The 144179-nt window shown below is 43.6% G+C and overlaps 2 long non-coding RNA genes across 2 annotated transcripts; one reads left to right on the forward strand and one right to left on the reverse strand.

Annotated features, from left to right (window-relative positions):
* Positions 1-58558: 58558 nt before the first annotated feature.
* On the reverse strand, positions 58559-106695 carry LOC134358759 (uncharacterized). The gene is made up of 4 exons (XR_010020941.1): positions 106585-106695; positions 85061-85179; positions 60647-60725; positions 58559-58629 (listed from the first exon to the last, which is right to left on the reverse strand). It is a non-coding gene; the product is annotated as an uncharacterized LOC134358759 (long non-coding RNA).
* Positions 103787-105514, forward strand: LOC134358758 (uncharacterized). The gene is made up of 3 exons (XR_010020940.1): positions 103787-103921; positions 104028-104321; positions 105214-105514. It is a non-coding gene; the product is annotated as an uncharacterized LOC134358758 (long non-coding RNA).
* Positions 106696-144179: the final 37484 nt, after the last annotated feature.

A 144179-nucleotide genomic window follows, 5' to 3' on the forward strand; every position in this document is an offset into this window, starting at 1 on the left:
ATCTGATCCACACGACTCTGATCTACAAAATCTGATCTACAGAACTCTGATGTACAGAAATCTGATCTGCATCACTCTGATCCACAGGACTCTGATCCAAAGGACTCTGATCCACAGCACTCTGATCCACAGGACTCTGATCTGCAGGAATCTGATCCACAGGACTCTGATCTACAGATCTGATCTACAGAACTCTGATGTACAGAACTCTGATCCACAGGACTCTGTTCCGCAGACTCTGATCTACAGAACTCTGATGTACAGAAATCTGATCTGCATCACTCTGATCCACAGGACTCTGATCCACAGGACTCTGATCCACAGGACTCTGATCCACAGGACTCTGATCCACAGCACTCTGATCCACAGGACTCTGATCTACAGGAATCTGATCCACATGACTCTGAACCACAGGACTCTGATATATAGGACTCTGATCCAACAGACTCTGATCCACAGCACTCTGATCCACAGGACTCTGATCTACAGGACACTAATCGACAGAACTCTGATCCTCAGGACTCTGATCTACAGGAATATGATCCACATGACTCTGATCTACAGAATCTGATCTACAGAACTCTGATGTACAGAAATCTGATCTACAGAAACCTGGTCTACAGGAATCTGATCCACAGGACTCTGATCTACAAGACTCTGATCTAGAGAACATCTGATCCATAGGACTGAGATCCAGAGGGCTCTGATTTACAGGACACTGATCGAGAGAACATCTGATCCACAGGACTGAGATCCAGAGGGCTCTGATTTACAGGACACTGATCGAGAGAACATCTGATCCACAGGACTGAGATCCAGAGGGCTCTGATTTACAGAACTCTAGTCCACAGAACTCTGATCCACAGAACTCTGATCCACAGGACTCTGATCTACAGGAATCTGATCCACATGACTCTGATCTACAGAATCTGATCTACAGAATCTGATCTACAGAACTCTGATGTACAGAAATCTGATCTGCATCACTCTGATCTGCAGGACTTTGATCTACAGGACTTTATCCACAGGACTCTGAACGGCAGGACTCTGATATACAGGACTCTGATCCACAGGACTCTAACCTAAAGGACCAGGATCCATAGAACTCTGATCCATAGAACTCTGATCCACAGAACTCTGATCCACAGATCTCTGAACCACAGTTCTCTCATCTACAGGACACTGATCTACAGAACATCTGATCCACAGGGCTCGGATCTAGAGGAGTCTGATCCACAGAACTCTAATCCACAGGACTCTGATCCACAGAACTCTGATCCACAGGACTCTGATCTACAGAACTCTGATCTACAGAACTCTGATGTACAGAAATCTGATCTACAGAAACCTGATCTACAGGAATATGATCCACAGGAGTCTGATCTACAAGACTCTGATCTACTGAACATCTGATCCACAGGACTGAGATCCAGAGGGCTCTGATTTACAGGACACTGATCGAGAGAACATCTGATCCACAGGACTGAGATCCAGAGGGCTCCGATTTACTGAACTCTGGTACACAGAACTCTGATCCACAGAACTCTGATCCACAGGACTCTGATCCACAGGACTCTGATCCACAGAACACTAATCCACAGAACTCTAATGTATAGGACTATGATCTAAAGGACTCAGATCCACAGAATCTGATCCACAAAAATCTGATCCACCGAAGTCCGATCCACTGGACTGAGATCCAGAGGACTGTGATTTACAGAACTCTCGTCCACAGAACTCTGATCCACAGAACTCTGATCCACGAACTCTGATCCACATGACTCTGATCTACAGAATCTGATCTACAGAACTCTGATCTACAGAAATCTGATCTGCATCACTCTGATCCACAGGACTCTGATCCACAGCACTCTGATCCACAGGACTCTGATCTGCAGGAATCTGATCCACATGACTCTGATCTACAGAATCTGATCTACAGAACTCTGATGTACAGGACTACAATCCACAGGACTCCGATCTACAGGAATCTGATCTACAGAACTTTGATGCACAGAAATCTGATCGGCATCACTCTGATCCACAGGACTCTGATCCACAGGACTCTGATCCACAGGACTCTGATCCACAGCACTCTGATCCACAGGACTCTGATCCACAGGAATCTGATCCACATGACTCTGATCTACAGACTCTGATCTACAGAACTCTGATGTACAGAAATCTGATCTGCATCACTCTGATCTGCAGGACTTTGATCTACAGGACTGTATCCACAGGACTCTGATCCACAGGACTCTGATCCACAGGACTCTGATCTACCGGAATCTGATCCACAGAACTCTGATCCACAGGACTCTGATCTACAGGACTCTGATCCACATGACTCTGATCTACAGAATCTGATCTACAGAACTCTGATGTACAGAAATCTGATCTACAGAAACCTGGTCTACAGGAATCTGATCCACAGGACTCTGATCTACAAGACTCTGATCTAGAGAACATCTGATCCACAGGACTGAGATCCAGAGGGCTCTGATTTACAGGACACTAATCGAGAGAACAGCTGATCCACAGGACTGAGATCCAGAGGGCTCTGATTTACAGAACTCCAGTCCACAGAACTCTGATCCACAGAACTCTGATACACAGGACTCTGATCTACAGGAATGTGATACACATGACTCTGATCTACAGGAATCTGATCCACATGACTCTGATCTACAGGACTTTGATCTGCAGGACTGTATCCACAGGACTCGGAACCACAGGACTCTGATATATAGGACTCTGATCCAACAGACTCTGATCCGCAGACTCTGATCTACAGAACTCTGATGTACAGAAATCTGATCCACATGACTCTGATCTACAGAACCTGATCTACATAACTCTGATGTATGGAAATCTGATCTGCATCACTCTGATCCACAGGACTCTTATCCACAGGACTCTAATCCACAGGACTCTGATCCACAGGACTCCGATCCACAGCACTCTGATCCACAGGACTCTGATCCACAGGAATCTGATCCACATGACTCTGATCTACAGACTCTGATCTACAGAACTCTGATGTGCAGAAATCTGATCTGCATCACTCTGATCTGCAGGATTTTGATCTACAGGACTGTATCCACAGCACTCTGATCCACTGGACTGAGATCCAGAGGGCTCTGATTTACAGGACACTAATCGACAGAACTCTGATCCACAGGACTCTGATCTACAGGAATCTGATCCACATGACTCTGATCTACAGAATCTGATCTACAGAACTCTGATGTACAGAAATCTGATCTACAGAAACCTGGTCTACAGGAATCTGATACACAGGACTCTGATCAAGACTCTGATCTAGAGAACATCGGATCGACAGGACTGAGATCCAGAGGGCTCTGATTTACAGAAATCTTGTCCACAGAACTCTGATCCACAGAACTCTGATCCACAGGACTCTGATCTACAGGACTCTGATCCACAGGACTCTGATCTACAGGAATCTGATCCACATGACTCTGATCTACAGACTCTGTTCTACAGAACTCTAATGTACAGAAATCTGATCTGCATCACGCTGATCTGCAGGACTTTGATCTGCAGGACTGTATCCACAGGACTCTGAACCACAGGACTCTGATATATAGGACTCTGATCCACAGGACTCTGATACACAGACTCTGATCTGCAGAACTCTGATGTACAGAAATCTGATCTACAGAAACCTGGTCTGCAGGAATCTGATCCACAGGACTCTGATCTACAAGACTCTGATCTAGAGAACATCTGATCCACAGGACTGAGATCCAGAGGGCTCTGATTTACAGGACACTGATCGAGAGAACATCTGATCCACAGGACTGAGATCCAGAGGGCTCTGATTTACAGAACTCTAGTCCACAGAACTCTGATCCACAGAACTCTGATCCACAGGACTCTGATCGACAGAACTCTGATCCACAGAACTCTGATCCACAGAACTCTGATCCACAGGACTCTGATCTACAGGAATCTGATCCACATGACACTGATCTACAGACTCTGATCGACAGAACTCTGATGTACAGAAATCTGATCTGCATCACTCTGATCTGCAGGACTTTGATCTACAGGACTGTATCCACAGGACTCTGATCCACATGACTCTGATCTACAGACTCTGATCTACAGAACTCTGATGTGCAGAAATCTGATCTTCATCACTCTGATCCACAGGACTCTGATCCACAGGACTCTGATCCACAGGACTCTGATCCACAGAACTCTGATCCACAGGACTCTGATCTACAGGAATCTGATCCACATGACTCTGATCTACAGAATCTGATCTACAGAACTCTGATGTACAGAAATCTGATCTGCATCACTCTGATCCACAGGACTCTGATCCACAGGACTCTGATCCACAGGACTCTGATCCACAGGACTCTGATCCACAGCACTCTGATCCACAGGACTCTGATCCACAGGAATCTGATCCACATGACTCTGGTCTGCAGACTCTGATTGACAGAACTCTGATGTACAGAAATCTGATCTGCATCACTCTGATATGCAGGACTTTGATCCACAGGACTCTGAACCACAGGACTCTGATATATAGGACTCTGATCCAGCAGACTCTGATCCACAGGGCTCTGATCTACAGGACACGAATCGACTGAACTCTGATCCACAGAACTCTGATCCGCAGACTCTGATCTAGAGAACTCTGATGTACAGAAATCTGATCTACAGGACTCTGATCAACAGGAATATGATCCACAGGAGTCTGATCTACAAGACTCTGATCTACAGAACATCTGATCCACAGGACTGAGATCCAGAGGGCTCTGATTTACACACTGCGAGAGAACATCTGATCCACAGGACTCTCATCCACAGGACTCTGATCCACAGAACTCTGATCCACAGAACTCTGATCCACAGGACTCTGATCCACAGGACTCTGATCCACAGGACTCTGATCTACAGGACACTAATCGACAGAACTCTGATCCACAGAACTCTGATCCGCAGACTCTGATCTAGAGAACTCTGATGTACAGAAATCTAATCTACAGAAACCTGGTCTACAGGAATCTGATCCACAGGACTCTGATCTACAAGACTCTGATCTAGAGAACATCTGATCCACAGGACTGAGATCCAGAGGGCTCTGATTTACAGGACACTGATCAAGAGAACATCTGATCCACAGGACTGAGATCCAGAGGGCTCTGATTTACAGAACTCCAGTCCACAGAACTCTGATCCACAGAACTCTGATCCACAGAAATCTGATCCACAGGACTCTGATCTACAGGACACTAATCGACAGAACTCTGATCCACAGGACTCTGATCTACAGGAATCTGATCCACATGACTCTGATCTACAGAATCTGATCTACAGAACTCTGATGTACAGAAATCTGATCTACAGAAACCTGGTCTACAGGAATCTGATCCACAGGACTCTGATCTACAGGACTCTGATCTACAGCACTCTGATCCACAGGACTCTGATCCACAGGAGTCTGATACACAGAACTCTGATCCACAGAACTCTGATCCACAGGACTGAGATCCAGAGGGCTCTGATTTACAGAACTCTAGTCCACAGAACTCTGATCCACAGAACTCTGATCCACAGAACTCTGATCCACAGGACTCTGATCTACAGGAATCTGATCCACAGCACTCTGATCCACAGGACTCTGATCTACAGGACTCTGATCCACAGGACTCTGATCCACAGGACTCTGATCCACAGGACTCTGATCCACAGGACTCTGATCCACAGGACTCTGATCTACAGGACTCTAGTCGACAGAACTCTGATCCGCAGACTCTGATCTAGAGAACTCTGATGTACAGAAATCTAATCTATAGAAACCTGGTCTACAGGAATCTGATCCACAGGACTCTGATCTACAAGACTCTGATCTAGAGAACATCTGATCCATAGGACTGAGATCCAGAGGGCTCTGATTTACAGGACACTAATCGAGAGAACATCTGATCCACAGCACTGAGATCCAGAGGGCTCTGATTTACAGAACTCTAGTCCACAGAACTCTGATCCACAGAGCTCTGATCCACAGATCTCTAAACTACATTTCTCTCATCTACAGGACACTGATCTACAGAACATCTGATCCACAGGGCTCGGATCTAGAGGAGTCTGATCCACAGGACTCTGATCCACAGGAATCTGATCCACATGACTCTGATCTGCAGGACTTTGATCTACAGGACTGTATCCACAGGAATCTGATCCACATGACTCTGATCTACAGACTCTGATCTACAGAACTCTGATGCACAGAAATCTGATCTGCATCACTGATCTCCAGGACTCTGATCCACAGGACTCTGATCCACAGGACTCTGATCCACAGGACTCTGATCCACAGGACTCTGATCCACAGGACTCTGATCCACAGGAATCTGATCCACATGACTCTGATCTACAGACTCTGTTCTACAGAACTCTGATGTACAGAAATCTGATCTGCATCACTCTGATATGCAGGACTTTGATCCACAGGACTCTGAACCACAGGACTCTGATATATAGGACTCTGATCCAACAGAATCTGATCCACAGGACTCTGATCTACAGGACACTAATCGACAGAACTCTGATCCACAGAACTCTGATCCGCAGACTCTGATCTAGAGAACTCTGATGTACAGAAATCTAATCTACAGAAACCTGGTCTACAGGAATCTGATCCACAGGACTCTGATCTACAAGACTCTGATCTAGAGAACATCTGATCCATAGGACTGAGATCCAGAGGGCTCTGATTTACAGGACACTAATCGAGAGAACATCTGATCCACAGGACTGAGATCCAGAGGGCTCTGATTTACAGAACTCCAGTCCACAGAACTCTGATCCACAGGACTCTGATCCACAGGACTCTGATCCACAGGACACTGATCCACAGAACACTGATCCACAGGACTCTGATCCACAGAACTCTGATCAACAGGACTCTGATCTACAGGAATCTGATCCACATGACTCTGATCTACAGAATCTGATCTACAGAACTCTGATGTACAGAAATCTGATCTGCATCACTCTGATCTACAGGACTCTGATCCACAGGACTCTGATCCACAGGACTCCGATCTACAGCACTCTGATCCACAGGACTCTGATCCACAGGACTCTGATCCACAGGACTCTGATCTACAGCACTCTGATCCACAGAATCTGATCCACTGGAATCTGATCCACCGAACTCTGATCCATAGGACTGAGATCCAGAGGGCTCTGATTTACAGGACACTGATCGAGAGAACATCTGATCCACAGGACTGAGATCCAGAGGGCTCTGATTTACAGGACTCTAGTCCACAGAACTCTGATCTACAGGACTCTGATCCACAGGACTCTGATCTACAGGACACTGATCGACAGAACTCTGATCCACAGGACTCTGATCTGCAGGAATCTGATCCACATGACTCTGATCTACAGAATCTGATTTACAGAACTCTGATGTACAGAAATCTGATCTACAGAAACCTGGTCTACAGGAATCTGATCCACAGGACTCTGATCTACAAGACTCTGATCTAGAGAACATCTGATCCACAGGACTGAGATCCAGAGGGCTCTGATTTACAGGACACTGATCGAGAGAACATCTGATCCACAGGACTGAGATCCAGAGGGCTCTGATTTACAGAACTCTAGTCCACAGAACTCTGATCCACAGAACTCTGATCCACAGAACTCTGATCCACAGAACTCTGATCCACAGAACTCTGATCCACAGGACTCTGATCTACAGGAATCTGATCCACATGACTCTGATCTACAGGAATCTGATCCACATGACTCTGATCTACAGACTCTGATCGACAGAACTCTGATGTACAGAAATCTGATCTACAGAAACATGGTCTACAGGAATCTGATCCACAGGACTCTGATCTACAGACTCTGATCTGCAGAACTCTGATGTACAGAAATCTGATCTGCATCACTCTGATCTGCAGGACTTTGATCTACAGGACTTTATCCACAGGACTCTGAACGGCAGGACTCTGATATACAGGACTCTGATCCACAGGACTCTAACCAAAAGGACCAGGATCCACAGAACTATGATCCATCGAACTCTGATCCACAGAAATCTGATCCACAGATCTCTGAACTACATTTCTCTCATCTACAGGACACTGATCTACAGAACATCTGATCCACAGGGCTCGGATCTACAGGAGTCTGATCCACAGAACTCTGATCCACAGGACTCTGATCCACAGGACTCTGATCTACAGGAATCTGATCCACATGACTCTGATCTACAGAATCTGATCTACAGAACTCTGATGTACAGAAATCTGATCTACAGAAACCTGGTCTACAGGAATCTGATCCGCAAGACTCTGATCTACAAGACTCTGATCTAGAGAGCATCTGATCCACAGGACTGAGATCCAGAGGGCTCTGATTTACAGGACTCTGATCAAGAGAACATCTGATCCACAGGACTGAGATCCAGAGGGCTCTGATTTACAGAAATCTAGTCCACAGAACTCTGATCCACAGGACTCTGATCCACAGGACTCTGATCCACAGGACACTGATCCACAGAACTCTGATCCGCAGACTCTGATCTACAGAACTCTGATGTACAGAAATCTGATCTACAGAAACCTGGTCTACAGGAATCTGATCCACAGGACTCTGATCTACAAGACTCTGATCTAGAGAGCATCTGATCCACAGGACTGAGATCCAGAGGGCTCTGATTTACAGGACTCTGATCAAGAGAACATCTGATCCACAGGACTGAGATCCAGAGGGCTCTGATTTACAGAAATCTAGTCCACAGAACTCTGATCCACAGGACTCTGATCCACAGGACTCTGATCCACAGGACACTGATCCACAGAACACTGATCCACAGAACTCTAATCTATAGGACTCTGATGTACAGAAATCTGATCTACAGAAACCTGGTCTACAGGAATCTGATCCACAGGAATCTGATCTACAAGACTCTGATCTACAGAACATCTGATCCACAGGACTGAGATTCAGAGGGCTCTGATCCACAGGACACTGATCAAGAGAACATCTGATCCACAGGACTGAGATCCAGAGGGCTCTGATTTACAGAACTCTGATCCACAGAACTCTGATCCACAGAACTCTGATCCACAGGACTCTGATCCACAGGACTCTGATCCACAGAACTCTGATCCACAGGACTCTGATCTACAGGAATCTGATCCACATGACTCTGATCTACAGAATCTGATCTACAGAACTCTGATGTACAGAAATCTGATCTACAGAAACCTGGTCTACAGGAATCTGATCCACAGGACTCTGATCTACAAGACTCTGATCTAGAGAACATCTGATCCACAGGACTGAGATCCAGAGGGCTCTGATTTACAGGACACTGATCAAGAGAACATCTGATCCACAGGACTGAGATCCAGAGGGCTCTGATTTACAGAAATCTAGTCCACAGAACTCTGATCCACAGAACTCTGATCCACAGGACTCTGATCTACAGGAATCTGATCCACATGACTCTGATCTACAGAATCTGATCTACAGAACTCTGATGGACAGAAATCTGATCTGCATCACTCAGATCTACAGGACTCTCATCCACAGGACTCTGATCCACAGGACTCCGATCTACAGCACTCTGATCCACAGGACTCTGATCCACAGCACTCTGATCCACAGCACTCTGATCCACAGGATTCTGATCTACAGGAATCTGATCCACATGAATCTGAACCACAGGACTCTGATATATAGGACTCTGATCCAACAGACTCTGATCCACAGGGCTCTGATCTACAGGACACTAATCGACAGAACTCTGATCCACAGAACTCTGATCCGCAGACTCTGATCTAGAGAACTCTGATGTACAGAAATCTAATCTACAGAAACCTGGTCTACAGGAATCTGATCCACAGGACTCTGATCTACAAGACTCTGATCTAGAGAGCATCTGATCCACAGGACTGAGATCCAGAGGGCTCTGATTTACAGGACTCTGATCGAGAGAACATCTGATCCACAGGACTGAGATCCAGAGGGCTCTGATTTACAGAACTCTAGTCCACAGAACTCTGATCCACAGGACTCTGATCCACAGGACTCTGATCCACAGGACACTGATCCACAGAACTCTGATCCACAGAACTCTGATCTACAGGACTCTGATCTACAGGACTCTGATCCACAGAATCTGATCCACAGGAATCTGATCCACAGAACTCTGATCCACAGGACTGAGATCCAGAGGGCTCTGATTTACAGAACTCTGATCCACAGAACTCTGATCCACAGGACTCTGATCCACAGGACTCTGATCCATTGGACTCTGATCCACAGGAATCTGATCCACATGACTCTGATCTACAGACTCTGATCTACAGAACTCTGATGTACAGAAATCTGATCTACAGAAACCTGGTCTACAGGAATCTGATCCACAGGAATCTGATCTATAAGACTCTGATCTGGAGAACATCTGATGCACAGGACTGAGATACAGAGGGCTCTGCTTTCCAGAACACAGATCAAGAGAACATCTGATCCACAGGACTGAGATCCAGAGGGCTCTGATTTACAGTACTCTGGTCCACAGAACTCTGATCCACAGAAATCTGATCCACAGGACTCTGATCTACAGGACACTAATCGACAGAACTCTGATCCACAGGACTCTGATCTGCAGGAATCTGATCCACATGACTCTGATCTACAGAATCTGATCTACAGAACTCTGATGTACAGAAATCTGATCTACAGAAACCTGGTCTACAGGAATCTGATGCACAGGACACTGATCTACAAGACTCTGATCTAGAGAACATCGGATCGACAGGACTGAGATCCAGAGGGCTCTGATTTACAGGACACTGATCAAGAGAACATCTGATCCACAGGACTGAGATCCAGAGGGCTCTGATTTACAGAACTCTAGTCCACAGAACTCTGATCCACAGAACTCTGATCCACAGGACTCTGATCTACAGGAATCTGATCCACATGACTCTGATCTACAGAATCTGATCTACAGAACTCTGATGTACAGAAATCTGATCTGCATCACTCTGATCTACAGGACTCTGATCCACAGGACTCTGATCCACAGGACTCCGATCTACAGCACTCTGATCCACAGGACTCTGATCCACAGGACTCTGATCCACAGGACTCTGATCCACAGGAATCTGATCTACAGGAATCTGATCCACATGAATCTGAACCACAGGACTCTGATATATAGGACTCTGATCCAACAGACTCTGATCCACAGGGCTCTGATCTACAGGACACTAATCGACAGAACTCTGATCCACAGAACTCTGATCCACAGGACTCTGATCTACAGAACTCTGATCCACAGAAATCTGATCTACAGAAACCTGGTCTACAGGAATCTGATACACAGGACTCTGATCTACAAGACTCTGATCTACAGAACATCTGATCCACAGGACTGAGATCCAGAGGGCTCTGATTTAAAGGACTCTGATCGAGAGAACATCTGATCCACAGGACTGAGATCCAGAGGGCTCTGATTTATAGGACTCTGAACTACAGGAATCTGATCCACTGGACTCTGATCCACAGGACTCTGATCCACAGGACACTGATCCACAGAACACTGATCCACAGAACTCTAATCTATAGGACTCTGATCTAAAGGACTCAGATCCACAGAATCTGATCCACAAAAATCTGATCCACCGAAGTCCGATCCACAGGACTGAGATCCAGAGGGCTCTGACTTACAGACCTCTAGTCCACAGAACTCTGATCCACAGCACTCTGATCCACAGGACTCTGATCTACAGGAATCTGATCCACAGGACTCTGATCTACAGGACTCTGATCTACAGGACTCTGATCCACAGGACTCTGATCCACAGGACTCTGATCTACAGGACTCTGATCGACAGAACTCTGATCCACAGGACTCTGATCTACAGCACTCTGATCCACAGGACTCTGATCCACAGCACTCTGATCCACAGCACTCTGATCTACAGGATTCTGATCTACAGGAATCTGATCCACAGGACTCTGATCCACAGGACTCTGATCCACAGGACTCTGATCCACAGGACTCTGATCCACAGGACTCCGATCTACAGCACTCTGATCCACAGGACTCTGATCCACAGGAGTCTGATACACAGACTCTGATCTGCAGAACTCTGATGTACAGAAATCTGATCTACAGAAACCTGGTCTACAGGAATCTGATCCACAGGACTCTGATCTACAAGACTCTGATCTAGAGAGCATCTGATCCACAGGACTGAGATCCAGAGGGCTCTGATTTTCAGAAATCTAGTCCAAAGAACTCTGATCCACAGAACACTGATCCACAGGACTCTGATCTACAGGAATCTGATCCACATGACTCTGATCTACAGACTCTGATCTACAGAACTCTGATGTACAGAAATCTGATCTACAGAAACCTGGTCTACAGGAATCTGATCCACAGGACTCTGATCTACAAGACTCTGATCTACAGAACATCTGATCCACAGGACTGAGATCCAGAGGGCTCTGATTTACAGGACACTGATCGAGAGAACATCTGATCCACAGGACTGAGATCCAGAGGGCTCTGATTTACAGGACTCTCGTCCACAGAACTCTGATCTACAGGACTCTGATCCACAGGACTCTGATCAACAGGAATCTGATCCACATGACTCTGATCTACAGAATCTGATCTACAGAACTCTGATGCACAGAAATCTGATCTGCATCACTGATCTAAAGGACTCTGATCCACAGGACTCTGATCCACAGGACTCTGATCTACAGGACTCTGATCCACAGGACTCTGATCCACAGGACTCTGATCCACAGCACTCTGATCCACAGGACTCTGATCTACAGGAATCTGATCCACAGGACTCTGAACCACAGGACTCTGATATATAGGACTCTGATCCAACAGAATCTGATCCACAGGACTCTGATCTACAGGACACTAATCGACAGAACTCTGATCCACAGAACTCTGATCCGCAGACTCTGATCTAGAGAACTCTGATGTACAGAAATCTGATCTACAGAAACCTGGTCTACAGGAATCTGATCCACAGGACTCTGATCTACAAGACTCTGATCTAGAGAGCATCTGATCCACAGGACTGAGATCCAGAGGGCTCTGATTTACAGGACTCTGATCAAGAGAACATCTGATCCACAGGACTGAGATCCAGAGGGCTCTGATTTACAGAACTCCAGTCCACAGAACTCTGATCCACAGGACTCTGATCCACAGGACTCTGATCCACAGGACACTGATCCACAGAACACTGATCCACAGAACTCTAATCTATAGGACTCTGATCTAAAGGACTCAGATCCACAGAATCTGATCCACAAAAATCTGATCCACCGAAGTCCGATCCACAGGACTGAGATCCAGAGGGCTCTGACTTACAGACCTCTAGTCCACAGAACTCTGATCCACAGCACTCTGATCCACAGGATTCTGATCTACAGGAATCTGATCCACATGACTCTGAACCACAGGACTCTGATATATACGACTCTGATCCACAGGACTCTGATCCACAGGACTCTGATCTACAGCACTCTGATCCACAGGACTCTGATCCACAGGACTCTGATCTACAGGACTCTGATCCACAGGACTCTGATCCACAGCACTCTGATCCACAGCACTCTGATCTACAGGATTCTGATCTACAGGAATCTGATCCACATGACTCTGAACCACAGGACTCTGATATATACGACTCTGATCCAACAGACTCTGATCCACAGGGCTCTGATCTACAGGACACTAATCGACAGAACTCTGATCCACAGAACTCTGATCCGCAGACTCTGATCTACAGAACTCTGATGTACAGAAATCTGATCTACAGAAACCTGGTCTACAGGAATCTGATCCACAGGACTCCGATCTACAGGACTCTGATCTAGAGAGCATCTGATCCACAGGACTGAGATCCAGAGGGCTCTGATTTTCAGAAATCTAGTCCAAAGAACTCTGATCCACAGAAATCTGATCCACAGGACTCTGATCTACAGGACACTAATCGACAGAACACTGATCCACAGGACTCTGATCTACAGGAATCTGATCCACATGACTCTGATCTACAGACTCTGATCTACAGAACTCTGATGTACAGAAATCTGGTCTACAGAACCCTGATCTACAGGACTCTGATCCGCAAGACTCTGATCTACAAGACTCTGATCTACAGAACATCTGATCCACAGGACTGAGATCCAGAGGGCTCTGATTTACAGGACACTGATCAAGAGAACATCTGATCCACAGGACTGAGATCCAGAGGGCTCTGATTTACAGAACTCTAGTCCACAGAACTCTGATCCACAGAACTCTGATCCACAGGACTCTGATCTACAGGAATCTGATCCACATGACTCTGATCTACAGAATCTGATCTACAGAACTCTGATGTACAGAAATCTGATCTGCATCACTCTGATCTACAGGACTCTGATCCACAGGACTCTGATCCACAGGACTCCGATCTACAGCACTCTGATCCACAGGACTCTGATCCACAGGACTCCGATCTACAGCACTCTGATCCACAGGATTCTGATCTACAGGAATCTGATCCACATGACTCTGAACCACAGGACTCTGATATATACGACTCTGATCCAACAGACTCTGATCCACAGGGCTCTGATCTACAGGACACTAATCGACAGAACTCTGATCCACAGAACTCTGATCCGCAGACTCTGATCTACAGAACTCTGATGTACAGAAATCTGATCTACAGAAACATGGTCTACAGGAATCTGATCCACAGGACTCTGATCTACAGACTCTGATCTGCAGAACTCTGATGTACAGAAATCTGATCTGCATCACTCTGATCTGCAGGACTTTGATCTACAGGACTGTATCCACAGGACTCTGAACGGCAGGACTCTGATATACAGGACTCTGATCCACAGGACTCTAACCTAAAGGACCAGGATCCATAGAACTCTGATCCATCGAACTCTGATCCACAGAAATCTGATCCACAGATCTCTGAACTACATTTCTCTCATCTGCAGGACACTGATCTACAGAACATCTGATCCACAGGGCTCGGATCTAGAGGAGTCTGATCCACAGAACTCTAATCCACAGGACTCTGATCCACAGGACTCTGATCCACAGGACTCTGATCTACAGGAATCTGATCCACATGACTCTGATCTACAGAATCTAATCTACAGAACTCTGATGTACAGAAATCTGATCTACAGAAACCTGGTCTACAGGAATCTGATCCACATGACTCTGATCTACAGAATCTAATCTACAGAACTCTGATGTACAGAAATCTGATCTACAGAAACCTGGTCTACAGGAATCTGATCCACAGGAATCTGATCTATAAGACTCTGATCTGGAGAACATCTGATGCACAGGACTGAGATACAGCGGGCTCTGATTTCCAGAACACAGATTAAGAGAACATCTGATCCACAGGACTGAGATCCAGAGGGCTCTGATTTACAGAACTCTGGTCCACAGAACTCTGATCCACAGAACTCTTATCCACAGGACTCTGATCCACAGGACTCTGATCCACAGAACACTGATCCACAGAACTCTAATCTATAGGACTCTGATCTAAAGGACTCAGATCCACAGAATCTGATCCACCGGAATCTGATCCACCGAACTCTGATCCATAGGACTCTGATGTACAGGACACTAATTGACAGAAATCTGATCTACAGAAACCTGGTCTGCAGGAAAATGATCCACAGGAGTCTGATCTACAAGTCTCTGATCTAGATAACATCTGATCCACAGGAGTGAGATCCAGAGGGCTCTGATTTACAGGACACTGATCGAGAGAACATCTGATCCACAGGACTGAGAGACAGAGGGCTCTGATTTAGAGGACACTGATCTAGAGAACATCTGATCCACAGGACTGAAATCCAGAGGGCTCTGATTTACAGGACTGTAGTCCACGGGACTCTGATCCACGGGACTCTGATCCACAGCACTCTGATCCACAGGACTCTTATCTGCAGACTCTGATCTACAGAACTCTGATGTACAGAAATCTAATCTACAGAAACCTGGTCTACATAAATCTGATCCACAGGACACTGATCCGCAGAACATCTGATCCACAGGATTCAGATCCAGAGGGCTCTGATTTACAGAACTCTGATCCACAGAACTCTGATCCACAGGACTCTGATCTACGGGACTATGATCAACCGGACTCTGATCAACCGGACTCTGATCTACAAGACACTGATTTACAAGAGACTGATCTACAGGACACAGATCTCCAAAACATCAGATCCACAGGGCTCGAATCTAGAGGACTCTGATCCACAGAACTCTGATCTACAGGAGTCTGATCTAAAGGACTCTGATCCACATGACTCTGATCTACAGACTCTGTTCTACAGAACTCTAATGTACAGAAATCTGATCTGCATCACGCTGATCTGCAGGACTTTGATCTGCAGGACTGTATCCACAGGACTCTGAACCACAGGACTCTGATATATACGACTCTGATCCGCAGACTCTGATCTAGAGAACTCTGATGTACAGAAATCTAATCTACAGAAACCTGGTCTACAGGAATCTGATCCACAGGACTCTGATCTACAAGACTCTGATCTAGAGAACATCTGATCCATAGGACTGAGATCCAGAGGGCTCTGATTTACAGGACACTGATCGAGAGAACATCTGATCCACAGGACTGAGATCCAGAGGGCTCTGATTTACAGAACTCTAGTCCACAGAACTCTGATCCACAGAACTCTGATCCACAGGACTCTGATCTACAGGAATCTGATCCACATGACTCTGATCTACAGAATCTGATCTACAGAATTCTGTTGGACAGAAATCAGATCTGCATCACTCTGATCTACAGTACTCTGATCCACAGGTCTCGGATCCACAGGATTCCGAACCACAGCACTCCGATCCACAGGACTCTGATCCACAGGACTCTGATCTAAAGGAATCTGATCCACAGGACTCTGATCTACAGAATCTGATCTACAGAACTCTGATGTACAGAAATCTGATCTACAGAAACCTGGTCTACAGGAATCTGATCCACAGGAATCTGATCTATAAGACTCTGATCTGGAGAACATCTGATCCACAGGACTGAGATCCAGAGGGCTCTGATTTCCAGGACACAGATCGAGAGAACATCTGATCCACAGGACTGAGAACCAGAGGGCTCTGATTTACAGAACTCTGGTCCACAGAACTCTGATCCTCAGAACTCTGATCCACAGGACTCTGATCCACAGAACACTGATCCACAGAACTCTAATCTATAGGACTCTGATCCAAAGGACTCAGACCCACAGAATCTGATCACCAGGAATCTGATCCACCGAACTCTGATCCACAGGACTCTGATCTACAGGACACTAATCGACAGAACTCTGATCCACAGAACTCTGATCCGCAGACTCTGATCACAGAACTCTGATGTACAGAAATCTGATCTACAGAAACCTGGTCTACAGGAATCTGATCCACAGGAGTCTGATCTACAAGACTCTGATCTACAGAACATCTGATCCACAGGACTGAGATCCAGTGGGCTCTGATTTACAGGACTCTGATCAAGAGAACATCTGATCCACAGGACTGAGATCCAGAGGGCTCTCATTTACAGGACTGTAGTCCACAGGACTCTGATCCACAGGACTCTTATCCACGGGACTCTGATCCACAGCACTCTGATCCACAGGACTCTGATCTGCAGACTCTGATCTACAGAACTCTGATGTACAGAAATCTGATCTACAGAAACCTGGTCTGCAGGAATCTGATACATAGGACTCTGATCTACAAGACTCTGATCTGGAGAACATCTGATCCACAGGACTGAGATCCAGAGGGTTCTGATTTACAGGGCTGTAATCCACAGGACTCTGATCCACAGGACTCTGATCCACGGGACTCTGATCCACAGATCTCTGAACTACATTTCTCTCATCTACAGGACACTGATCTACAGAACATCTGATCCACAGGGCTCGGATCTAGAGGACTCTGATCCACAGAACTCTGATCCACAGAACTCTGATCCACAGAACTCTGATCCACAGGACTCTGATCCACAGGACTCTGATCCACAGGACTCTGATCTACAAGACTCTGATCTGGAGAACATCTGATCCACAGGACTGAGATCCAGAGGGCTCTGATTTACAGGACTGTAGTCCACAGAACTCTGATCCACAGGACTCTGATCTACAGGACTCTGATCTACAGGAATCTGATCCACAGGACTGTGATCTACAGACTCTGATCTACAGAACTCTGATGCACAGAAATCTAATCTACAGAAACCTGGTCTACATAAATCTGATCCACCGGACTCTGATCTACAAGACTCTGATCTGGAGAACATCTGATCCACAGGACTGAGATCCAGAGGGCTCTGATTTACAGGACTGTAGTCCACAGAACTCTGATCCACAGGACTCTGATCTACAGGACTCTGATCTACAGGAATCTGATCCACAGGACTGTGATCTACAGACTCTGATCTACAGAACTCTGATGCACAGAAATCTAATCTACAGAAACCTGGTCTACATAAATCTGATCCACAGGACTCTGATCTACAAGACTCTGATCTCGAGAACTTCTGATCCACAGGACTGAGATCCAGAGGGCTCTGATTTACAGGACACTAATCGACAGAACATCTGATCCACAGGACTGAGATCCAGAGGGCTCTGATTTACAGGACACTGATCGAGAGAACATCTGATCCACAGGACTGAGATCCAGAGGGCTCTGATTTACAGAACTCTAGTCCACAGAACTCTGATCCACAGAACTCTGATCCACAGAACTCTGATCCACAGAACTCTGATCCACAGGACTCTGATCTACAGAACCTGATCTACAGAACTCTGATGTACAGAAATCTGATCTGCATCACTCTGATCTACAGGACTCTGATCCACAGGACTCTGATCCACAGGACTCCGATCTACAGCACTCTGATCCACAGGACTCTGATCCACAGGAATCTGATCCACATGACTCTGATCTACAGATTCTGATCTACAGCACTCTGATCCACAGGACTCTGATCTACAGGAATCTGATCCACATGACTCTGATCTACAGAATCTGATCTACAGAACTCTGATGCACAGAAATCTGATCTGCATCACTGACCTCCAGGACTCTGATACACAGGACTCTCTTCCACAGGAGTCTCTTCCACAGGACTCTGATCCACAGCACTCTGATCCACGGAACTCTGATCTACAGGACTCTGATCTACAGAATCTGATCTACAGAACTCTGATGTACGGAAATCTGATCTGCATCACTCTGATCTACAAGACTCTGATCCACCGGACACTGATCCACGGAACTCTGACCCACAGGACTCTGATCCACAGGAATCTGATCCACTGGACACTGATCCACAGGAATCTGATCCACCGGACACTGATCTACAGGACTCCGATCTACAGCACTCTGATCCACAGGACTCTGATCCACAGGAATCTGATCCACATGACTCTGATCTACAGCACTCTGATCCACAGGACTCTGATCTTCAGGAATCTGATCCACATGACTCTGATCTACAAAACTCTGATGTACAGAAATCTGTTCTGCATCATTCTGATCTGCAGGACTTTGATCTACAGGACAGTATTCACAGGACTCTGAACCACTGGACTCTGATATATAGGACTCTGATCCAACAGACTCTGATCCGCAGACTCTGATCTACAGAACTCTGATGTACAGAAATCTGATCTACAGAAACCTGGTCTACAGGAATCTGATCCACAGGACTCTGATTTTGAAGACTCTGATCTAGAGAACATCTTATCCACAGGACTGAGATCCAGAGGGCTCTGATTTACAGGGCTCTAATCAAGAGAACATCTGATGCACAGGACTGAGATCCAGAGTGCTTTGATTTACAGAACTCTAGTCCACAGAACTCTGATCCACAGAACTCTGATCCACAGAACTCTGATCCACGGAACTCTGATGTACGGAAATCTGATCTGCATCACTCTGATCTGCAGAACTTTGATCTACAGGACTGTATCCACAGGACTCTGAACCACAGGACTCTGATATATAGGACTCTGATCCAACAGAATCTGATCCACAGGACTCTGATCTACAGGACACTAATCGACAGAACTCTGATCCACAGAACTCTGATCCACAGAACTCTGATCCACGGAACTCTGATCCACAGGACTCTGATCTACAGAATCTGATCTACAGAACTCTGATGTACGGAAATCTGATCTGCATCACTGTGATCTACAAGACTCTGATCCACCGGACACTGATCTACAGGACTCCAATCTACAGCACTCTGATCCACAGGACTCTGATCTACAGAATTTGATCTACAAAACTCTGATGTACAGAAATCTGTTCTGCATCACTCTGATCTACAAGACTCTGATCCACCGGACACTGATCCACAGGACACTGATCCACAGGACTCCGATCCACAGGACTCCGATCTACAGCACTCTGATCCACAGGAATATGATCCACATGACTCTGATCTATAGAGTCTGATCTACAGCACTCTGATCCACAGGACTCTGATCTTCCGGAATCTGATCCACATGACTCTGATCTACAGACTCTGATCTACAAAACTCTGATGTACGGAAATCTGATCTGCATCACTGTGATCTACAAGACTCTGATCCACCGGACACTGATCTACAGGACTCCAATCTACAGCACTCTGATCCACAGGACTCTGATCTACAGACTTTGATCTACAAAACTCTGATGTACAGAAATCTGTTCTGCATCACTCTGATATGCAGGACTTTGATCTACAGGACTGTATCCACAGGACTCTGAAACACAGGACTCTGATATATAGGACTCTGATCCAACAGACTCTGATCCGCAGACTCTGATCTACAGAACTCTGATGTACAGAAATCTAATCTACAGAAACCTGGTCTACAGGAATCTGATCCACAGGACTCTGATCTTCAAGACTCTGATCTAGAGAACATCTGATCCACAGGACTGAGATCCAGAGGGATCTGATATACAGGGCTCTAATCGAGAGAACATCTGATGCACAGGACTGAGATCCAGAGGGCTTTATTTTACAGAACTCTAGTCCACAGAACTCTGATCCACAGAACTCTGATCCACGGAACTCTGATCCACAGGACTCTGATCTACAGAATCTGATCTACAGAACTCTGATGTACAGAAATCTGATCTGCATCACTCTGATCTACAAGACTCTGATCCACCGGACACTGATCCACAGGACACTGACATACAGGACTCTGATCCACAGGACTCTGATCCACAAGAATCTGATCCACATGACTCTGATCTACAGCACTCTGATCAAGAGGACTCTCATCTACAGGACACTTATGTACAGAAATCTAATCTACAGAAACCTGGTCTACAGGAATCTGATCCACAGGACTCTGATTTTCAAGACTCTGATCTAGAGAACATTTTATCCACAGGACTGAGATCCAGAAGGCTCTGATTTACAAGGCTCTAATCAAGAGAACATCTGATGGACAGGACTGAGATCCAGAGGGCTTTGATTTACAGAACTCTAGTCCACAGAACTCTGATCCAGAGAACTCTGATCCACAGAACTCTGATCCACGGAACTCTGATCCACAGGACTCTGATCTACAGAATCTGATCTACAGAACTCTGATGTACGGAAATCTGATCTGCATCACTCTGATCTACAAGACTCTGATCCACCGGACACTGATCTACAGGACTCCGATCTACAGCACTCTGATCCACAGTACTCTGATCCACAGGACTCTTATCCACATGAATCTGATCCACATGACTCTGATCTACAGCACTCTGATCCACAGGACTCTGATCTTCAGGAATCTGATCCTGATGACTCTGATCTACAGACTCTGATCTACAAAACTCTGATGTACAGAAATCTGTTCTGCATCATTCTGATCTGCAGGACTTTGATCTACAGGACAGTATCCACAGGACTCTGAACCACTGGACTCTGATATATAGGTCTCTGATCCAACAGACTCTGATCCGCAGACTCTGATCTACAGAACTCTGATGTACAGAAATCTAATCTACAGAAACCTGGTCTGCAGGAATCTGATCCACAGGACTCTGATCTTCAAGACTCTGATCTAGAGAACATCTGATCCACAGGACTGAGATCCAGAGGGCTCTGATTTACAGGGCTCTAATCGACAGAACATCTGATGCACAGGACTGAGATCCAGAGGGCTTTGATTTACAGAACTCTAGTCCACAGAACTCTGATCCACAGAACTCTGATCCACAGAACTCTGATCCACAGAACTCTGATCCACAGGACTCTGATCCACAGGACTCTGATCTACAGAATCTGATCTACAGAACTCTGATGTACGGAAATCTGATCTGCATCACTCTGATCTACAAGACTCTGATCCACCGGACACTGATCTACAGGACTCCGATCTACAGCACTCTGATCCACAGGACTCTGATCCACAGGACTCTGATCCACAGGAATCTGATCCACATGACTCTGATCTACAGACTCTGATCTACAGCACTCTGATCCACAGGACTCTGATCTTCAGGAATCTGATCCACAGGAATCTGATCTACAGAATCTGATCTACAGAACTCTGATGTACGGAAATCTGATCTGCATCACTCTGATCTACAAGACTCTGATCCACCGGACACTGATCTACAGGACCCCGATCTACAGCACTCTGATCCACAGGTCTCTGATCCACAGGACTCATATCCACAGGAATCTGATCCACATGACTCTGATCTACAGCACTCTGATCCACAGGACTCTGATCTTCAGGAATCTGATCCACATGACTCTGATCTACAGACTCTGATCTACAGAACTCTAATGTACAGAAATCTGATCTGCATCATGCTGATCTGCAGGACTTTGATCTACAGGACAGTATCCACAGGACTCTGAACCACTGGACTCTGATATATAGGACTCTGATCCAACAGACTCTGATCCGCAGACTCTGATCTACAGAACTCTGATGTACAGAAATCTAATCTACAGAAACCTGGTCTACAGGAATCTGATCCACAGGACTCTGATCTTCAAGACTCTGATCTAGAGAACATCTGATCCACAGGACTGAGATCCAGAGGGCTCTGATTTACAGGGCTCTAATCGACAGAACATCTGATGCACAGGACTGAGATCCAGAGGGCTCTGATTTACAGGGCTCTAATCGACAGGACTCTTATCTACCGGACTCTCCCCTACAGGACACTGATCTACAGGTCTCTGATCCTCAGGACTCTGATCCACAGGACTCTGATCCACAAAACTCTTGTCCACATTGTTCTAATCCACAGGACTTTGATCCATTGGACTATGAACTACAGACTCTGTTCTGCAGAAATCTGATCTACCAAACCCTGATCTTCAGAACCCTGATCCACAGGACTCTGATTTACAGGACTCTGATTTGCCGGACTCTGATCTACACGCCTCTGATCTACAGGACTCTGATCCACATAAATCGGATCCACAGAACTCTGATCTACAGGACCCTGATCTACAGGACTCTGATCTACAGGACTCTAATCCACAGGACTCTGATCTGCAGGACTCTGACGTACAGGACACTGATCTACAGGGATCTGATCCACATGACTCTGATCTACAGACTCTGATCTACAGAAATCTGATCCACAGCACTGAGATCCAGAGGGCTCTGATTTACAGAACTCTAGTCCACAGAACTCTGATCCACAGAACTCTAATCTGCAGACTCTGATCGACAGACTCGGAACTACCGAACTCTGACCTACAGACTATGATCCACAGGATTCTTATCCACGGGACACTGATCCACAGGACTCTGATCCACAAAACTCTTATCCACATTGTTCTAATCCACAGGACTTTGATCCATTGGACTATGAACTACAGACTCTGTTCTGCAGAAATCTGATCTACCAAACCCTGATCTTCAGAACCCTGACCCACAGGAATCTGATCCGCAGGACTCGGATCTGCAGGACACTGATCTGCAGAACCTCTCATCCACAGGACTCTGATCCACAGAACTCTGATCCACAGAACTCTAATCTGCAGACTCTGATCTACAGACTCTGATCTACAAAACTCTGATGTACAGAAATCTGATAGACAGAACCCTGATGTACAGGAATCTGATCCACAGGACTCTGATCCACAGGACTCTTATCTACCGGACTCTCCCCTACAGGACACTGATGTACAGGTCTCTGATCCTCAGGACTCTGATCCACAGGACTCTGATCCACAAAACTCTTATCCACATTGTTCTAATCCACAGGACTTTGATCCATTGGACTATGAACTACAGACTCTGTTCTGCAGAAATCTGATCTACCAAACCCTGATCTTCAGAACCCTGATCCACAGGACTCTGATTTACAGGACTCTGATTTGCCGGACTTTGATCTACACGCCTCTGATCTACAGGACTCTGATCCACATAAATCGGATCCACAGAACTCTGATCTACAGGACTCTGATCTACAGGACTCTGATCTACAGGACTCTGATCCACAGGACTCTGATCTGCAGGACTCTGATCCACAGGACTCTGATATACAGGACTCTGATCCACAGGACTCTGACCTACAGGACCAGGATCCACAGAACTCTGATCCACAGGAATCTGATCAGCAGGACTCGGATCTGCAGGACACTGTTCAGCAGAACCTCTCATCCACAGGACTCAGATCCACGGAAATCGGATCCACAGAACTCGGATCCACAGAACTCTGATCCACAGGACTGAGATCCAGAGGGCTCTGATTTACAGAACTCTAGTCCACAGAACTCTGATCCACAGAACTCTAATCTGCAGACTCTGATCTACAGGACTCGGAAATACCGAACTCTAATCTACAGACTCTGATCCACAGGACTCAGATCTGCAGGACACTGATCTAGAGAACATCTGATCCACTGGACTGAGATCCAGAGGGCTCTGAATTACAGAACTCTAGTCCACAGAACTCTGATCTACAGAACTCAGATGTACTGAAATCTGATCTACAGAGCCCTGATCCACAGGACTCTGATCCACAGGACTGAGATCCAGAGGGCTCTGATTTACAGAACTCTAGTCCACAGATCTCTGATCCACAGAACTCTAATCTGCAGAATCTGATCAACAGACTCGGAACTACCGAACTCTGACCTACAGACTCTGATACACAGGATTCTTATCCACGGGACACTGATCCACAGGACTCTGATCTACAGGACTCTGATCTACAGGACACTGATCTAGGGAACATCTGATCCAAAGGACTGAGATCCAGAGGGCTCTGAATTACAGAACTCTAGTCCACAGAACTCTGATCTACAGAACACTAATCTGCTGACTCTGATCTACAGAACCCTGATCCACAGGACTCTGATCCACAGGACACTGATCCACAGGACTCTCATCTACCGGACTTTCCCCTACAGGACACTGATCTACAGGTCTCTGATCCTCAGGACTCTGATCCACAGGACTCTTATCCATATTATTCTAATCCACAGGACTTTGATCCATTGGACTCTCATCTACAGACTCTGTTCTACAGAAATCTGGTCTACAGAACCCTAATCTACAGGACTCTGATGCGCAGGACTCTGATCTACAAGACACTGATCTACAGAACATCTGATCCACAAGGGTCGGATCTAGAGGACTCTGATCCACAGAACTCTGATCCACATGACTCTGATCCACAAAACTCCGATCCACAGGATTCTGATCCATAGGATAAGGATCCACAAATCTCTGATCCACAAAACTCTGATCCGCGGAACTCTGACCCACAGGGCTCTGATCCACAAAACTCCGATCCACAGGATTCTGATCCATAGGATAAGGATCCACAAATCTCTGATCCACAAAACTCTGATCCGCGGAACTCTGACCCACAGGGCTCTGATCTACAGGACTCTGATCCACAAGACTCTGATCTACACTACTCTGATCAACAGGACACTGATCTACAGGACTCTGATCTACAGGACTCTTCTGATCTACAGAAGAGTGATCTACAGAAATCTGATAAACAGGACTTCTGATCCACAGAACTCTGATCCACAGAACTGTGATCTGCAGAACTCTGATGTACAGAACTCTGATCCACTGGACTCTGATCTGCAGAACATCTGCTTTACAGAACTCTGATCCACAGAAATCTGATCTAAAGAATTCTGATCTACAGGAATTTGATTTAAGGGACTCTGATCAGCAGGACATCTGATTTACAGGAATCTGATCCACTGGACTCTGATCCACAGGACTCTGATTTGCAGAACTACGATCCACAGAACTCTGACCTACAGGAATTTGATCTAAGGGACTCTGATCAGCAGGACTCTGATCAGCACAACTCTGATCAACAGGACTCTCATCTACAGGACACTGATCGACAGAAAACTGATCTACAGGACTCTGATGCACAGGACTCTGATCCACAGGACTGTTATCCACATTATTCTTATCTACAGAACTTTGATCTATTGGACTCTGAACTACAGACTCTGTTCTGCAGAACCCTGATCTACAGAACCCTGATCTACAGAACCCTGATCTACTGAACCCTGATCTACAGAACCCTGATCTACTGAACCCTGAACTACAGAACACTGAACTGCAGAACTCGGATCTACAGAACTCTGATCTACAGAACTATGATCTACAGGACTCTGATCTACAGGACTCTGATCTACAGAAATCAGATCCACAGAAATCGGATCCAGAGAACTCGGATTAACAGAACTCTTATCCACAGAACTGTGATCTACAGGAGTCTCATCCACAGGACACTGATCTACAGGACTCTGATCTATAGGAATCTTATCTACAGGACACTTATCTACACTACTCTGATCTAAAGAATTCTGATCTACAGAAATGTGACCTACAGAAATCGCATCCACAGGACTCTAATCCACAGAACTCTAATCCACAGAACTCTGATCCACAGGACTTTGATCCACAGAACTCTGATCTAAAGAATTCTGATCTACAGGAATTTGATCTACGGGACTATGATCTACAGGACTCTGACCTACAGGACTCTGATCCACAGAAATCGGATCCAAAGAAATCGGATCCAGAGAACTCGGATTAACAGAACTCTGATCAACAGAACTGTGATCTACAGGAGTCTCATCCACAGGACACTGATCTACAGGACTCTGATCTATAGGACGCTTATCTAAAGGACACTTATCTACAGGACTCTGATCTACAGAAATGTGACCTACAGAATTCTGATCCACAGAACCCTGATCCACAGGAATCTGATCCACAGGACTCTGATCTCCAGGACTCTGATCTCCAGGACTCTGCTCCACAGGACTCTGATCTACAGAATTCTGATCCACAGAACATCTGATCCACAGGACTCTGATCCACAGGACTCTAATCTACAGGACTGTGATCTACAGGACTCTGATCTAAAGAACTCTGATCTACAGGACTCTGATCCACATGACTCTGATCTACAGACTCTGATCCACTGAACTCTGATCCTCGGAACTCTGATCTACTAGACTCTTATCTGGAGGAATCAAAATAAAATTATATTAACAAATATAAAATATGCAAATAGATAAATAAATAAATGGATGAACAAAATTCAGATACTGAAAAGGTAAGAATCAGCTTTCCTATGTTGTTTTGAAGTGAAACTAAAGATCTCTTTTAGTACTTGCCATCAGGTAGGTAACGGCACTACCCCTTTCATTGCACAGTAAATCATGTCCTGTGAAGGAGGTGGTGAAATCTGTTGAATCCCTGCAGTTCTGTTAATGAAGGTGCCACCTTGAAGACTGGAACTCCAGGATATCCCTGACATAGTGATGGAAGGCAGCACATTCAGCATATTGAAGTGAGAATGGTGTGATTATGGAGGAGGACTTGGCAAGTGAGTGCCTTGCAATCAGTCCTACTGCTCTTGTCTTCAAAGATGAAGGGAAAGAAGATGCTATTTGTGAGTAAGTAAGTTAAGTTCTTGTAGCATGTCTTGGAGCTGCAGATGGGAGTCCCACTTTGGTTGAACAAGTACCAATGTTACATCCTTATTTGTAGGTGCCAAGAAGAAAAGATGGAAAAATTGATTTTATATGGTGAATGTTAGACCCATTGTACCACATCCAGAAGTAACTTTTATTCTTTTACTGTACTTTTGAAATCTAATTTAATATAATTCTAATCACTAATGTAGTGTCAGATGGAGGGCATAAAAACAACACCATGGAAGCTTGTACAGTCTCCTGAGAGAACAATGGGTCTCAGCTTAACATCTTATCTGAACAACATTACACCAGCCCCTATTATTTGGAATGTGATAAAGAAAAGGAGTTTTGGAAAATTACAAAGGATGACTGAAAAATATATAATGGAGGTTCAGTAGATTGAAAGGAAGAGAGTAGTTAAAGTAAAAATTGATTTGTTAGAGGTTTAAAATGGGGAAATAATGATGGGAAGTGAAAAATGGTAAAGATTCAAATATACAGAATGCTGGAGGAACTCTGCAGGGCAGGTATAGGGAAATATCCAGTCGATGTTTTGGGCCAAGACACTTCATCAGGGAGACCATTCCAAGTATTTGTCATGTTTATTTAAGTCGATGAGCATAGGACTGCTGTTCTTGCTGTTGTCTCATTCATCACAAGTCAGGATAATGTTAGTATCAGTGACTTCTGGTGTTAACTAATTAATTGAACCTTCTTAAAAACGTAAACACGAGGAAGTCTGCAGATGCTGGAATTTCAAGCAACACACAAAAAAGTTGATGGTGAACACAACAGGCCAGGCAGCATCTCTAGGAAGAGGTACAGTCGACGTTTCGGGCCGAGACCCTTCGTCAGGACTAACTCAAGTTATCACTCCATTCGTCCCCCCATCCCCTCCCACCGATCTCCCTCCCGGCACTTATCCTTGTAAGCGGAACAAGTGCTACACATGCCTTTACACTTCCTCCCTCACCACCATTCAGGGCCCCAGACTGTCCTTCCAGGTGAGGCGACACTTCACCTGTGAGTCGGCTGGGGTGATATACTGAGTCTGGTGCTCCCGATGTGGCCTTCTATATATTGGTGAGACCCAACGCAGACTGGGAGATCGTTTCACTGAACACCTACGCTCTGTCCGCCAGAGAAAGCAGGATCTCCCAGTGGCCACACATTTTAATTCCACGTCCCATTCCCACTCTGATATGTCTATCCACGGCCTCCTCTACTGTAAAGATGAAGCCACATTCAGGTTGGAGGAACAACACCTTATATTCCGTCTGGGTAGCCTCCAACCTGATGGCATGAACATTGACTTCTCAAACTTCCACTAATGCCCCACCTCCCCCTCGTATCCCATCCGTTATTTATTTATATACACACATTCTTTTTCTCTCTCTCCTTTTTCTCCCTCTGTCCCTCTCACTATACCCCTTGCCCATCCTCTGGGTTTTTCCCCCCCTCCCCCTTTTCTTTCTTCCTAGTCCTCCTGTCCCATGATCCTCTCATATCCCTTTTGCCAACCACCTGTCCAGCTCTTGGCTCCATCCCTCCCCCTCCTGTCTTCTCCTATCATTTTGGATCTCGCCCTCCCCCTCCCACTTTCAAATCTCTTACCAGCTCTTCTTTCAGTTAGTCCTGACGAAGGGTCTCGGGCTGAAACATCAACTGTACCTCTTCCTAGAGATGCTGCTCGGCCTGCTGTGTTCACCAGCAACTTTTATGTGTGTTAATTGAACCTTCTTAGTCGTTTACGTGTGACTCTAGCAATTCCATGGCATGTCTCTATCTGATCGACAAAGACCAAACTTGGGCAACTAACTGTGAGGCCTAAGCTTAATTTGTGATGAGAATATGATAGAAGCAAGTGGAGAGATTTGTTACTTTTCCTCACTGCAATAATTCATTACAATGCAGCTTCAGTTTCGCAGATTAGAAAGATTCAAGATTCAAGATATTCTTCAGTACACAAGTGTAAAGGAGAATGAATCGATCATTACAGTACTCTGGATCTGATGAAGCATAGAAACCACAGTAAATATACACGAACTGTTGAGTGTGGCTGTGTATACATAAGACTAGCTTATATACATAGACTGATTGTATGTGCATAAAGTGATGATAGATGCAGGTGTACCTGAACATAAGGGGTGGCTCTAACTAGAAGGGATAAAATAACAAAGTGATTCTTGGCAAGAGGGCTCTTCTAGGTAGAGTACAAAATTCCAGTTCATAGTTGCAAATGGCAGTGCCGCCACGTTTACAGAAGGACATATTGGCTGTTGTTTGCTCAGATAACTACAGTTCTGGATGTTAAGGGATATGTGGATAAGTGATAATTGTCTTGTTGGATACTATGACAGTCTCAAAGGGCTGAATGTCCTACTCTTACTTCTACCTCTTGTGTTTTTTGTCATAGAGCAATGCAAGGTTGAATCGACAGAGCAGGTTAGCAACAATATTATTGGGGATATAAGAGACAGCAGATGCTGGAATCTGGAGCAACAAACCTGCCGGGAGAATTCAACAAGGTGAGCTACATCTGTAAGGGTGGGGGGAAGGTTTGTTGACATGTTGGATCAAAATCCTCCTTCGGCTCATCTAGCCAGTGCCAAGCCATTATCTGCCTCGTCCCACCTTCCCGTGCCTGCACCAAAGCCTTCTATACATCTCCCATCCAAGTACTTATCCAAGTTTCTCTTTAATGTCAAAATTCAACCTGCATCCACTACTTGCGCTGGCAGCTCGTTTCCCACTCCCTGAGTGAATAAGCTCCCCTTCAGGTTCCACTTAAATATTTTACTTTTCACCCTTAAATCTTGACTTCTAATTCAAGTCTCTCCTATACTCATTGGAAAAAGCCTGCTTGCATTTACCCTACCTATACCCCTCTTAATTTGTATACCTCTAGCAACTCTCCCCTCGATCTTCTACACTGCAGGGAATAAGGTCATGACAGTATATAATAGAGATTGACCTGAAATGTACCTCTCAATGAATATCTCTTAAAGTATTCTACCTTTTCATTCTCTGAAAAAGTTATTAAGAACAGGAAGTTTTTCCTTTAAATAGTCTGATATGTGTTTATCTTGAAGTATTCTTGTCCTTTCATCAGGAAGTTTTACCTTCTGTTGGTACTTATCCAACAGTTCTGGAAGTCCTTCATATAGTCCTTAATTTAGAAGTCAGTTCTCCATATATTAAAGATTTGTCATGTTCATAAACTGATGTAGGACAAAGTCTCTGTGATGTGTTCTAGTTTAATACATTACCTAGATATTTGTCAGTTGCTTTTGAACTAAACAGTCATTCATGTTTATTCTAATGAATTATTTCACTCTTTTATTCCCTGGGAATAAGCAATTCCAAATTTGGACAAATTAAAATTATTAGGATTTATAGAAAACCTATGGCACAACACAGGCCCTTCGGCCCTCAAAGCTGTGCAGAACATGCCCACACCTTAGAAATTACCTAGGCTTACCCATGGCCCTCTATTTTTCTAAGCTCCATGTACCTATCCAGGAGACTCTTAAAAGACCTTATTGTATCTGCCTCCACCACTTTCACCGGCAGCCCATTCCACACACTCACCACTCTCTGCGTAAAAAACTTACCCCTGACATCTCCTCTGTACCTACTTCCAAGCACCTTAAAACTGTGCCCTCTCGTGCTAGCCATTTCAGCCCTGGGAAAAATCCTCTGACTATCCACACCATCAATGCCTCTCATCATCTTATACACCTCTATCAGGTCACCTCTCATCCTCCATCGCTCCAAGGAGAAAAGGCCGAGTTCACTCAACCTATTCTCATAAGGCATGCTCCCTGATCCAGGCCACATCCTTGTAAGTCTCCTCTGCACCCTTTCTATGGATTCCACATCCTTCCTGTAGTGACCTTCTGAATCTACTCTTAGCTGGAATTGCAGAGCTGGGGATAACTCATTTCTACTTAAGAAGGTCTTGATGCCTGATAACAATTAGAAATGGAAAACAGCCTGGTACAGGCAAGAGATTCTGTGGATGCACCATGCACAAAATGCTGGAGGAACTCAATGTGCCAGGCAGCATCTATGGAAAAGAGTAAAGAGCCGATGTTCTGGGCCGAGACCCTTCTTTACAGTGATGTGTTGGGCTGGTGACAGGATTTCTCAGACTGTTTAAAGACAGGGAGAGCATTACCTTAACACAAGTTGACAACTTGACTTTCAAATGTTTGATGTTGTTAAGAGTGAATTGAATACTTATTATCCAATGTCTAGTTTAATTCCTATTTTCCAAAGTTCAGCATAACTGTATGCACAAACAAGAGAAAATCTGCAGATTCTGGAAATCTGAGCAACACATACAAAATGCTGGAGAAACTCAGCAGGCCAGGCCTACTAAGTTCCTCCAGCATCTTGTGCATGTTGCTATAATTGTATGCCTTGCTTCTCCCTTGAAGTTGATTATGTGGCAATATTATTTCTGTAAAATGGAACAATTATAATTCTAAATCAAACTTGTAATTACAGGCAAGTTCCCTCATTATGGGTAGTACCAACTGTTATGTTCTCACTACACAGACAAAGTTACACCAACTTGCTATTGAGAATGATGCACAACCATTTTGTCCGCTAACATTCAAACTTAGCAAAAACAACTGGGGAATATATTAATTTACAAATACTGATACAAGAATAGATAATCAAATCTTCCATTACTTCAGGCTAGTTCTTTCATTCTCCTTTGTACATTTTCCATGAATGTTGGTTAGGAGGCTGAGTGCATATGGTTTCAATATTCCATGAACACTGATATTCACTCATTGACTGAAATTCCTGGAAAATGATGGACAAGTGACTAATGAATACCATTTTTTGATTAATCCAACCTGGTCATATTTAACTCTTCCAGACAGCTTTGTTTCCAGTTCAGTGTCTAGCTGTATGATCTTACAGTCACCAACCAGAATTAAGTTCTGTATTCTGTTAAATGCTCTGGTGTTTTCCTGTATTTAAGATGAAGTAATATTATGCCATGATTATAATTGAGCAATCTAATCACTTCATTGAGCATGCCATTTAGAAGTACACATAATATCCAGATACAAATATTAACTTAGGAAACTAATAATCTTAGGTTCTTTGCGTATAACCAATATTAACAACAGCTTTCATTTTCTAATGTACATTAGTGCCTCCCCAACCCCTCCAATTTATAAAGTTCAAACAGGCTGCTAAGCAATTTCTTATCATCTTTAGAAGTTTTAAGAAGAAGCTTTAAAAGGAAGTATTAAAGGACCAGTATTGATAAGCACCAAGGCAAGTCACACTGCAAACCATATAACAAAAGAGGAGGACACAAATTACAAATCCAATGAATTTTAATGGGATATTGAAATACTTTTCATGCTGCCTCATTGTACAAATCACAAGCCACTATTTATGAAATGTTTCCTCTATTATCCAGTTTCAAAATTACATTGGTCTTTGAACGAAGTACAAATGGAATGGAATGTTAATAAACATGAGTCAATGTGATTATTCAATACATTTCTGAGAAATTACAGCTAATAACTGTGCTTTGAAAAATTTAGGACTGTCATATTTCCTGGCCTATATCATTTACACCTATCTCTCATCCACTAAGTTCTAACTCCTTGCTCTAGGCCACTCTGGATAGTGTCTTCAGCCATTTTCCAGTTATAACTTGCATTTGCCTATTTTTGCCTAACTAGAGTCACAAGTTATAGAACACTCCAGTGCACAAACAGGCCATTTGGCCCATCTAATCCAAATCAAGCAATTAATCTACCTAGTCTCATCAAGCTACACCCAAACAATAGCCCTCCATCCCTCTCCCATCTATGTGCGTATCCAAAGTTCTCTTAAATGTTGAAATCAAACCCGCGTCCACCACTGCCACTGGCATCTTGTGCCACACTCTCTCCACCCTCTGAGTGAAGTTCTTCCTCATGTTCCCCTTAAACATTTCACCTTTCGCCCTTAACCCGTCAAATCTAGTTCTAGTCTCATCCGTCCTCAGTGGAAAAAGCCTGCTTTCCAATCCATACCCCTCATAATTTTGTATACCTCTGTCAAATCTCCCTTCATTCTCCTATGATCAAGAGAATAAAGTTCTAATCTATTCAAACTTTTCCTATAACTTAGGTCTTCAAGTCCTGGCAACATCCTTGTAAATGTTCTCTGCACTCTTTTGTTCTTACTGATATATTTCCTGTAGGCGGGTGACCAATATTGCACACAATACTCCAAATTAGTCTCACCAATATCTTATACAACTTCAACATAACATTCCAGCTCCTGTACTCAGTACATAGATTTAGTAAGGCCAACGTGCCAAAAGCTCTCTTTATAAACTTATCTACCTGTGACAACACTTACAAAGAATTATGGATCCCTGTTGTTCCACACTCCTCAGGGACCCACCTCTCACCATCAAAGTCCTACACTGGTTTATCCTCCCAAAGTGCAACACCTCACACTTCCCTGCATTAAATTCTATTTGCCATTTTTCAGCCTATTTTTCCAGTTGATCTAGATCCTGTTGCAAAATTTGATAGCCTTCCTCGCTGTCCACTACACCCCCAATCTTGGTATCTTCCACAAATTTGCTGATCTAGTTCACCCAGATAATTGACGTAGATGACAAACAACAATGAACCCAGCACGGATCCCTGCGGCACCCCCTACGACAGTACTCCGGTCAGAGAGGCAACCATTTTCTACCACTCTTTGGCTTCTCCCACAAAGCCAATGTCTAATGCCAAGTGACTGAACCTTCTTGACCGGTCTTCTGCGCCAGACCTTGTCAAAAGCCTCGCTGAAGTCCATGTAGACAACATCCACTGCCTTGCCTTCATCAATTTATGTGGCAACTTCCTCAGAAAAACTCTATAAGATTGGTTAGACATGGACTACCATGCACAAAGCCATGTTGACTTCCCCTATTAGGTCTCTGTCTATCCAAATATATATCTGGACCCTTAGAATACTTTCAATAACTTTCCCACTACTCATGGCAGGCTCACCAGCCCATAATTTCCCAACTTATTTTCAGAGCCTTTCTTAAACAGTGGAATAACATTGGCTATCCTCCAATCCTTTGGCACCTCACCTGTGGCTAATAACTTTTAAGTATCTCTGCTAGGGCCCCTGCTATTTATGCACTTGCCTTCCCCAGGATCCAGAGGATCACCTTGTCAGGCTCTGGAGATTTATCCACCCTAATTTGCCTCCTTTGTTTATGGTCCACGACCCCACTGCTGCTTTGCCTCACTTATATAGACTCTGTGTCCAGCTCCTGAGTTAATACAGATGCAAAAGTTCCGTTTAAGATCTGCTCCATCTCTTCCGGCTCCATGAATGGATGACCACTCTGATCTTCAAGAGGATCAATTTTGCCCCTTTCCAACTTTGGACATCATTTCAAATCCAAACTCAAACTGGAATTTGGATTTTCTCCATTAAAAGTTGCTTGATAAATCTTTACTTAATATTTCATGAAGTTTCATTTAACGAATAAAGTTGGCAATATGAACACTAAAAATATATGGCAGAAATTCCTTCATCTGTTTCTGTTGTTTCAACATTAAAGCTATCTGAAATATACTTTCCATTTATTTATTCACAGCATTTTGCAAATTTTGTCCTACTTGTCCTACTTGTCCTTAACTGAGTAAGACATTTTGGAGAGCAGTGAAGAATCTCTTCTCAACCAAGGTTGACCTGAGTCCATTCCAGTTCTGTAGGTTCTGGAATTATTGCTGAGGCCAATGGAGGATCTTCAGACTCTTCCAGGGAAGGAACATAAAGTGCCTGACGGAAATTGGTGTAGGTAATTTGTGAGATGCTGCCATTTAGGCAGCAGCTTGAAGATGATTAGATGGTTTGTGAGGGAGTGTCATTGGTGCAGGGGATTGAAGATGGGCAGATAGTTTGTGACATGGTGTTTTTCAGGCAGGGGCTTGAAGTTCTCAATACTGAAAGCTGCATCTATTCATAAGAACGTGAATAGGAGCAGGAGTCGGTCATCTGGCCCGTTGAGCCTGCTCCACCATTCAATAAGATCATGGTTGATCTGACCATGGACTCACCTTCACCTACCTGCCTTTTCACCATAACCCTTAATTCCCCTAAAATGCTAAGTCCCCTAACCCCTACTATTCTTTGAGTGCTTGTAAGCCAGGGTATTCCAACTGTCTCTTTATTTTCTGAAGAGTGGGTCATTGCATCTTTTCCACTGTGTGGAAGAGATTAGGTGGCACAGTGGGCTAGCAGTTGGTACCGGACCTCGGGTGCAATCTCTGCAGACACGGTCCATTTTTTCCTTGATTGTGTGGTTCATGTGGTTCATCCCATCTGCCAATGACGTGCTGGTAGATAAATTGCACATTGGAGTAGGCTAATAATAAAATTGATTAAAGAGAAGTTGGTGGAAAAGTGTGAGAGGGAATAAGTTGGCGAAGTACAGTGAATTTAGAAGTGAGGAAATGAGACTCACGAGGTTGCTCCCCAAGAGCCAGGGTGGACTTGATGGGCTAAATAGTTGTATTCAATGTTGTTATAAGCATAGAATAATGGTATAGAATGTTCTTTCTGGAGTTTGGTGTGAATGGAACGCAATTATGGACTCAAATCTGGCATGCTGAAATGGCAAAGGACACTAACTTTGGCTATGGTTATCCTTATCCATCAGTGAGCAAGGAGTCCAGGGGACCATGGCACAAATGTAAGATGGCAGCACCTCAACTTTCCCAGAGTTCACACAGATTCAGTATGCCATTTAAAACTTTGACAGACTTCTATAGATGTACAATAGAAAGCATCCCGACTGGTTGTATTCTGGTATGGAAACACCAATGCCCAAGAATGTAAAAGACTTCAAAAAGTGAAGAATACAGCCAGTCCATGACAGGAAAATCTCTGCCCACCATTGAGCACATCTACAAGGAGCGCTGCCACGAGAAAGGCCATCCATCATCAAGGACCCCCGCCATCCAGACCACACTCTCTTCTCACTGCTGCCATCAGGAAGGAGGCACAGGAGCCTTAAGTTCTACACCATCAGGTTAATACCCCTCAAGCATCTGGCTGATGATAATTTCACTCACCTCAACACTGAACTGATTACTGAACACAACCTATGGACTCACTTTCACGGACTCCACTGCTAGTATTCTCAGTATTGTTTATTTATTTGTTTGTTTATTTATTATTAGTTGTTTCTTTCTGTATTTGCACACTTTGTCTTCTTTCGCACATTGGTTACACGTCAGTCTTTGTACATAAGTTTTCATTGATTCTGTTTGCATTTCTTTGTTTTACTGTGAATGCCTGCAAGAAAATGAATGTCAGGGTTGTATATGGTTACATGTATGTACTCTGATAGTAAGTTTACTTTGAACCCTTGTAAATATGGGTAATTGAGTTCATTCATTAATAAACCAATTGGGTTTGCGTAGCAATTACTCAGTTACTCAGTAACCAAAATCGATACCGGCTATTTAGTGGACAGTTTTGTTTAATTGGTTAATTGAATTAAAATTCTCCAGACGTCATGGAGGGAGTGGAACTCCTGTTATTGTGCATCACCTTCTAGAAATAGTACTCAACTTTTTTATTTTCTGCAGTTCTTTCATTTAGAACTCTTATCCTGCTTTGCTTTACGTTACCACGATCTTTCATTATCCATGAGTTAGTCTGATTCATTTTGAATTAAGACCTCTGAAGCTTTAAATTTAAATTCCTGACCGTTCCGACTGATCAGATAATAGCAGATAAGGCAGGAGCAGAAAAAGAGAGATTGGCAAATAGGCAGAAAAATGCAATGCAGGAAGAATAGATAAGGGAAGCAAAGACAGAAGAACTGCAAGGTGGAATTAAAAACAAGGGAGAAAGCATTGGAGAACACAGGAGAGAAAAAGAGAAAGTGATGCTGTAACAAGCAAGAATAGGGATAAGCGAGACAGGTCAAAAGAACATCTGAAGGAAGTGGAGGTGAAATAGAGAGGTAAAAGAAAGCACAGCAGGGTTGTGAGATAAAGTGAAGAGGCAGAAGATTATATGGAGAATAAGGATAAGCTTGGAGATGAAAACGAGAGCTGGGACAGGGATTACCATGTCAGATCCCTCTCTATTTTAACGCATGAACAATTTGGGAAGAGTACAAGTGTTGATAAGGACTATTCCACTTGAGCATAAAAATCAGACAAATAAATGGTCCATTATTTATGATAACTAAACATACAAAGAATGTTTGCACTTGATAGCATAATAACTTTTCATAAATGGGATTGCTATAAAATTGGCCAAAAGTGCCTGTAATTTATTTTTTAACAGTAAATTTTGTACAGAAGCCTTATGGCGTGAAATGCGTGCTCAAGATAAATTACTTTTAAAGCCCAACACAAAATCTGATTATATTTTGGACAGATTGAAGAATAAAGCTTATAATTAAATAATATTTGTTAATGTTTTTAAGACGCATTGCGTCCATAAATCAACCGTTGCATATATATGTATATAAATCACAGTTATTAGAGTAGTGAGCTTGGGTTATTAATCATACCAGCCAACTTGGGATCCAAATAAAACAATATCATCATTCCTAAACTAATTGCACTGTTATACTGAATTTACTAGTGTTTTATCGGTAATCGAATAAGATCAGTGGTATGTGCAGGAATTTAAATATGACTGCTTTTTGGCAAAGTATGTTAAACACAAAGTTATTTACATAAGCATATATGAGTAACTCCTGAACAATTATGGAAGGTAGAGAGGGAGACAATAGATCTCACTGTGCATACTGCTGAAGGAGATGAATTATTTTTCAGTACTAAGGTGTTAGGCTGTATCTCACTTACATAATCAGATGGGTTTGGAAGTGGGTGAATGATGAAATCAGAATCAGGTTTAATATCACTGAAATAGGTCATGAAGTTTGTTGTTTTGCGGCAGCAGTACGTGGAAATACATAGACAATTCTATAAATTACAATAATTCATGTAGTCAATGTGCTGAAGAGGCAGTACGGCAAGGTCCTACACCTAGAGGAAAAACATTTCATATTCTGCCTAGTAGATGACGGCCTCCTAGTATGAAAACTGAATATTGGAATTATTGGCATTGGTTTATTATTGTCACATGTACTGAGATACAGTGAAAAGCTTCAACCACCCACCATCCTTTACTGAACCCCCCCCCACACCCCGGTTCCATCCAACTACAACGCATTTTACCCACCAGAATCAGGTTGTACAGCAGCAGTACAGTGCATAGTAATAAAATTACTATAAATATCCAAATAATTAAATAGTGTAAAAAAACAGAATGAGGAGGTAGTGCTGCTACCCATCTGTTACCATCTACCTTCAGCTTCTTCTCAGTCCACCCAGTTTCATCTGCCTTATTTTGTCTGTTTCTATCTTTATTTACTTATTTTTATTTTGAGATACACTGAGGAATTGGCCCTTCCAGGCCTTCAATCCACACTACCCAGCAACCCCCGACAACCCTGATGTAACCCTGGCCTAATCATGGGATCATTTACAATGACCACTCGCCCTACTAACCAGTACCCAGTACATCTTTGGAGTGTGGGAGGAAACTGAAGCACCTGAAGACACCCATACATTCCACGGGGAGGATATGCAGAGGACAACGGGACTAAACTCCAACTTCAATGCCCCGTGTCACACTAACCACTCTGCTTACTATGGTGCCCTATCATCCCTCTTCCTCTGTCTCCCATCTCCATCCTTCTCACTCCTCTACCTGGCTCCATCTGCCCATCGTCCTTCACCTCTCCTTTGTCCACCAATCATCTACTGGTCCCTCTCTCACCCCTCCCCTTCTCCTCTATACTGGCCTGCATTCTCTCTCCACTCTCAGTCCTAGTGCAAGATTTTGAATTGAAATATTGAAAATTCTTCCCACCCACAGCTACTGTCCACCAGACCACATTTCAGTCTCTTGTATTTCCAACCTGATCTCCAGACTACCAACTTTCTAATTAATCCCAAACGTGCAGGTCTTTTGTAGAAGCAATTCCTTTGGGAGAAGCAGATCGCCTGTTATGATGTTTTAAAGGGGTGAAGATTGATCTAAACAAGATTTAAAGTTTGGTTGTTGCTGTTCTGCAGAACACTGGGGGCATGCTGTGTTTGTGACGGAATGTGTGGTGACACTTGTGGGCTGTCCCCAGCACGTCCTCAGGTTGTGTTGGTTGTTAATGCAAACAACTCATTTCACCAACAAGAGAAAACCTGCAGATGTTGGAAATCAGAGCAACGCACACGAAATGCTGAAGGAACTCAGCTGGCCAGGCAGCATCTATGGAAAAGAGTACAGTCGACATTTCGGGCCGAAACTCTTCGGCAGGGCTGGCAGCTTTTTCTCTCCAGTCCTGCCGAAGGGTTTCAGCCTGAAATGTCGACTGTACTTTTTTCTATAGACTCATTTTACTGTTTGTTTCGATGTACATGTGATAACAAAGTTAATTTGAATCTGAAATGTGCACGGACTTCTTGTGCAACCAGGAGCTCACCAGGAAAACCAGACCTGGAGCATTACAACTTTAGTGCTTAAGGATTTACCATTCAATGTATGCAACCTCACAATTTATTTCTTGTACAACTGTTTTTTTAATTGAAATTGTGGTCGAAAGATTTGCTTGGATAACTTTAGGCAATAAATTTTGTTACAACTGGAGATAGCTTTGTGGCCCTAGACCCACTCTCAGCATTTGTAGAGGCTACTGTAGAAAACTTGATCTCATATGCATGATGGAATTGCAGAGCTCAGAAATTAATTTTCATCTGCAGTGTTCGAGTTTGCTTCCCCATTGATACCAGAAAAGGGCCCAGCAGGAAGAAACATTTATACTATTGCTCTGGTTAAAAAAAAAAATTAGTGGTTGATAAACACAAGGAATTCTGAAGATGCTGGAAATCCAAAGCCTGGAGGAACTCAACAGGTCAGGTGACATCTATGGATAGGAATAAACAGTCAATTTTTCACTCCAAGACCCTTCATCGGGACTCTTAAAAAAGAAAATTAGACTGAAATGATCACAAATCTGCTGTAACCCTCATCACAGCACAAGAAAGAAAAGCAACTCTTACTCCTTTCAAAACAGTGTGAATTAAAGGCTGGCTTTGGGAGCTTCTTTCCCAAATGAGTTATTTTGTCTTTGTGGGCAGACAGACAATACACAAAACTATCTAAAGATTGCAATTAGCTTTGAGAGGGATGCAGTCAGCCATTTCTAGTGCCATTTCTTGTAATCAGAATCTAATCAGGTCAAGGTTATTTGGACAATACTGCCTATTTTCTTTGGAAATGCTAATGTTTCTTAACAAGCAGATTCCTATCAAACATTCTAAATAGTTTCTGTTGTTGCTACTTGTCTTGTGAAAACAATTCAGCAACTGACAAACTGTGGTTCATTTCTCATCAGTTTGAGAGGTGGGAATGAAGAATATTCTACTTAATGTCATGCATTAAGAATTGTCTAAGCGGAATCACATTTCCTCCTCGTACCTGCCTCACATTCCTTGAGTAACAACAGCCATTCATGAAACTAAACATTCCAAAGGCTCCCTGAGGAGCAAATCCTGCTCCTGTCTGTACATTCTCCCCGTGACCATGTCGGTTTCCTCCCAGTGCTCTGGTTTCCTCCCATATTCCAAAGACATACCGTTTGATAGGTTCATTGGCCATTATTAATTGTCCCATGATTAGGCTAGGGTTAAATTGGGCTTTCTGAGAGGCGCAGCTCAAAGGTCTGGAAGGGCCCATTCCTCATTGTAGCTCAACAAATAAAATTAATTAATTAAGCAAAAATTAGTGTATACTTTATGAGTACAGTAGTACCATGATCAAATAAACAAACTAGCATTCAGAGGAGCAACCAGTGTTGGGAGACCAGGAGCACTGTACACTTCATGAGTACATTTTCTGGGTATAGTAGTACCATGATCAAATAGCCACACTAGCATTCAGATACCTGGATCATTGATCCAGAGATGTGTGTTCCATTCTCACTAAGAATGATAGGAAATTTAAGTTCAAGTAATAAGACTGGAAAATAAAACAGGGTAATGAAAGGGTTATCATATAAGAAACATTCGATGGCTCTGGGTCTGTCCTCACTGGAATTCAGAAGGATGGGGGAGATCTCATTGAAACCTTTTGAATGTTGAAAGGCCCAGACAGAGTAGATGTGAAAAGAATGTTGAGGGAGTCTCGGACAAGAGGGCACAGCGTCCAGATAGAGGGACATCCATTTAAAAAAGAGATGTGGAGAAATTTCTTTAGCCAGAGGGTGGTGAATTTGTGGAATTTGTTACCATAGACCGCTGTGGAGGCCAGGTCGTTGGGTGTTAAGGTAGAGCTTGATAGGTTCTAGATTGGACATGGCATCAAAGGTTCTGGGAAGAAGGCTGGGCAATGGGGTTGACGAGGAGGGTAGATGATCAGCCATGACTGAATGGCAGAGCAGACTCAATGAGTGAAATGGCCTAAATCTGCTCCTACGTCTTACGGTCATAGTAATGTACAAAAAAGTAACACACATAATCCTTCATCAGGACTGGGTCTCAACCTAAAATGTTGACTCATTATTCCCCTCCATGGATGCTGCCTGACCTGCTGAGTTCCTCCAGCATTTCATGTGAGTTACTCCGGATTTCTAACATCTGCAGAATCTCTTGTTTAAGTTATAAAAAAGGCAGGGTTCATAATTCATCAGCACCCCAGCATTTGTGGTGGGTGGAATAGGTCCACTGACATATGACGTGAAATTTACTGTTTTGTCGCAGCAGTACGGTACAAGAGATAAAATTATTCTAAGTTACAAAATAAATGAGTAGAGCAAAAGGTAAATAACAAAGTAGTGTTGATGGGTTTACAACCACTCAGAAATCTGATGGAGGATGGGAAAAAGTTGTTTCTGGACAACACTGTCAGAACTGAATAGGACAAAGAGCAGGCAGAGACACAGTCACATTCACCTTTTGGACTCTTCAGTAGATCATCAGAGCCAAAAAAAAGGAGCAAATTGAAGAGATTGTCACCTCTGCTTCTGTTGAACACTTCCAGAATTTTTCTGTTTTTATTTCAGATTTCTTACATCTGCAGTTTTTTTTGCCATGTGAAAAATCAGAAATTCCGTGTCCTCATGGGACAGGCAGAAGTGAGTTGCATTTTACATAGGTATCCTTGACCCTACATTCTATGGAGAGAAATATAATCTCAAGCAGTAGGTGACTGCTAATAGATTCTATAACTTTCCTTGTACATATCCCAATAAACTGAAATTCCATATTTTTTATTCATAACCTTGGGAGAGCATGGACACAAGAACATTCAAAAGGACAAAAAGGTGCTAAGTCATCATCTTGTTCAGCTAAGGTAGGATCTTTCATTGTTTATTGTAAAAACATAAATATATCTTTCACAAATGCATTACAATTCCATTATTAATACAGGATGTACTGAGTAGGTAAATTGGTTATTGTAAATTGTCCAGTGACTAGGTTAGGGTTAATTGGGTTTGTTGTGGGTTAAAGGGCCAGAAGGGCCTACTCCACCCTGTATTGATAAATAAAGAAAGAAATAGAATGTTTAAAGTATTTCTTTTTTCTTTTTATATTTTGTGAAAAGGGAGTGGTATGGAATGTAAGACACACAAAATGCTGGAGGAACTCAGCATTTCAGGGAGTATCTATGGAAAAGGGTAAACAGGCAATGTTTTGGTCCGAGATCCTTCATTAGGACTGGGAAGAAAGGGGGAAGTACATGTAATGGAAGGAAAATGTTGGCATCGCAGAATCCCTCTCTTCCCCTCTCTGTTTCTCCCTTTCACCCCTCTCTCTTCCTCTCTCACCCCTGCCCCTCTCTCTCTCTATGTCTCTCTGTCTTTCCTTCTCTCCCACCCCCTCTCCCTCTGTCTCTGCATCATTGAATTGTTTCTCCTAGCGCCCTGTGATCCTCCTTGTCCTCACTTCATAAATCATTTCAATGGCGATTGCAAATGACAGTAATGGTCTTTGAACCAGTTCCAAGAAACTGCTGGTAGATTAGAGAGAAGAATAAATAAGTGTCATTTCAAATTCCAAACTCGAGTCTCCTCACCTGCTGGTCCCAGTGTTTGCTGTCAATGTGAATACCAGAATACGATGGCTTATTCAACCATGTTTCTGCTGTGGAAGCAGAGATTGATAATCCAAATCTTGGGAAGTTTATTATAATTCTGTTACTAATGTGATTGAATCAAAGTCATTAGGAAAAAGGTAACGCAAAGCTGCATTGCCTTATTGTGTAGTTGGTGTTTTGCTTTCTCCTTGTGTTTTAACTCATACGTTCGTTGTCACTGGCACTCATTCCCTTCAGTTGTATTATGATGGTGCAAACTGTGGTTTCAATCCTTTCTGAAGGCTTTCCTTCCCCGAGATCCAATTAAATCTGTTGCCTACAGTCCGCAGTGATCTTGTTGCTTTTCGGTTCTTACACTCACTCTTTATCATCACCTTACTAGCATTCCTGTCGTCTAGTCAGGGTTCATCAAGTCCCGATCTAGCAGCATGTTGCGAGTCTTCATTGTACCAGCACACCAGCATCAGGGGGTGTGAAAGAGTATCTTTATTTCTTGCATCTCTCAGCTGGGGGCCAATCTTAATTGGATAAGCAAAAAAAAATATGAAGAACACAAAGTGAGTACAAAGGAGTGGTTCAGAAAGCTAATGTGCAAGTGAAATGTTGGCCTTTACTTCAAATGACCTTAATTATGTAGGTAAGGATATTATTCAATTATATAGGGCATTATTTATTTATTTGTTTGTTTGTTTATTTAGAGATACAGAACAGAATAGGACCCTCCAGCCCTCCAGCCACGCTGCCAGCAAACCACCGATTTAACCCTTAACTAACTATGGACAATCAGAGGAAACCAATACATTCCACAGGGAGAACATACAAACATTCTTCCAGAGTTAAGAACACTTTTGAAACATTAACTCTGTTTCCTTCCCACAGAACCTGTGACATCTCCTGTGCATTTCTGGGATCTTCTGGTTTTATTTCAGAAGTTAGTATCGGCAGTCAATTGACAAAATCTAAGTTCAGTTTTGCATCATCAGATTTGAGTTTTCTCCTGAATGATTCAGAGATAAAATACTATGGTGTTATTCATTTTCCCTGTTAAAACTAAATTATTGACAGAACTCATATTTGATAAATCCCTCAAAGAGTTAATGTTAACCAGGAAAGAAATTAAAAATGTACTTTATGTAAAGGCGGAGCATATAAAGTGCTCTTTTCAGATGAAGGGTCTCAGACGTGAAATGTTAACTGTGTTTCTCATTCTGTAGATGCTGACTGATCTGCTGAGTATATCAAGCATTTTCTGATTTCAGATTATCAATAAAACATTTACACACTACAGTCTTACCTTTCTGATTATTAGATTTGCTTCCCTGATTAGTTATCTAAAACATAGGTCTACCTGTCAAGAGTCAACTGGTATGGCACTACTTAAATCCTCAGCAGAATCAGAATCAGATTTATTGTTACTGACTTCATCATCATCGTTTTGTGCCATGACGTATGACGTGGGCGATCATGGTCTTCCCATGACCATGATTGTTTTGGCAAAGTTTTCTACAAAAGTGATTTGCATTGCCTTCTGTTGGGCAGTGCCTTTACAAGATGGGTGACTGCAGCCATTATCAATACATTTCAAAGATTGTCTGCCTATGATCATCCTCCACCTGCTCCCATGGTTTCACAAGACAATCACCGGGGGGGGTGGGGGGGGGCTAAGCAGGTGCTACACCTTGTCCAGGGGTGACCTGCAGGCTAGCGGAGGGAAGGAGCACCTTACACCTCATTGGTAGAGATGTATCACCACATCGCCAGCCAAATAAGCATATGATGTAGAAGCTGTTGTTTTGTGACAGTTATACAATGCATGACATGAAATCTATCAATTATAAAAGTAGATAATGCAAAATAAGAAATAATGAGGTGGTGTTCATGGGTTCTGGAGCGTTCTAAAATCTGATGGCAGAGGGAAAGAAGCTGTTCCCAAATCATTGAGTGTGGGTCTTCGCCTCATATATCTTCTCCCTGATAGTAATGATGAGAGGAGGGAATGCACTGGATGGTGAGGATATCTAACGTCGGATGCTACCTTACCTTCTACAGGATCTGCCCCTTGATGATATCCTCAATGGTGGAAACTGCCTGAGTCTACGACCCTCTGCAGCTTCCTCCCATCCCATGCACTGAACACTCTGCGTCAGGCCGTGCGCTGAACACTGAACACTCGGTGTCAGGCCGTGCGCTGAACACTGAACACTCCGTGTCAGGCCATGCGCTGAACACTGAACACTCGGTGTCAGGCCGTGCAGTGAACACTGAACACTCCGTGTCAGGCTGAACACTGAACACTCCGTGTCAGGCCGTGCGCTGAACACTGAACACTCCGTGTCAGGCCGTGCACTGAACACTGAACACACCGTGTCAGGCCGTGCACTGAACACTTGTGGTACACCATGTATATATGTTGTAACTCGGTTCCCTGTCTGGACACACCCCTCTGCTGACTGCCCCTGTGGCTCCTCCCACAGAGTCCTGTATAAAGCTTTCGCCTTGCCCCTCCCCCTCAGTCCGGGGCAGACACTCACTGTGGAGGTCGTATTGTACAGCGAATAAAAGCCTTTCAGTATTTTACCAAACCTCAGTCTTTTGGAGTAATTGAAGGTGCTTCAATGTTATTCGCTGTACGTTTTAAAACATGGAACAGGCCCTGAGACCAGAAAAATTAGACCTCAATCCGCAAACACCTGAAGCTGGAAACGCTTTCGAACTCTGGCTGGCCTGCTTCGAAGCGTATCTAGAGGAGATTAAAGCGACCGACCCCGTAGCGCAGCGCAGAGTTCTACTCTCCAGGGTCAGTCCACGGGTCTATTCGCTGATCAGAGACCAGCCGAACTACAACAGCACAATGAACGCACTCAAAAGACAATACCTGCGGCCGATAAACAGCATCTATACTCGGCAGCGTTTAGCGACATGGCAACAACGCCCCGGGGAATCGAGTGCTGAGTTCGTCCAGGCCCTACGGACGCTCGTGTGAGCCTGCAATTGCCAGGAGCTGACAGCAGCGCAGCATGCAGAACTCCTAGTGAGAGACGCCTTCGTCACGGGGACCAGGTCAGTGTACGTGTGCCAGAGGCTGCTGGAAAAAGCCGATCTTACCCTAAGTTCAGCGATCGAGCTGGCTGATACGTTGGAGGCCGCTCTGCATAACTTCGAGGCTCCTCAGGCACGCGATCCCCCGATGGCTTCGTGGGTGCCGCAGACCCCGCAACCCGCCGGCAAATCGACCTCGGCTGCAGCCAGTCGTGAGTCCGCAAAGTGCTACTTCTGCGGACTGGAGAAGCACCCCCGGAAACACTGCCCGGCCCGACAAGCTACCTGTTCCAGCTGCGGAAAGAAGGGCCACTTCACCAAGGTCTGTAAGTCAAAACCGCGAGCGGGATTGAGCAGCGCCACGTGCGAGTCGTGGAGGTCGCCTTCTTCCCTGCACACTGCCACCATGTGCGAGACATGGGGGCCGCCATCTTCCCTGCTGCCATCTTCCCTGCACGCCGCCACCACGTGCAAGACATGGGGGCAGCCATCTTGGTCGGCACCACCCCCCACCGCCTACGACCAACGGGTGCTCACGGGCCACCCCACCACGCTGGACCAAGGCAGCGACCCCACCCTGGCTTCCGTGACCCTCGACCAAAGCGCTCCCCACCAGCTGGCAAGGTCAATGATGGACATCCTGGTGGAGGGGCACAGGACAAGCTGCCTGTTTGACACAGGCAGCACGGAGAGTTTTATCCACCCGGCCACGGTGCAGCATTGTGGACTCATGATACGGCCGGTAAGTCAGAGGGTCACCATGGCCTCCGGGTCGCATACAACAGACATCCGGGGGGGTGTTGTGTAGCGACGCTAGTGGTGCAGGGCACAGAATATCGGGACTTTACGTTACTGGTCTTGCCTCAACTGTGTGCCCCTGTGCTGTTGGGGTTGGACTTCCAGAGCCACCTGAAAAGCGTGACAATGAAGTATGATGGGCCCCTCCCTCCAATTACTGTCATAAATCCCCTGTTTTGTAAAGATATATCCCGTACCCTGCTACTGACCACACACACACACCGACCCGCGCATCCCACCCAACATCATGCCAACTGCCACACTACCAACACCACTTGCGGCCTTTCCACCCTCAGGATCCCTCCCCCACTGCTGTTCGCCAACCTGACCCCCGACTGTAAACCTGTGGCAACTAAAAGCAGGAGGTACAGCGCGGGGGACAGAGCCTTCATTAAGTCAGAGGTGCAGCGGCTACTCAGGGAGGGGGTCACTGAGGCAAGCACAAGTCCTTGGAGGGCGCAGGTGGTCGTTGTTCGGAACGGGAAGAAGAATAGGATGGTCGTGGACTATAGCCAGACCACAATAGGTTCACGCAGCTCGACGCGTACCCTCTACCCCGCATCGCGGATATGGTCAATCAGATAGCACAGTACAAGGTGTACTCGACCATAGACCTAAAATCCACTTACCATCAGCTCCCCATCCGCCGGGAGGACCACCCTTACACTGCCTTCGAGGCAGACGGCAGGCTTTATCACTTCCTGCACATCCCCTTCGGTGTCACGAATGGTGTATCTATCTTCCAGAGGGCAATGGACCAGATGGTGGACCAGTGCCAACTGAAGGCCACGTTCCCATATCTGGATAACATCACCATCTGCGGTCACGACCGGCAGGATCACGACAACAACCTCCAAAAATTTCTCCAAGCGGCCAAATCTTTGAACCTCACCTATAACAACCACCCGACTTGCTATCCTTGGGTGTGTCATGGAGAATGGAGTCATTGGCCCTGACCCCGACCGTATGCGCCCCTTGTTGGAACTCCCTCTTCCCAATACCCTCAGAGCCCTCAAAAGGTGCCTGGGCTTCTTTTCATATTACGCCCAATGGGTCTCTAATTACGCAGACAAGACCTGCCCCCTGGTCAAGTCCACCACATTCCCCCTCTCTGCCCGGGCCCACACGGCCTTCAACCGCATAAAAGGGGACATTGCCAAAGCAGCAATGCATGCAGTGGATGAGGCCATTCCCTTCCAAGTAGAGAGCGACGCCTCCGACTTTGCGCTGGCTGCTACCCTCAACCAGGCAGGAAGACCAGTGGCGTTCTTCTCCCGTACCCTTCAAGGCCCTGAAATTCGGCACTCTGCGGTAGAGAAAGAGGCCCAGGCCATAGTGGAAGCTATAAGGCACTGGAGGCACTATCTTGCCGGCAGAAGGTTCACTCTGCTGACTGACCAGCGCTCAGTCGCATTCATGTTTAATAATCAGCAGCGGAGCAAAATCAAAAATGATAAAATTCTGAGGTGGAGAATCGAACTCTCCACCTACAACTATGACATCATGTACAGGCCTGGGAAGCTCAACGAGCCCTCCGATGCCCTATCCCGGGGAACATGCGCCAGCGCGCAGATCGACTGGCTATACGCCCTACATGCAGACCTTTGCCACCCGGGAGTCACCCGGCTTTTCCACTTCGTGAAAGCCCAGAACCTGCCTTACTCCCTTGAGGAGATCAGGATGATGACCAGGAACTGCCAAGTCTGCGCAGAGTGCAAACCGCACTTCTACCGACCCGAAAAGGCACCACTCATCAAGGCCACCCGCCCCTTTGAGCAACTGAGTGTTGACTTTAAGGGCCCCCTTCCCTCCACCGACCGCAATGTGTACTTTCTTAACGTAATTGACGAGTACTCGCGGTTCCCCTTCGCCATCCCCTGCCCCGACACCACTACCACGTCAGTTATAAAAGCCCTACGCAAGCTCTTCACTCTGTTCGGACACCCATGCTATATCCACAGTGACAGAGGGTCCTCGTTTATGAGTGACAAGCTGCGCCAATATCTACTGGCTAGGGGAATTGCAACCAGTAGGACCACGAGCTATAATCCCCGGAGGAATGGACAGGTAGAGAAGGAGAATGGCACAGTGTGGAAAGCCACACTCTTAGCCCTCAGGTCAAAGGGACTGCCGGTCTCCCGCTGGCAGGAGGTCCTTCCCGAGGCACTCCACTCCATCCGCTCCCTGTTATGCACAGCCACCAATGCCACCCCTCATGAGCGGCTCTTTTCTTTTCCCAGAAAATCGACCACTGGAACCACCCTACCAACTTGGCTGACGTCCCCGGGGCCAGTGATGCTCCGGAAACATGCGAGGAGCCATAAATACTCCCCGATAGTCGAGACGGTTCACTTACTTCATACGAACCCCCAGTATGCCTACGTGGTTTTACCTGATGGGCGGGAGGACACGGTCTCCATCCGCTACCTGGCGCCCGCAGGAGCTCCAGGCCCCTACCCTGAACACTCCGTGGTGACTATTGACCCCGTACCCACCAATGTATGTACCTACGAGACACCGTGCACCCCAAACCCTATACAGACACCACACGACACTCCCATACCGGGCGCGACGCACACGCACGGGGGATTACCGACGCCTAACGTGCTGGCACCTGAAGTCAGGCCGGAGCCAGCACAACCGCCATCGCCGGTGCTACGTAGATCACAGCGACGAACTCGATCGCCCGATAGACTTAACCTGTAAATATACTTCTTGTAAATATTGTCAGTCACTTCACCCCGCGGGACTCTTTTTTAAAAAAAAGGAGGGGTGAATGTGGTAAACCATGTATATATGTTGTAACTCGGTTCCCTGTCTGGACACACCCCTCTGCTGACTGCCCCTGTGGCTCCTCCCACAGAGTCCTGTATAAAGGTGTTCGCCTTGCCCCTCCCCCTCAGTCCGGGGGCAGACACTCACTGTGGAGGTCGTATTGTACAGCGAATAAAAGCCTTTCAGTATTTTACCAAACCTCAGTCTTTTGGAGTAATTGAAGGTGCTTCAACACTGAACACTCCATGTCAGGCCGTGCGCTGAACACTGAACACTCTGTGTCAGGCTGAACACTGAACACTCCGTGTCAGGCCGTGCACTGAACACTGAACACTGAACACTCCGTGTCAGGCCGTGCGCTGAACACTGAACACTCTGTGTCAGGCCGTTCACTGAACACTGAACACTGAACACTCCGTGTCAGGCCGTGCGCTGAACACTGAACACTCCGTGTCAGGCTGAACACTGAACACTCCGTGTCAGGCCGTGCACTGAACACTGAACACTCCGTGTCAGGCCGTGCGCTGAACACTGAACACTCTGTGTCAGGCCGTGCACTGAACACTGAACACTGAACACTCCGTGTCAGGCCGTGCGCTGAACACTGAACACTCCGTGTCAGGCTGAACACTGAACACTCCATGTCAGGCCGTGCACTGAACACTGAACACTCCGTGTCAGGCCGTGCGCTGAACACTGAACACTCTGTGTCAGGCTGAACACTGAACACTCCGTGTCAGGCCGTGCACTGAACACTGAACACTCCGTGTCAGGCCGTGCGCTGAACACTGAACACTCTGTGTCAGGCTGAACACTGAACAATCCGTGTCAGGCCGTGCACTGAACACTGAACACTCCGTGTCAGGCCGTGCACTGAACACTGAACACTCTGTGTCAGGCTGAACACTGAACACTCCGTGTCAGGCCGTGCACTGAACACTGAACACTCCGTGTCAGGCCGTGCGCTGAACACTGAACACTCCGTGTCAGGCCGTGCGCTGAACACTGAACACTCTGTGTCAGGCTGAACACTGAACACTCCGTGTCAGGCCGTGCACTGAACACTGAACACTCCGTGTCAGGCCGTGCACTGAACACTGAACACTGAACACTCCGTGTCAGGCCGTGCGCTGAACACTGAACACTCTGTGTCAGGCTGAACACTGAACACTCCGTGTCAGGCCGTGCACTGAACACTGAACACTCCCTGTCAGGCCGTGCACTGAACACTGAACACTGAACACTCCGTGTCAGGCCGTGCGCTGAACACTGAACACTCCGTGTCAGGCTGAACACTGAACACTCCGTGTCAGGCCGTGCGCTGAACACTGAACACTCCGTGTCAGGCCGTGCACTGAACACTGAACACTCCGTGTCAGGCCGTGCGCTGAACACTGAACACTCTGTGTCAGGCTGAACACTGAACACTCCGTGTCAGGCCGTGCGCTGAACACTGAACACTCCGTGTCAGGCCGTGCGCTGAACACTGAACACTCCGTGTCAGGCTGAACACTGAACACTCCGTGTCAGGCCGTGCGCTGAACACTGAACACTCTGTGTCAGGCTGAACACTGAACACTCCGTGTCAGGCCGTGCACTGAACACTGAACACTCCGTGTCAGGCCGTGCGCTGAACACTGAACACTCTGTGTCAGGCTGAACACTGAACACTCCGTGTCAGGCCGTGCGCTGAACACTCCGTGTCAGGCCGTGCGCTGAACACTGAACACTCCGTGTCAGGCCGTGCGCAGAACACTGAACACTCAGTGTCAGGCTGAACACTGAACACTGAACACTCCGTGTCAGGCTGAACACTGAACACTCCGTGTCAGGCCGTGCGCTGAACACTGAACACTCCGTGTCAGGCCGTGCGCTGAACACTGAACACCCCATGTCAGGCCGTGCGCTGAACACTGAACACTCCGTGTCAGGCCATGCAGTGAACACTGAACACTTCGTGTCAGGCTGAACACTGAACACTCCGTGTCAGGCCGTGCGCTGAACACTGAACACTCCATGTCAGGCCGTGCACTGAACACTGAACACTCCGTGTCAGGCCGTGCGCTGAACACTGAACACTCCGTGTCAGGCCGTGCGCTGAACACTGAACACTCCGTGTCAGGCTGAACACTGAACACTCCGTGTCAGGCCGTGCACTGAACACTGAACACTCCGTGTCAGGCCGTGCACTGAACACTGAACACGCCATGTCAGGCCGTGCAGTGAACACTGAACACTCCGTGTCAGGCTGTGCACTGAACACTGAACACTCCGTGTCAGGCTGAACACTGAACATTCCGTGTCAGGCCGAACACTGAACACTCCGTGTCAGGCCGTGCGCTGAACACTGAACACTCCCTGTCAGGCTGAACACTGAACACTCCGTGTCAGGCCGTGCACTGAACACTGAACACTCTGTGTCAGGCTGAACACTGAACACTCCATGTCAGGCCGTGCACTGAACACTGAACACTCCGTGTCAGGCCGTGCGCTGAACACTGAACACTCCCTGTCAGGCCGTGCGCTGAACACTGAACACTCCGTGTCAGGCCATGCACTGAACACTGAACACTTCGTGTCAGGCTGAACACTGAACACACCGTGTCAGGCTGTGTGCTGAACACTGAACACTCCGTGTCAGGCCGTGCACTGAACACTGAACACTGAACACTCCGTGTCAGGCCGTGCACTGAACACTGAACACTCCGTGTCAGGCCGTGCGCTGAACACTGAACACTCTGTGTCAGGCTGAACACTGAACAATCCGTGTCAGGCCGTGCACTGAACACTGAACACTCCGTGTCAGGCCGTGCACTGAACACAGAACACTGAACACTCCGTGTCAGGCCGTGCGCTGAACACTGAACACTCCGTGTCAGGCCGTGCGCTGAACACTGAACACTCTGTGTCAGGCTGAACACTGAACACTCCGTGTCAGGCCGTGCACTGAACACTGAACACTCCGTGTCAGGCCGTGCGCTGAACACTGAACACTTCGTGTCAGGCCGTGCGCTGAACACTGAACACTCTGTGTCAGGCTGAACACTGAACACTCCGTGTCAGGCCGTGCACTGAACACTGAACACTCCGTGTCAGGCCGTGCACTGAACACTGAACACTGAACACTCCGTGTCAGGCCGTGCGCTGAACACTGAACACTCTGTGTCAGGCTGAACACTGAACACTCCGTGTCAGGCCGTGCACTGAACACTGAACACTCCGTGTCAGGCCGTGCACTGAACACTGAACACTGAACACTCCGTGTCAGGCCGTGCGCTGAACACTGAACACTCCGTGTCAGGCTGAACACTGAACACTCCGTGTCAGGCCGTGCGCTGAACACTGAACACTCCGTGTCAGGCCGTGCACTGAACACTGAACACTCCGTGTCAGGCCGTGCGCTGAACACTGAACACTCTGTGTCAGGCTGAACACTGAACACTCCGTGTCAGGCCGTGCGCTGAACACTGAACACTCCGTGTCAGGCCGTGCGCTGAACACTGAACACTCCGTGTCAGGCTGAACACTGAACACTCCGTGTCAGGCCGTGCGCTGAACACTGAACACTCTGTGTCAGGCTGAACACTGAACACTCCGTGTCAGGCCGTGCACTGAACACTGAACACTCCGTGTCAGGCCGTGCGCTGAACACTGAACACTCTGTGTCAGGCTGAACACTGAACACTCCGTGTCAGGCCGTGCGCTGAACACTCCGTGTCAGGCCGTGCGCTGAACACTGAACACTCCGTGTCAGGCCGTGCGCTGAACACTGAACACTCAGTGTCAGGCTGAACACTGAACACTGAACACTCCGTGTCAGGCTGAACACTGAACACTCCGTGTCAGGCCGTGCGCTGAACACTGAACACTCCGTGTCAGGCCGTGCGCTGAACACTGAACACCCCGTGTCAGGCCGTGCGCTGAACACTGAACACTCCGTGTCAGGCCATGCAGTGAACACTGAACACTTCGTGTCAGGCTGAACACTGAACACTCCGTGTCAGGCCGTGCGCTGAACACTGAACACTCCATGTCAGGCCGTGCACTGAACACTGAACACTCCGTGTCAGGCCGTGCGCTGAACACTGAACACTCCGTGTCAGGCCGTGCGCTGTACACTGAACACTCCGTGTCAGGCTGAACACTGAACACTCCGTGTCAGGCCGTGCACTGAACACTGAACACTCCGTGTCAGGCCGTGCACTGAACACTGAACACGCCATGTCAGGCCGTGCAGTGAACACTGAACACTCCGTGTCAGGCTGTGCACTGAACACTGAACACTCTGTGTCAGGCTGAACACTGAACACTCCGTGTCAGGCCGTGCACTGAACACTGAACACTCCGTGTCAGGCTGTGCACTGAACACTGAACACTGAACACTCCGTGTCAGGCCGAACACTGAACATTCCGTGTCAGGCCGAACACTGAACACTCCGTGTCAGGCCGTGCGCTGAACACTGAACACTCCCTGTCAGGCTGAACACTGAACACTCCGTGTCAGGCCGTGCACTGAACACTGAACACTCTGTGTCAGGCTGAACACTGAACACTCCATGTCAGGCCGTGCACTGAACACTGAACACTCCGTGTCAGGCCGTGCGCTGAACACTGAACACTCCGTGTCAGGCCGTGCGCTGAACACTGAACACTCCGTGTCAGGCCATGCACTGAACACTGAACACTTCGTGTCAGGCTGAACACTGAACACACCGTGTCAGGCTGTGTGCTGAACACTGAACACTCCGTGTCAGGCTGAACACTGAACACTCCGTGTCAGGCCGTGCGCTGAACACTGAACACTCCGTGTCAGGCCGTGCGCTGAACACTGAACACTCCGTGTCAGGCCGTGCGCTGAACACTGAACACTCTGTGTCAGGCTGAACACTGAACACTCCGTGTCAGGCCGTGCACTGAACACTGAACACTCCGTGTCAGGCCGTGCGCTGAACACTGAACACTCCATGTCAGGCCGTGCACTGAACACTGAACACTCAGTGTCAGGCCGTGCACTGAACACTGAACACTCCGTGTCAGGCCGTGCGCTGAACACTGAACACTCTGTATCAGGCTGAACACTGAACACTCCGTGTCAGGCCGTGCACTGAACACCTCGTGTCAGGCCGTGCACTGAACACTGAACATTCCATGTCAGGCCGTGCGCTGAACACTGAACACTCCCTGTCAGGCTGAACACTGAACACTCCGTGTCAGGCTGAACACTGAACACTCTGTGTCAGGCCGTGCACTGAACACTGAACACTCCGTGTCAGGCCGTGCGCTGAACAGTGAACACTCCGTGTCAGGCCGTGCGCTGAACACTGAACACTCTGTGTCAGGCTGAACACTGAACACTCCGTGTCAGGCCGTGCGCTGAAAACTGAACACTCTGTGTCAGGCTGAACACTGAACACTCCGTGTCAGGCCGTGCACTGAACACTCCATGTCAGGCCGTGCACTGAACACTGAACACTCCGTGTCAGGCTGAACACTGAACACTCCGTGTCAGGCCGTGCACTGAACACTGAACACTCCGTGTCAGGCCGTGCACTGAACACTGAACACTCCCTGTCAGGCCGTGCGCTGAACACTGAACACTCCCTGTCAGGCCGTGCGCTGAACACTGAACACTCTGTGTCAGGCTGAACACTGAACACTCCGTGTCAGGCCGTGCACTGAACACTGAACACTCCGTGTCAGGCCGTGCGCTGAACATTGAACATTCCATGTCAGGCTGTGCGCTGAACACTGAACACTCTGTGTCAGGCTGAACACTGAACACTCCGTGTCAGGCCGTGCACTGAACACTGAACACTCCCTGTCAGGCTGAACACTGAACACTCCATGTCAGGCCGTGCACTGAACACTGAACACTCCGTGTCAGGCCGTGCGCTGAACACTGAACATTCCATGTCAGGCCGTGCGCTGTACACTGAACACTCCGTGTCAGGCCGTGCACTGAACACTGAAAACTCCGTGTCAGGCCGTGCACTGAACACTGAACACTACGTGTCAGGCTGTCAGAATGCTCCCCACATGTCAGATGTTCTCACTGAAATCTGCAAGAGTCTTTGGTAACATACATGGCAAATCTCCTCAGACTCCTAATGAAGTAGAGCCACTGTGACTAGTGTGTCTTCTTCTTAATGACATTGATGTGTTGAGGCCAGGAGAGTGCCTCTGAAATACCGACACTTCGAAGAAGCCTGGTGTGTGTCTTTCCCTTCCTGAAGTCCACAGTTCATTCCTTGGTCTTACTGACACTGAGTGTAAGGTTGTTGTTGAGACAGCACTCAACCAGCTGATCTCTCAGTCCCTGCAGCTCCTCATCACCATCTGTAATAGCAATTGCCGAATGATCCTGCTGTTAGTTTTGCACTGGTTGCTCTGGGCCAGTATCATACCTCCCAGTGACCAGTGAGCAAACCAATGCTCTCTTCAAAGTTCAGTCAATTTACTATCACATGACCGTGAGATTCATTCTCTTTATTGCATTCATTTCTCCTTCATTACATCAATGGAAAGAAATATTTAATTTTGGATTTATAGAAGCAGCTTCTCTATATTTAATTTGCCTCTAAAAGATATCCCTTCAGTCTTCTCTGTTGCAAGGAGAGTAAATGCCAGTGCTGCAGACAACACCTCCATCCTGAGAAAGAATTAAACTTAGCCAGCTGTGAAAGAAAATGAAAACCAAAAACCCTTTATCCAAAACTCATTGCAGAATATTTCACTGCTTTCCAGGCAAATATCTACACTAATATTCAACATACATATTTCTTCTCTCTTCTCTTGACTTTAATTGACATAGCTGTCTTTCTTGACCTTGTATGTTATTTTAAAATTTTACTCATTCTGTGTTCTGGGGTGTTGATAGGTGCTGGAGGGCACTTGCTGAGAGTGCCAATTGTTTCAGGCACAGTGTACTTTGTGGAGAGTAACATGTAGGAAACACCAAGAGAAAGTGGAATAACCCTTGAATTAGCCACTGTCAACCAGACTTTCAAACCATGATGCAGCTACAGTACATAACAAGAAAAAGGACTCCAACTTTCATTGCCTGATACTGATGTTCTTTGCTAACTGTAAACTTACTGAAAAGCTTGAAATCAATTTGAAAGCCAGATATCTGTGAGCAGTCATCAAAAGATTCAGCCCAGTTATAAAGTTAAATCTGCCGTTTTGTCTCAGAACTGATAAACTATACAGAAACAAGACTGAGCTCCCAGTTGAAGTCTGCATGCATTTTGTGTAATAAACAGTTAACATCACTGCTATATCAATAATTGTTGGATGACTTAATATAAAACAACCATGTTACTAAGTAATTCTGTTCTCTTAATCATTGTCTTACCACTCAAGGTAATTGTGCATCTTGATATAGAACTTAGAAAAACTGGATGAATTGGACTGGAAGAGAAAGCAGTCATATTTTGCAAAAACAAAAATCATATTGTTTCCTACAGTTACAGAAAAATAGGAGCCCAAATAAAAAGTGGTAAATGAGTCTTGATTTCAATAATTATCTTCAGTACATCGAAGGATTAATATATAGTTATATAAATTTACCCTTTAAATCTTACAAATTCACTTGAAAATGCATTTGGAAAAGGTTCCCTGTAGAGTTTCCAAAGAAGGCCTGTGCAGATGCTGGAAACATAACATAATGAGTGGGGTTTATTAGCATTAATATGTAAAATATGACAGATGAAGGGTTTACTGCCAGGTTTATTTGCATACTTTGCTCACATGCTGATTTTAAAATTCTGCATCTTGACCATCTTTACATATTCTAGGGAAAAATGGAAAGAAAACCAATTTAGTACTTTAAACCAATCAACTGTTTGCCCGTTTATTTCTTTCAGACCACCCCTCAGCCCAGTGTTGACAGTACATGATATTCCATTAATCTGCCTAATGAAAATTTAACCAGCATTATAAACAAATAATTGACTATTATCCTCCCAAAGAGGCATGAACATCCCAAATAAATTACTCCTGCTTATTTCATCACACAAAAGTAGTCACTGATTGATGTCAAAATATGTGCTTGCCTTTCTGTCACTGAAAGTGGGTCTCAGTTAAGCCAATGGCTGATTTAATGAGTGTCTTTGGGTGAGTAAATGTCCTAAATTGTTCAGTCATTAGCTTTTTCTTGTCTGTGTAAAGATTTGACGAATCTGCTTTGCTGTTGTATATTATGTTATCGTACAATTCTCCAACCAATCATTTAATTTGTTTAATTCATTACTCTGATTCAGACAGTCTGGGTTCCTTTCATTTTCCCAGTCTAATTTCTCTTTTAACCCAAATGATGTGAAATACCTCTTCATTGAGTATAATTAACATTAAAATCAGTGTGCTGTAATGAATTATCATACAAATTATTTAGTAAATGTCATAATCTTTCTCACTGACACCAAGGTTGTCCTGGCGCAGCGGGTGAGAAATTAGACATAATACACCAACCATTCTCAAAATATTTTCTCCTGTTTTTCTCGATGTTTTATAGATTCAGTTATCATTTTGTGGATTGTTTGTAACTTAATAGTTTACCTAAAAAACAACTTAAGTATTGTCTCATCATTTAGCTAAAGTATTTAACCATTGCCCTCTGTAGAATTATAAGAACTTTTGACCAAAAGGAACCTACATTAATCATCATAATCTGAATATTATAACTTAGATTTAGAGCTTCGTTTTAACAGGCACTTATAACATAGGCAATCTGCTTTCTTATAATACTCCAGCGATTGGCATTCCATTCAGAATTGCCAAGTGACACAATGGGTTTTTTATTTAATTCTGAACATTATTAAAAAGCATGAATTAGCACATAGATATCACTTAAATAAATGTGCATGCTTTATTGCATATTTAAAAGGGAAAATCTACTTTAATAAAAAAAATTTAAGTGGCTTGTTTATCAATTTACATTTCAAGATCTGCATGATATAAAAACAGTCAGAATTTTTTAAATAATTTATTCATGGAAAATAAAAATTAAAATAGAAAATAAATGTGCCAGAAATATTTCCCATAATTTAGTTAAAATAAAAAAGCAATGCCAGGGCATTGTTAATAAAATTTATAAATATACATACAGATATTCTGTTTGTACATGCAGTCTTGGTCTACTGCATATTGATTCCTCGTCCTCAGTGATCATCGAATTATATTTATTAATTTCTTAGAGAGACACTAATCTCTGATGATTAACCACAGTGTTTATAGTTCTGAGGTAAGTTTCATATTTACAAGATAATGAATATGTTTGATCCCAACAATTCAGGAATTTCCTTTTAGGGGCATCAGTTGTCTCAGAACTTTGACCTGACTCCGTACACCTTTAAATGATATGATTGGAGCATTTTGTGAATATTATTGTTTGGTCTCCATGCACTTTGCAGCTTGGTAGCTATACAAAAGCAGTGGAATATCTTGTCCACTCACTTTGCAAAGAATAGCAGCAAGGAACATCGTTTCAGGTTAATACTTCTGGTCAGAAACTCTGTGCAGTGCACTTTCACAGTTCATATTAATTTCCTGATCTCTTTCATTAAGTTACAGCATTAGAATACAGTCCAAACAAATTGTTACTTGATGTGTTTCATACAAGGTTATGCTATGCCACCAAACCTGAATTATAGCATTGAAACAAACAGAACACAATACCATTGACAAAGAATCCACTGTTCACTTAGAGTTTGCCTGAAAGAACCTGTGTCTCATAATGCACAGGTTTGAGAAAGGAAGGCAAATTGACCATTCCATTTTTCTCGCTTGACGTCTTCTGTTTATACTCCTACCTTCTTCATTGTTCCGTGTAAATCTATCAAGAGCATTTCATCGAGTTTGCTGAAGTTTTAAAGCTCCCAATCATGCACACTAGCCAAAAAAAAAGAAAATATTAAGCATTGTTCAGAATCTCAATTATTTTGATATTTTAATGTCCCCATGTATGAAATCTGTACTGGAAAGAAATAGTTTAAATGTGATATTTCCTTTTTAACATGTGTTGAGGGAGCACAAAGAAACATTCAGCTGAATCAGAAGTCAGCATGGCTGTTAAACTGTACCACTGCTGCTTACAATACTCTTTACACAGATAGAGCAGATGGTCAGAGTGTAGTTTAACAACATTTTTACCAGATGAGGAGAAAGAAAATCAGAGTACTGTCATTTTCTGCAATTACTTAGTATGCAAACAGGCATTTCACCTTGAAATGTTACAAATCCAGAGCTCTGATTTTCAGTAAAGTTGCCTCCACCTGTATTTTAGGAGAAATCTTAAGCTTTATTTTGAATGAGTAAGTATTTGAAATATAATTTTAAATTTATTTGTGGTTATATCATTTATTTATTAAAAGAAAAAAAACAGATTGTAGTCAAATAAGACAAGTGACAATCAATCTTCCAACTGAAATACTGAAATGTTACATGGAACAGATTAAATTAGTTGACAATTATATCCTTCATCAGTTTCACTGGGTATAAATCTGTTTTCTGAACCAATTATTATTTAATTTGAATGCTTATAAATCAGAAGAGGAAGTATTTTAAAGATTGATTTAGGTTAAAAAGTAGGATAATTAACTGATGCCAGAAGCTTATTTTGATTAAATTATTCTTGTGTCTCTGATTTATGAAGAGAAATATTCATGTCCTGTGTTTCGGCTGGACCACTGACAGAGTGCTAACATGGGCTATAGGGTTCCCCGTAACCTAATCTTGAAGCAATCTTGAAGCAATTAACTCCTTCAAATCTTTAACTAACAGAGCCCACCATGCAAGACGTCCCTGAGGACTACCACTCTAATAGACCTCAGCAAGCACTCCACATCTTCTGCTGTGATATCCCACATTCGAGAGCTTACTGCAGTGGCCAGAGAGCAATGGTTCATCTGAAATAACACAGATGAATCATCCCAGGATCATAAGCTCTTCATTAACTCCTGATTCCTCTGCTAATTAACAGCAAGCAAAGCAAAAATGTCTGACAGGCTGGATGGACCCTTGGCTCTGTGGTTAATACGATGCAAATGACATGGGATGAAAGTCCTCAGCTGGAGCCTTGGCGGCTGCAAGATAATCTATTTGTGGATGGAAAAGAATGGATTCACTAAAGCAATTCATTGTTACTTTGAGCACCAAATAAGAAGCTATAAACTGTACATGATTCTTTAAAATATATAAAATAGAGATAATGGTCAGAAAGGAGTTATTAAAAATAATTCATGGCAGGTGCAGTATTTAAATTGCACGCACTCCATACTCATCACCAGGGTGAATGAGAAAGCTTCACAATTGCTATTATCTCTGAGAGCAAAAGAAACGTTGCACGAACTTTGGAGGATAAACAGGGGATTGGTTGTGATTCTTCCACACTTGACCAGCTTGTTGAAATTCAAAGTTCAAAGATCAAAGTAAATTTATTATTGAAGTACCTGTATGTCACCATATACTACCCTGAGTTTCATTTCCTTGTGGGCATTCACAGTAGAAACACAAAGAAACACAATAGAATTGATAAGAAAGTAGATACAAAGATGGACAAACAATCTGTACAAAAAATTATAACCTTTTTTTAAATTTAGTGATAGAGCACAGAGTAGGCCCTTCGTGGTATGCTGTCCCAGCAACCCAGCAACCCCATTAACCCTAACCTAATCACGGGACAACTTACAATGACCAATTAACCAACCTGCTATGTCTTTGGTCTGTGGGAGGAAACCAGAGCACCCAGTAGAAACCTACGCATTCCACCGAACAGAGACTCCTTACAGAATGATGCTGGAGTTGAACTCCAAACTCTGGAATGCCCCGAGTTGTAATAGTGTCACACTTAACAGCTACAGTACGGTGGCACTAACTAAGCAAATACAAAAAAAAAATTAATAAATAGATAAATAATATTGAGAACAAGAGTTATTGAATCCTTGCAAGTAAGTCTTTAGGTTGTATGATTAGTTCAGTTTTGAGTTGGACCTTCAGATCCTTGAGTTGGACTTGTAGCCACAAAGTCTCATCTGTACAATGAGACAGACTTCTAATTCATTCAGAGGGCAACACGGTAGTGTAGCAGTGAACACAACACTTTAAGTTGTGCCAACTGTAAAATCGGGGTTTAATTCCCACCACTATCTGTAAGAAGTTTGTACATTCTCCCTGTAATCACATGGCTTTCTCTGGGTGCTCCTGTTTCCTATAAGACCATGAGATATAGGAGCAGAAGTAGGCCTTTCAGCCCATTAAGTCTGCTTCACCATTCAGTCATGGGCTGATCCAATTCTTCCAGTCATCCCCACTCCCCTGCCTTCTCCTCATACCCTTTGATGGCCTGGCTAATCAAGAACCTATCTATCTCTGCCTTAAATACACCCAATGACTTCGCCTCCACAGCCACTCGTGGCAACAAATTCCACAGATTTACCAGCCTCTGACTAAAGTAATTTCTCTACATCTCTATTCTAAATAGATGTCTCAATCCTGAAATCATGCCCTCTTGTCCTAGACTCCCCTACCATGGGAAATAACTTTGCCATATCTAATCTGTTCAGGCCTTTTAACATTTGGAATGTTTCTATGAGATCCCCCCTCATTCTCCTGAACTCCAGGGAATACATGTGGCTACAAGTCTAACTCAAGCATCTTTGCCACAACTTGGCTTACTTCACTGTTATCATTTCCCGTCAGTCACCTTGTGTACAGCCGTTCCTTTCATTCCTGGAATCATCCTCATGAATCTTCTCTCAACCCTCTCCAATGTCAGTATATCCTTTCTAAAATAAGAAGCCCAAAACTGCACACGATACTCCAAGTGTGGTCTCATGAGTGCCTTATAGAGCCTCAACATCACATCCCTGCTCTTATATTCTATACCTCCAGAAATGAATGCCAACATTGCATTCGCCTTCTTCACAACCGACTGAGCCTGAAGGTTAACCTTTATGGTATCTTTCACAAGGACTCCCAAGTCCTTTTGCATCTTTGCATTTTGAATTCTCTCCCCAACTAAATAATAGTCTGCCCGTTAATTTCTTCCACCAAAGTGCATGACCATACACTTTCCAACATTGTATTTCATTTGCCACTTCTTTGTTCATTTCCCTAAACTATCTAAGTCTCTCTGTTTCTTCAACACTACCCGCTCCTCCACCTATCTCTGTATCATTGGCAAACTTAGCCACAAATCCATTAATCCCATAGTCCAAATCATTGACGTACATCAGAAAAAGCAGCAGTCCCAACACCAGCACCTGTTGAAATCCACTGGTAACCGACAGCCAGCCAGAATAGAATCCCTTTATTCCACTCTCTGTTTTCTGCCTATCAGCCAATGCTCCACCCATGCTAGAAACTCCCCTGTAATTCCATGGGCTCTTTTCTTGCTAAGCAGCCTCATGTGTGGCACCTTGTCAAAGGCCTTCTGAAAATCCAAGTACACCACATCTACTGCATCTCCTTTGTCTACCCTGCTAACAATTTCCTCAAAAAATTGCAGTAGGTGAGTCAGGTAGGATTTTTCCTTTCAGGAAACCATGCTGGCTTTGGCCTATCTTGTCATGTGCCTCCAGGTATTCCGTAATCTCATCCCTAACAATCGATTCCAACAACTTCCGAACCACTGATGTCCGACCAACCGGTCTATAGTTTCCTTCAGTTTTCCAGTCACCCGGTACAATGCCAGAATCTATCGATTCTTGAAAGATCATTATTAATGCCTCCACAATCTCTCCAGCTACTTCCTTCAAAATCCAAGGGTGAATTCCATCAGGTCCAGGAGAGTTATCCACCCTCAGACCGTTAAGATTCTCAGTCGTAATTTTCACTACACATACTTCACTTCCGTGACAGTCTCGAATGTCCAGTATACTGCAGATGTCTTCCACTGTGAAGACTGATGCAAAATACACATTCAGTTCCTCTGCCATCTCTGCATCTCTCATTACAATATCTCCAGCATCATTTTCTATTGGTCCTATATATACCCTCAACTCTCTTTTACCTTTTATAGACTTAAAAAAGCTTGTAGTCATCAGCTTCCTTTCATAATTCATCTTTTCCTTCCTAATTACCTTCTTAGTTTCCTTCTGCAAGTTTTAAAAAGCTCCCCAATCCTTTATCTTCCCACTAACTTCGGCTTCCTTGTATGCGCTCTTTTTTGCTTTTACTTTGCCTCTGACTTCACTTGCCCAGCCATGGTAGCGTTCTTCTTCCATTCAGAAATTTCTTCTTATTTGGAATATATCTGTCTTGCACTTCTCTCATTTTTCTCAGAAACTCCAGCCATTACTGCTCTGCTGTCCTTCCTGCTAGTGTCCCTTTCCAGTCAGCTTTGACCAGTGCCCCTCTCATGCCATTGTAATTTCCTTTATTCCACTGAAATATCGTCATTTCCTCCCACAGTCCAAAGAGATATGGTTAGGGTGAGTAAGTTGTCAGTGTGGTGAAATCGGCAGGCTTTCGGTACAGCCTCGCTAATTTGATTTGAGGCAAATAACACATTTCCTGTGAATTTCGATGCTCATGTGAGAAATAAAGCTAATCTTTAATCTCTATATTGGTTACATTCATAGAATTAAAGACTTGCTGAAAATAACAAAAGAGAAGGAAGCTGAATTACTACGGGTGAGTTAATGTCCTAATAAAAAAGGAAGTGAATAGTGAGATGGAATGTTGGGCCTAAAGGAATAAGAAGAAGCTACAAAAACAAATAAAATTTGAGAATTGTCACTTAAAATTTACAAAACCATTCTTTAAATATGGGCCGAGGTTGAACGTGATGATTGGTATTTTGTTGATCTTATCTGTTGCTCAACTGAGAGGTAAATCCAGAAGGTTCTGAAAAGTAAAGTTGAGCCTACAGATGAGAAGCTGTTTATGAAAAACAAAGCTCAGCTTAATCGAGTGTGTTTGCAAGTTCTCAAGAGTCCTAGATAATTGAAAGCATGAAGAATCCATTGGAAATGACCCTGGACCTTGCAGTGGGTATGTTCCAGTTTCTCTGAGACCGTATGGAGAGAAATTTCTTTCCATTCACAATATGCAAAGGATTGTGCAAATGTACGGCTGACAGGAGCACAGAAGGCCAGCAGGTCTCTAATGGAATATGTGAATTGGTAGTAGTGAGGAGGAGACAGGATCAGGCACTTGGAGATAAGCATATATCCCACATTGATAGGGCACTGAAGGACATCCAGAATATCCACCAGAGCAACCTGAATCCCACCTCCTACCCGTCACCCCCCAAAAGAAAGGAGACAGCCAGAGGGAATACCGTGGCACATCAGAGAAGAGGCCTGTTTATTGTGAGTGGCAAATCTCCAATAGTGACTAGATTAAGGAAGGAGCCTTCTTCCTATTAACACCAACATGTTCTTCTGTTTCATATGGTTTCTTCAGGATACTTCATCCACTCTCGGAAATTTTGACATTCAGGGTAAACAGCCCTGATAATCAGTCCAAATGAAGGGTCTCAACCTGCAACATTAATTTTTATTCCCCTCCGTAGATGCTGCCTGACATTTAGAGATCCTCCAGCATGTTTATTTATTTTGGGATAAAGAACATAGAACATAGCATATTACAGGCCCTTCAGCCCACGATGTTGTGCTGACCATGTAATCTACTCTAGAAGCTGCCTAGAATTTCCCTAGCACATAGCCCTCTATTTTTCTAAGCTCCATGTACTGATCTAAGAGTCTCTTAAAAGACCTTCTCCCTTCATTCTCAGTCCTGAAAAATCATCTCAGCTCAAGACATTGACGGTTTATTCATTTCCACAGATGCTGCCTGATCTGCTGAATTCCTCCAACATTTTGTGTGTGTTGCTCTAGATTTCCTGCATCTGCAAATGCTCTCTTGTTTATGTTTATTTATTTTGAGATACAGCTTGGTAACAGGCTCTTGCAGCCCAACAAGCCCTTGTTATCCAATTACGTCTCTGTGAACAATTAACATAGAAACATAGAAACATAGAAAATAGGTGCAGGAGTAGGCCATTCGGCCCTTCGAGCCTGCACCGCCATTTATTATGATCATGGCTGATCATCCAACTCAGAAACCCGCCCCAGCCTTCCCTCCATACCCACTGACCCCTGTAGCCACAAGGGTCATATCTAACTCCCTCTTAAACATAGCCAATGAACTGGCCTCAACAGTTTCCTGTGGCAGAGAATTCCACAGATTCACCACTCTCTGTGTGAAGAAGTTTTTCCTAATCTCGGTCCTAAAAGGCTTCCCCTCTATCCTCAAACTGTGACCCCTCGTTCTGGACTTCCCCAACATCGGGAACAATCTTCCTGCATCTAGCCTGTCCAATCCCTTTAGGATCTTATACGTTTCAATCAGATCCCCCCTCAATCTTCTAAATTCCAACGAGTACAAGCCCAGTTCATCCAGTCTTTCTTCATATGAAAGTCCTGCCATCCCAGGAATCAATCTGGTGAACCTTCTTTGTACTCCCTCTATGGCAAAGATGTCTTTCCTCAGATTAGGGGACCAAAACTGCACACAATACTCCAGGTGTGGTCTCACCAAGGCCTTGTACAACTGCAGTAGTACCTCCCTGCTCCTGTACTCGAATCCTCTCGCTATAAATGCCAGCATACCATTCGCCTTTTTCACCGCCTGCTGTACCTGCATGCCCACTTTCAATGACTGGTGTATAATGACACCCAGGTCTCATTGCACCTCCCCTTTTCCTAATCGGCCACCATTCAGATAATAATCTGTTTTCCTATTTTTGCCACCAAAGTGGATAACTTCACATTTATCCACATTAAATTGCATCTGCCATGAGTTTGCCCACTCACCCAACCTATCCAAGTCACCCTGCATCCTCTTAGCATCCTCCTCACTGCTAATACTGCCACCCAGCTTCGTGTCATCCGCAAACTTGGAGATGCTGCATTTAATTCCCTCATCCAAGTCATTAATATATATTGTAAACAACTGGGGTCCCAGCACTGAGCCTTGCGGTACCCCACTAGTCACCGCCTGCCATTCTGAAAAGGTCCCGTTTATTCCCACTCTTTGCTTCCTGTCTGCTAACCAATTCTCCACCCACACCAATACCTTACCCCCAATACCATGTGCTTTAAGTTTGCACACTAATCTCCTGTGTGGGACCTTGTCAAAAGCCTTTTGAAAATCCAAATATACCACATCCACTGGTTCTCCCCTATCCACTCGACTAGTTACATCCTCAAAAAATTCTATGAGATTCGTCAGACATGATTTTCCTTTCACAAATCCATGCTGACTTTGTCCGATCATTTCACCGCTTTCCAAATGTGCTGTTATCACATCCTTGATAACTGACTCCAGCAGTTTCTCCACCACCGACGTTAGGCTAACTGGTCTATAATTCCCCGGTTTCTCTCTCCCTCCTTTTATAAAAAGTGGGGTTACATTAGCCACCCTCCAATCCTCAGGAACTAGTCCAGAATCTAACGAGTTTTGAAAAATTATCACTAATGCATCCACTATTTCTTGGGCTACTTCCTTAAGCACTCTAGGATGCAGACCATCTGGCCCTGGGGATTTATCTGCCTTCAATCCCTTCAATTTACCTAACACCACTTCCCTACTAACATGTATTTCACTCAGTTCCTCCATCTCACTGGACCCTCTGTCCCTTACTATTTCTGGAAGATTATTTATGTCCTCCTTAGTGAAGACAGAACCAAAGTAATTATTCAATTGGTCTGCCATGTCCTTGCTCCCCATAATCAATTCACCTGTTTCTGTCTGCAGGGGACCTACATTTGTCTTTACCAGTCTTTTCCTTTTTACATATCTATAAAAGCTTTTACAGTCCGTTTTTATGTTCCCCGCCAGTTTTCTCTCATAATCTTTTTTCCCCTTCCTAATTAAGCCCTTTGTCCTCCTCTGCTGAACTCTGAATTTCTCCCAGTCCTCAGGTGAGCCACTTTCTCTGGCTAATTTGTATGCTACTTCTTTGGAATTGATACTATCCCTAATTTCTCTTGTCAGCCATGGGTGCACTACCTTCCTTGATTTATTCTTTTGCCAAACTGGGATGAACAATTGTTGTAGTTCATCCATGCAACCTTTAAATGCTTGCCATTGCATATCCACCGTCAATCCTTTAAGTGTCATTTGCCAGTCTATCTTAGCTAATTCACGTCTCATACCTTCAAAGTTACCCCTCTTTAAGTTCAGAACCTTTGTTTCTGAATTAACTATGTCACTCTCCATATTAATGAAGAATTCCACCATATTATGGTCACTCTTACCCAAGGGGCCTCTCACGACAAGATCGCTAATTAACCCTTCCTCATTGCTCAAAACCCAGTCCAGAATAGCCTGCTCTCTAGTTGGTTCCTCGACATGTTGGTTCAAAAAACCATCCCGCATACATTCCAAGAAATCCTCTTCCTCAGCACCTTTACCAATTTGGTTCACCTGGTCTACATGTAGATTGAAGTCACCCATTATAACTGCTGTTCCTTTATTGCACACATTTCTAATTTCCTGTTTAATACCATCTCCGACCTCACTACTACTGTTAGGTGGTCTGTACACAACTCCCACCAGCGTCTTCTGCCCCTTAGTGTTACGCAGCTCTACCCATATCGATTCCACATCTTCCCGGCTTATGTCCTTCCTTTCTATTGCGTTAATCTCTTCTTTAACCAGCAACGCCACCCCACCTCCCCTTCCTTCATGTCTATCCCTCCTGAATATTGAATATCCCTGAACGTTGAGCTCCCATCCCTGGTCACCCTGGAGCCATGTCTCTGTGATCCCAACTATATCATAATCATTAATAACAATCTGCACTTTCAATTCATCCACCTTATTACGAATGCTCCTTGCATTGACACACAAAGCCTTCAGGCGCTCTTTTACAACTCTCTTAGCCCTTATACAATTATGTTGAAAAGTGGCCCTTTTTAATGCTTGCCCTGGATTTGTCGGCCTGCCACTTTTACTTTTCTCCTTTGTACTTTTTGCTTCTACGCTCACTTTACACCCCTCTGTCTCTCTGCACTGGTTCCCATCCCTCTGTTGTGAACTAACCTCCTCACGCCTAGCCTCTTTAATGTGATTCCCACCCCCTAACCATTCTAGTTTAAAGTCACCTCAGTAGTCCCCGCTAATCTCCCTGCCAAAACATAAGACCAGAAGGTATAGGAGCAGAATTAGGCCATCTGGCCCATCAAGTCTGCTCTGCCATTCAATCATGGCTAATCCTTTTTCCCTCTCAGCCCCAGTCGCCTGCCTTCTCCCCGTATCCATTCATGCCCTGGCAAACCAAGAATCTAGCAACCTCTGCCTTAAACATATATAAACACACGGCCTCCATGGCAGTCTGTGGCAAAGAATTCCACAGATTTTCCGTTTGTTGGCTAAAGAAATTCCTCCTCATCTCTGTTCTAAAAGGACACCCTCTATTCTGAGGCTGTGTCCTCTGGTCTTAGACACTCCCACCATAGGAAACATCCTCTCCACATCCACCCTATCACGGACTTTCAATAGGCTTCAATTAGGTCACAGTTCATTCTTCTGAATTCCAGAGAATACAGGCCCAGAGACATCAAATGCTCTTCACGTAACAAGCTGTTCAATCCTGAGATCATTTTCATGAACCTCCTTTCAGCCCTCTCCAGTTTCAGCACATCCCTTCTAAGAAAAGGGGCCCAAAACTGCTCGCAATACTCCAAGTGAGGCCTCACCAGTGCTTTATAAATCCTCAACATTTCACCTTTGCTTTTATATCCTAGTCCTCATGAAATGCATGCAAACTTCACATTTGCCTTGTGCATCACCAACTCAACCTACAAATTAACCTTCAGGCAATCCTGCACAAGGACTCCCAAGACACTTTGCACCTCCGATTTTGTATTTTCTCTCCATTTAGAAAATAGTCAACCCTTTAATTTCTTCTACAAAAGTGCATGAGTATACCCTTCTCAACACCATATTCCATCTGCCACTTCTTTTCCTATTCTCCTAATATACTTCCTCAAAACTACCTACCCCTCCACCTATCTTCATATCATCTGCAAACTTTGAAACAAAGTCATCAATTCCATCATTCAAATCATTGACAAATCAGTTACAGAGAAAGGTTGAATAGGTTAGGACTTTATTCCTTGGAGCATAGAAGAATGAGGGGAGATTTGATAGAGGTATATAAAATTATGATGGGTATAGATAGAGTGAATGCAAGCAGGCTTTTTCCACTGAGGCAAGGGGAGAAAAAAACCAGAGGACATGGGTTAAGGGTGAGGGGGGAAAAGTTTAAAGGGAACATTAGGGGGGGCTTCTTCACACAGAGAGTGGTGAGTATGGAATGAGCTGCCAGATGAGGTGGTAAATGTGGGTTCTTTTTTAACATTTAAGAATAAATTGGACAGATACATGGATGGGAGGTGTATGGAGGGATATGGTCCGTGTGCAGGTCAGTGGGACTAGGCAGAAAATGGTTCGGCACAGCCAAGAAGGGCCAAAAGGCCTGTCTCTGTGCTGTAGTTTTTCTATGGTTTCTATATACTGTATAAAGAATCAATCCCAACACAGACCCCTGTGGAACACCACTAGTCACCGGCAGCCAACCAGAAAAGGCTCCCTTTATTCCCACTCTTTGCCTCCTGCCAATCAGCCACTGCTTTATCCATGTTAGAATCTCTCCTGTAATACCATGGGCTCATAGCTTGTTAAGCAGCCTCATGGGTGACAGCTTGTTAAAGGCCTTCTGAAAATCCAAGTGCACAACGTCAACCGAATGTCCTTTGTCTATCCTACTTGCTATTTCTTCAAAGAATTCTAACAGATTTGTCAGGCCAGATTTTCCCTTGAGGAAACTATGCTGACCATGGCCTGTTTTATCATGTGCCTCCAAGTACCCTGAGACCACATTCTTAATAATCGGCTCCATTGAGGTCAAACTAACTGGCCTATAATTTCTTTCCTTCTGCCCCTCTCCCTTCTTGAACAATGGAGTGACATTTGCAACCTTCTAGTCTTCCAGAACCATTCCAGAATCTAGTGATTCTTGAACAATCATGACTAATGCTTCCACAATCTCTTCAGGCACCTCTTTCAGAACGCCGGGGTAAAATCACATTGGTCCAGGTGACTTACCTACCTTCAGACCTCTTAGTTTCTCGAGAATCTTCTCTCTAATAACAGTAACTTCACACACTTCATGACCCCTGGCGCTTGGAACTTCCATCACAATGCTAGTGTCTTCCGCAGTGAAGACTGATGCAAAATACATATTCAGTTCATCCACCATTTCCTTGCCCCCATTACTACCTCTCCAGCATCGTTTTCCTGTGGTCTGATATCCACTCTCATCTCTCATTCACACTTTATCTATCTGAAGAAACTATTGGAATCCTCTTTAACAGTATTGGCTCCCTTATTTTCTTATTCCACCTTTACCTTCTTAATGGCTATTTTAGTTGCCTTCTGTTGGTTTTTAAAAGCTTCCCAATCCAGAAACTTCTGATTAATTTTTGCTCTATTATATGCCCTCTCTTTGGCTTTTATTTTTGTTTTGGCTTCCTTTGTTGGCATGGTTGTCATCTTGCCTTTAGAATACTTCTTCCTCTTTGAGATGTATATATCCTGTGCTTCCAGAAATTCTAGCCATTGCTGCTCTACCATCATCCCTGCCAGTGTTCTTTTCCAATCAGTTCTGGCCAACTCCTCTCTCATGCCTCTGTAATTCCCTTTACTCCATTATAACACTGATATATCTGACTTTAGCTTCTTCTCAAACTTCACGGTAAGTTCGATCATATTATGATCGCTTGACTCTAAAGGTTCTTTTACCTTAAGCTCTCTAATCAATTCTGGTTCACTGCACAACACTCAATCCAGAATAACTGATCCCCTAGTGAGCTCAGCCATGAGCTGCTCTAAAAATCCATCTCGTAGGCATTCTAGAAAGACCCCCCTCTTGGAATCCACCACCAACCTAATTTTTCCGATCTAACTGCATATTGAAATCCCCCATGACGATTGTAACGTTGCCCTTCTGGCATGTATTTTCTATCTCCTGTTTTAATTTGTAGGCCACATCCTTACTGCTGTTTGGAGGTCTGAATATAACTCTCATCAGGGTCCTTTTACCCTTGCAGTTCCTTGGTTCAACCCACAATGATTCAAAACCCTCCGATCCTATGTCTCCTCTTTCTAATGATTTCACTTCATTTTTTTACCAACAGAGCGACACCATCCCCTCTGCCTACCTGTCTGTCCTTTTGCATCCTTGGACATGAAGTTCCCAGCTATATTCTTCTTTCAGCCATGATTCAGTGATGCCTACAACATCATACCTGCCAATCTGTAACAGTGCTAAAAGTTCATCTACCTTATTCTGTATACTGCGCACATTCAAACTTAACACCTTCAGTCCTGTATTCACTCTTTTCGATTTTGTCCACCTTTTACTTTGCAACTCATCCTGTTGATTACAATTTTGCCCTTCCATCAGCCTCTCCTTGCTAGAAGTCTCACTACACATCGCCTCTGCTGTGAACCAGCTACCTCATCTTCAGCACTATCACTACGGTTCCCATCCCCTGCCAAATTAGTTTAAACCCACCCAATTAACTCTAGCCAACCTTTCTGCAAGGATATTGGACCCACTTCAGGTTTAGGTGCAACCTGTCCCTTTTGTAGAGGTCCTACCTTCCCCAGAAGAGATCCCAATGATCCATAAGTCTGAACCCCTGCCCCCTGCACCAGCTCCTCAGCCACACATTCACCTGCCAAATCATTCTATTCCTCCCCTCATTGGCACATGGCACAGGCAGCAATCCAGAGATTACTACCCTGGTGATCTTGTTTCTCAGCTTTTTACCTAACTCCCTAAAATCTTTCTTCAGGACCTCCTCACCTTGTCTACCTATATCATTGGTGACAACACGTACCAAGACTTCTGGCTGCTCATCCTCGCCCTTGAGAATGCCATGGACCCGATCTGAGACATCCCTGATCCTGGCACCAGAGAGGCAACATACCATCCAGGTGTCTCAATTACGCCATCAGAACCTCGTTTCTGTTCCTCTGATTATGGAATCTCCTATCAATGGTGCACTCCTCTTCACGTTGTCTGGTCTTCTGAACCATGGTACCAGATCCATTGCGAGAGACCATATTCTTTGGAATGTTGGAGGAAACAGGAGCATCCACGTGGTTATGGGGAGAATATCAAACTCCTTACAGTCAGCAGTCGAATTGAACCTGGGTCGTCTGCACTGTTATAGCATTACACTAAGCACTACAGAACTGTGTTGCTCCAAGTGTTGTGTGTTCCTCAGGATTCTCAGCATCTGTGGAATCTCTTGAGTTTAAGACAGACATAGAGTCTTCTTGTGTCCCCACTACCACCAGTTTTTTGGCCCAAAATATCAATTCTAATTGTCTTTATAGATGTTGCCTGTCCAACTGAGTTCTGCCAGCATTTTGAGTGTGTAACTATGGAGTTTTCTCTAATGTCACAGAATTGTTAGGCTATCCACATTGTAGATTTGATGTTGTAGTTGAAACATCATACTCGCTTGTTGAATGATCACACTGCTATTTGCCAAGATTCCTCTTCACAAAAACATGTCACACACATACCATTTCACATTGTAAATATACAACTATTGGTTGCCTTGATGACTTATTTACTACCCATTACACTTGCAGGCATTTACAGCAGCAATGGAGATTCTCCGTTTTTGTCTATCCTTGACCATCCAGATGTAGAAGGGATTCTTCATTTCTATTTCTGTAACAGTTTTGTTTGACCAGTCAGGGTTGTTAGCCCTGAGGCGAATCCCCGAACTTGGAGGACTGGTAGACCACTATTAGTCTGGCCCCTACCCTCTGACCTGATAGGCATGGGTGACCCTACCAAGAGACAAAGCATAAAGCCCTGACTCCAATCAACGTGGCTCTCCGGGTTATTGAGTCAAGTAGGCCTCCAAACCCAACGACAAGGCTGTGGTCCTCTTGGAGTATTGCATTCATGTTGACCTTTAAATCCAGGTGTGGTTCATAAAAACAATGCCAGGGAAAATAATTTACAGGCAGTACTTTTTAATGTCAATGTAAACTTATTATCAAAGTGCCTATATGTCACCATTTACTACCGTGAGATTCATTCTCTTGCAGACATTCACAGGAAAATAAAGAAATATAATAGAATTTATGAAAAATTATACATAAACAAAGACCGGCAATGTGCAAAAGAGGAGAAATTGTACAAATAATAAAAATATTAATAATAATAAAGAATATGAGTTGTAGAGTTTAAATTCCTAAATCTCCTGCTTCGCTCTGATTGCAACAGGCAGGATTTCCCAGTGGCCAACCATTTTAATTCCATTCCCCATTCCCATTCTGACATGTCAGTCCAGGACCTGCTCTATTGCCACAATGAGGCCACTTACAGGTTAGAGGAGCAATACTTTATGTTCTTTTTGGGTAGTCTCCAACCTGCTGGGATGAAGATTGATTTCTGCAGCTTCTGGTAACTTTTCCTCGCCCCCCGCCCCCGCTCTCTTTTTCCATTCCCCTCTCACACCTTCTCCTCGCCTCATCTGTCCATCAACTCCTTGTGGTGCCCCTTCTCCATCCCTTTCTCCCATTGGTTCACTCACTTTCCTATCAAATTCCTTCTTTTTCACCTTTACCTTTACTACCCATCACCTCCCAGCTTCTTACTTCATCCCCCCTCCCCCACCCACCTACCTACCTTCCTCCTCACCTGACTTCGCCAATCACCTTTAGTTTGTATTCCCAACCTTCCCACCATTTCATTATTCTGGCTTCTTCCCCCTTCCTTTCCAGTCCTGACAAAGGTTCTCAGCCCAAAATGTTGACTTTTTTTCACTCCTTTAGATGCTACCTGTCCAGTACCTTGTGTGTGTATCTCCTACTTAATTACTCGATGACAGCTTTCCAACAACTACCTCACAAGCGTAATGCACAGTAGATGAAGCTCGGCTGTACATAAGCCTCAGTACTCTGTCTGTTGAATAACATAGTCATAGTCATAGTCATACTTTATTGATCTCTGGGGAAATTGGTTTTCGTTACAGTTGCACCATAAATAATAAATAGTAATAGAAATAGTAATAGTAATATTACTATTAGTAAATAGTAATAGTCATGGAAATAATAAATAGTAATAGAATAGTAATAGAAAATAGTAATAAATAGTCAGATAGTAATATGTAAATTATGCCAGTAAATTATGAAATAAGTCCAGGACCAGCCTATTGGCTCAGGGTGTCTGACCCTCCAAGGGAGGAGTTGTAAAATTTGATGGCCACAGGCAGGAATGACTTCCTATGACGCTCTGTGCTGCATCTCGGAGGAATGAGTCTCTGGCTGAATGTACTTTCGGTAATGTTATTTTTAATGCTGTGTCCTAAGGAAACAGGAAGTGTTTACACCATGAGAAGAAGCAGCTGCTGAGAGTCACAAGATGCCTACCATCATTGACAATTCTATTTCTTCAAGCAAGAGCATAACTGTAACTCAAGGAGATGGCTCTTTTACCATCTCGGCCCTGTTGATAATAGATCACGATGTACTAAAAATCAAGTCATGGCATCATACAGCAGGGCCGTCAAGTTAAAGAATTTCTGCAAGGATACAATGGACTTCAGCAACTGACGTGTTAATAGCAGTGCAGATTATGTCATCAGTCTCAAAATATCAAATGAGATCTGGTCCACGGCAGTCCAGCAACTGATCCCCTGCAAAGCAATTAAACTCTGATTGACCCCAAGTCTGTGTTTAATTAACAACAATTACTCTTTATGGCCTTAATAGGACATTATACGGTACTGGAGCCTGAAGACACACACTGAACATTTCAGGAACAGCTTTTCTCTACCGCCATCAGATTTCTGAATGGTCAATGAACCCATGAACACTGCCTCACTATTTCTCCTCACGTTTTGCACCACTTCTTTAATTTAATATAAATAAATAGATGTCTGTATGTACATATGTTATACACATTGTAATTATACATTTTTTATCATTATATGTTGCAATGTACTGCTCCTACAATACAACAAATTATCTGAAATGTCCCACCAAAATTGGGAAATGCACCAACTACACACACACACACACACATATACACACACACACTCACACACACACACACACACACACACACACACACACTCATATATACATAAACACACACATATAATATGAATGATCCCTACTGTCTCTTTAGATAGCATCAAGGTGACTGTGGACAAAATTGCCCTTGAGTGTAATACTTTAGAAAGTTTAGCAGAAGAAGGAAATGGCTGGTATGATCTCATGCTCACTATCTGTATCATGAAACCCAATAGTGAGACCAGGGTCAAAGCGGTAGAGGGAAGGGGAGGTGAAAGGAGAGTTTGTAACTGCTCCTTTCTTTTTTAAAAAAATGACCTAATTTTTCATAAGATTAATTTTGAAGCCACACAATTATCTCCAACCAGAAAGGTCAAAGCCAAGGAAAGGTCATTGGAGAGATAGAAAGAGTGACAGGCAGGTCATTTTAACTTAATAATGAAAAAAAGCTGAACATTTAGGAGGAGAATAAGGGCAAGCAGGTGGAAGGAAAATGAGTTGAAGATGTGAAGGGTGAGTTGCTCGACAACCTGCTGGGGAGCAGCAATGGAGTAGGGTGGCCCTTTCCCAGAATGTACCCAAAGAAGTAACAAAGTGGAGAATGAAGTAAAAAAAACATTCAGGAGAAGCAGATTAAAGGAGACAGAAAGAATTAGTAACACAAAAACATCAGTGACAAGCAGAAGTGTAGCAATCATTCACCAAAATAACATAACCCACTTAATAAGACAATTAAGTTGATAAGTTGATAAAAAATGAGGATTCAGTCGTTTATGCGCAAAACACTAAATCGTGTTATGGAGCTACAACATGATCATTATTTCAGGGCTACTTTGAACTGTAAACCACAACTTGTTCCAATTCCAACCTCACTCCTTCCGAATGCTCAGCTCTCCACTCCCTCCACACCAGTCCTAACCTTACTATAAACCCCGCTGATAAGGGGGGTGCTGTTGTAGTCTGGTGTACTGACCTCTACCTTGCCGAGGCACAGCGACAACTTGCTGATACGTCCTCTTATTTACCCCTCGATCGTGACCCAACTAAGGAGCACCAGGCCATTGTCTCCCACACCATCACCAACTTTATCCACTCAGGGGATCTCCCATCCACTGCTACCAACCTCATAGTTCCCACACCTCGCACTTCCCATTCCTACCTCCTACCCAAGATCCACAAACCTGCCTGTCCTGGCAGACCTATTGTCTCAGCTTGCTCCTGCCCCACGGAACTCTTTTCTGCATACCTCGACACGGTTTTATCTCCCCGTTCAATCCCTTCCTACCTATGTTCATGACACTTCTCACACTCTGAATTTTTTTGATGATTTTAAGTTCCCTGGCCCCCACCACCTTATTTTCACCATGGATGTCCAGTCCCTACATACCTCCATCCCCCACCAGGAAGGTCTCAAAGCTCTCCGCTTCTTTTTGGATTCCAGACCTAACCAGTTCCCCTCTATCACCTGTCTCCTCTGTCTAGTGGAATTAGTCCTCACTCTTAATAATTTCTCCTTTGACTCCTCCCACTTCCTCCAAACTAAGGGTGTAGCTATGGGCACCCGTATGGGTCCCAGCTATGCCTGCCTGTTTGTTGGCTTTGTGGAACAGTCCATGTTCCAAGCTATACTAGTATCTATCCCCCACTTTTCCTTCGCTATATCGATGACTGCATTGGCGCTAACTCCTGCACGCATGCTGAGCTCGTTGACTTCATTAACTTTTCCTCCAACTAAACAGCTTATCTACTGATGTCTACTATAAGCCTACATACTCTCACAGCTACCTGGACTATTCCTCTTCTCACCCTGTATCTTGCAAAAATGCCTTCCCCTTCTCACAATTCCTCCGTCTCCGCCGCATCTGCTCTCAGGATGAGGCTTTTCATTCCAGGACGAAGCAGCTGTCTTCCTTTTTAAAAGAAAGGGGCTTCCCTTTCTCCACCATCAACTCTCCTCTCAAATGCATCTCTCCCATTTCATGCACATCTGCTCTCACCCCATCCTCCCGCCACCCCACTAGGGATAGGTTTCCCCCTGTCCTCACCTACTACCCCACCAGCCTCCAGGTCCAACATATAATTCTCCGTAACTTCTGCCACCTCCAATGGGATCTCACCACCAAGCTCATCTTTCCCTTCCCCCCCCCTTTCTGCTTTCCACAGGGATTGCTCCCTACGCAACTCCCTTGTCCATTCATCCCCCCAATCCCTTCTCACTGATCTCCCTCCCGGCACTTATCCTTGTAAGCAGAACAAGTGCTACACATGCCCTTACACTTCCTCCCTCACCACCATTCAGGACCCAGACAGTCCTTCCAGGTGAGGTGACACTTCACCTGTGAGTCGGCTGGGGTGATATACTGCGTCTGGTGCTCCCGGTGTGGCCTTCTATATATTGGCGAGACCCGACGCAGACTGGGAGACTGTTTCGCTGAACACCTACGCTCTGTCCGCCAGAGGAAGCAGGGTCTCCCAGTGGCCACACATTTTAATTCCACGTCCCATTCCCATTCTGACATGTCTATCCACGGCCTCCTCTACTGTAAAGATGAAGCCACACTCAGGTTGGAGGAACAACATCTTATATTCCGTCTGGGTAGCCTCCAGCGTGATGGCATGAACATTGACTTCTCTAACTTCCGTTAATGCCCCTCCTCCCCTTCTTACCCCATCCGTTATTTATCTTTATTTCCCCCCCTTTTTTTTCTTTTCTCTGTCCGTCTCACAATCACTCCTTGTCTGCTCTCCATCTTCCTCTGGGCTCCCCTCCCCCTTTACTTTCTCCCTAGGCCTCCTGTCGCATGATCCTCTCATATCCCTTTTGCCAATCACCTGTCCAGCTCTTGGCTCCATCCCTCCCCCTCCTGTCTTCTCCTATCATTTCAGATCTCCCCCTCAGTCTCTTACTAGCTCTTCCTTCAGTTAGTCCTGATGAAGGGTCTCAGCCCGAAACGTTGACTGTACCTCTTCCTGGAGATGCTGCCTGGCCTGCTGCATTCACCAGCATTTTGTGTGTGGGGCTTGAACTGTAAAAATTTGATTGGGAATCAGAATCAGGTTCATTATCATTGGCTTACGTGATGTGAAATGTGTTGTTTAGAGTAGCAATATCATGCAAAGACATAAAAATCATTAACAATTTCAAAAATAAAGAACCGTAAGAAAAAGGAATAATGAGGTAGTGTTCTTGAGTTTGTGAAATATTCTTGACTCTCATGGTGAAAGAGAAAAAGATGTTCTAGACTCTTGTACCTCTGCCATGATCGCAGGAGAAGGCATGTCCCAGAGGGTGAGGGTCTTTGATCTTTACAACCTTCAGGTTTTTCATTTTTTTAGGACCTGACATGGCCTGCCATGAAAGAACAAGAAGTTCCAAACTTCGAGTCCGCAGGTCTCAGCTGGGGTCATGCTGAGATACCCAATCAGTCATGGTATTCATGAGCTGGGGAAAAGTCCCCTATACCAGGTTTCCTTTACAAATCTTTCTTGCTGGAAAAACAAAGTGTGAACATTAAGTACTGACAACAGAATGAAGGCAGTGTCAGGCATGGGACAATTGGGAGCAACCTCACTTCTGAATCAGACATGCACAAAAATCCAACCTTACTGAACTGAATGAATGGCACATTGTTAATGATGATATCAGAATCAGGTTTCATATCACTGGCATACATCATGAAATTTGTTGTTTTATGGCAGCAGTGCTTTGCAAAACATAACAATAAAAAACTATATATTACAATAAGAAATATATTAAAAATATTAAAAAAGAGCAAAAAAATTGAATATAGTGAGGTAATGTAGATGGGTTCAGAAATCTGATGGAAGAGGGAAAGAAGCTGTTGAACGTGTCTCTTCAGTCAATTAATATCAAAAACGGTTATCATAATGAATACTATCCATTAGTACTAGAGGTAGTCTGTACAGTACAAGTTGAATGTTATGTTTTCAATATCATGCCAATCAATGCACATGAAATTAGCAATAAAAGTGGGAAGGAAATCCAGAGATCATCAAATCAAGGAAAGCAATTTTTTCTTTGTAGGATTGTATTTGACTGTAGTAACCATCCTCACCCCCAAATGTGTTCAATAAGCTTGCTGAAATCCATAATCTGGTTAATGAAAGGGTTAATCAAATTTATAAGGACCATCTGATGGATCTGGGCTTGTACTTGCTGGAACTTAGAAGAATGAGGGAAGATCTCATTGAAAATATGTGAAATATTGAAAGGCCGAGATAGAGTGGATATGGAAAGGATGATTCCTATAGTGGGGGGGTGGTCTAAGACCAGAGGGCACAACCTCAGAATAGAAGACATCCGTTTAGTAAGGAGATGTGGGGGAATTTCTTTAGCCTGAGGGTAGTGAGTCTGTGCACTTAATTGTCACAAATGGCTGTGGAGGCCATGTCATTAAAGTAGGTTGATAGGTTCTTGATTGGTCAGGGTGTCAAAGGTAGTGGGGAGAAGGCAGGAGAATAGGATTGAGAGGGATAACAATTCAGCCATGATGGAACAGTGAGCAGACTTGATGGGCTGAATACACTAACATCTTGAGGTTAAGCATGTTGCAAGCTAAGAACTTTTGGAACTGTACAACAACATGATTCACTTCTGGAAAATGTACAGAGCAAATGAGGGGTAAACATGAACATTTTACCATATGTTTAAAGTGAATCTAGAGCTTGCAGCTGAAAAGCAATCGACTCAAGCACCATGTCAGAAAGTTACAAGAAAAAGAGGATCCTCTTCACAATAACACACTCAATTCTCTTTACAATGCAGACAATCTAAATTAAAACAAAAACCATCTGGTTTATGTGTGTGATGTGCATACTAATGAGAATCTGCTGGTCAGTTTAAAATTAAACAAAAACAGGTGGTGGAAATTCAGAAATTACGGAGGCCATGTTCTTGGGCTGCTCCTGAACTTTGCATTGATTTGGGTATTTAGTGCCGCATTAATGCCAAACCTACAAAAGAGCCGAAGCTCAGTAAGTTTCTGAGTTAGTCTTTTGTTCAGTACATCTGCAGAATTTTAAGTCATCTTCTTTTAACTTGCCTCTTAATTACCGCAATCATCACTGGTCTATCGTCTGAGTCACAAACACACTCACTGTTCTTTATCCAATTTAGAATTAAAAACCCATTTCAACAATTAAATGTGCTTTTATTTCCTGAGCTCCTATTAAAGACAATGATTCCCGCGTGAACTTGACACTATGGAGCAAATTCGTTATCAAAATAGAAAAATTCCAACTGTTGTGGATATGGGATTATATTAGTTTTCATTTTTTAATATCTATTGCATAATTTAACTGAACGCTTTGTTGTGTCCCTGGCTGTTCTTACAATGCTAATTTAATTCCAAACAAAAGAGCCATTCAGGCCGTATTTAGTGTCGCAGTGAAGCATGTCTCACTTTGCAGTAATGCTTCACATAAAAAAAGGAGCTTGCATTTAAGCAGCACCTTGTATGACCCTTTCTCCCCCGCAATCATCAAAGCTCTTCAAAGAAAGCAAAATATGTTTATGAGGTTGTCACTTCTGTAATGTAGGTAAATACAGCAGCAAATTTACATGTATCTAAATTGTTCTGAACAACCATTCACTGATGATCTGATAATCTGTTTCATTAAACCAGTGGATATGGCTCGTCCCTCACAGGAAAACCTTCCCCACCATTGAACACACCTACCAAGAGCACAACCACAAGAAAGCGGCATCAGCCGCCCAGACCATGCTCTCTTGTCACTGCTACCATCAGAAAGGAGTCCTACACCACTGGGTTCGGGAACAATTATTACCCTTCAACCATCGGGCTCTTGAACCAGAGAGGATAACATCACTCACCCCAACACTTCCCCGGGGGAAATTGGTTTTCGTTACAGTTGCACCATAAATAATAAATAGTAATAAAACCATAAATAGTTAAATAGTAATATGTAAATTATGCCAGTAAATTATGAAATAAGTCCAATTTATTTACTTGTTTTATTTTTGTCCTTGCATAGTTTGCAATCTTATACACATTGGTTGTTTGTCTTTGTGTGCAGTTTTTCATTGATTCTATTGCATTTCTTTACTCTACTGAATGCCTGCAAGAAAATGAATCTTTCATAGATTGGGTCATAGATGAGGACATATTATTTTAATAATAAACTTAATTTGAACTAATAGTGGCTGAGGGATAAGTATTGGGCAGTCAAACAGAATAATTATTTTCAGAAGGTATTTGATAAGGTGTCACACATGAGGCTGCTTAACAAGATAATGTCCTGTGGCGTTACAGGAAAGGTACTGGCATGGATGGAGGAATGGCTGACAGGCAGGAGGCAGTGAGTGGGTCTTTTCTGGTTGGCTGCCAGTGACTAGTGGTTTTCCACAGGGGTCAGTACTGAGACCACTACTTTTCACATTGTTTGTCAATGATTTGGATAATGGAGTTGATAGCTTTGTGGTAACATTTGCAGATGATGCAAAGCTAGATGGAGGGGTAGGTAGTGCTGAGGAAGCAATGTGATTGCAGCAGGACTTAGACAAACTGGAAGAATGGGCAAAAAAGTGACAGACGAAATACAGTGTTGGAAAATTTGGAATACTGTAATGCATTTTGATAAAAGGACAGTTACCTAAATGGGGAGAAGGTTCAAACTTCAGAGGTGCAGCGAGACTTAGGAGTCCTCATGCAAGACTCCCAGAAGGTTGATTTACAGGGTGAATCTGTGGTAAAGAATGCAAATACAATGTTGGCATTATTTCAAGCAGAATAGATTATAAAAGCAAGGAGATAATGCTGAGACTTTATAAGACACTAGTCAGGCTGCACTTGGAGTATTGTCAAGAGTTTCAGGCCCCATATCTCAGAAGGGATGTGTTGTCATTAGAGAGGGTCCAGACAAGGATGATTCCGGAAGTGTAGGGGTTAACATACGAGGAGCATTTGGCAGCTTTGGGCCTCAACTCACTGGAACTTAGAAGAATGCGTGAGGATCTCATTGAAACATGCCAATTGTTGAAAGGACTAGGTGAAAGGATTGTTGAAAGGTGGATGTGGAGAGGATGTTTCCTCTGGTGGGGGTATCCAGAACCAGAGAGCACAGCCTCAGAACTGAGGGGCGACCTTTTAGAACAGAGGTAAAGAGGAAGTTTTTTTAGCCAGAGAGTGGTGAATGTGTGGAATGCTCTGCCACATACCCACAGACTGCGGTGGAGGCCAAATCCGTGGGTATACTCAAAGCGGAAGTTGATAGTTCCCTGATCGGTCAGGGCATCAAAAGATACGGTGAGAAAGCAGGTGTATGGGGTTGAGTAGGATCTGGGATCAGCCATGATGGAATGGTGGTGCAGACTTGATGGGCTGAATGGCCTAATTCTGCTCCTATGTCTTATGGCCTCATGGTCTAATTCTCCTGCTTTTCTTTGAATTCAGCAATGATAACATTTGATTCCCACCCCCGAGTAAGCAACCTAAACATTCTTCGCCATCTGTAAAGGCTCATAATTCATTGGTGTGTAGTGATCTAACAAGTATTTTATTCAGTCACTGGGTATTGAAAAATTTCTCAGAACATGAAATCCAAGACACCCTGTGCTGTAAAGAGCATCTTATAAAGTTCTCTTTGTTTCTCCACCATTCTTCTGGTTTGGGTCACGAAGGGGAAGGTTGAATTTGGACGCCTGCTGGGAGGAAATGCGAAATCAAAATTTCAAGGTTGGGTTATTAGGAGAAATTTGCTACCGATTGCAGGGGAGAGAAGTTGGTCTTGTGTTCAGTTGCACAGAAGCTGGGTGTAATTGGGCTGGTATGTCAAAGGAAGAGCAAAGTACATCTGCACCTGAAAAGGATCCATCTGAAGTGGTTTCCCTACATCAGACTCCATGGCCTGGGACCTCGTCAGGCTGGTCGAAAGTCACACTACTTTATGCTGAAGCAGATTACATGCACACTGTGAAAGCTCACTTCTACATTATTCACATACACAGTAGTAATCCAAATATTGTTTCCCCTTTTCTAAAAGTCTCCTGTTCATATCTGCAGGTACTATGCCATACGGAAGTTAAACTCTGCCTGGATAGGAGAGGCTCAAATGCTGGTGATTACCTGCTCCTTCACTTCTTGCTTGCACATTCAGGTGTTCCTGGTGCTCTCTGTAATACTTCTTCCAAGTTAACTTCATCATTGATTCCTGAGTGAGATAATACCTGGAGTGGTAGATGGTCCTGTTAAACAAGAAAATGATTTGATCTTAGACAGTCCAGCACAATTGGAGCCATGATAGCATAGCGGTGAGCACAACACTATTACAGCTAAGGGCGTCAGAGATCAGAGTTCAATCATGGCATCCACTGTTAGGAGTCTTTCTACATCCTTCCCGTGGAATGCATGGGTTTTCCCTGGGTGCTATGATTTCCTTCCACAGTCCAAAGACATACTGGTTACTAGGTTAACTGGTCATTGCAAATTGCCCTGTGATTAGGTTAGGGTTAAGTTGGGGGTTGCTGGCTGTGCGGCTCAAATTCCACACTGTATCACCAAAGCCCCATTCCCAGTGGACACGGACATGCTTCTGAGCACAGAAGAGTTAACAGAATTGAAAGAAGGGAGCTTATAGATGTAGTGTATATAGGTTTCCAGAAATCATTTGACAAGGTGCTATGTAAAGGCTGATGCCCAAGGTAAGACCTCCCAGTACACAGGGAAATATTAAGGACTAGTCTTCACCTCATAGAAGAGAGAGAATCCGAGAAACATAGTCTTTGTCAATACGTCATTATTAATACTTGGCAGTTAATTACATAGAAAGATAGAAACATAGAAAATAGGTGCAGGAGTAGGCCATTCGGCCCTTCGAGCCTGCACCGCCATTTATTATGATCATGGCTGATCATCCAACTCAGAAACCCGCCCCAGCCTTCCCTCCATACCCCCTGACCCCTGTAGCCACAAGGGTCATATCTAACTCCCTCTTAAACATAGCCAATGAACTGGCCTCAACAGTTTCCTGTGGCAGAGAATTCCACAGATTCACCACTCTCTGTGTGAAGAAGTTTTTCCTAATCTCGGTCCTAAAAGGCTTCCCCTCTATCCTCAAACTGTGACCCCTCGTTCTGGACTTCCCCAACATCGGGAACAATCTTCCTGCATCTAGCCTGTCCAATCCCTTTAGGATCTTATACGTTTCAATCAGATCCCCCCTCAATCTTCTAAATTCCAACGAGTACAAGCCCAGTTCATCCAGTCTTTCTTCATATGAAAGTCCTGCCATCCCAGGAATCAATCTGGTGAACCTTCTTTGTACTCTCTCTATGGCAAAGATGTCTTTCCTCAGATTAGGGGACCAAAACTGCACGCAATACTCCAGGTGTGGTCTCACCAAGGCCTTGTACAACTGCAGTAGTACCTCCCTGCTCCTGTACTCGAATCCTCTCGCTATAAATGCCAGCATACCATTCGCCTTTTTCACCGCCTGCTATACCTGCATGCCCATTTTCAATGACTGGTGTATAATGACACCCAGGTCTCGTTGCACCTCCCTTTTTCCTAATCGGCCACCATTCAGATAATAATCTGTTTTCCTATTTTGGCCACCAAAGTGGATAACTTCACACTTATCCACATTAAATTGCATCTGCCATGAATTTGCCCACTCACCCAACCTATCCAAGTCACTCTGCATCCTCTTAGCATCCTCCTCACTGCTAACACTGCCACCCAGCTTCGTGTCATCCGCAAACTTGGAGATGCTGCATTTAATTCCCTCATCCAAGTCATTAATATATATTGTAAACAACTGGGGTCCCAGCACTGAGCCTTGCGGTACCCCACTAGTCACTGCCTGCCATTCTGAAAAGGTCCCATTTATTCCCACTCTTTGCTTCCTGTCTGCTAACCAATTCTCTATCCACATCAATACCTTACCCCCAATACCGTGTGCTTTAAGTTTGCACACTAATCTCCTGTGTGGGACCTCGTGAAAAGCCTTTTGAAAATCCAAATATACCACATCCACTGGTTCTCCCCTATCCACTCTACTAGTTACATCCTCAAAAACTTCTATGAGATTCGTCAGACACGATTTTCCTTTCACAAATCCATGCTGACTTTGTCCGATGATTTCACCGCTTTCCAATTGTGCTGTTATCACATCTTTGATAACTGACTCCAGCAGTTTCCCCACCACCGACGTTAGGCTAACCGGTCTATAATTAATGATTAATATTAATTGATCTCGAGAAGGCAGCAGAGTGTTCCAGTTTTCTGACAATGTGAAAATAGATGGGACGGTATGGTGCAATGCAGACAGTTGGATACAGTCCGGTTGAATGAGTGGATGAAACGCTAGCAAACGGAGTTTAAGTTGAGAAAGTGTGACGTCCTGCACTCCAGTCAGTGCAATCGTAACAGGACCATATGACCATAGGTATAGGAGCAGAATTAGGCCGTTTGGCCCATTGACTCTGTTCCACCATTTCATCATGCCTGACCCAATTTTCCTCTCAGTCCCAATCTCCTGCCATCTCCCCATTCCCCTGACCAGTCAAAGATCTATTAACCTCTGCCTTAAATATACATAAAGACTTGGCTTTCAAGTTACCTGTGACAAAGAATTCCACAGACTCACCACTCTCTGGCTAAGGAAATTCCTCCTTATCTTTGTTCTAAAAGGACGCTCCCACTGTAGGAAACATCCTCTCTACACTCACTCTGTCAACACCTTTCACCATTTGATAGGTTTCAATTAGGTCACCTTTTATTCTTCTAAATTCTAGTGAATACAAACCCAGAACCATCAAACGCTCATCATGTGCCAAACTGTTCAATCCCAGAATTATTTTCATTAGTACTGATGAAGAGTCTTGGCCCGAAACATCGACTGTGTACTCTTTTCCACAGATGCTGCCTGGCCTGCTGAGTTCCTCCAGCATTTTGTGAGTAATGATCATTTTCATGAACCTCCTTTGAACTCTGTCGAGTGTCAGCACATCCTTTCTAAAATAAGGGGCCCAAAACTGCTCACAATACTCCAAGTGAGGCCTCACCAGTGCTTTATAAAGCCTCAGCATTACATCCTTGTTTTTATATTCTAATGCTCTTGAAATGAATGCTAATATCACATTTTCCTTCCTCACCACAGACTCAATCTACAAATTACCCCTTTAGGGAATCCTGCACAAGGACTCCCAAATCCATTTGCAACTCAGATTTTTGTATTTTCATTTAGAAAATAAACTATCCTTCCATTTCTTCTACCAAAGTGCATAACCATACACTTCCCAACACTTCCTTGTCCATTTTTCTAATCTATCTAAGTCCTTCTGTAGCCTCTCTACTTCCTCAGAACTACCTGCCCTCCTGCCCTCCATCTATCTTTGTATCATCCACAAACTTTGCAATGAAGTCATCAATTCCATCATCCAAGCCATTGACATATAATGTAAAAAAAAAGTGGTCCCCACACAGACCCCTGTGGAACACCACCAGTCACCGGCAGTCAACCAGAATAGGCTCCCTTTATTCCTACTCTTTTCCTCCTGCCAAACAGCCACTGTTATATCCATGCAATACCATGAGCTCGTAGCTTGTTAAGCAGCCTCATGTGTGGCACCTTGTCAAAGGTCTTCTGAAAATCCAAGTAAACAACATCCACAGATTCTCCTTTGTCTATCCAACTTGTTAATTCTTCAAAGAATTCCAATAGATTTGTCAGGCAAGATTTTCCTTTAAGGAAACCATGCTGACTACAGCAATTTTATCATGTGCCTCCAAATACACCAAAACTACATCCTTAAAAACCAGTACCAACATCTTCCCAACCACTGAGGTCAGAATAACTGGCCTATAGATTCCTTTCATCTGCCTCTCTCCCTTCTTGAAGAGTGGAGTAACATTAGCAATTTTCCAGTTTCCTGGAACCATTCCAGAATCTCGTGATTCTTGAATCATCAGGCAGACTATACTCCTTCCCACCCTCCCCCCACCTTCTTTATAGGGCCTCTGCCCCTTCCCCCTACAGTCCTGACGAAGGGTTCTGGCCCGAAACGTCGACCGGTCTTTTCCACGAATGCTGCCCGACCTGCTGAGTTCCTCCAGTGTGTTGTGAGTGAGGCGGACTATATTATTACCGAAACTGCTAATGAGTATTGGATGATCCAGTGAACCCCAGCACAAAGAATGAAAAAAATAACAGATGGGTGGAACAAACAGTTAGGAAGACAAATGATCTATTGGCCTTTCCAAAAGGTTTAAAATATAGAAATAGGGAGGCATTGTTGCAATTGATGAGAGCATTTGTCCCTTGCTAACACCTTCCTGGTTTTTGAAAGCAGTCCAAAACAGATCCATTAGGCTAATTCCCGGAATGAGAAAATTACCCATTCACAAGCTACTAAATACATTAGATCTGTATTCTTTGGAGTTTAGAAGACTTAGTAGTGGTCTTATTGAAACATATAAGATCTTAAGGTGCAATGACAGGTCAAGAGATTTTCACTAGTGGGAGAATATCAAATGAGGTGGGGTATTTACAGGTTAAGAAGCATTTATTTAAAAACTGGAAATTTCTTCTCACAGAAGGTGGGGATTCCTTAAATTCCCTGTCCTTGAGAGTTGTGGAGTTGTGATGCTTAGATTACTGGACGTATTTAAAAAGGGAGTTGATAGATTTTTGAACGAATTTGGAACTGAGATCTTTGGGGAACAGGCCTGTGGCAGATCAGCCATATTGAATGGCAGGGCAGGCGTGGGATGGGGTGGAGGTGGAGTGGTCAACTGGCCTTTGTGCTGCTCATTGTTATAGATCCACATAGAGATCTGGAAAAGAAAAATTCGAGGCATATAGCAACTCATCCACATGATTGTCATTGTTGTTTGGTTATGATTTGGCTGATATAATAGCCATGGTTTATTTCTGAGTTCAGATTGTTGTAACCCTTTATACCAAATTGAATTGTATGAAGATACAGCGCCAAAGAAGCTATTTAGTTCATTGTGCTTGTGCGGCTTTTCCAAAAGGACTGTCCAGTTAACCTTTCTACCTTCCCTATCTTTATATTCCTGCAAAACTTACCTCTTAAAATATTTCTCCAATATTCTTCCAAAGGTATTGTTAAGTTTGGTGTCGCTAGTCGGCCAGATAATGAAGGCACATTACAGGGTATGTGGGACAAATCCTCACTGTGCCAATCATTCTTGTACCAATTCTCTGATCACTGTCCCGTATGTTCACCTTAAAAAATGTTCAAAATTTTGAATGCCTCTTAATAATTTTCCCTCTATTGCAAAGAGAATGATTTAGCTTCTCTGATTCCTTCATCACGCATTTAGTATACACATGAAACTATAAGAGCTAACTGATCCAATCTGGTGAATGCGCTGTATTTGTGCTTTAGTTTGCTGACACAACCCTCCCAACCACTGAGGATGTCTTCAAAACCTCAAGAAGGTGGCATCCATCATTAAAAACCCTCACCATCCATGACATGCCCTCTTCTCATTATTACGATCAGGAGCCTGAAGACACGCACTTAACACCTTAGGAACAGCTGCTTCCCCTCTGCCCTGAAATTTCTAAATGGCTCATGAACCCATGATCACTAACTCACCATTCCTTTTTCACATTATTTATCGTAACTTTGCATAATTTAATGTCTTTATGCCACAAAACAACACATTTCGCAACATATGAGAATGAGAATAAATGGGATTCTAATTCAGTTCTGAATTCCAGTTTTTTGCCATTGTGTAGAGCAGGGTATGGTGATACGTTGCAAAATCAAGATCAACTCTGAAATGGTAAAGATTTGGTAGTGGTGGTGTTCCCATTCTTTATGTTACTTGGAGACTAAGTTAGAATTCAGAAATCAAACTAACAACGGTATCCAAAGTTTTGGGTGCTGGGGTGGAGATGTGATATGCAAAGGAGGTGTAAGGCGCTTCTTCCCACCGTGAGCCTGCAGGTCACCCTTGGGCAAGGTGTAGCACCTGATTAGCCCCCCCCCCCGCTCCCGATCAGCGTCACGTGACACCATGGGAGCAGGTGGTGGATGGTTGTATGAGCAGCTGGTGCATATCACAAGTCTTGGTTATGCAACCACTGATACCAGGTAACAATCTCTAAACAGTATTGATCATGGCTGGGGTCACCCAACTTGTAAAGACACTGCCCAGAAGTTAGCAATGGCAAACCAATTCTGTAGAGAACCCTGGCAAGAACAATTATGGATTGATGGATTGCTTACCTCATATGAAGATGATGATCAAATGTACATTCAAGATAAAAATTATATGCAGATAAAAAAACACCATGAAACATAGAAGGAAGCAAGTGAACCCACCAAATCTAAGTGAACTCTGAAATAATTCCATCAATCCCAATTCTACTTTCAATTCCCAGTGATTTATTCTCTTTCCCAATTCCATAACTTTTTCTAGATTCTCTTGCCAGTTACACTCGTGGGAATTTGGAGTGTCCAGTACACTTAGCAGCTCATTGTAGGATGAGGGATAATTGAAGATTTCCACATGGTTAAAGCAGGACATCCAATTTCTGGCAGACATGCAAGGTCAGGGTCGATCCCAGGTTCTGGAGCTGTGCGCCAGCAGTTTCAACTGCCGCATCAATGTGCTGCCATCTTGTTTCTGTTATAAATAGCTTGGGGTGTTGAAGCTCGGAGTTTAATCCAGGCATCCTCTGTAAGGCACCTCTGTACGTCCTCCCAGTGGAATGTGTGGGCTTTCTCCAAGTGCTCCGGTTTCCTCCCACAGTCCAGGTAGGTTAGTTGGTCATTAAAAATTGTCCTGTTAGGTTAGATCAAATGGGGGTTTGCTGGGTGGCAATGTATCTCTAAATAACTAACTGATTAAACTAATTAATTCTCAATAGCATTGGTCATGTTACATTGGCAAATAATGAGTTCTTTGCCTGAAAATTACAACTCAACATCACTATGAATGTCAGAATCATGGAATTATCCAGAATGGAAACAAGCCCTTCAGTTACCAAATCATAAGGCCCTCACGTACACCAATCCTACATTAATCCCATTTTCTAATTCTCCCCACATTCTTTTCAATTCCCCCACATGCTACAGGCAATTTGAAAGTAAACTGGAGGATCCGGAGGAAACTCAGTCACAGGGAGAACATGCAGACTCCACACAGATAATGCCCAAGATTAGGATTTAAGGCCGGGTGCTGTTGTCGTCGGGCAGTGTTTCTACAAGCTGCACCACATGATGCCCACAATGGTGTTGGTTCATTAGCATCTTAGAATAGAGTTTCCCAAACTTTTTTGCGCCATGGATCCCTACTGTTAACTAAGGGGTCCGTGGACTCCAGGCTGGGAACCTTGGAAGGAGGGAAATGTTTTGAACATCAAATATGTAAGTTGAATGTCCGTGTTCCTCGGCATTCTTTACAAACACCTCATCTACATCCTTCCTAAAGTGTAGCACACTGACTTGCATACAATACTTCAGCTGGGACCTATCAGGCAATGAATAGAGATTTATCATCACTCCTGCACTTTTGTGTAGATTGTTGACAAAGTCATCTCAATCTTCAATTGTTAAATCCATATCCAAAAGCAAAGTTGCCCTGGCTGTGCACACAGCAGCTAAAGAAAGCAGCTCTGCCTTGCCCTCCAAACATTTTACATGCTCAGTGCTATTACCTTCCAACTTCAGAAAATACAGATCTATCCTAAATCTCTCCTCAAAGATATTCCTCTGATAATGTTTTCATTTAACATAGACTAGGAACTTTGGATCAAAAAAATGTTTTCCTTTGCCTCATGTTTTCATTGGCTTTCCTTTATCATAAAGTATCTACTGGAATGTCCATTATAACTGTAGGGGGACATTTTACTATTATTCACGTATAATTTTCCCATTTTGGACTGACAACAGGGAACATTATGTTGCTCAGATTTAGCAAGGAAAACTTGTCTCTGAGATGCAATAAAAGCAGCGCAAAATAACCATTATTCTTTCCAGCTTTAGCCATTTATGACTTTGCAAGTCTTTGGGACCAGTGAAATCAAAACACAATGGGGAAGCCAGACTCCTACATGACCTAGAACGTCATGTTCAGCATCCATCATCAAGGGCCCCCAGTATCCAGGCCAAGCTCTCTTCTCGCTGCTGCCATCAGGAAGGAGGTACAGGAGCCTCAAGGCTCACACCACCAGGTTCAGGAACAGACATTACCCCTCAACAATCAGGCTCTTTAATCAGAGGGCATAACTTCACTCAAATTCACCTGCCCTATCACCGAACTGTTCCCAGACCCTATGGACGCACTTCCAAGGACTTTTCATCTCATGTTCAGGATATTTATTGTTTATTTAGTTTTTTTATTATTATTATTACTACATTATTTCTTTTTTCCCTCTCTTTTTGTATTTGCACCGTTGTTGTCTTCTGCACATTGTCTGTCCTGTTGTGTGTGGTCTTTCAATGATTCTGCAGTTTTTCATGTACTTACTGTGATTGCCCGCAAGAAAACGAATCTCAGAGTTGTATATGGTGACATATACATACTTTGATAATAAGTTCACTTTGAACTTTGATGTCCATCAGCAGATCTGTCTGCCATTTCTGCATTTCTGTTTCCCACAAACTTATGCTGACCAACAATTTTCTAGCAACTTCAAAATAATAGCAAGAACAATAAACAGAACTTCAAGAATTCAGCAGTCAAGCAGAATCTGTAGTGGCTGGAGGAGAAGGCTGACATTTCAGGTTTAGATCTGCATCAGGACTGAGGGGGAGGAAGGAAGGTTGTCAGTACAAGAGCTGCGGTTGTGGCAGAGGCTGGTAGATGACAGGTTAAACCGGATGGGGAGGGGACAGTGGATGAAGGACAGATGGAAAAAGGTGGGGAGGTGGGTATGAGACAGAAGCTGGTAGATAAAGGCTTGAATCAGATGGACAGGGGATGGGGGGTGATGAGCAGATCAAACCAGGTGGGAAGAGGGGATGGGAAAGCTGAACAAAGTGAGAAAAAAGACCAGGTGGATAGGTGAATGTGAGAATCAGAACAATAATGTATGGGTGGACATTCGTTTCCACTCCTGTTGTTATAAAGTTAATCTGAGGAAGGAAAATAGTTACAAATTCTGCAAATACCTAAACAGTCATTTAATTCCTTATTTATGGATTAAATATTTGACAATCATCATCGTCATCATTATGTGCAGTGTTGTATGGCAAGGGCAATCGTGGTTTTTCCATGACCATGATTGTTCTTGGCAAGTTTTTCTATGAAGAGGTTTGACATTACCTTCTCTTGGGCAGTTTCTTTACATGACAGGTAACCCCAGCCATTATCAAAATACTCTTCAGAGATTGTCTGCCTGGCATCAGTGGTTGCATAACCAGGACCTTTGTGATATGTACCAGCTGCTCATATGACCATTTCACGTAATGTTGTTTGGGGGACCAAGCAAATGTTACACATTGCTCAGGGGTGACCTGCAGGCTAGTGGAGGGAAGGAGCACCTTACATCTCCTTTGGTAGAGATGTGTCTCCACCCCGATATTATCACTAAATAAAAGTTATTACACAACTGCCTAGGAAGCAACAGAAGTTTTGTTAGCGGAATCCGAATTCATCCTTCTAATGTCTTGTCATTCTATTTATCATATTCTAAACATTCTTATCAAGAAATGGCAACATTTTGAAAAGTGCTCATGTGATCATAGAGCCATTGAGAGCAGAATCAGGCCCTGGAGTTCATTGTGCCCACACTGATCAATCACTGCTGATCTATATGAATTGGATTTGCCAGCAGCACACATAGGACATGGAGGAACTCAGCAGGTTAGGCAGCATCTATGGAAATTATTAAGCAGTCAATGTTTTGGACCAAGACCCTTCATCAGTACCAGCACGGTTCAAAGCCTCCAATATCTTCATGATTCAAGTGTTCTTTGAGGTGCCTCTTAAATGTGAGAGCACCTACCTTCACCACCTTTTGAGATAGTGCATTCTAGTTTGAAACCACATTCTGGATGAAGATACTCCCCCTTTGATCCCCCTCCTGACTGATTATTCCTTGCCTTACATTTGAATTCTCTGTTAATTTTCATTTCAATTAGGTCTCCAGTTTACACATATCCCATGAAATATGGGAACACCGCTACCATCAACATAACTTCCAATTATCAGATGATTCTGATTTGAAAAAACAATAGATCACAATTGCTTCACCAAACACAACACAGTGGCTCAAGAAGACATTGATTTATACTTATTTATTTATTTGTATTTAGAGATACCGCACAAAATAGACCCTTGCTGACATTTGAGGTGTGCTGCCCAGTAAACCTCCCCCGACAGTCCCCAACCTAACCTTAACCTAATCACAGAGTAATTTATAATGACTAATTAACCTACTAACAAACTACAGTATGTCTTTGGATTGTGGGAGGGAGGCAGAGCACCCGGATGAAACCTACACATTCCACAGGGAGGAAATACAGACTCATTACATGGGACACCAGGACTGAACTCTGAACCCTGAGCTGTGATAGTGTCACGCTAACTGCTTTGCTGCCGTGACACTTCATCGACTTCTAAAAGGGCAGTTATAAACAGGCAAAAGTTTGAGCTTGCCATTAGCCTAAGTGTCAGATTGGTTAGTATTAGATTTTCATGAAGAAAACAAAAATCTATTTATTCCGGCTAGAATAGATCAGCTCATTCTGAGGTGAGGAAGTCTAGTTCATTGGAAGTTGCTCGATTACCTTCCTACATCCACAGACTGTGCTTAAATTTACAGATACTACAGTCCTAGAGATTCTGCAGATGCTGAAAATCCAGAATAATGCACAAAAATGCTGGAGGTCTTAGTAGGTCAGGCAGCATCTATGGAAATGAATAAAGAGTTGATGTTTCAGGCTGAGACCATTTATCTGTACTTCAGGAAATTATAACAGATTATTACTGACACATTCTTCCTGTCAGTATCACAGTATTGACACATCCATCAGCACTTCATCAACAGTATACAGCAAGAACAGCAGCTGCCACACAAATGTTACTTTTCTTTGCACATTGGAGTTTATGATTTCCCATATACGAGAATGCATTTCAACATTGCTAGAGAACTTTCAGTGCAATTTATAACAAAAAATAAATCACATCACAAAAAAAACCTTAACATTGACACCTTAAGTGGGTTTCAGTATCCTTGTGCTGTGCTGAAGTGTCCATTTGTGACTGAGGATAGACTGATGGAAGCTTCCTTACACACAACATGATCTTGTCCAGGTGGGCTTGCCTCCAACTACTGCCCATGGACATCAAAGTTCCCTTGTGGCATATTTCTGCTTCTTTACAGCTTTGAACTGCTCCCACATGGCAGAGGTCAGACCCTTAGTTAGAGCCTCAGTCTGAGCCTCGAGTAGATATCTCCTGAACTGGTGGGGAGTGTACAGTGGGAATGTTGGCAATCCTCAGTAAGGGAGTGCATGTGATTTCTAGAGTCGAGATCATATTCCTCTGCTTCCACACAGCCAACAACTGGAGGTTAAAGTAGGACTCCTTCTTGTTCCCAGTGAGGTGAGTCTGATAATGCACTATTAATCTATTACACAGTCAGGCAAGTCTTTCAGCCGTGGTCCTCCCTGGGACGCTCCTGACTATTTGGATACACAGGTATCCTTCCCACTAATGAACCCATCCCATATAGTCCCAATAAAAAAGGCATCTGTTGGTCTTGCAAGACCATGGATCTGCACCTGGAAAGTCTTCACTCTCCAGGGTGCAGGCCTGGGCAAGGTTGTATGGAAGACCAGCAGTTGCCCATGCTGCAAGTCTCCCCTCTCCACGATACCAATGTTGTCCAAGGGAAGGGCATTAGGACCCATACAGCTTGGCACCAGTGTTGTCGCAGAGCAATGAGTGATTAAGTGCCTTGCTCAAGGACACAACACGTTCCCTCGGCTGGGGCTCGAACTCACGACCTTCAGGTAGCTAGTCCAATGCCTTAACCACTTGGCCACGTGCCCAATAACAAGCAAGCTTACCCACAATCTTGGACATATATAGAGAAAAGAGTCAGTAACATCATGAAGGATCCCACCCAACCTGCTCGTGGACTGTTTGTCCCACTCCCATCAGGGAAGAGGCTACATAGCATCCACATCAGGACCACCAAACTCAAAAACAGTTGCTTTTCCTGAGCAGTAAGGCTCGACAACAGCTCCACCCACTATCCCACCCCACCTGTCCTCCTTTTTTTAATACAATGTTCCTCCAGTGTGATATCACAGAAACACAAGGCAGACCAAGACTGAAAAACTGACAAAAACCACATAATTATAACATATCGTCACAACAGTGCAAGCAATACCATAATTTGATGAAGAACAGACCATGGGCACGGTAAAAAAAAGTCTCAAAGTCTCTCGAAAGTCCCATCATCTCATGCAGATGGTAGAAGGAAGAAAACTCTCCCTGCCACGAGCTCCCAGCGCCGCAAACTTGCCGATGCATCATCCTGGAAGCACCCGACCACAGTCCGACTCTGAGTCCGTCCAAAAACTTCAAGCCTCCGACCAGCCCTCTGACACTGAGCACCGAGCACCCTCTCTGCCGAGCGCTTCGACCCCGGCCCCGGCCGCCAGCAACAGGAAAAGCCAAGGATTTGGGGCCTTCCCTCCGGAGATTCTCGATTGCATAGTAGCAGCGGCAGCGAACCAGGCATTTCAGAAGTTTCTCCAGATGTTCCTCTGTGCTTCTCACATCTGTCTCCATCAAATCAGAATTGTGCACGGCACAATTTAACAAATACGATATCATTTCATCGGAGCGGTCGCGCGTGCTGTGTCGCATCGCCATCTTCTCCTCCCTCCTTCAGATGCTGGGATCAGAAGCAACAATCAGAACAGCTAGGGGAACTGAACGGATCAAGCAGCATCTGTGGAGGCAAGTGAAGGGTTGATGTTTTTAATTGAGACCCTGCGACAGGAAGAGATTGTTATGTTTGTAAGGTGTGGCCAAAAACATATACCATAATGATACTGCGGCTCCAATTGTAATGAGAAGGTGTACTGCCAATCAAATCAAAAGGGACGTAGTACATATAATAGCCAAGTCATTGGGTATATTTAAGCAGAGGTTGATAGGTTCTTAATTAGCCAGGGTGTCAACGGTTACAAGAAGAAGGCAGGAGAAGGGGTTTGAGAGAAAAATAAATCAGCCATGATCGAATGGCAGGTAAGATGTGATGGGCCAATGGCCTAATTATATTCCTATGTCTTATAGTCCTTATAATGAAACCCTGTCTCTGTACCTACCAGGCAGTTAAAATTACAGGTTTATAGCATGGTTTGGAAATCTTTGGCCCCTCTGGCCTTTAGTTGGACAATGGTCATCTTTATTAGGGACAAGTGCTCTACCCACAAAGCTTCTCCCTTCTATTCCTCACTCGATTTGTCTAAACGGAAGTGATAAAGGATGCTGACTAACTCATTATTGTTCCTCTTAAGGCCTGATCTCTGCATAGGGGTGGTGGAGTTGAAATTCAGTAATGGGATGAGGTTTAGGATGTGGGGGTATGCGCTGGAGGAATCAATTTTGTGATAAACAGTACGTATCAGTGCTGAGTAAATGTCAGCACATCAGATCTGTATTTATATGGTTTCAGAGCTCACCTGAAAATACCTAGTCATGTCTGCTAATTCATTGCCTAAGGGTTGATCTACATTCATGAAGGAGACGCTATATGAACCACTTCCTCCTAGGCATTTCTGATGGGAGAAGGCTGCTAATGAACTATGTCCCAAAGTAGGGTACTTAACTTGTTATTCCCATCTTCCAGCATGTATCACACCATTGAGCATTTCAATCTTTCTCTCAAGCTTCCTCCTTGGCAGCTGTAGAATGGATGTTACCGCTGCCTTTCAGCCTGGGGAAGGGGAAGTGCAGCTTTAAGAATTGGTCCCTTCTATAAGCGCTGCACGCAGAGTGTCACCAGCTGTGTTCGGTTAAGTGTGGTCTGGTTAAGATGTGTACTCATCCCATTTTGAGTATATAAACTACTATAATTATCTCAGAACCGTTTGGACCAGTTTTATGAGCACTGGAGCACCATAAAAAGGGATGCATGCCAATTTCTAGGCATATTTTCCTGAAGCTGATTTTAAAAGATGGATTTACTACTTTAAAATTATTGGTGTGTATTAAATGCTGTTGGTTGAGCTTCAGGAGTTATAAACATAATGTTCAAATGATTCCTGTGTAGAGGAAGTCCCATAAAGACCAATAAATGTGAGCCATTTTAGCGCAACACAGTGAGTCAACAAGAAAATAGGCAGTCTGCCCCAGTAAGTCCACATTGATCATTATGCTCCACATATACACAACTCCACCATATCCCATTTCATTCTTCTGACATTCCAACAAATCATCCCATAGAATTTACACACCAGGAGCAAAATAATGAAACATTAACCAACGAAACTCACATTTTAGGGATTGGGGGCAGGGGGGAACTGGAGCATCCAGAGGAAACCCTTTGTAGATACAGAGAAAACAGAGGCAATATGGTGAATCTGTGGAATTTGTTGCTGCAGTTGGCAGTGGAGACCAAGTCATTGGGTATATTTAAGGCAGAGGTTGATAGATTCTTGATTGGTCTGGGCATGAAGTGATACGTGGAGAAGGTAGGAGATCAGAGCTGAGAGGGAAAATGGATCAGCCATGATGAATTGGCAGAGCAGACTTGATGGGTCAAACAGCCCAATTCTGTTCCTATATTTTGTCGTCTTATGGTCTTATTCCATACAGGCAGCAGCTGAGAATTGATCCTGGATTTGTGGAACTGTGTGGCACCAGCTCTAACCGCATCCTGAACAGTTAAGGATTCTTCTTAATGTCTTAAATTGGTTGGCTTTTGTTAATGTCATGAGGATATTTTAAAATTGGAAAAATATGTCAAGTTAGATGCTCCAAAAAGTACTTGCAGCTTCATAACAATGGTTATTATGAATTAACAATTTATTTTTAAAGTTGCAACTTTCCTTCTGAGTTGATTATGTAATGTAGACAAGTATTTGCTGCTCTGAGGGGTCAAGACTGGCCTAAGATCTTTAGTTTTCAATTCAGTTGAGGGATTTTTAACGTTTGGCAACATCAGTTCAAAAAAAAACACAATCAGGCAAGAGTATGAACTTTAGATCTCAATATAACACAACCAAATTGAAACTGGTACAAAAAGAACAATATGTACTAAATCAAAGTCACATTAACTTGTTAAAATTTACCATCACCTATGGGATCAGCACATTCCACAAACAGATGGAAATGACCCTTAATTTGAATGTCATCGGCACCACTCTTAAAGCATACGAGCTTCACTGTAAATTCTAAACGATTGCCATTTATTGCATGGGAAAGAAGCTGACTTTTCTGAGTAAACCCACAAGATGTTGGTATAAAAACTGAAAAGTTTAAGTTTTAATTACAGTATAGCGTGGTTAAAAATGTAATCATTCACATCGTTCCCATTCACAACAGGAATGTTCACCATATGGAGAACAGAGCAGAAAATCATAAAGTAATAGAGCAGGAAAAAGGGCACTTTGCTCTGCCAAATCTGTTCCCACTCTAACAAAGAACAATAGTCTGCAAATAATGATATATTTAGTCCTCAGGTTCGGACAGGACAGATAAGACAGCTCCTTGTTATGATAACCATGTTGCAACATCTCTGCACAAATTGCTGTTCATCTTATCTGCTTTCTATTTAATGTGGACTTGTACAACATTAGTTTGGATTCCACTATATCCATAACCCATTGAACATATCTTTGTTCAGAAAGCCATACACTAAATTTCAATGGTGCAACTCTATACACAGGTAATTGTAAAAGTATTAGATTAGAATGGGTGGTAGTTCCCATGTATCCAAACTAGCCTTGCCCTCATAAAATAGCAGCTCAACTTGTTTAAGATACACTGTTGCAACTATTGCTAGCTTCATGTAATACTCCATAGTACTATGTACTTATTGCTAGCTTTGTGTGATACTCCATAGTACTGTGTATTTATTACTAGCTTTGCGTAATACTCCATAATACTGTGTACTTATTACTAACTTCATGTAATGCATCTGAGTACTGTGTACATATTACTAACTTCATGTCTCTCTCTCTCTGGCTGTCCATCCCATAGGATGATGATGGTTCCTTTCAGTCAGTTAGTGGGGTGGTATCCCACTCCTCAGAAAGGAACAGCGTGTGTGTGACTGGATTTTAGGTGAGTAGGGGGTTGCACGGGTCCAGACCCACCCTCTCGACAACCCCTCCCGGATCCAGCAGCATGGTGGGGTCCAAAACGGCTGGGGGATGTTCTGTTGCCGTGAATGGCCAGACCAAGCTTCAATGCAAGGGATGCCCTTTCCGCGCCTCACGGCACGTGTTTGCTAGATGGCCATTGACCATACGAGAGGGTTCATCCGCCCTTTGACAGGTCTTGTTTTTCGTCCTGCAGGGTGTCTAGCCACCCTCCTCACCAGGCAAGCCTGGTGGGGGAGCCGGTTTAGTCGCCGACCACCCAGGTAGTACTGGGTTACATGGTACCAGTAGCACGCAGACGAGTGACCTAACCAGGTCATGTAACGCACCCTAGTACTGTGTACTTATTGCTAACTTTATGTAATGCACCGTAGTACTGAGCTTTATGCATTGAGTTGCTTCCACATGATTGGCTGATTAGATATTTGCATTAATAAGCAGGTATAGAGCTGTACCTAATAAAGTGGTCACTGGGTGTATAACTGATACTCACTTGGCAGTTATCATTGTTTCAGTGGGTAAGCTTCAGATTTCTTTCGAGAATTATATTACATGAAATGTTCTCACAACTGAGGCTTACATCACATCTTGTACATTTTGTTACAGCCTGACATAAAACCAATTTAAAACAAAAAATGTGCCATTTCCTTCAGTAGGTTGTAATTAGCCCGAGGAAAATGTTTTAAATTCCATGTAAGATTAACAGTTGGAATGCAATGCTTGGAATAGGTAGCATTCAAAAAGGAACTGGGTTTGCAGCATCTGCGGAACCTCTTGTGTTTATACTCCCATTCCTCCACTTACTTCTTCCAAGACATTCTCTCATGCACATATCAACACCTACCTAATTGCAGTGCCACCCATCCGCACGCCTCTGGGCCAGTGGGAGGTAACAGGAGCACCAGGGGGAAATGCACACAGTCATTGAGGAAGCAACAGAGGTCAGAATCAAACTCAGCCCTGTAGCTGTGCAGCACCCCACATTGTCCTAGAAGACACAGCTATAGAGTAATTAAGTAATCCAACACAGAAACAGGCCCTACAGCCCATCTCTTCCATGCAGACTAAAATATCCATTGAAGCCATCTCCATTTGCTCTTGTTTGGCTTACCCAGGTACCCGTCCAAATGTATCTTAAATGTTGTTATTATACCTACTCAACCATTTCCCATGGCAACCTGTTCCATATACACATCATCTACTGTGTTAAATTGTCCCTCTGGTCCCTCACAAACCTCTCCCCTCTCACCTTAAACCTATGATTCCTTTTGCCAGGGTAGGAATAACATAACATACATAACATATAAGTAATGTTCTCTGAAAAAGAAAAGATGTATTAGAATCAGAATCAAATTTAATTCACTGGCATATGACAAGAATTATATTGTTTTGTGGCAGCAGTACATTGCACGACATAATAAAAACTATGTTACAATAATAAATAAATATAATAATTAGTACAAGAAGAATGTAAAAAAGAAAAAAATAGGTAAGTGGTGTACATGGGTTCATTCCTCCATTCAGAAATTTCATGGTGGTATGGAAAAACTGTTCCTGAAACATTGAGTGTGTGTCTTCAGGCTCTTGTACCTCCTCCCTGATGGTAGCAATGAGAAGAAGGCTTGCCTGGGGTCTTGAATAATGTATGCCATCTTTCTGAGGAGAGCTTGATGCTGGGGAGGCTAGTGTCCGTAATGGAACTGACTGAGTTTACAATTTTCTGCAGCTTTTTCCAACCCTGTGTGGTGGATGGTGATGGAACCAGTTAGAATGCTTTCCATGGTACATCTGTAGACATTCATGAGAGTTTTTGGTGACATACCAAGTCTCGTCAAATTTCTAATGAAATATAGCCACTGTTGTGCCTTTTTTTTGTAATTACATCGATATGTTGGGCCCAGGGTAGATTTTCAGAGATCTTGACAGCCAGGAACTTGAAGCTGCTCGCTCTTTCCACTTCTGATCCCTCGATGTGGACTGGAGTGTGTTCCCTCAAATTCCCCTTCCTGAAATCCATGATCAATTCCTTTTGTTTTACTGACACTGCCTTCAAGGCTGCCACACCACTCAACCAGCTGATCTATCTCACTCTGTATACCTCATCACCATCTGAAATTCTGCCAATAATAGTTGTGTCATTGGCAAATTTATAGATGACATTTGAACTGTGTCTAGCCACACAGTCGTGGGTGTAGAAGGTGTAGAGCAGTGGGCTAAGAACGTGCCTGGCAGTGTTGATTATCAGTGAGGAGATGTTACATCCAAACCGCACCGACGGTGATCTCGAGTGAGGAAGACAAGGATCCAATGGCAGAAGGAAATACAGAAGCCCAGATTTTGGAGCTTGTTGATTAGTACTGGGGGTATGATGGTGTTGAACACTGAGCTATAATCAATAAACGATTACCAGAGCATAAACTTATACTTATCTTCTTTTACATTTTGACCAGGTAGCCACAATTTTTTTTTAAGTGTGGTGGGCTGGGAAGAGGAGAAAAGACCGGCAGAAATGCGGGTGTCTCTTTAGACCTCTGGAGAAGGACACGAGGAAACATCCCGTGTCAAAGTGAAATGATTGCTGCGCCTTGAGCGTCTGTGGTGTGAACGCGAACGCTGAAACTAAACACAGAGGAGGAACTTAAACACCGGAAACAAAAAGGTAATAATAATAAAAAAATGGACGATTCGATAGTTACAATGTGATTACACATTTTGTTTTGCCAACAGTGCAACAATCCAATAGAAATACATTGATTTTCATGCAGGTTTTACTCCGGTAAATCTGACGGGTTACAGTGGTTGTCGTACGCATTGTCAACACATATCAATATACTCAACATACCAAAAGAGGGAACAAACTAAACCGCTCCCTACTGCATTAATAACGCCAGAGGAAGTAATCGGCCAAATCCCAGCGGCAACTACCGGCGGAATTGGCGCAGAGCTTTGAACTGCGGGAACTGTAGTTCGCACTGCAGTGCTTTAACTTTTTGGTTGCTTCTTGGGAGAAATTCAGCCTCCGACAGGAAGTTTGTAGAGGCAAGGAAGCGTTACTATTGGTAAGTTCTACTAATGACCAATTAACGTTTGTTGCCTCTTTCTTCAGTGTAAAGGGAAGTGAAACGAGTCCACCAGTCAGTGTAGCCCTCGGGCTAAATACACCACCCATCAGATATGAACTGTGTTTGAAGTGCCCTGCATTCCCAGGTCTTCACGGGTAAAGCCCCCACCCACTCCCACCTCTCCACCACTGAGCAGGAAACCATCGTCAAGAACCTCTCTTCCCACTGATGTCATTAGGAAGGAATACTGAAGCCTCAGGAACGGTTATTACCCCTCAACCACACACCATACAGGAACAGTTATTACCCCGAGGCAAATTCTCTCGCCCCATCGCAGAACTCCTCCTACAACCTATGGACTCTTCATCTCATGCTGTCGATATTTATTGTTTATTTAATTATTCATTTATTATTTATTTTAAAATATCTGTATTTGCACAGTTTGGCTTTTGCACATTGTTTGTCCATCTTGTTGGCCGTGGTCTTTCATTGATTATATTGTGTCTTGTGGATTTATTGAGTATGCCTGCAAGAAACTGAATCTCAGGGTTGTTATGGTGACATACATGTACTTTGATAATAAATTTACTTTGAACTTTGAACGATGAAAAGGTAATAGTTAGAAAGTTACCGGCGAATAAATGCGTTGCGGAATAAACACCATTTTACATTGGTTATGCACTAACTTCATTAGGTATCTCCTGTAACTTACTAAAATAACTCACATAAACACGTGTTAACAGATTTTGCCTACGAATCGCATTTTGGGGTATCAATTACGTATTGTGTTCAGGAAATAGCAAGCCAGTGCTTATTAGAATTATTTTGAAATGTGTATGTATACATTTGGTTTTGATAATCTACATAATATTAAATTTCTTCTCATCAGGGTTTTGACGGGCAGCGTACGTACGTTCCATTTAGCAAATGCAACCTCTGATGGTGAACGCTGTTGTATAATAATGGCAATTGAACGGATCTAAGATAAGATCACGCGTTCTAAATGAGTGAGGGGTTGCTGCAATATGAAGACCGGCGCTTCAACCAGCTGAGAAACACAGTTTATTTTAAAATGCAACGCACACAAAATGCTGGAGAAACTCAGCAGGTCAGACAGCATCTATGGAGAGGAATAAACAGTCGACGTTTCAGGCCGAGACCGCTCTTCGGGACTCGGGATTCCCAGAATCATGATCTCATGAGTTTTTATTTTGTACAACCATCTACCTCACATATGTACACACAATGGCCACTTTATTAGGTACACCTGCTCCTTAACATAAATATCTAATCAGCCAGTTGTGTGGCAGACATGCTCAAATCGCTCAGTTGTTGTCCAGACCAAACATCGGAATGGGGAAGAAATGTGATCGGAGTGACTTTGGCCGTGGAATTATTGTTGGTGCCAGACGGGGTGGTTTGATTTTCCAGAGTTTACAGAGAATAGTGCGAGAAACAAACAAAAAAAAATCTAGTGATCGGCAGTTCTGAGAGTGAAAGTCCCTTGTTAATGAGAGACAGACAAACAAGAGAAAACCTGCAGATGTTGGAAATCCACACAACACACTCTGCGCCTATGCTGAACTCGTCAACTTCATCCACTTTGCTTCCAACTTCAACCCCGACCTCAAATTTACCAGGTCCATTTCCGACGCCTCCCTCTCGTTTCTCGATCTCTCTGTCTCTATCTATGGAGACAGGTAATCTCCTGATGTCTATTACAAACCCACGGACTCTCACATCGACCTGGACTATGCCACCTCCCACCCTGTTACTTATAAAAACGCCACCCCCTTCTCTCAATTCCTCATTCTCCGCCGCATCTGCTCTCAGGGTGAGGCTTTTCATTCCATAACTAATTAGATGTCTTCCTTCTTCAAAGAAAGTGTCTTCCTCCACCATCAATGCTGCCTTCAGCCGCATCTCTTGCATTTCACGCACGTCTGCTCTTACCCTATTCTCTCGCCACCCGACGAGATATAGGGATCGTCTTGTCCTCATCTACCACCCCCAGCAGCCTCCGCGACCAGCACTTCATTCTCCCCCAGCACAGAGCACATCTCCCCGCCCCCCCCCCCCCGTCTGCTTACCACGGGGATCGCCCCCTACGTGACTCTCTAGTCCATTCGTCCCTCCCCACTGATCTCCCTCCTGGCACTTACCCTAGTAAGCGGAACAAGTGCTACGCCTGCCCCTACACCTCCTCCCTCACTGCCATTCAGGGCCCCAAACAAACCTTCCAGCTGAGGTGACACTTCACCTGTGAGTTTTTTTTTGGAGTCGTCTACTGTGTCCGGTGCTCCCAATGTGGCCTCTTGTATATTGGTGAGACCTGACGTAGGCTGGTAGATCTGAGTTCCTCCAGTTTTTTGTGTGTGCTTCTTATTAATGAGAGGGGTCCGACAGGCTGTTTCAAGCTGACGGGAAGGCGGCAGTAACTCAGACGCGCTGCGACAGTGACGTGCAGCAAAGCATCTCTGAATGTGCAACACGTTGAACCTTGCAATGGATGGGCGGCAACAGCAGAAAACCACGAACATATACCCAGTGGCATTTTCAGAACCATTATTAAATTTAATGTATCTTATTATTCGCTGAACCATGTTCTGTATATCGGTATACTTTTTTTGCAAATCTGGCAGTGAAAATCAAATGCTTTTATTATATATCTGCTGAGGTTTCGTGTAAATGCAGAGAACCCCGAACAAACATAAAACACTGCCCAGAATTACTTGCCCAGCCCCTTTACCCACAGAACCATCATCCTACGGTGAAATAAAGCGGGTTCATTACTTTATTTCAGAAATAGGGCCAAAACTGGGGCATGGATAGACGCGGGTAGAGACGGCGAGATATCTACTGGGGTTTTAATATGGGGCAGCGGAATAAAGATACACTCCATTGTCAATCGGACGATCTTCAAAACGTTGTACAATGCAGAACTGTAATGGAGATATATTGGTTTAATTTGGCGTTCATTCTCTACAATTGTCAACATCAATAACATCCAGTGGTTTTACAATCGCTTTGAGGACCATGCCTTTAATTCAGCAACAGTCAGCACGCAGTTTTGAATTAATTAACTTAGTCTAAAATTCTGGATTCTAAGAGTTGTGGATAAAGGAGACGCATTTTTAATGAACAAAATTAAATATCCGTCAAAGGCTTCAGCAAAAGAAACAATTCTTTCTGAAGGATGATTATCAATGAACTGACGGCTAATTATAGGGAAATAATAAATTCCGTTCTAATTACAGGCTGTCTGTCGGCGTCTTGTCCCAACGACGCAACAGATCAGAATCAAGTTTATTGTCACCGGCATGTGATGTGAAATTTGTTAACTTAGTAGCAGCAGTTCAATGCAATACATAATATAGAAAAAATAAAATAATAAACAATTCTTATTCAGTATACTTTATACAGTACAAGTATATTGAATAAATTAAAATAGTGCAAAAAACCAGAAATACTATATATTTTTCTTAAAAAGTGAGGTAATGTCCAAGGGTTCAATGTCCATTTCGGAATCTGATGGCAGAGGGGAAGAAGCTGTTCCTGAATCGTTGAGTATGTGCCTTCCAGCTTCTGTACCTCCTACCTGATGGTAACAGTGAGAAAAGGGCATGCCCTGGGTGCTGGAGAATCCATAAATTCTATTGACTGTTTCAGTTCATGTCCGATACCATAAGACATAGGAGCAGAATTAGGCCATTCGACCATCGAGGCTACTCCACCATTCAATCATGGCTGATCTTTTTCCCCTCCTCAGCCCCATTCCCCAACCTTCTCCCCATAACCTTTGATGCCATGTCCAATCAAGAACCTATCAAGCTCTGCCATAATTTCCTCAACGACCTGGCCTCTACCGCTGCCTGTGGTAGTAAATTCTACAAGTTTACTATCCTCTGGCTAAAGACATTTCTCTATACTGTATCTCTGTTTTAAATGGACGCCCCTCTATCGTGAGGCTGTGCCCTCTTCTCCTAGACTCCCCCACCATGGGAAACATCATCCTTTCCACATCTACTGTCTAGGCCTTTCAACGTTCGAAAGGTTTCAATGAGGACCCCCCCCCCCACCCCATCTTTCTAACTTCCAGCCAGAATTATCAAACATTCCTCGTATGATAAAATTTTCATTTTCGGAATCATCCTTGTGAACCTCCTCTGAACCCTCTCCAATGCCAGTACATCTTTTAGATGAGGAGATGAAAACTGTTGACAATACTCAAGGTGAGGCCTCACCAGTGCCTTATAAAGCCTCAGCATCACATCCCTGCTCTTGTATTCTAGACCTCTTGAAATGAGTGCTAACATTACATTTGCCTACCTCACCACCGACTCGACCTGCAAGTTAACTTTGAAGTGTTCTGCTCAACGACTCCCAAGTCCCTCTGCATCTCAGATTTTTGGATTTTCTCCTCCTAGTTTACTACAACTGGAGTGCAAAGCCCTCTAAAAGGAAGTGTAAGTTTGACCTGTCAGTTCGGGGATGGGGGGTAAGGATTTCTTGAGCAATGATCCGGTAAAAAAATAACGGACAAAACCCGCTCCATTCGTTCTTAGCGCAATCCGAATTCCTCGCCGTATGGCTTATGCCTTCAAGTTCAGTTTATCGTCAATGAACCATACAGATGTATACCGCCCGACCAAGGTGCACAACACAGGTCATTTAACTCATAACAAAGTAATATTACCATAAGTAAATGTAGCAACTAATAAGGTGTATATGCAAGTATACAGCATAACGCGACGGGCGCTTCAGGCGTGATGGTGGCAGGGAATTCAGTAGTCTTCACGGCCTGGGGGAAGAAGCTACTTCCCATGCGAACAGATCTTGGTCTAATGCCACGGTACCTCCTGACTGATGGTAGGGGTCAAAGAGGTTGTGGCTGGATAGGAGGGATTATTGACAATGCTAAGGGCCCTGCATACGCAGTACTCCTGATTTAAAAAATCCCTAGGTACAGGGGTTTCCATCCTGGGGTCTACAGATCCCTCGGTTAATGGTAGGGGTCCATGGCATTTTAAAAAGTTGGAAACCCCTGCTGGAGGAGGTAAACAGACCCCAATGATTCTCTCAGCAGTCCTTGCAATCCTTGGTGGGGACTTACGGTCAGTTTTCCACCACTAGACGAGATAATCATTCTCTACTGTCGCCTCTAATTGCCCAGGCTTCAGCCTTACCAATTATGTGCAATTTTGGATTGGAGTGGCTTTTCCGTGACAATCAGTTTACAATCGCGAGCACGCAGCATTGACTTAATGTGCGTTCAGGATAAACTGCTCAACGTGCGATTTCCAGAGATTGGGCACCCAGCAAATAATTTAACTATTCCAAGTCATATTCTCATAATTTTATGTAATTATTTGATCTTTAGAGTAATCAAAAACGATTTGACATTTAACTTGGGGAAAAAGACTAGCATAGGAAGTGTCAAACTAACGTTGCTGTTAGAAGGGAACCTGCGGTTTGACCGCCAATAACTTCTGAAAGGGGGGTTACGAAAGTCACCTCACTCTCCTTAGCTTTTCCGGAAAGCTGTGCCCTGATTAAAGCTGGTGTTGGGCCATTGCAGGCTTAATCTCATCTGGTTAGTAGAAGTATAATTACCCCGCTCTAGGAAAGCAGGTCAGATGGAGACCTCATCGAACGATAACACGCGGAGCTCAACCCAGTTTACAAACCACCTGCCTCGGGTAGATAAAACGACAGCTCCTCATTCCGCCCCCTCCCAAAACCACCCCGCCCCCCCCCCACGGAAATATACTTTACTTCCCTGCTGGAACAGCAAACCGCGTAATGCAGTTCACTATCGTGCGCATTTAGATTCAATCTAGATCACTATCCGAACTGAATACTCAAAGTTCAAAGTAAATTTATCAAAGTACTGTAAATATGTTTTCTTGCGGGCAAAGTACAAGAAACACAGTAGAATCAAAGGCCGCACCCAACAGGACGGACAAACAGCCAATGTGCAAAAGACAACAAATTGTGCTAATTAAAAAAAAAGGATAAATAAAAATAGTAATAATAAATAATCGATAAATATCGAGAACACGAGACGAAGAGTCCTTGAAAGTGAGTCTATAGGTTATGAGAACGGTTCAGTGATGGGGCGAGTGAAGTTTCAAGAGCCTGATATTTGAGGGGCAATAACTATCCCTGAAACTGGTGGTGTTCGTCCTGACACTCCAGTCTATACTTCCTGATGGTAGCAGCGAGAAGAGAGCTTTACCTGGGTAGTGGGGGTCGGGTCCCTGATGATGGATACTGCCTTCCTGTGACAACGCTCCGTGTAGATGTTCTTAATGGTGCGGAGGACTTTACCCGTAACGGACTGGGCCGTATCAACCAGTTTTGTAGTATTTTCCGTTCAAGGGCATTGGTATTTCCATACCAGAACGTGATGCAAGCACATAATGTACTCTCCTCCACATACCTATAGACTTTTATCATTATTCTTTTTGAGACCGTGGCTCACCTCTGATTACCGACCGCAACGGCTGATTTTCATTTAAAATACGCTAAGATTTTAATTTTAATGACGTGCCAAACAATCGGTGAATCAGTCTCCCTAAATGATTTGCTCGTGCTTGTGTGCCGCACATACACATCATCTGTTTTAAAAGAATAACTGTGAATTCCATTGAACAAACAGAACATGCTAGGAATTCTAACACAAGAGATTCTGCAGATGCTGGAAATCCAGAGCAACACGGCAGGTCAGGCAGTAGCTATGGAGAGGAATAAAGAATCGACGCTTCAGGCCGAGACCCTTCAAAAGCTGTTAGTACTCAGCAGGTCAGGCAGCAGCTATGGAGTCAGATACGGTGTTAAGATGTGAGCTTCGAAGCCCTTCGACAGAACTGGGAACGTCGGATTGCCAGTTCACTACGTGGAAGACATGTGTCCTGATATAGAATTATTCACCTTTTAACAACTGTATATGGAGTGGATCGTCAATTATAGATGATGCATTCGTCTTTGATTTGCTAGAGTTTTAGTGTTTACCTTCAACGGTGAAGACTGAAATGCTAAGTTAATCACCAGTGACCAGGTTACAGTAAAATTGAGATGTCAATTAACTAGTGCGTAATCATCAACCATCGTGTTCTTTCCCACGAAATTATTTTTAATCTTTGAACACTAAGTTAACGATTGCAAACCTGTCATATTTGAAATCGCTCTGGAAAAAGGCATCACCTGGAATAATAACATCTCGAAAAACTTATTACAATATTTAAATGTCAAATGTTATATAAACTGGTTACATAGAGGGTGCTTATTTTCAGGGTCTGTTTCGCTTTATCGTCAAAATGTGTACAATCTGCAGGCAAAGTAAACATCAGGCCTGTTTTTTAAAGTAGCAATTGAATTAATAAAAATAGTCATTTTAAATAATATACTAACTCTTTCCGCGCATGGTATAATATACGTTGGCAGAGGTGTGAAACGGGCGCTGCGTTAAAATGTCTCATTTAATTTAAATAACCTTGCACCTGCAATAGAATAGCAGGTGGATTGGATTCTCACTGCACGTTGGTCTGCAGACATTATATTAACACTATTAGACAGAAAGAAGATCAATAAATTCATTGAAAAGTTGCTGCAAAATGATAGTGAATCGTGGTGTCGATCCTTTTTCATCGCGAAACTTGTTTTAATGCCAAACATGTTGAATGTGAACACATTTCGGCAGATATTAAAGGTCCCTTTATCTCTTGCTGTGCTCTGTAATTGTCACAGCATACTTCACCTCTGAAGGTTAAACGGTTTTCTTTTGAGGCTATGTAATGCTTATCATTTTGGGGAAGGGAAACGAGAGCGTGCCTGAAGAATAGAGAACGATATTCTTGTGTAAAACTTTCATTCAGAAGCCCTCACCCCCCACTTAGGTCGATAAAACAGATATTGGAAGCAAGTTTAAGTTAATTAACCTTTCTGAGGTACAATTGTGCAGGACAGGGAACCTGAGAGCAGGTCTGGAATCACCGACATCTACCAAATTGATGGCAATGAAAAAAAACTAAAGGAGCACAAAAGTATACTTGTTTGGCGATTAATGCAACGTGGACGCTTATTTTTAAACCTTCCGTCCTGGGTGAATTACAGACTGTACTTTTCTGCTAGAGATGATTTGGGGTGATATGCTCCTACGCAAAACCGATAAAGAGTATTGACAACATTTGAAGTGGGATAAAGACCCGTAATGACAGTCCACCATTTCCAGAGAATAAGTTATAAATTTAAGAGGCGTTCAGGTGTGGGATGGTTCTCTCCGGAGTGGAAAAAAACTTCGTATCCTGTCTAGTCTATAGCGCACACCTGATAAATACTTAAGATACCAAATTTGATGAAGGCGGGGTTTCCCTTATCTTTAGAATAGATAATTAAAATACTATAAGAATGCAAAACCTAAAGCTTACAATCAACTAGATCACAAACAAGAGAAATTCGGCAGATGCTGGAAATCCTAGCAACACACACAAATTGCTGGAGGAACTCAGCAGGCCAGGCAACATCTATGGAAAAAAAATACAGTCAACTTTTTGGGCCGAAACTCTTCGGCGGGACTGAAAAAAGAGGCTGAAGGATAGATTTTAAAAGTGGGGAGAGAAAAACGCAAGGTGATAGGTGAAACCTGGAGGGGGACGGATTAAATAAAGAGCTGGGAAGTTGATTGGCGAAAGAAGCTGAAGGACATGGAAGAAAGAAAAGGGGGGGGGGAGAGAGCACCCGAGGGAGGGGCGGGCAGGCAAGGAGATGAGGTGAGAGAGAAAAGGGGATAGAAAATGGTGAAGGAGATGGGGGTGGGGAGGCATCATCGGAAGTTTGAGAAATTGATGTTCATGCCATCAGGTTGGAGGCTACCCAGACGGAATATAAGGTGTTTTTCCTCCAACCTGAGTATAGCCTCATCACGACAGTGGAGGAGGCTATGCATGGACATACCAGAATGGGAACTGGAATTAAAATTAAAATGGGTGGCCACTGGGAGTTCCCGCTTGTTCTGGCGGACGGAGAGTGGATACTCGGCGAAGCGGTCTCCCAATCTACCTCAGGCTTCACCGATGTATAGGAGGTCACACCGGGAGCACCGAACACAGTAAATTACCCCAACAGACTCACAGATGAAGTGTCACCTCACCTATAACTATTTAGGGCCCTGGATGGTAATAAGGGGGGGGGGGTGGGCTGGAGGAGGTGTGGGGGCAGGTGTGGTATTTATTCCGCTTATAAAAGTGCCAGGAGGGAGGAATGGACAAGCGAGTCGCGTGGGGAGCAATCCCAGCAGAAAGTAGAAAGTAGGGGGGAGCGGTAGGGACTGATATGCTTGTCGGTGGGAACCCTTAGCCTAATCACAGTTTACAATAACCAATGAAGCGGTACGAGGTTAACCTGTGAGAGGAAATCCACGCATTCCATGGGATGGACGTACACACTACTTACGGACAGCGTCGGAATTGAATTCCGACTCTCCGAGCTGTAAAAGCTTCGCGCTGTTTCCTACGGGACCATGGCGCCTCCACTCTGAAACTAATGCGCGTATACTTTACAGTTGCAACTTGTGTAGTTAGCAAAGTCAGAGTGACTGACGTTAAATGATGCGGCATTGAAAACTCATTGTAGCTGCACGGATTTGAGTCTTACACCTTCTACAGACGCAACCGTCCAAATAACTGACAAAAACCTCTGATATTTAGAGAATCGAGGTGAGCAGAAATGTATGTCATTTGCCGCCTTTCCAATGTCATGCTCGAGCTGATATGATGATAGATGGCGTCTGATTACCTAAAGCATATCAAGTTCAATAAGATTTCAGAATTACCAATATAGCTATTAACTAATAAACCTCGGGGAAAACACACGCTACTTTTTAACAGAAGACATCGTCATTAAGACATTAAATGTATTTCTCTTAAGAAGTCTGCAACCTTCTACACTATGAATTATTTTTCTCCTCAAGTTGACGCACTTGCTTCAATTGGTGGCCAAATTAGTGTAGTTTTGAGTTATATAGCGTAGTACAGAATTTAATGCTGGACCGTGCTCTGATTTTTGCAGTTTGATTGACAGTTGAAGGGTTACGAGTTCGTGTTAATTCCTGCGAGCCGGAGAAACAAGTCGCATCACAGGCTTTTTTGGGGGGGATCACGTGTACTGTTTCATGCTTCACGGCGGATCTCTGCAGGATCATAATTACCGGATAATTAGAAGTATCACTGTGGTAATCATTCTTTTCATCTGTGCAAAGTTCCCTAATAAAGAGTCTCTTTCAGGTAGTTTCACCTGCCTTCTGATCAGTCTAGTCGTTAGCCAGTATTGATGCTGTTAAGTATTTAGGTAATGTCTGGGAAGTTTAGACCCCTCGCAATAATTAAAGATGGAAAAAAAATACACAATTTCGAAGCAATTGGAGGTAAGTTATTTGAAGGCCCAAATTCGTCTGGTAAAGGATTTACCTGGCTTTTATTAATACTGTGAACAATGCATCTCTTGTCTCGGCGGCAATCACTTTGTTCCTGTTCAGTAAATTTGGTGAGATAGGGGATGCTTTGAATTTATATTTCCCCAATACGTACCTGGAATTTAGTGTTAAACTCTTACTGATCGTTTTAGCCACTTATTTAAAGGCGTGAAGGAGAAACGAGAGTTACCCGCTTCCATGACTTAATGTATTACTTGTTTGTTGAAAATGGGCGAAGGACCGCACAAAGCAACTTATTCAGCTATCATAGTAGAACTACCATTTAAAATGGGTGGGAATTTCATTTATAAACACATAGCATAAATTAAGAATTACAAACGATTACGCTTTTTGGATAGTTCACTTGATTTTAGAAACGGTGATGTGGACACTAAATATTTTCACAGTGTTTGAGGGCGGAGTAGGCTATTAGTAAGAACTACTTAAGAGTACAACTAATAACATTTGAAGCGTTAATAATTCTACGTGCCTGCTTCTCAAGAATCAGCCACAAGGCTTATTAACAAGCCTTCATACCCGTTACTTCTCTGTCGAGATGAGCTGGGGCATCAGCTTTCTTAAAAGCTACTATTACTACGGAGCTGACAAACAGCCCATCTGGCTAAATTTGATAATCAGAAAAAGAATGTGAAGTACAGAAGAAATGCAGTTCAGGGCCAGTCACCTGGATCAGAACCAGGTTTAGTAAATCAGAAAACAACTGCTTTACTCGGTTTCAATACTTAAACAGATCATCAAATTTAATTAAAATGCTCTCAACATTTGAAGCTGTAGTTCATTGAATGTCTAGTTATTATTTCTAAGAAAACGTCGCCAATAATCCTTTTATCTGATCGTGGGCCACATTTGTTAGGAAAAACTACTTGTTATTTTTCAGTTTTCTGCTTTTGTTGAACATCTACCAAGCCATTGTGTCCAATCTCCTGCGAGGAATGATAACTAATAGTGGAATGTTCATATTATCTGGAGGGAATTAATTTGTCCTTGAATGGTGCATCTATTAGTTTAAAAGAACAGAATACGTGGCTTTTAATTTTCAAAGGTGATGTCATGAGGAATTGGTGTGTGTACGTACTAATTTAGACGCCGACAATTACCCACTGAATAAGGTATCAAAATCAAGTTTCCAGTAATGATATGTCTCTGGAAATGGAGACGGCGTTGTTAATTACCTCGTTTGGAAGATCCTGTATAACTTTAAGACAGAACTAGAATGTTCTATGACCATTCCTCCAATTATCTTGGATAACTAATGGTCTAGCTGGACCAGCTGCATAACCTTCTAACAGATCCTCAATCACTCCCCTGGGCAGGGCATTTACCTGATATTAAAATTAAAGGGGATGTTAGAAAATAAGACGTTATCTTAATGGTGGTGTTCGACCTGTAAATGAATCCCTACGGGTTAATGATAGCGAAGCAACTCTTGTTCCCTAGTTGGTTCTTATTACTAAGGTTCAGTGAGAAACTAAGGGGGAAACAACGCCATTCTTCTTTTGACGGCAGTAAGTAGAAATCACAGGACTGGTTCCAGCAGAAGACTTTTCTTTATCAATGTTACTTTCATTTGTGGATGTTAGAGTGCACTGTTTTATTTTTAAACAGTGCAAACAGTTTCTTAGAAAAGAGGTTGGACGTTTATTTATCTCCCCCTAATTAGATTTAAAACCGGAGAAATCATCTCTGTTGCACGGGCCCATGGAGCCTGATTTAAATACTTTTGCTGCTTTGTGTCAGTGAGAAATTATAATGAAGCCATGAATACCCTATTGACTGTAGATTAGAGGATTGCAACTAATTGGTCAATTGTCTAATTGTTCTTTGTTAATTAGCTGGCAGAGGGAAACAGATGGAATCAATGAATGACCGCTAGGGTTTCTTATAAAGCAATCCCTCCTTAATCTGGTAAAGCCAGTGCGATCAAGCGAGCATATTAACGGTGGTGCGAATTGCGCCTTGCAACGGTTTATAAGGGATAAAACGTTGATTTTTCTATTATATTGTAGATCATCTTCTAGCCAGAAGCATTCCAATCTTCTGAAATGACAAACTATCGCTAGTAACTATGTCTAGTCTGGAAGTAGTTAGCTTTCCCCTTACCCCGTTCCATGTAGTACGGTCTGACCGTACTCCTGATCCACATTCCACCTGTTTCTCTCTTTGAAAAAACAATTCAAATTTCCTCTAAAAAGTGCCGCTGCATTTGTTCCGACTGCCTTATCAACCATTGTTCTCGATTGCTCGATGATTCAGGAGCCCATAGAATTTCGTTTTTCTATGTCGCCTCCGATTAAAATTAAAACTAAAGTTAGCGTAAGATTTAAACAAAGCATAGCATCGAGTTCGAAGAAGAGGCTGTAATCTCCAGAACCATGCGGACTGTAGAAAGTGACGGGTAACAATTAGTTTTATATAAATATGGAAAATTGGAGAAAGAAGCTGTTTGGCAGTCTTTCGGCTTTTCCTTTGGTCTTGGATGGGTTCATGTGGCTAATTTGACACATTGGCGGATGGGGTGCATAGTGGGCAGGGAACATGATATCCTATGGTAAAAGAATTTGCAAGTAAGACCACCTTGAAGAATACTTGGTAAGTTTTTTCATTTCCAATGCTCATTGTTTCCTATAGAATCTGATATAAAATGGCCTCAAATAATCTTTTTGAATACTTTTTAAAATTAAGCAGATATGTTTAAATTATTACCTGGATCCTATCATGGCAGTGCAGCTGGTATCAGTGGTATGTAGCCTTATTGGATAGGATTCTTAGTGTGCTTTGCAGCCTTTTTCACTGAAATGCATTTCCTTACTCTTTCCACAATAACCAGTTCATAAATCCTTGTTTATTCAATATTTACTTCCTTGGTGCCTTTAAGTCAAATGCATAGGGGTTGGGTGTTGAGTGAGGGTTCTGCTGAAAGCAATGCTGTTGCTACTTTTGCCAGATGTGCAGGAATAAGTTACTGTACCCCATGGGCCTTCAGTTCAAAGCACTTCTCCCATTTCTCTTTTCCCAGCTCCTAGTCAACATCTGAGTTCACTTTTTAGATTAAATCTGATGAAAAGTTATTGACCTGAAATGATAGCTGTTTCTCAGCTGAGTAAAATAGCGTTAGTCATCTGAGAAACCCTCAAGGCCATGTCACATTCTTGTTAGGACCATCTGAGGTGGGATATCACAAACCTATCTGGTTTTGTTATTAGCCAAACCTCAGAAAAGATGCTGCTGGAGAAAGTGGTATAAGAGAAAGGGCACCTTCAGAGGTATTGGACAGTCCTTATCATTGTGCTGCCAAAGATCAGGTTTGTTCAATTCTCCATACTGTAGCTGGATCAGACCTCAGACCTCAGTTTACTGTTGGAGTACTTGCCATAAGAATCAGAAAGTTAAGGTTTATGATGTCCTCTTCAAACTCATCACCAATTCCACAAAACAAAAGTTACACTGCATCAAAAATTAAAGGATAAAATTAGTGCAGTTAACAGTCAAATGTTTTTATTCCATTCTTTCACAGTAGCTGGGTAGATCTAGAGTTTATCCCCTTTCTATTATAGACACAGAAATAAGTGGCTTGCAAAGATATTTTGCAATTCGACCAAGTCTTGTACATAGCCTGAGTCCTGACTGGAGAAAGGTAGCTGACACTCCCATTAGGATATTGGTGGTGGTTGTGATGTTGTTGAGCCTACATCATCATTCTTAATTAAATAACTCCAACAACTTTCAGGTTTTTGATTTTCAAGACGGGATTTGAAATGTTTCTAATTCATTATCCCAGACTTATCCACTATGTAATCATTGAGCGGTATGGTATAGGAACAGGCTGCTTGCTGTCCATGTCTTTGCCAATTCATATGAATCCCCTATGCCTGTATTTAATATATCCTTTTATCCCTTGTCTATTCAGGAGTCTATTTAAATATCTCCAATTCCACCATCTTCCCTGGCAGTGAATTCCATACCTCAACCATTCCTTGGGGTGGGGAATATTTCACAGCAAATTTTCTTTAAAATTCTTGCCCTCAGCTTAAGTCTACACGTTCTTTAGATGTACGCACCATGAGAAAAAATATTCTGCCTCTCCTGTACCTTTTATAATCTCATGTCTCCAAGTCACTCATCAGCCTGTTCTGCTCCAGGGAATCTTTCCCCGTAATTAAAGTCCTCCAGTCAAAATAGCACCCTGGTGAAACTTTGCATTCTCTCCAGGGCATCCACATACTTCCTTTCGTGTGCTGACCAAAACAGCACATGATACTTCTAGTGTGGTCTGGTCAGTGTTTTGTAAGGTCTCCACATTTGTCCCCTGACGCATGGAGGTCAGCATGCCATAGCCGCCTTCAATGCTAACAAGCTGTGCTGCCACTTTCAGGAAATATGGACTGGAACATCGAGACCCCCCGTTCATCTACATTCCTCAGTGGCCTACTATAGACCTACTATAGGAGTATCCCACTCCTATTTGACTTCTCAAAATGCACCACTTCATACTTGCTGGGGTTAAATTCCACTTATCATCCCTTTGCTCAACTTTCCATCTACTTAAAATTTCAGTACTGAGTGCTATAAATGTTCCTGGTTCTCTGAATGTCACCAGTACAGGGCTCAGTGATTTCTAGTGTTTTAGACAGATACTTTGAAAGTGAATGCTAATGCATATTTCAGATATTACAAAAGATTGGCTTGTAATACATACCAATGAATTCCCTTTTTATTTCAAAATAGCAATATTGACAGGTTACTTCAACTCTTAGCTGTTTGCTTTATTTTTGTTACAGGACCTGTTGCAGCTGAACACTGCATCATAGATCATTTGTCTTGTAAAAATAGATATTCCTGCAAGTATTAATTATACAATAAAGTTCTAATTATACTCCAATTCCTTTGATATCTTTTAGGGTTGTTATTCACTCAAAATACATTCTTAAACATGAAACTGATTAGTCAGACACCTGAAGTATGCAGGATTCCTATCCGTCTGTAAATGCCTTTTGTGCCACATAGAGGCAAATGAATTTTTGATTCAACTTGTCTTTTGGAATTTCAGACCAGGCCCTGGCACTCGGTGGATGTCAATGACATGCCATCCCCTGAATTTGATGGGATGGGAGACAGAAAGTTGATAAAATATAGAAGAAGATCAAAGATAAACAATATGGAGACACGAGATGCTGCATTCGAGGCCAACAAACATTCTGCTGGAGGAACTCAGCGGGGCAGGTTAGAGGAATGGTCAACGTTTCAGCTGCAAACCTACATCAGGACTCGGCAGACCTGATCAGAATATGCAATAGAACTATTGCACCAATAAAAAAAATATATACTTCTGATCTATATTTGGGTCTTGGAAGGAAGAGCTGGCTCACTTGAAATTTGCTATTTAATTTAATATTTAATACTCATTCAAACCCAATAGTAAAATCTGCAAAATAAGTTGAAAGAGAATGTGGGTATCACATGTTAAAGTTTGGAATTTCACAATAATTATCGGCATTTAAAATGCATTCAGGTTTGATATCTGCTAATTACTTCAGTGTTTTAATAAATTGCTTTCGAATTGTCACATGTACCAAAGTACAGAGAAAAGTTTATTTTGCATATAAATAAATAGTGCAGACGGGGGGAAATACTGAGGGAGTGCTCGTGGGTTCATTTTCAACTCAATGTCAATTAGTGAAACGGAGGAAGCTGTTCCTGAAACACTGCTTTCAGGCTCCTGTACCACCACCTTGATGGTAGCAATGAGAAGTGGCCATGTCCTGGATGGGAAGGGTCCTTAATGATGACCTGCAGCCTATTAGGGAAAGTGAGCAGGAGGTAGATAGGAGCTACAGGGAGTTAGTCACCCCAGGCTGCAGGAGTTAGATAAGTGGGTGACTGTCAGGGAAGTGAAGAGAAGAGCTCAGATAGTAGAGAGCACCCCTGTGGCCACCCCCCTCAGTAATCATCATCTCATTTTTGATGCTGTTGGGGGGGGGGGGTGACCTGACACAGGACGACCATGGCAATCAGGTCTCTGGCACTGAGCCTGGTTCCATGGTGCAGAAGGGAGAGAAGAAGATGAGGAACAGGGTAGTCATAGGGGATTCCATACTGAGGGGAACAGACAGGACATTCTGTCAGTCTGATAGTTACCCACATGGTGTGTTGCCTTCCAGGTGCCAGGGTACAGGATGTCTTGAATCGGGTGCAGAGTATTCTGAAGGGAGAGGGTGAACAGCCAGAGGTCTTAGTACATGTTGGAGCTAATGACATAAGAAGAAAAAGGGAGGAGGTCCTGCAGAGTGAATTCAGGAAGTTAGGTAGGAAGCTGAAAAGCAGGACCTTCAGGGTAGTATGAGTTAAGAAACGTGCCTATGCCATGTGCTAATGAGCATAAGAATAGCATGATCAGGCTGAGTGTGGCTGAGAGACTGGTGTAGGGGGCAGGGCTTTGGTTTCCTGGATCATTGGGGCCTCATCTGGGGGAGGTACGGCCTGTACAAAAAGGATGGGTTACACCTGAACCCAAAGGGGTCCAACATCCTGGCAGGCAAGTTAAAGAGAGCTGTTAAGGAGGGGTTAAACTAATTTGACAGGGGAATGGGAACTGGAGTGATAGGGCTGAGGAAGGGGGAAAACAGAAATAAATCAAAGATAGCATGCAACAGAGATGATAGAATGGCCAGGCAGGAGATTAGGCATAATCACAGCCACTGGGATGATTTACAGGGCAATAGAGGTGTGGTGCAGGTAAAACAGAAAGCAACTGGACTGGAAGTTTTATATTTGAAGGCACACAGCATAAGAAATAAATGGACAGTCTTGAAATTCAGCTACAGATTGGCAAGTATGATGCTGTGGCCATCTCTTAAACTTGGCTAAAGGATGGCTGCCATTGGGAGCTGAACATCCAAGGATATATGGTGTATCGGAAAGATAGGTTAGTAGGCAGAAGGGGTGGTGTGGCCCTATGTATAAGAAATAATAAATCATTAGAAAGGGATGACATAGGATCGAAAGGTGTGGAGTCTCTATGGGTTGAGTTAAGCAATAGCAAGGGTAAAAGGACCCTAATGGCAGTTGTATTCAGGCATCCAAACAGCAGCTGGGATGTAGATTACAAATTACAACAGGAGATAGAAAAGGTGTGTCAAAAGGGCAATGTCAAGATAACCGTTGGGGATTTTAACTTGAAAGTGGATTGGGAAAACCAGGTCAGTACTGGACTTCAAGGGAGAGAGTTTGTAGAATGTTTAAAGGATGGCTTTTTAGAATCGCTTGTTGTTGAGCCCATTAGGGGATCGGCTGTGCTGGATTAGGGGTTGTGCAATTATCCGGAGGTGTTAAGAGAGCTCAAGGTTAAGGAACCCTTAGGGAACAGTGATTACAATATGATTGAGTTCACTTTGAAATTTGAGAAGAAGCTAAATTCCAATGTATTGGGATTTCATTGGAATAAAGGAAATTACAATGGCATGAGAGGGGAACCGGCCAAAGTTGAGTGGAAAGGGACACTAGCAGGAAGGACAGCAGAGCAGCAATGGCTGGAATTTCTGTGAAAAATGAGGGAAGTGCAAGACAAATGTAGGAAGAAATTTTCCAAATATGAAGAAATTTTCAAATGGAAGAGGGGCACTACTATGGCTGACAAGTGAAGTCAGAGCCAAAATAAAAGCAAAAGAGAGGGCATACATGGAAGCCAAAGCTAGTGGGAAGTTAGAGGATTGGGAAGCTTTTTAAAAACTTGCAGAAGGAAACTAAACATCATTAGGAAGGAAAAGATGAATTATGAAAGGAAGCTGGCGACTAATATCAAAGAAGGTACTAGAAGCTTTTTTAAGTATAAAAAGGGTAAAAGAGAGTGGAGGGTATATATAGGACCAATAGAAAATGACACTGGAGACATTGTAATGAGAGACAGAGATGGCAGAGGAACTGAATGCGTATTTTGCATCAGTCGTCACAGTGGAAGACTCCTGCAGTATCCCAGACATTCAAGAATGTCAGGGAAGTGAAGTATGTGCAGTGAAAATTACGACTGAGAAGGTGCTAAGGAAGCTTAATGGTCTGAGGGTGGATAAATCTCCTGGACTTGATGGAATGCACTCTCAGGTTCTGAAGGAAGTAGCTGGAGAGATTGTGGAGGCACTAGCAATGATCTTTCAAGAATCAATAGCATTGTACTGGATGACTGGAAAATTGGAAATGTTACTCTGGTATTTAAGAAAGTTGGAAGGCAGCAGGAAGGAAACTATAGACCTATTAGCCTGACATCACTGGTTGGGAAGTTTTTGGAATCGATTGTAAAGGATGAGATTACAGAATGCCTGGAGGCACATGACAAGACAGGCCAAAGCCAGCATGGTTTCATGAAAGGAAAATCATGCCTGACTAACCTACTGCAGTTTTTTTGAGGAAATTATATGTAAGGTAGACAAAGGAGATGTAGCAGGTGTGGCCTTTGACAAGGTGCTGCACATGAGGCTGCTTAGCAAGATAAGAGCCCGTGGAATTACAGGGAAGTTACTAGAAAGGCTGGAACATTGGCTGGTCAGCAGAAAACATAGTGGAAATAAAAGGATCCTGTTCAGGCTGGCTGCCAGTTACCAGTGGAGTTCCACAGGGGTCGGTGTTGGGACCGCTGCTTTTTACGATGTATGTCAATGATTTGGACTATGGGATTAATGGATTTGTGGCTAAATTTGTCAATAATACAAAGATAAGTGGAGAAGCGGGTAGTGTTGAGGAAACGGAGCCTGCAGGGAGACTTAGATAGTTAGGGGGCGGGGCAAAGAAGTGACAAATACAATGATGTAAAGTGTATGGTCATGCATTTTGGTGGAAGAAATAAACAGCAGACTATTATTTAGATGGGGAAAGAATTCAAAATGCAGAGATGCAAAGGGACTTGAGTCATTGTGCAGGATACCTTAAAGGTTAACCTCCAGGTTGACTCGGTGAAGAAGGTGGCATTCATTTCTGAAAGTATAGAATATAAGAGCAGGTATGTGATGTTGAGGCTCTATAAGGCACTTGTGTGACCACGGAGTGTTGTGTGCAGTTTTGGGCTCATTAGGAAGGATATACTGACATTGGAGAGGATTCAGAGAAGATTCACAAGAATGATTCCAGCAATGAAAGGGTTACTGTATGAGGAACATCTGGCAGCTTTTGGGCTGTATTCCCTGGAGTTCAGGAGAATGAGGGGGGATCTCATAGATCACTGGTTCCAGTGATCATAACACCATTAGTTTCAATTTGATCATGGACAAGGATAGATCTGGTCCTAGGGTTGAGGTTCTGAACTGGAAGGCGGCCAAATTTGAAGAAATGAGAAAGGATCTAAAAAGCGTGGATTGGGACAGGTTGTTCTCTGGCAAAGATATGATTCGTAGGTGGGAAGCCTTCAAAGGGGAAATTTTGAGAGTGCAGAGTTTGTATGTTCCTGTCAGGATTAAAGGCAAATTGAATAGGAATAAGGAACCTTGGTTCTCAAGGGATATTGCAACTCTGATAAAGAAGAAGAGGGAGTTGTATGAAATGTATAGGAAACGGGGTAAATCAGGTGCTTGAGTATAAGAAATGCAAGAAAATACTTAAGAAAGAAATCAGGAGGACAAAAGGAAGACATGAGGTTGCCTTGGCAGTCAAAGTGAAGGATAATCCAAAGAGCTTTAACAAGTATATTAAGAGCAAAAGGATTGTAAGGGATAAAATTGGTCCTCTTGAAGATCAGAGTGGTCGGCTTTGTGCGGAACCAAGGGAAATGGGGGAGATCTTAAATAGGTTTTTTGCGTCTGTATTTACTAAGGAAGCTGGCATGAAATCTATGAAATTGAGGGAATCAAGAAGTGAGACCATGGAAACTGTACAGATTGAAAAGGAGGAGGTGCTTGCTATCTTGAGGAAAATTAAAGTGGATAAGTTCCTGGGACCTGACAGAGTGTTCCCTCGGACCTTGAAGGAGACTAGTGTTGAAATTGCGGGGGCCCTGGCAGAAATATTTAAAATGCCGCTGTCTACGGGTGAAGTGCCGGAGGATTGGAGAGTGGCTCATGTTGTTCCGTTGTTTAAAAAAGGATCGAAAAGTAATCCGGGAAATTATAGGCCAGTGAGTTTAACGTCAGTAGTAGGTAAGTTATTGGAGGGAGTACTAAGAGACAGAATCTACAAGCATTTGGATAGACAGGGGCTTATTAGGGAGAGTCAACATGGCTTTGTGCGTGGTAGGTCATGTTTGACCAATCTGTTGGAGTTTTTCGAGGAGGTTACCAGGAAAGTGGATGAAGGGAAGGCAGTGGATATTGTCTACATGGACTTCAGTAAGGCCTTTGACAAGGTCCCACATGGGAGGTTAGTTAGGAAAATTCAGTCACTAGGTATACATGGAGAGGTGGTAAATTGGATTAGACATTGGCTCGATGGAAGAAGCCAGAGAGTGGTGATGGAGAATTGCTTCTCTGAGTGGAGGCCTGTGACTAGTGGTGTGCCACAGGGATCAGTGCTGGGTCCATTGTTATTTGTCATCTATATTAATGATCTGGATGATAATGTGGTAAATTGGATCAGCAAGTTTGCTGATGATACAAAGATTGGAGGTGTAGTAGACAGTGAGGAAGGTTTTCAGAGCCTGCAGAGGGACTTGGACCATCTGGAAAAATGGGCTGAAAAATGGCAGATGGAGTTTAATACTGACAAGTGTGAGGTATTGCATGTTGGAAGGACAAACCAACGTAGAACATACAGGGTTAATGGTAAGACACTGAGGAGTGCAGTAGAACAGAGGGATCTGGGAATACAGATACAAAATTCCCTAAAAGTGTTGTCACAGGTAGATAGGGTCGTAAAGAGAGCTTTTGGTACATTGGCCTTTATTAATCGAAGTATTGAGTATAAGAGCTGGAATGTTATGATGTGGTTGTATAAGGCATTGGTGAGGCCGAATCTGGAGTATTGTGTTCAGTTTTGGTCACCAAATTACAGGAAGGGTATAAATAAGGTTGAAAGAGTGCAGAGAAGGTTTACAAGGATGTTGCCGGGACTTGAGAAACTCAGTTACAGAGAAAGGTTGAATAGGTTAGAACTTTATTCCCTGGAGTGTAGAAGAATGAGGGGAGATTTGATAGAGGTATATAAAATTATGATGGGTATAGATAGAGTGAATGCAAGCAGGCTTTTTCCACTGAGGCAAGGGGAGAAAAAAAACCAGAGGACATGGGTTAAGGGTGAGGGGGGAAAAGTTTAAAGGGAACATTAGGGGGGGGGCTTCACACAGAGTGGTGGGAGTATGGAATGAGCTGCCAGACGAGGTGGTAAATGCGGGTTCTTTTTTTAACATTTAAGAATAAATTGGACAGATACATGGATGGGAGGTGTATGCAGGGATATGATCTGTGCGCAGGTCAGTGGGACTAGGCAGAAAATGGTTCGGCACAGCCAAGAAGGGCCAAAGGGCCTGTTTCTGTGCTGTAGTTTCTATGGTTCTATGGTTCTAAACATTCTGAATGTTAAAAGGCCTGAACAGATTCTATATGGCAAAGTTATTTCCCATGGTAGGGAAGTCTAGGACAAGAGGGCACAATTTCAGGATTGAAGGGCATCCATTTAGAACTGTGATGCGGAGAAATTACTTTAGTCAGAGGGTGGTAAATCTGTGGAATTTGTTGCCATGAGTGGCTTTGGAGGCCAAGTCACTGGGTGCATTTAAGGCAGAGTTAGATAGGTTCTTGATTAGCCAGAGCATCAAAGGGTATGGGGTGAAAGCAGGGGAATGGGAATGACTGGAAGAATTGGATCAGTCCGTGATTGAATGGCAAAGCAGACTTGATGGGCCAAATGGCTTTTTCTGCTCCTATATCTTATGGTCTTGTGGTCTTCACTCCTGCAATGACGCTGATGCCAAACTGTATTGGTCTCTGCTGTTCCTTTTGGATTCATCAGCTGCGTGGAAAAGGGAAGCTTGCATCATGGGGAACAACTTTCCCTCTATATCGTTCTGCCATGGCTTGTATGTCAAGCATGGGCAGCTAGGGTATGACATCCACAGTCGACCCTGACCAATGGAGGCCTCATCAAGATATGTGACCTTTAAAAAGGGTACCTGTTGCTCACAATTCCCACAACCACTGGAGAATTCTGTATTCATCGATATGATGAATGAGCTATTTTAAATATTTGGCTCAAATAATCACACCTAAAATATGCAAAATAACAAAGTTTACATTATGGTAATTTTGCATTTTATGCTGGTAGCTTTATTGGGGTTCAAAATAAGTGTCTATGCCGATTTGATTAGCACAAAGTCTGTTATGATTTGAAAAGTACCTAAAGCCAGCCAACTATGTAGCTCACGATGAAGTCCCGAGATCACACAAGTGATCTCTGGATCGTTGGCTGCCACGGGCATGGGAGCATAGCAGTTAGCACAACACTTACAGGTTGAGGCATCAGGTTTCAATCGCTGAGCCCTCTTCTCCGTAGGGAGTTTGTACCTCCTCCCCCTGGAGTGCATGGGTTTTCTGCGGGTGCTCCAGTTTCCTCGCGCAGTCCGAAGATCTACAGGTTAGTAGGTTAATTGGTCATTGTAAATTGTCCTGTGATTAGGCCGGTGTTAAAGGGCCGGAAGGACCTGTTTCATGCCGTCTCTAAAATAATAATCGTTCCCATTGGATTCCCATTTACTCGAGTAAACTATGAGCTACGAAGCAGACCTTCTCATTTTGAGCAGATAACAAATACACACTGTAACTAAAGCTAAGGCTTTGAACCGATTCCCTTTAAACATTGAGGAGGCGAGTGAATATAAAGAAACAAAATGCAATTGCAGTTTGAAATGTTACAATTATAAACACCTTTTCAAAAGCAATAAAGATTCTTCACCTCGAGTTATTCTTCAGCATCAATGCTCACATCCTATGTGGTAAAACAAAACCTAGCAGTCATGACTAATCCAATCGCTTCTGATTTCTGGTGTATATTTTAGTCGCAAATGTGTCATTTCAAATCTTTTCAAGATGTATTGAAACAGAGCCAGAGAAGAACAGAAACCCTCAAACCTGATCTAAATAGTTGGCCATTCCTCGATTGGATGGTTAAATATCTGTATAGCAGGAATCTGATACCTCAGCTATCAAGAATAATAGACTGATATTTTTATAGCACCTTTGATGATCTCCAAACATCCCAAAGCATTTTGCATCAGTTAAGATTTTTTTTCAAGTCTAGACACTTAAGTCCATCACCCCCACTGGGGCATAGACCGCCAAAAGCAGCTTGCCAGAGTACTCCGTCCTGGGCCAGTCTTTCAAGTCCAGGTGCGGCTCATCCATACATCTCCTAGGCAAAGATCCTTGCTCTCCCAGGGCTGATGTCTTTGGAGCATCTGATTGTGTAATATTGGTTGAAGACTAAATAGTGGCAAGGCACTTCTGACAATATTACACAGCCAAGATCTTAATTATATCTAGTATTCATTTTCCTGTTGTGGGTTTTGAACCCATTAACTATTGAATCAAAGAACCGGCTGTAACTATATTGCAAATGTATAATAAAATGGGTAAAACTAATATCTGTGTATTTATTCAAATAGTTAAGTATTTACTAAAATAACCTTATTGATGGATTTGTTTAACATATAATATTTTTGCTGATGCCCTGTTTGAACTCTATGCTAAACCACAAGTCAATTGTTAACATTGTCACTGCTCGCTGGAATTTAGAAGAATGGGGGTGGGCATTCTCATTGAAACCTATCGAATATTAAGAGGCCTAGATGGAGAGGATGCTTCCTATAGTGGGAGAGAACACTGCCTCAGAATAGAGGGATGTCTACTTAGAATGGTGATAAGGAATTTCTTTAGCCAGAGGGTGGTGAATCTGTGGAATTTGTTGCTGGAGTTGCCTGTGCAGACTCAATGCACCAAAAGGCCTAATTTTGCTTGCGTCTTATTGCATCGGAGTTTGATTAGTCTTTGCATACCAAATACTGGATGTGGAATTGGTTTAATATTGTCACATGTACTGAGATACTGTGAAAAGCTTGTCTTGCATACTCTTCGTACAGATCAGATTATTACATCATGCATTGAGGAAGAATGAGGTAAAACAATAGCAATGCAGAATAAAGTGTAACAATTACAGAGAAAGAGCAGTACAGGTAAACAAAGTTCAACATCATAACAAGATAGATGTTGAGGTCAAGAACCATTCAATAATCTCCTAGCAGCAGGCATTGAGCCTGGTGGTATGGCTTTCAGACTTTTTCCCCCCTCTGTTGGGCAGAAGATATAAAAGGGAATTATCTGAAGTGGGTGGGTTCTTTGATTAGGCCGGCTATTTTACTCAGGCAGCAAGAAGTATAGACAGACTATGGAAAGGAGGCTGGTTTCCACTACATGCTGAGCTTTGTCCACAACTCTCTGCAGTTTCTCATGGTCACGCGCAGGGCATTTGCTATTCCAAACCATTGTGCATCTGGATAGGATGCTTTCTATGATACATTGATAAATATTGGTAAGAGTGGATGAGGGCATGCCAAATTTCTTTAGTCTTCCGAAGAAGTAGAAGCATTGGTGAACTTTTTTGGCCATGGTGTCTATGTGCTTGGACCAGGACAGTTTATTGACGATATGTATTCCTCGGAACTTGAAACTCTCAACACTGCTGATGCAAACAGGTGCACGTGCAACAACCACACCAACCTCCTCCTCTGCCCCCAGTCCTGACATCAATGGCAAGGACGTTTGTTTTGCTGACCATAAAACATAGGAGCAGAATTAGGCCATCTGGCCCATTGAGTCTGCTCCGCCATTCAATCATGGCTGATCCTTTCTTTCCATCTCCTCTCAACCCCAGTTCCTGGCCTTCTCCTCGTAACCTTTGGTGCCATGTCCAATCAAGAACCTATCAATCTCTGCCTTAAATACACCTGACTGCCTGGCCTCCACAACTACATGTGGCAAAAGTTCTACAAACTCACCACCCTCTGGCTAAAGAAATTTCTCCGCATCTGTTTTGAAATGACATTCCTCTATCCTGAGGCTGTGCCCTCTTGTCCTAGACTCTCCCACCATGGAGAAACATCCTTTCCACATCTACTCTGTTTAGGCCTTTCAACATTCGAAAGGTTTCAATGAGATCCCCCTCATCCTTCTGAATTCTAGTGGGTACAGACCCAGAGCCATCAAATGTTCCTTGTATGATAACCCTTTCATTCCTGGAATCATCCTTATCATCCTCCTCTGGACCTCTCCAGTGCCAGCACATCTCATCATAGATGAGGAGCCCAAAACTCTTCACAATACTCGAGGTGAGGCCTCACCAGTGCCTTATAAAGTCTCCACATCACATCCCTGCTCTTGTATTCTAGACCTCTTGAACTGAATGCTAACATGGCATTTGCCTTTCTCACCACTGACTCAACCTGCAAGTTATCCTTTAGGGTGTTCTGCACAAGATCTTCCCTTTGCATCTCAGATTTTTGGATTTTCTCCCAATTTAGAAAACAGTCTGCACATTCATTTCTTCAAACAAAGTGCACGGCCATGCATTTTCCAACACTATTTTATTTGCCACTTCATTGCACTTTCTCCTAATCTGTCCCAGTCCTTCTGCAGCCTACCTGTTTCCTCAATGCTGCCTGCTCCTCCACCAATCTTCATATTATCTGCAAACTTGGCAACAAAACCATCTATTCTATCATCTAAATCATTTACACACAGCATAAAAAGAAGTGGTCCCAACACCAACCCCTGTGGAAAACCAGTAGTCACTGGCAGCCAACCAGAAAAGGATCCTTTTATTCCCACCCACTGCCTCCTACCAATCAGCCAATGCTCTAACCATGCCAGTAAGTTTCCTGTAATACCATGGGCTCTTAACTTGGTAAGCAACCTCATATGTGCCACCTTGTCAAAGGCCTTCTGAAAATCCAAATATACAACATCCACTGCATCCCCTTTACCTATCCTACTTGTAATCTCCTCAAAGAATTCCAACAGGTTTGTCAAGCAGGATTTTCCCTGAAGGAAACCATGCTGACTTAGTATTATCTTGTCCTGTGTCATAACGTACTCCATCACCTCATCCTTAACAATTGACTCTAACATCTTCCCAACCACTGAGGTCAGGCTAATTGGTCTATAATTTCCTTTCTGCTGCCTTACTCCTTTCTTAACGAGTGGAGTAACATTTTTCCAGTCCTCTGGCACCATGTGAGAGGCCACTGATTTTTGAAAGATCATTTCTAATGCCAGCACAGTCCGACGTTGAAGCAAAGATTATTGCCTAGGTTCTCCATCTCCTTCCTGTACTCTGACTCCTTATTTCAGACGTGGCACACTGCGGTGGTATCTTCTGCAGACTTGTAGATGCATTAGAGCATAGTCCAGAGTGTACAGGGAGCAGAGGATGCAACCTTGTGGGATGCATTATCATGGTGGAGGTATTGCTGCCCTCCTAACTGATTGCAGTGTGTTGGTCAGGAAGTCAAGGATCTGGTTGCAGGAGGAGGCCAGGATTCAGAGTTTGAGTTTCCCTTGTAATTACAGTGCTGAAGGTGGATGTAGGTATCCTTCTGTCCAGATGCTCCAGGAAAGAGTGTTTGCCCATTGGGATAAGATCATTAGACATTGGAGCTGAATTAGGTCATTAGTCCCATTGAATCTGTACCACCATTTGATCATAGCTGACTTATTATCCCTCTCAACCTCATTCTCCTTCCTTCCTTCCCAACTTTTGGTGACTTTACTAATTAGAACCTATTTTAAATGTACCCAATGACTTGGTCTCCACAATGAATGAAAGAATTTCCTCCTCTATTCTAAAGGGACATGCTTTTATTCTGAGGCTGTCCCTCTGGTCCTAGTCTCTCTCACTATTGAAAACACCCCCTCCACATCCACTCTACCAGGGCACTTCAAATTTTGACAGGTTTCACTGAGATTCCCCTTCATTCTTCTAAACTCCAGCAAGTACAGGCTACACACCTGTTTTGCCAGCAGCGGAATTGCAATGGGTCAAGGTTGTCTGGAAGGCTGAAGTCAAATTCTGGAGAAAAGACAGAGGTAAGGAGGAATTTCTTTAGCCAGAGAGTGGAGAATCTGTGGAATTCTTTGCCACAAGATAGCTGTGCAGTCCAAGTTATTGGATACATTCAAAGCAGAGGTTAATAGGTTCTTGATTAGTAAAGGTATGAAAGGTTATGGGAGAAGGCAGGAGAAAGGGGTTGAGAGGTAAATAAATCTGCCATGATCAAATGACAGAGCAGACTTAATGGCCCAAATGGAATAATTCTGCTCCTATGTATTATGATTGTGTAAAGTCAGTATCTAATCAGAGCTATAGGTTCATGGACCATTCAGAAACCTAATGGTCGAGGGGAAAAAAGTTGTTTCTGAACTGTTGAGTATTGGTTCAACACTGACTGGCAAGTCCTCTACCACTGCGGGTGCCAATCTGTATCGGTCTCTGATGTTCCTTTGGATTCATCAGCTGTATGGAGAAGGGGGGCCTGCTACATGGGCAACAGCTTGCTCTCCATATTGTACTGCCCTGGCTTGTGTATCACGTAGACAGTATGGACACAACATCTATGACTGACCTTGACCAATGGAGGCCTCAAATCTACCTTGTATAAAGCCTTGTTCACAAGGAGTGAAACTCTTCTATTGAAAGTCCAATTAGTGCAGTGTAATGCTCAGACTGCATAAACTTGCTTTTATATCTTGTCTTTCATGATACTTGATCCTTCCAAGTACTCACAATGAAATCAAACACATTGAAGTGTCACAACAATCAATTAAATAAATGACTAGATTATAACTTCAATTGTGTTGATTTGTATACAAATATAGCTATACCTAAAGGGGGAACATTATTTTGATATTTTATGTCCAAAGATTGCAGATGGAAAGTTAACTGCTGCTGCTACATTAACAAATTTCATGACACATGCCAGTGATGATAAACCTGATTCTGAGCAACTTAAATCTAAAAGGTAGCACTCCTCACATTATAGGTGTCCATTAGGTTTTGTCAGAGGTCCTATGTAGGTCCATTTCTTCCTCCACTGTTGTCACCTCAATCACCAAAGCAATTTATGCCAGTATTTTCAAATTGAATTTTACTTGGTGTTAAATGTATATCTATAAGGAAGACATAAATAATACTTTGCTGAAGTTTCAAGGAACACCTGAAGAGTAATGAGGTTTAGGAACAAAATTTCAAAGTTCAAACCTATGCAGCAAAGAGGAATGCTTAAAGTCAGGGACATGCAAAAGGCTTCAAGGTATAGATGTCTTGCATCTAATATCTCTGTTAAATCTGTAACAGGGATAAGTTTGTCACTTTTGAACTTTTTGGTTCAAATCCCAACCAAATATGGGCTCTCATAAAATAATATGCATTTCTTTTTGGAAAAGTAAGGAAGCCTGCCATTTCCAATTTGTTGCTTCTAACCTTGATAATCTGGATTTTGACCCCAGGGGAGGAGGATTACACCCAGCTGCCAATCTGAAGACAAACTTCTCAGCAACAACAATTAGCCTGCAATTGATCACTGGATGTGTGGATTTTACAGTAATTAGATTGTGGTCCTGAAGGAGTAATTTAGCACCAGACATCTTCCCTGAAGGCAGTAGTTTTACAGCAATTGGGGAGAGGTTACCAGGACATAATCTCTTCCATTATCACTGTAATGTGTTGGCCAATAAGTATGCAAGGTTTAATGTAGCAATTATGAAGGATTTGTTTTGATGTATTCAACCATCATCTGACAGAGAAGAATAGTTGTGCAGCAAGAGCTGATGTTGTTCTCAAACGCCAATGAAGATGGAAGTCTCAAGCTTTAGTTTCATGTTTCTAGTTCTTTGTGATAATTTTTAAAGTGATATCTTCTATTTACTATTTTTCACCCATGCTCATCTTAGATTAAGCATATTAACAAAATATTGACAGTCTGAAATGGTGAATTTCATGGTTTTAGCTGATTAAACACCAAATAAGATCCTGCTTATAACTACCTACAGTGTATTTACTTATTGAGACTTGTGGAAAACCTTTCCGGCCCTTTGAGCTGCAGTGCTCAGCAACCCCTGATTTAATCCGAGCCTAACTACAGGACAATTTACAATGACCAATAAACCTCCTAGCTGGTAAGTCTTTGGACTGTGAGATGAAACTGGAGCACCCAGAGAAAACTCTCACCTTCCACAGGGAAGATGGACTCCTTAAAGATGTCAGAATTGAACTCTGAACTCAGACACTTAGCTGTAATGGTGTTGCACTAACCACTATGCTACCGTGGCACCCAAAGTCTCCCTGGATGTGGGACAGAGTTGGACTTCATTACATACAAAATCGATCTTTGTCAGTATTTAATAATTTTTATGCAAAGACTAAACATGTTCAAAAGTTGGATAAATTCCAATTCCTGAAAGTCTGACTGAAAGAGAAACTGTTGGCCAGGAAGCACCTGCAGGGAGGGATACTGTTAATAGTTCAATTTGAAGCTACCAAACCAATTTTGTAGAGTTTTTTGAGGAAGTTAGCAGGAAAATTGAAGGTAAGGCAGTGGATGTTTCATGGAGTTTGCTAAGGCATTTGACAAGGCCCCGCATGGGAGGATGGTCAAGAATGTTCAGTTGCTCAGCATTCGATATGAGGTAGTATATTGGATTAAACATTGGCCTTGTGGGAGAAGCCAGACAGTGGAAGTAGATGATTGCCTCTCTGACTAGAGGCCTGTGACTAGTGGAGTGCCGCAAGGATTGGTGCTGGGTCCGTTGTTGGATGCCATCTATATCGATGATGGTGTGCTTAACTGGATCAGCAAATTTGTGAATGATACAGAGATTGGGGGTGTAGTAGACAGCAAGGAAGACTATCAAAGCTTGCAGTGGGATCTGCACCAGCCGGAAAAATGGGTTGAAAAATGGCAGATGGGATATAATGTAGACAAGTGTGAGGGGTTGCATTTTGGGAGCACCAGCTAGGGTAGATCTTGCATGGTGAGTGACAGGGCACTGAGGAGTGCCGTAGAACAGAGGGATCTGGGAATACAGGTCCACAATTCCTTGAAAGTGGTACCTCAGGGACAGTAGATAAGAGCGTATAGAGAGGTTTTAGCACATTGGCCTTTATAAATCAGAGGATTGAATATGGAAGATGGAATGTTATGTTGAAGTTGTATAAGACGTTGGTGAGGCCTGATTTGGAGTATTGTGTGCAGTTTTTGGTTACCTACCTACAGGAAAGATGTAAACAAGGTTGAAATAGTACAGAGAAAATTTACAAAGATGCTTCTGGGACCTGAGGACCTGAGTTGTAGGAAAAAGTTGAAAACGTTAATACTTTATTCCTTAGAGTCTAGAAGAGTAGGGGTTGATTTGAAATAGGTATACAAAATTATGAGGGTTATAGTTAGGGTAAATGCAAGCTTCATTGTGGTTATGATGTGTCATCACCTTCCACTAGTCCTACCGTTGAGGTCTTGGTTATATTGCAGACATCCCACCTCTCCTGGAAATTCTGGGAGTCTTCCGCATATTGATAGTGGCTGTCTGACACCCACAAATTATATGCAATATCACAGAAATCGATTTTTTTTTTTGAGTGAGAGGAAGAGGGAGAGGGAGCATCCTGATCGGTCTCTCTTCATGCTAAGTAGACCCATCAGTTTTCTCTGTGGGTGGACCTTATGGTCGACTTCAAAAATAACGACAGTGTTGCTCGCTGCACTGTTTGTAACAGTGACTTTTCTATTGCCCATGGTGGGTTAAATGACTGTAAAAGAAATGTTGAGGTGAGTTTAACAGGTGTCATTCGTTCATCAGCATAGCTAACGTTATTTAAACTAACTTGCTAGCTGCTAAGGAGCTACTCTATTGATGTCCTATGTGATGAGGCCAAACTCCCTGTAGACTTGCTTAAAGTTGTAATAGAATTAAAAAATGACTCCATGATAATATAAGTACATATTTTAATGTCACATTTTCTGCATATAACCAACTTGGTTTACAGATTAGACAAAATCAATAAACAAAGTATTACATACACCCTTGGAGGCCGACCGGGTGGGGGGGGTGCTACCTCCCTGAAATGATTTTTTTCAGGGTGGGATGTCTGATATTGCTTTGTCTGAAAACTCCCCCTTGACCTTACCGCCATGGGTGATCCCACCAGGAGCTAAGCACCAGACAGCATCTCAGCAACTCGTAAGCCTCTTCACGACAAGACGCCAATCCAAAAATCCACCATTCACTAATACCATGGATGATGTTAATGTTAGCTTCAGTGTCACTTCACCACTCTCTTCAATTACTCCTTTTCCTGTTAACCTGAACTTTGATTATTTCAATAACACTGCTTCTACAGCCTGCTGGGGTAGACAGTTCCAACAATACATCATCCTCTGAAACTGATCCACTTTTCTCAATGTCTTCACTAGGGGAAACATTCTCTCATCACCCACCCCATAAATCTTCTTCAGACTCTAATGCTTCAATAAGATCACCCCTCATTCTTCTAATATTCTAGAGTGTGGGCTAACCCCCTAATCCACATTCAGAGGTATGCTGTTTTTGCTCATGATATCCAAGGCATCAATAGATTTGGCAAGTATGCTGAGTTTGGTGAGAGGTTTGGTTCAAGAACCATCAGGAAGAAGGCACAGGAGCCTCAGGACCCATATCACTAGGTTCAGGAACAGATATTAGCCCTCAATCATCAGACTCTTGAACAAAATGGGATGACTTCACTTGCCCTATCACTGGACTATTCCCACAGCCTATAGTCTCACTTTCAAGGACTCTTAGAAACATAGAAAATAGGTGCAGGAGTAGGCCATTTGGCCCTTCGAGCCTGCACCGCCATTTATTATGATCATGGCTGATCGTCCAACTCAGAACCCGCCCCAGCCTTCCCTCCATACCCCCTGACCCCCATAGCCACAAGGGCCATATCTAACTCCCTCTTAAATATAGCCAATGAACTGGCCTCAACAGTTTCCTGTGGCAGAGAATTCCACAGATTCACCACTCTCTGTGTGAAGAAGTTTTTCCTAATCTCGGTCCTAAAAGGCTTCTCCTCTATCCTCAAACTGTGACCCCTCGTTCTGGACTTCCCCAACATCGGGAACAATCTTCCCGCATCTAGCCTGTCCAATCCCTTTAGGATCTTATACGTTTCAATCAGATCCCCCCTCAATCTTCTAAATTCCAACGAGTACAAGCCCAATTCATCCAGTCTTTCTTCATATGAAAGTCCTGCCATCCCAGGAATCAATCTGGTGAACCTTCTTTGTACTCCCTCTATGGCAAAGATGTCTTTCCTCAGATTAGGGGACCAAAACTGCACACAATACTCCAGGTGTGGTCTCACCAAGACCTTGTACAACTGCAGTAGTACCTCCCTGCTCCTGTACTCGAATTCTCTCGCTATAAATGCCAACATACCATTCGCCTTTTTCACCGCCTGCTGTACCTGCATGCCCACTTTCAATGACTGGTGTATAATGACACCCAGGTCTCGTTGCACCTCCCCTTTTCCTAATCGGCCACCATTCAGATAATAATCTGTTTTCCTATTTTTGCCACCAAAGTGGATAACTTCACATTTATCCACATTAAATTGCATCTGCCATGAATTTGCCCACTCACCCAACCTATCCAAGTCACCCTGCATCCTCTTAGCATCCTCCTCACTGCTAACACTGCCACCCAGCTTCGTGTCATCCGCAAACTTGGAGATGCAGCATTTAATTCCCTCATCCAAGTCATTAATATATATTGTAAACAACTGGGGTCCCAGCACTGAGCCTTGCGGTACCCCACTAGTCACCGCCTGCCATTCTGAAAAGGTCCCGTTTATTCCCACTCTTTGCTTCCTGTCTGCTAACCAATTCTCCACCCACACCAATACCTTACCCCCAATACCGTGTGCTTTAAGTTTGCACACTAATCTCCTGTGTGGGACCTTGTCAAAAGCCTTTTGAAAATCCAAATATACCACATCCACTGGTTCTCCCCTATCCACTCTACTAGTTACATCCTCAAAAAATTCTATGAGATTCGTCAGACATGATTTTCCTTTCACAAGTCCATGCTGACTTTGTCCGATCATTTCACCGCTTTCCAAATGTGCTGTTATCACATCCTTGATAACTGACTCCAGCAGTTTCCCCACCACCGACGTTAGGCTAACCGGTCTATAGTTCCCCGGTTTCTCTCTCCCTCCTCTTTTAAAAAGTGGGGTTACATTAGCCACCCTCCAATCCTCAGGAACTAGTCCAGGATCTAACGAGTTTTGAAAAATTATCACTAATGCATCCACTATTTCTTGGGCTACTTCTTTAAGCACTCTGGGATGCAGACCATCTGGCCCTGGGGATTTATCTGCCTTCAATCCCTTCAATTTACCTAACACCACTTCCCTACTAACATGTATTTTGCTCAGTTCCTCCATCTCACTGGACCCTCTGTCCCTTACTATTTCTGGAAGATTATTTATGTCCTCCTTAGTGAAGACAGAACCAAAGTAATTATTCAATTGGTCTGCCATGTCCTTGCTCCCCATAATCAATTCACCTGTTTCTGTCTGCAGGGGACCTACATTTGTCTTTACCAGTCTTTTCCTTTTTACATATCTATAAAAGCTTTTACAGTCCGTTTTTATGTTCCCTGCCAGTTTTCTCTCATAATCTTTTTTCCCCTTCCTAGTTAAGCCCTTTGCCCTCCTCTGCTGAACTCTGAATTTCTCCCAGTCCTCAGGTGAGCCACTTTCTCTGGCTAATTTGTATGCTTCTTCTTTGGAATTGATACTATCCCTAATTTCTTTTGTCAGCCACGGGTGCACTACCTTCCTTGATTTATTCTTTTGCCAAACTGGGATGAACAATTGTTGTAGTTCATCCATGCAACCTTTAAATGCTTGCCATTGCATATCCACCGTCAATCCTTTAAGTGTCATTTGCCAGTCTATCTTAGCTAATTCACGTCTCATACCTTCAAAGTTACCCCTCTTTAAGTTCAGAACCTTTGTTTCTGAATTAACTATGTCACTCTCCATCTTAATGAAGAATTCCACCATATTATCTTCATCTCATGTTCTCAATATATATTGCGTAGGATAGATAAAGGGGATGCAGTGGGTGTTGTATATTTGGACTTTCGCAAGGCCTTTGACAAGGTGACACACATGAGGTTGTTTCCCAAATTAAGAACTCATGGTACTACAGAAATGTTATTGGCATGGTTAGAGCATTGGCTGATTGGTAACAGGCAGTGAGTGGAAATAAAAGGATCCCTTTTCTGGTTGGCTGCCAGTGACAAGTGATGTTCTGCAGGGGTTGGTGTTGGGACCACTTCTTTGTATGCTGTATATCAATGATTTAGATGATGGAATGGATGGCTTTGCTGCCAAGTTTGCAGATGATACGAAGGTTGGTGGAGGGGCAGGTAGTGTTGAGGAAACAGGTAGGCTGCAGAAGGACTTGGACTGATTAGGAGAATGGCAAATGAAATACGAGGGGTGATTGATAAGTTCGTGGCCTAAAGGAGATGAGAAACTTCAAACTTTCTGCATAACCACTCAGAGTTGAACTGCACGTGCGTGTAACGAGAGCTGTATAACTCATCTCATAGAAACATAGAAAATAGGTGCAGGAGTAGGCCATTCGGCCCTTCGAGCCTGCACCGCCATTTATTATAATCATGGCTGATCATCCAACTCAGAACCCGCCCCAGCCTTCCCTCCATACCCCCTGACCCCTGTAGCCACAAGGGCCATATCTAACTTCCTTTTAAACATAGCTAATGAACTGGCCTCAACAGTTTGCTGTGGCAGAGAATTCCACAGATTCACCACTCTCTGTGTGAAGAAGTTTTTCCTAATCTCGGTCCTAAAAGGCTTCCCCTCTATCCTCAAACTGTGACCCCTCGTTCTGGACCTCCCCAACATCGGGAACAATCTTCCTGCATCTAGCCTGTCCAATCCCTTTAGGATCTTATACGTTTCAATCAGATCCCCCCTCAATCTTCTAAATTCCAACGAGTACAAGCCCAGTTCATCCAGTCTTTCTTCATATGAAAGACCTGCCATCCCAGGAATCAATCTGGTGAACCTTCTTTGTACTCCCTCTATGGCAAAGATGTCTTTCCTCAGATTAGGGGACCAAAACTGCACACAATACTCCAGGTGTGGTCTCACCAAGGCCTTGTACAACTGCAGTAGTACCTCCCTGCTCCTGTACTCCTACTTTAGGCCATGAACTTATCAATCACCCCTGCTGTGGACCACTTCTACAAAGAAGGGATCCGTATGCTCCATGACCGCTGGACTAAGTGTGTACATGTAGGAGGGGACTATGTTGAAAAATAAGTGTGCTAGGTTTTCTAAAACTGACTCCTTCTACCTTAGGCCACAAACTTATCAATCACCGCTCGTACAATCATAAATGAGAAAGTCTGCAAATGCAAAATCTGAGCAACACATGAAATGCTGGAGGAACTCAGCAGGCCAGGCAGCATCTATGGAAAAGAGTACAGTCGACATTTCCAGCCGAAACTCTTTAGCAAACGTTTCAGTCTGAAACGTTGACTGTATTCTTTTCCATAGATGCTGCCTGGCCTGCTGAGTTCCTCCAGCATTTTGTGTGTGTTGGAATGACATACAATGTTGGAAAATACATGGTCATACACTTTGGTGGTAGAAATAAATGTGCAGACTATTTTCTAAACAGGGAGATAATCCAAAAATATGAGATGCAAAGAGGCTTGGGAGTTCTGGTGCAGAACACCCTAAAGGTTGACTTGCAGGCAGAGTCAGTGGTGAGCAAGGCAAATGCAATGTTAGCATTTATTTCAAGAAATCTGGAATACAAGAGCAGGGGTGTGATGCTGAGACTTTGTAAGGCACTGGAGAAGCCTCACTTTGGGTATTGTGAACAGTTTTGGGCTCCTCATCTAAGAAAAGATGTGCTGGCATTGGAGAGGGTCCAGAGGAGGTTCACAAGGATGATTCTATGAATGAAAGAGCTATCATACGAGGAACATTTGATAGCTGTGTCTGTACTTGCTGGAATTTAGAACGACGAGGGGGGATCTAATTGAAAGCTTTCAAATGTTGTAAGGCCTGGACAGAATAGATGTGGAAAGGATGTTTCCCATGGTGGGGTGATTAGGACAAGAGGGCACAGCCTCAGGATAGAGGAGCACCCTTTCAAAGCAGATGCAGAAAAATTTCTTCAGCCAGAGGGTGATGAATTTGGGGTATTTATTACCACAGGCATCTGTGAAAGTCAGTTGTTTGGGTCTATTAAGGCAGAGCTTGATAGGTTCTTGACTGGATACTGCATCAAAGGTTACAGGGAGAAGGCTGGGGAGAGGGGCGGAGGAGGGGAGAAAAGGATCAGCCATGACTCAATGGGCCAAATGGCCTAATTCGGCTCCTATGTCTTATGATCTTATTTATTATTTTTTTATTTTTATTTTTCTCTTTAATTTTTTAATTTCAGTTCATTAAGGTCTCTGGGGTGGAGATCTGCCACTCAGGCTGAGTGAGGCCTGTACGTGACTCAAACCCAATGATGTGGTACAAGTGTGGAAAGAGCTGTCAGCAGATACATGTGGTTCAGCTGTAACATTTAAGAGAAGTTTGGATGAGCGGGGTATGGGGAGCAATGGGATTAGGTAGAAGACCATGTCAGCATTGAGTAGAGGGGCTGAAGGGCCTAATTCTGTTCCTATGACTCTGCAATAGTTTTTCAAGGAATAATTTCAAGGACAATGAGTAATTAACACTGATCTTGCCATTGAAGCCCAGAAACCCCCGAAAATCTAAAGATTTAAGTGGAAATTTATATCATAAGGTATACATTAAACAAGTAACTACAGCGGATGGAAAGATAAGAGAACCTTAGATGTCCAAAGAGGTGATGAATTGAGTCAAGAAGAAAAAGGAAAAGTAAGTAAAGCTTTGGAAGTTAGGATCAAATGAATCACACGAGGAGTATAAAGAAGCCAGAAAAGAACTGTGGAAAGGATGTTTCCCATGGTGGGGTGATTAGGACAAGAGGGCACAGCCTCAGGATAGAGGAGCATGTAACTAGTAGAGTGGATAGGGGAGAACCAGTGGATGTGGTATATTTGGATTTTCAAAAGGCTTTTGACAAGGTCCCACACAGGAGATTAGTGTGCAAACTTAAAGCACACGGTATTGGGGGTAAGGTATTGGTGTGGGTGGAGAATTGGTTAGCAGACAGGAAGCAAAGAGTGGGAATAAACGGGACCTTTTCAGAATGGCAGGCGGTGACTAGTGGGGTACCGCAAGGCTCAGTGCTGGGACCCCAGTTGTTTACAATATATATTAATGACTTGGATGAGGGAATTAAATGCAGCATCTCCAAGTTTGCGGATGACACAAAGCTGGGTGGCAGTGTTAGCAGTGAGGAGGATGCTAAGAGGATGCAGGGTGACTTGGATAGGTTGGGTGAGTGGGCAAACTCATGGCAGATGCAATTTAATGTGGATAAATGTGAAGTTATCCACTTTGGTGGCAAAAATAGGAAAACAGATTATTATCTGAATGGTGGCCGATTAGGAAAAGGGGAGGTGCAACGAGACCTGGGTGTCATTATACACCAGTCATTGAAAGTGGGCATGCAGGTACAGCAGGCGGTGAAAAAGGCGAACGGTATGCTGGCATTTATAGCGAGAGGATTCGAGTACAGGAGCAGGGAGGTACTACTGCAGTTGTACAAGGCCTTGGTGAGACCACACCTGGAGTATTGTGTGCAGTTTTGGTCCCCTAATCTGAGGAAAGACATCTTTGCCATAGAGGGAGTACAAAGAAGGTTCACCAGATTGATTCCTGGGATGGCAGGTCTTTCATATGAAGAAAGACTGGATGAACTGGGCTTGTACTCGTTGGAATTTAGAAGATTGAGGGGGGATCTGATTGAAACGTATAAGATCCTAAAGGGATTGGACAGGCTAGATGCGGGAAGATTGTTCCCGATGTTGGGGAGGTCTAGAACGAGGGGTCACAGTTTGAGGATAGAGGGGAAGCCTTTTAGGACCGAGGTTAGGAAAAACTTCTTCACACAGAGAGTGGTGAATCTGTGGAATTCTCTGCCACAGCAAACTGTTGAGGCCAGTTCATTAGCTATGTTTAAAAGGAAGTTAGATATGGCCCTTGTGGCTACAGGGGTCAGGGGGTATGGAGGGAAGGCTGGGTTCTGAGTTGGATGATCAGCCATGATCATAATAAATGGCGGTGCAGGCTCGAAGGGCCGAATGGCCTACTCCTGCACCTATTTTCTATGTTTCTATGTTTCTATGTTCTAAATAAGGGAATTAGGAAAGCCAGGAGGAATCATGGCAAATTGGATTACGGTGAATCCCAAGACATTCTGTACATCAAGAGGAAGAGGATAACTAGGGAGAGGGTGAGACCACTCAAGGAAAAAGTGGGGGTGGGGCAACGTTTGTTTGGATGCAGAGAATGTGAGTGAGGTACTTAATGAGCATTTTGCTTCAGTATTTACCAAAGAAAAGGATATGGAGGACTAGGAGATTAGTGCTGAGTGTATAATGGGTTAGGGCATTTGGAGGTTGAGGAGGAGGAAGTGTTGGGCCTCCTAATGAGTATTGAGGTGGATAAGTCCCCAGTGCCTGATGGGATTTACCCCTGGTTGTTGAATGAGAAATGGGATGAGATTCACAAACACGAGAAAATCTGCAGATGCTGAAAATCCAGACAACACACAAAATGCTGTAAGAATACAGCAGGCCAGGTAGTATCTATGGAAAAGAGTAAACAATTGTTGTTTCAGGCCAAGACCCTTCATTGGGACTGGAAAAGATGAAAAGTCAGTGTACGAGGTGGGGGCGGGGGGGGAGGAGAGGTGGCAGCCCCCCCCTTAAAAATAGGTACTCCATTTTGAGTACTGTTGGGGATGGCGTCCTAACCGGGAGAAGAAACAGCGGCCGAGTCTGGCCCCGTGGCTCAGAAGGGGAGGAAATAGAAGAGGATGGCAGCAGTGACAGGGGACTTTATAGTCGGGGACAACAAGCAATTCTGTGGGTGTGAAAAAGAAACACGGATGGTAGTTTGCCTCCCAGGTGCCAGGGTTTATTACGTTTCTCCACACTTCCACAATATCCTGAAAAAGGAGGGTGAACAGCCAGCCAGAAGTCGTGGAATGTATTGGTACCAACAACATAGGTAGAAAAAGGGAGGAGGTCCTGAAAGTGGAATACAGGGAGTTGGGAAGGAAGCTGAGAAGCAAGACCTTAAGGGTAGTGATATCAGAATTGCTGCCTGTGCCACATGACAGTGAGGATAGGAATAGAATGGGGTGGAGGATAAATGCGTGGTGGAAGGAT

Source organism: Mobula hypostoma, chromosome 19 (genome assembly GCF_963921235.1).
Source record: "Mobula hypostoma chromosome 19, sMobHyp1.1, whole genome shotgun sequence".
NCBI classification, from domain to species: Eukaryota; Metazoa; Chordata; class Chondrichthyes; order Myliobatiformes; family Myliobatidae; genus Mobula; species Mobula hypostoma.